The 139962-nt window shown below is 60.3% G+C and overlaps 3 protein-coding genes across 4 annotated transcripts; 2 read left to right on the forward strand and 1 right to left on the reverse strand.

The window, feature by feature from the left end:
• The first annotated feature begins 4789 nt into the window (after window positions 1-4789).
• Window positions 4790-84935, forward strand: MUC5B (mucin 5B, oligomeric mucus/gel-forming). The gene is made up of 66 exons (XM_067751783.1): window positions 4790-4867; window positions 6472-6541; window positions 7549-7608; window positions 7784-8045; window positions 8365-8479; window positions 8844-8934; window positions 9712-9821; window positions 9944-10157; window positions 10254-10379; window positions 10603-10720; window positions 10995-11133; window positions 11367-11477; window positions 11881-11950; window positions 12061-12198; window positions 12279-12443; window positions 22659-22665; window positions 50354-50424; window positions 53322-53378; window positions 53887-54032; window positions 54257-54534; window positions 54639-54753; window positions 54874-54964; window positions 55184-55290; window positions 55998-56199; window positions 56636-56770; window positions 56891-57008; window positions 57096-57234; window positions 57530-57640; window positions 57737-57806; window positions 58165-58302; window positions 58662-58826; window positions 59194-59288; window positions 60275-60401; window positions 60629-60884; window positions 61367-61419; window positions 61538-61638; window positions 61763-61914; window positions 62398-62536; window positions 62641-62831; window positions 63620-63836; window positions 64625-64864; window positions 65752-65908; window positions 66187-66315; window positions 66504-66651; window positions 66765-66808; window positions 66883-67080; window positions 67307-73729; window positions 74780-76831; window positions 76950-77131; window positions 77369-77560; window positions 78273-78539; window positions 78928-79114; window positions 79371-79596; window positions 79678-79865; window positions 79936-80005; window positions 80240-80340; window positions 80629-80660; window positions 80917-81097; window positions 81495-81599; window positions 81690-81727; window positions 82144-82260; window positions 82654-82740; window positions 82851-82973; window positions 83110-83155; window positions 83314-83422; window positions 84096-84935. Exons 1-66 carry the CDS (start codon window positions 4790-4792, stop codon window positions 84316-84318), a joined length of 17013 nt encoding a protein of 5670 aa, XP_067607884.1. The 3' UTR covers window positions 84319-84935.
• On the forward strand, window positions 23650-30647 carry MUC5AC (mucin 5AC, oligomeric mucus/gel-forming). The gene is given in 20 exon segments (XM_067749718.1): window positions 23650-23806; window positions 24278-24433; window positions 24541-24578; window positions 24580-24724; window positions 25151-25358; window positions 25822-25995; window positions 26360-26399; window positions 26401-26447; window positions 26557-26660; window positions 26843-26874; window positions 27216-27387; window positions 27739-27840; window positions 27996-28033; window positions 28420-28542; window positions 28762-28785; window positions 28787-28870; window positions 29166-29276; window positions 29413-29476; window positions 29583-29697; window positions 30046-30647. Coding segments are annotated over 20 exon segments (2205 nt in total). The 3' UTR covers window positions 30317-30647.
• A 6354-nt stretch (window positions 84936-91289) lies between the features above and the next one.
• On the reverse strand, window positions 91290-110887 carry TOLLIP (toll interacting protein). 2 transcript variants are annotated; one of them, XM_067747889.1, is made up of 6 exons: window positions 110717-110887; window positions 101518-101667; window positions 97747-97929; window positions 96888-97040; window positions 96146-96236; window positions 91290-93317 (listed from the first exon to the last, which is right to left on the reverse strand). In XM_067747889.1, exons 1-6 carry the CDS (start codon window positions 110747-110749, stop codon window positions 93106-93108), a joined length of 822 nt encoding a protein of 273 aa, XP_067603990.1. In that variant the 5' UTR covers window positions 110750-110887; the 3' UTR covers window positions 91290-93105. The 2 variants fall into 2 exon arrangements, with proteins under 2 accessions (XP_067603990.1, XP_067603991.1); XM_067747890.1 differs by lacking the exons at window positions 96146-96236; window positions 96888-97040; window positions 97747-97929 and having other exon boundaries at window positions 93117-93317.
• Between the last annotated feature and the right edge of the window lie 29075 nt (window positions 110888-139962).

Consider the following 139962-nt stretch of genomic DNA (forward strand, 5'->3'; position numbering starts at 1 on the left):
CCTGCCGAGGTGGCGCCCACTTCCTCTTCGCGGGTTAGAAGGGTTCCATCTGTCTGTGTCCTGAAATCATTCTCTGTCACGCGGGATACGTGGTAAACTTTCCCCAAACTGCTGGTTTCCGCATCTGTGACATCAGGCCGCACCCTCGGCCTCGCGGTGTCCCCTGCGTCAGGAGTGACTGTGGGTCACGGATGCTGAGCCAGCATTGATGAGAAACTGGGCTGTGATTTTAGGTGCAGCCAATAGAGGAAGGTGCTGCCTGCTTGACTGTCATGGTGCAGGCTAGGCTGGCGGTGCACCGAGGTTCCAGATGCGTTAAACTGTGCAGAAGGTCGAAGGGATGCCCCAGCGCGGCATCATCACCCCGTTTCAGGAAGAGAAAGCAGGAGCTTCACGAGGTCCCTCAACTCGCCTGAAGCCTCCTGGAGGCGACCGCTGCAAGGGCGGCAGGGGCTCTTCCGGGGGACCAGACGCAGCTCAGAGGACGCTTCCCTGACGCATCAGCTGGTTTTGTCCTTGGGGCAACCGTCCTCTGAGCAGCGCTCCTACGATCACCATTTTCCAGACGAGATGCCCGAGGCACAGAGAGGGTGATGTGCTGGCCCAGGGCTACACAGCGGATGGGTTTCAGGGCCAGGATATCATCTCCTCCCAGTGTCTGGAGCCCCAGGCCCTGGATTCGAATTCCTGTTGGTCCCTCTGAGGTCAGGTGCCTCCCATCTGTGTCATCCAAAAAGCAGGGATATAACCACAGTTCCTACCACTCAGGAGTTTCTGATTTTCTATGGACTGAATTATACAGTGAAGCCTCCAAGAAGTGTGCCCGGCCCACGAGGGCTGCCACCAGGCTGGCGTCCGAGACGGGGCTGGCAAAGTGTCCAGAGGGGCCTGGAGACACCCGTCCGCTCCGCAGTCTCAGCAGAAAACAGGCGCCACGGCGGACTGTCTGCTTTAAGACGTGCGGCTGGTCCAGGCCTGGCTCTTTCCCCAGGGCAGGGGGTTGGAGGGACCTGGCGTTTGGGGTGTGGGTGTTGACCTCCGGGTTGGAGATGTGCCCCAGGTGGAGAGTGGAAGTCAAGTCTTCCCCCACTGCAGCCCCTCCAGGGCACCGGGCTATAGGGGAGGGAGGTCTGGGTCAGGCTGCCTGGCCACTCCAGCCGGACAGTCTGCGCATCCAGTCAGACCCCGCTGTTCTCACCTCCTCGCCCTGGAGGGGAGGAAGCCAACCCCACAGAGCCCCACATGGGAAGGGCTGTGAAGCTGCCCCCTTTTTCTGCCCCTAAGCTGTACCTGTCCACCAGGACAGAGCCTCTGCCCTGCAGCCTGCGTGGGCTGAGGGAGGTGGGAGTGTCGGGTCCGGAGAAGGCTGCTGGGACGGCTCAGCCCCCAGGTCCTGCAGCTACAGCAGAGTGACCCCAACGGCCCTGCAGGTCACCTGCGTTGGGACCTCGGCCATGCCCAGAAACTGGAAAGGAAGGGACAGGCGTGGGGGAGGAGTGCCAGCCCAGGGCAGGCAATGCTGGATCCAGTGTCCCCTGCCTTGGTCACCTTGGCCAGGAACAGCTGGGCTGGGCTAGGCCAGGGTCAGGATCAGGGTCAGGGTCAGGCAGCCCAGGGTCCTGAGGGTCGTGGGGGCCGCTTCTCCATCATGTCATGTGTCCGAGGAGAAAGCTGTGAGGAACATGCTGCCCCCGGGGGTCCCAGGACACCACCCACCCCAAGAGGAAAGCGCTGGACTCGCACCTCCCACCCATAGGCTCCTTGCCCACCCATGGGGCCCTGTTCTTGGCCGGATCCGGGCTGGTGGGCGTTTCATCTTCACCTGGGTCAGTCCCCCATACAAACAGGAGCTATCTGATGCCCGCTTCTGGTCCCAAATCAGAGCTGCCAGAGTGAGTCAGCGGCCTGGCCTGCATCCCATCCCCACGTCCCTCCACCGTCCTCCTGTTGCCATGGCAACGCTTGGGCGGTCCTGTCAGCGCTGGACCCCAGCCCTCTGTCCAAACAGGCACTGCCTTGCTCCCCAGTAAACCCGCTAGTTTAGCAGGTCTGGGTGGGGGGCTGGCAGCAGCCCAGGTGCAGGCTGTGCGGTCCCCCGGGAACCCGGGGGAACAAAGGCTTCTGGGGCCACCGCCCTGGGCGAGCCACATCCCCACGTGTGGCTCCCGCTTCCCATAGACAGCACCCTACTGTGAACCCCTGGACATGAACCCTCTTCCTGCAGGGGTTTTCATGGACCCCCTTTTCACGTGAGGAAACTGAGGGTGGCCAAGGCTCACCCCAGCCGTGCCACTTCCCCTGTGCTGCCCTCACTAAGCGTGAAGGCCCCTGAGAGCAGGAGGGTGGAATCACTGCCCCACTGCTTTAAGGGACCCCTTCCAGCCCCCCACCCCTCCACAGCCCCCACTGGGCTCGGGGAGGTCACAGGGAAGAAGGCCCCTGGTTTTCAAGGCTGGGTCCCTGGTCCCACACCTGCCCCGACTCCAGACCCCCTCTCCATGGGTCCCTCTTATGGGGTTGCCCCACCCTGGGAAGGGATGCTAACCCCGGTGCAGGGCGTGCCTGGTGACTCAGATGGGTCGGGGCGAGGTGTGGACTCAGGCCTGTGCTCTATGCCGGGAGCATGGACACTGGTTGACCTGTTACCTCCCTGCCTTCCTGGGGTCGTGAGGGGGGGAGACCCGTGTCACTCATGCTTCCCTCAGCTTGGGTCTGCAGACCCTTGAGCCTCCCCACCAAGGCACTGGTTCCCAATGTCCAATATCCTAACCACAAAGCCCACACAGCCCTTCGGAGCCAGACTGGTCCCCGCGGCCTGCCCCTCGGGGCCTGCCCTGCTCAGCACCAGGTGACGTGCTGTCAACCTCTAGAGCCAGGCAGCTGCGCGGGGGAGGGGGAGGATGTGATACACCAGCCTGCAGGGGGGTGGGGGGGCAGGGGGCACGGAGGTGGCGCCAGCTCCCTTCAACCGGCATCCACGCCCCCTGCTATGTGATCACCCGCCCACCCACCCACTCAGTCATTCATTCACTCACTCACTCATTCATTCATTCACTCGTTCATTCACTCATTCACTCACTCACTCGCTCATTCATTCACTCACTCGTTCATTCACTCATTCATTCATTCACTCGTTCATTCATTCACTCGTTCATTCACTCACTCACTCATTCACTCACTCGTTCATTCACTCGTTCATTCGTGGACTCATTCATTCATTCATTCATTCACTCATTCACTCACTCACTTGTTCACTCACTCACTCACTCATTCGCTCACTCACTCATTCACTCATTCATTCACTCTCTCACTCATTCATTCACTCACTCGCTCATTCATTCATTCACTCGTTCATTCATTCACTTGTTCATTCATTCATTCACTTGTTCATTCAGTCATTCGCTCACTCGTTCATTACTCACTCGTTCATTCATTCATTCACTCACTCGCTCATTCGTTCACTCACTCATTCACTCACTCGTTCATTCAGTGACTCACTCATTCATCCGTTCATTCATTCACTCATTCACTCACTCGTCCATTCACACACTCGTTCATTCATTCACTCGTTCATTCATTCACTCGTTCATTCACTCACTCTTTCACTCACTCACTCATTCATTCACTCGTTCATTCACTCATTCACTCGTTCATTCACTCATTCACCCACTCATTCATTCACTCACTCACTCATTCATTCCTCATTCATTCACTCACTCATTCACTCACTCTTACACACTCACTCGTTCACTCACTCACTCACCCACCATGTCCCTCCCCCACTCTCCTGTTACATGGGAGGCATTCTTTCTACCAGGTACCAGGGCATGAGGAGGGGATGGCTCAGGGGCCAAAAACCAGGTGACCAGCAGGAGCTTGGGACAGGCCCCAAGTGAGGCAGAAGCAAAGCTGAGAGCAGCTCCCGGGAGCCCCCTGGCCCCAGCCCCCGTCCCAGCATGGTGGGGACCTTGCTCACCTTGCTGCCACTCCGCCCCAGGTAGAGCCTCCTGGCTGGGCTCACCTGTGGCAGTGGAGCCCCCAGCCTTGGGGGGGGTGTGTGGACCCCTGGGACGGAAGTCCAGCTGCAGCGCCTGGCTCCCTGATAGGCCCACTGTCTGAGGCTGCGTGTCCATCACACCAGGGCGCTTTCTCAACCAGAGCCCATCAGGGCCAAGACCACTGGGCCAGTTTCTGGGCTCGTTCAGTCGGCATCTCTCCAGCGCAGTGAACTCAGCCATCCCTGCCCCCAAGGCCACAGGCCCACTTGTGACTGGAGCTGGCCTGGGGTCACCCACCCAGCTGGAGCACAGCCAGGCTCCCAGGCAGTGCTGGTCTGGGGGCTGCACTGTGGGGCGGGGTCCTGTCACTGGGGGTGCCGTGCCCTGAGCCCTTCTCCAGTGAGGGTGGGGCTGGCCACAGCAGCCCCGGCAGCAGGGAAGATGCCAGTGGCCACTCCAGGTGCCAGGAACTCAGGGGTCCGGCGGCAAGGGAGAGTGCCCGGGGAAGGTCCAGGGGCAGGGGCGTGGTGGAGGATGCCTGAGGCCAGGACTGGGGGACCCTCAGGGACCACGTCCCACCTGGCAGACACACCCATCCCTGCCTGTCTTCAGCTGCCGGCCAGCCCGTAGCCAGTGCCCACTGTTTATCTGGGTGAGGGGAACCACAGGCCCTGCCCCACCCTCCCACGTGAGGCCCGTGGGGCTAGAGCCAGCTCTGGGACTACAAAAGGCTCCTGCAGACGCAGAGCCCTCCTAAGAGGCCACCCTGGGGACTTCTCCCCCCACACACCATGGGTGTCGGCCGGAGGAAGCTGGCCCTGCTCTGGGCCCTGGGCCTCACTCTGGCCTGTGCCCAGCACACAGATAAGGTTCGTGCTGGCTTTCCCAGGCTGGCCCTGACCATGGCCCCTGTGCCCCCCCCCCAAATCCCCAAATCCAGCAGGCAGCTCTGAGGCCTTGTCCTGGGCTCTGGTCAAGCTGAGTGCATTCGTGAGTTGCTCTTCCAGCTTGTGGGGCTGGGGAGGGGTTCTTGGGGGCTGTGGGGTCCACGTGGGGGTTAGGGCTGGGAGCAGCCCAGCATCTATGAGCCCCTGGCTGCAGGATCTCATCCACACGTGGGTCTCTGCTGTTCTCTGCCCTCTGCCCCCTGCCAAGCCTGGTCTGAGCAGACTCTCGAACTCCTGGCCCAGCCTGGCAGAGCTGCCCACCTGCCTGGGACACCACCCCCCCCCACCCCGCACCGTGAATCCCCGGTCCAGCAGCTCGCTTTCCCTGTCTGTTTCTCTGTGGTGGGCTCAGTCCGAGGTGGAGGGTGTGATGAGGGCAGCTCACAGGCCCCACGGTCCTCGGAGGCCCCTTCCCATATGGGCCTGCATCTCCCTCCTCTGCTTCCCAGGGGATAGCAGGGCCCTGGATGGGTGAGGGGGGGCTCCCAGGCTCCTGGAATGGCAGCTTGGGGAACATGCCGTGTTACCCAAGGTCCCCACTGCCCCAGACGGCCCACACATCCCGGTGCCCAGTCTCCCGCTGCCGCCAGACAGTCTCAGAACTGGGAAGCTCTCCCTTGAGTACTCAGGGCAAGGCTGCCCCACTGGATGTTCCCTGGACACATGGCAAGGATGAGTCCAGGTTGTCCCAGGTGATCTGAGAAATGGGGCCAGCACACCAGTGAGTGAGGCAGTGCTCCCTGGGTCAGCCCCCATCCAGAGGAGGGCTGGCCTCCCCTTCTGGGCGGGGGGCTGGGCAACCCCCTGCCATGCCAGCTCTGTGCGGGATCATGGCAAGCCTGTGTCTGGTGACATTCTGCACCTTGGGAACGGCCTCTGAGGACCCCAGAAATGAGGTTCTTGGGGTGGCCTCCAGGCCAACACTGCCCGTCCCTGGGCCCTGCCTACCTGACCTCCACGGTGCTGGGCCCCGACCTGTGCAGTGACCCGAGCACCCCATTTTGGGTGCAGCTGTCTCCGCTCTTGGTCCCAGATCCCCAACAGGCTCTGAATTTTCCCGCAGAGCTCCGGTTGCTCTGGACCAGCTGCCGCAGACCCGCGGCTTTACTGTCTGCTCCCTCGGCAGATGCTCCTGGACGGGGCTGCCTGCCTGTCCCCCTACGTCCCGAGCAGGGGCCCAGCGGCTGGGCCCTGGTGGACACTCGGTGGGCATGAATGAACAGTGAACAAAGGACTGGCCCCTGGAGAGACCAGCCGGGGTCACCCCACATGCTCATGGGGCCGGGGACACCCCCACATACTCATGGGGCCGCCTGAAGGGGAGGTCATGGGAGTGGTGGCCCAGCCGTGGGCCCGGGTGACCTCCAAGGCTTGGCAGCCTGGAAGAGATCCTCCCAGTGCCCCCACCCGCACAGAGAATCCCACCATCTGGACTTGCCGCCCCTCCCTCCGTGCATCCTCTGAGGGGACGTGCCTGTCCTTTGGCCGGCTCAGGCCCAGCGCCCTCTCCTCTTCCCAAAGGCCAGGCCCAGGACAGCACTGCAGAGCTCGGCTATGCGTACCCGGACCTCCCTCCTGCCCCCCAGGGGCCTGGCGGTGAGTGGACCCCCCACCTGTCAGAGCCCCCCCCCCCGCCCCAGCAGTCAAAGAGCCCTTGAAGGGCCATGGGTCACCCGCCTTGGGCCCTGCAGGCTGCTTGCCATCCCTATCCGGCGTGGCTGAGACAGGGTGACAGGCTGCCTGGGAGCTCACAGAATGTCCCTTTCTCCCTGGAGTTAACACCTGATACTCCAGCGGTGGCAGGGCAGGTGAGGGTCAGCCCACAGCGCGGCCAGACGCCCCAGAGCAAGGGGAGGCTCGGGGACAGACCCAGCCACCTCAGTTTGCATGTCCCCAAAAGGGGCTCCCAGGGAGGCGCACCTGTGCCTGACGTCAGCACCCAGGGGATTGCCCGTAGCTGCTGATGCGTTCGTTCCTTGTTTTAATTGGGGTATAGTTTTACAATGTTGTGTTAGTTTCTACTGTACAGCAAAGCGAAGCAGAGTTCCCTGTGCTCTCCAGCAGCTTCTCAGTTATTACCTAGTTTATACATAGTAGTGTATATATGTCCATCCCGATCTCCCAATTCATCCCACCCCCCTTTCCCCGCTTGGTGTCCATACGTTTGTTCTCTACGTCTGTGTCTCTATTTCTGCCTTGCAAACTGGTTCATCTGTACCTTTTTCTAGATTCCATGAATATGTGTTAACATACGATATTTGTTTTTCTGTTTCTGACTTACTTCACTCTGCATGACAGTCTCCAGGTATTGATTCAGGCATTTTTGAGATTCCGGGAGCAAGGAAGCCCCAGTGCAAACAGCATTCTGGGCCACAGGGTGTGAGAGCTGGGGCCCCTGGGTGCTCTGCTCTCAGCCCACAGTGGTCCCCGCTGGCCTTGGTGTTCACACTGGCCGGGAGGCCATATACACAGCAGAACCCGGAGCCGGATCTAGAGTCTGGCAGACCCGAGCAGTCGCGGAGCCGCCACAGCCTCTCGTGGGGGCTGAGCTGTGCCTGGGCAGTGGGGGTGAGGGCTGTGCGTCACCCGCCCTGTTTCCACAGGCAACTCCCTCCGCGGGGTGACCATCCACCCGCCCCTGAGGAGCACCCCCCTGGTGCGAGGTGAGACCCCGAGAGGCCAGGCGGGGGGCCGTGTTGGCCGAGCTCTGCCTCGTCACACCTGGGGGGCGGGCCGGGGGACCGCAGCTTCCCAGGTGGATAAGGGCCCAGGTTTCGGGACGTCCGGGTGTCCCAGACTCGGCGCCCTCGGAAAGGCCCTGCTCTGTTTGGCCCACAGCCCTGAACGCGGCGCACCGCGGGCGGGTGTGCAGCACATGGGGTGACTTCCACTACAAGACCTTCGACGGCGACGTCTTCCGCTTCCCCGGGCTGTGCAACTACGTCTTCTCCGCGCACTGCGGTGCCGCCTACGAGGACTTCAACCTCCAGCTCCGCCGCGGCCCCGGCCCCAACGCCACCGCGCCCAGCAGGGTCACCATGAAGCTTGACGGCATGGTCGTCGAGCTGACCAAGGGCTCCGTCCTGGTCAACAGCCTCCCGTGAGTCTGGGCCCTGGACAGCGAGCATGCTTCTGGGCCGTCGGGGGAGGGAAGTGCAGTTGTCCCAAGAGTGGGTCCCGGAGCGGTGCCCCCCAGGCCCCCATGCTCGGCCCCCTGCCCCACCCAGGGGCTCAGGCTCTCCCTCTGCCCCTGGAAGCGGCCCCTTCCTCGTTCTTCTGATGCCAGAGCTCCAAGCTCTTGTGGGCATGTTGACCCTGTCATACGTGTGACTGAAGGGACCCTCCCTGCCTGAAGTCCAGATCTATGTTGCCCGTCCCCTCGTGCCCTATGGCGCCTCAGCTGGGCCCTCTCTCCGCAGAATTCAGCTGCCCTTCAGCCGCTCCGGAGTCCTCATTGAGCAACGCAGCAGCGGCGTGAAGGTGGCGGCCAGGCTGGGCCTGGTCTTCATGTGGAACCAGGATGACAGCCTCCTGGTGAGGCGGGGGGCCGGGCTCGGGGGACCAGGCACATGCCTCCAGCCTGACAGCCTCTCCAGGGAGGGAGGAAGGGGCTCTGGGCGAAGGAGGGTGGGAAAGCCAGACACCCCCGGCCCCGGCAGCGAGGATGGGGCCCAGATGCTAACGGGGCCCCAGGGTCCACACCCCTGATGGAGACCCTGAGTGTGGGGGTAGCTTCCTCCAGGACAGAGCCCCTGCTCCGGGTCCCAGCCGCGTGGAGCAAATGGGGAGGGTCCTCTGTGAGAAGGCCCAGCTGCTCCAGCCTGGGGAACCTCGTCTGTCCTTCTGGTCCGGGGCTGTCCCTGGCACGGCTGGAGTCTGATGTGTCCTCTCATTGCAGCTGGAGCTGGACCCCAAGTACGCCAACCAGACCTGCGGGCTCTGCGGAGACTTCAATGGCGTCCCCGTCTTCAACGAGTTCTTCTCCCACAGTAAGCCCCGGGGCGCGAGCTCCCCTCCCTGTCGCCTGCTCCAGCTCTGTGCTCCCTGGAAGCCTGCCTTCCAGGGTGCCAAGTCAGAGGTCTCGGTCTTAACACATGTGCACGCACCCACACGTGCATGCAGACCCACACGCTCAAGGTCCAGCATGCACGCGCACCTACACCACGAGCATGTGCACAGACTAGGGCACGCCCCAGCACATACAGACGCACGGCGCGCGCTCACGTGCACTTGCCCCCACCCCATCCCACCCAGCACACGCTCTCGGTGGGGCAGCCCCCGCTGAGCCCTCCCGTTCTCAGTGCCCGTCACACACCCTCCTCTGAAATCGAAGACCTGCCTCCATCCAGACCTTGTCTCTGCTTCTTGGTCCTTGAGACTTTGCCAGGCAGTGGCCTTTTATGTGACCCACACCCGCTGCAGCCCCGATCCCAGGGCCCCCACTGTCAGGCCCAGGAAGCCCCATGCAGAGCCCATACGTAAGGGACTCCCTTAGGGGAAGCCTGCCCGCGTGCCCAGCAGTGGCCGGCAGGGGCCCAGGTCACTCTCCAGCCCTGGGCCAGCGGAGCGTCAGTTAACGGACCTCAACCCGCTGCCCTGCAGCCCCGAATGCCTGGGAATTCCTCATTTCATCTCCAGACTCCCCGAAAGTGCTGTGTAGCTGCCGCTTAAACTGGCGGTGTGGAAGGGGAAGGCCGGCGTAGCCCGGTCGCCGCGAGCGAGGGCCGCTGGGAGCCTGCAAAGAGCCCGGTGTTGTGCTCTGTCAGACATCAAGCTGACCGCCACCGAGTTTGGGAATCTGCAGAAGATGGACGGCCCCACGGAGCAGTGTCAGGACCCTGCCCCTGAGCCCCCCGTGAACTGCTTGACCGGTTTTGTAAGTCCCAGAGTGAACGGGGGTGGCGTCCGCCTCCCACGGCCCCGGGGACAAGCCGGGGAGGGGGCTGTGAGCCAGGGGATGTTCCAGAGCCTGGACTGAGTGCCCCGGCTTTGCCCCAGGGCATCTGCGAGGAGATGCTGAGCAGCGAGCCGTTCTTGGACTGCGCCGCCCTCGTGGACGCCAGCAGCTACGTGGATGCCTGCCGGCAAGATCTCTGCCACTGTGGCCAGGCCAACCTCACCAGCTGCCTCTGTCACACCCTTGCTGAGTACTCCCGCCAGTGCACCCATGCCGGGGGGCTTCCCCTGGACTGGCGGGGCCCCCAGCTCTGCCGTGAGTGCCCTGTGTGACCCCGGCCCTGCCATGCCATCCCTTCTCGGGCCGGAGGCAGGGGCAGGGCGTGACACGTGCCCCATCTCCTCCCTGCAGCCCAGACGTGCCCCCTCAACATGCAGTATCGCGAGTGCGGGTCACCCTGCGTGGACACCTGCTCCAACCTGGAGCACTCCCAGCTCTGCGAGGACCACTGCGTCGCCGGCTGCTTCTGCCCTGAGGGTGAGCCGGAGTCCCACCCCCTCTGGCCCCCCAGAATCACACAGATGCATTGCAGGTGCTCAGGAAGGAAGGCCCCTCTGACGTGGCCCGAGGTGTCCCTGGACCCCTGGGTCTGAGGAACCCTCCAGGGCAGGGCCACTGTGGGCAGAGGGCCTGTCCCCTCCACACACCCACATGGCAGGCACAGTCCGGCACCTGCCACGTGGGCTGCCTGCCTCTGCAGGGACGGTGCTGGATGACGTCGGCCACACTGGCTGCATCCCGGTGCCCCAGTGCTCCTGTGTGTACAACGGGGCCACCTACACTCCAGGGACCGGCTACTCCACAGACTGCACCAACTGGTAGGACCCTGGGCCCCTGCCCTCCCCTTCCCCGGAGATGCCCAGGGACGGCCCCTGCCTTCTGGTCCCCCTAGATGCACCCGGGCCGGCCCCTCTGGGGGCTTGTCCTCTCCCACGCGGGTCCCCGGGTGGAGGCCAGTGGCTCTCTGGGCAGGCGCTGATGGGATCCAGTCTATGTGGTGATGCAGGCAGGCCTGGGCAAGTCTACCTGCCGTCTTGGGGGGGCGGGCTGCTCCCGGGGGCCAGCACCCACGTGGGCGCTCCCTGCTCTCAGCACCTGCGCTGGGGGCCGGTGGAGATGCCAGGAGGTGCAGTGCCCGGGCACCTGCTCGGTGCTGGGCGGTGCCCACTTCTCCACGTTCGACGAGAGGCAGTACACGGTACACGGGGACTGCAGCTACGTGCTGGCCAAGGTACATGGCCCCAGGGTCCTCCCCGGACAGAGCGGCTTTCAGGTCGTGGGTCCACGTGTCCTTCCCCAGCCTGGGCTGCATGTGGGTGCCGCATTTGGGGCCACCTTGGGATCCCCGACGCCGAGTCCTCCAGGAAACCACCCGAGCTCTGGGCGGGCGGACGGATGGTGGGGAGGGGAGAGGATGAGGCGGGCTGGGGGCGCTGCGCTTTGCGTGAGTACCTGTGTTTCCAGCCCTGTGACAGCAGCGCCTTCACCGTGCTGGCCGAGCTGCGCAGGTGTGGACTGACCGACAGCGAGACCTGCCTGAAGAGCCTGACGCTGACCCTGGGCGGGGGGCACATGGTGCGTGCAGACCCTGGGGTTGGGGTGTCCTTCACGGCAAGCGACCTCTGCCCGAGCCCTTGACCCCACATGGGCAGCAGGTGGCCGAGGCATGGCCCGAGGACCCGCCCACTGCCTCCCTGCTTCCACCTCTTGTAGGTCTTTTGAGTGACGGTCCCCAAAGGGAACAGCTCAGGGGCTGGCAAGGGGCCTCCACACCTCCCCCACGAGGCCAGGAAGCTTCTCTGCTGAAGTCGACTTTTTTACCTTAGTAAATCTCTTTGGTTTTCACGTCGCCAAAAAGCGGTCCGGTCCTCGCGGAAAGCTTAGCGGAGCAGGCTGAGCCTGGGGGATGGGGGGCCAGGTCATCAGCCCTCCTCTGCCCTGGGGAGGCCATCGGGAGCCCTGTCATGTGCTTCTCCAGGTCTTCGTGGTAAAGGCCAGCGGGGCGGTGTTTGTGAACCAGATCTACACCCAGCTGCCCCTCTCGGCAGGTGAGGGCGCCTCCCTGCCCCGCCCCCTGACAGCCCCGCCCCCTGACAGCCCCACCCCCTGACAGCCCCGCCCCTCGCGCCCACTGAGACCTGGTCCCCTGTGTCTGCAGCCAACGTCACGCTCTTCAGACCCTCCACCTTCTTCATCATCGCCCAGACCCAGCTGGGCCTGCAGCTGGACATCCAGCTGGTGCCCGTCATGCAGGTGTTCGTGAGGCTGGCGCCCCAGCTCCAGGGGCAGACCTGCGGTAAGAGGGTCACCACCCAGCACCCGAGCCCACCCTCCGCAGCCCAGCACACAGGGGCCTCACGCCACCCCCGCCCCCAGGCCTGTGCGGGAACTTCAACCAGAACCAGGCCGACGACTTCCGGACCATCAGCGGCGTGGTGGAGGGCACGGCCGCCGCCTTCGCCAACACCTGGAAGACCCAGGCCGCCTGCCCCAACGTCAAGAACAGCTTGGAGGACCCCTGCTCCCTCAGCGTGGAGAACGGTGTGTGTGTCCAGCAGCCCCGCGGGCCAACCTGGTGCCGGGGCCCCTGGGCCAGAGGTCTGAGCATGCGCTCCTTGGGGGCCCGGCCTGAAGGGGGCGTCAGGTGGTTGGTAAACAGGCGGACTCAACATGCGTTGTTCTGGCCGGTGAGCCCTGGGAGGAGAGGATCAGGGTGCTGGGGGGAGTGGAGGCCCACCCTCCTTGCCTGCTCTCCTGGGGGACCGGGCTCGCGGGGCGCTCGGGAAGCAGCCTAGGTCTGCTGACACCTGGCACTCCTTCACACGGAGCATGAGGGATTCCGGCTAAAAGGAAAGCTGCTCATCTCCATGTAGCTCCCGCCTGACGTGGCCGTCCAGCCTCGCTGACCGCCCCCCTCCTCTGTCCACAGAGAAATACGCTCAGCACTGGTGCTCGCGGCTGACAGACCCCCGCGGCCCCTTCACCCGGTGTCACGCTGCTGTGAGCCCCAGTGCCTACTACTCGGTAATGCCACCTACCTGCCTCTGCCCTTGGACCACTCGGCCACCCTCAGGGTCCCAGGGGCCATGGCAGCAGCGTCTGGGCCCAGCAGGTCTCTCAGTCTCCAGTTTCTCCCACCCCCATTCACTCACTCATTCACTCATTCACTCACTCACTCATTCATTCACTCATTCATTCATCACTCATTCATCCACTCATTCATTCATCATTCACTCATTCATCACTCACTCATTCATTCACTCATTCATCACTCATTCATTCATCACTCATTCATCACTCACTCATTCATCCACTCACTCATCCACTCACTCATTCACTCATTCATTCATCACTCACTCATTCATCCACTCACTCATCCACTCATTCATTCATCATTCACTCATTCATTCATCATTCACTCATTCATTCATCACTCATTCATCACTCACTCATTCATCCACTCACTCATCCATTCACTCATTCATTCATTCACTCATTCATCCACTCACTCATCTACTCACTCATTCATCACTCACTCACTCACTCACCCACTGCTGTGGTTCTGAGTCCGTCCTCTCCTCCAGCTCCATGCTAGGCACAGGGGCTACACCCAGGGAGTGAGTAGCCTGCTGGCCCCAGGGTGCAAATGAGAAACTGGTGTCTAAGGCTGACACAGGGATGGACCGCTGGGTCACACAGATGAGGGGCTGTGGTCCTTCCAGCACCCCCGCCCGCCAGCCCAGGGGCGTGATGGCAAGATGCTCTGTGCACGTTAGTGGGACCCCCGTGAGGCTCGGGGAGGGGTCCTGGGGAGGCAGGGGCTCCGGCAGCAGCATGGGGGAAGCTCACCGTGTGTGGCCTGGTGTCCCTGACATCCTGATGCCCCCACAGAACTGCATGTTTGACACGTGCAACTGTGAGAAGAGTGAGGACTGCATGTGCGCGGCCCTGTCCTCCTACGTGCGGGCCTGCGCCGCCCGGGGCGTGCTGCTTGGCGGCTGGCGGGACGGCATGTGCAGTGAGTGTCCCAGGGTGGATGTCCCATGGCCCCCGTCCCCCAACCAGGCTCAGAGGCCAAGGAGCGCCCAGGCCAGTGCCCCGGGACCCCATCAAGGACGAAGGGCTTGGCGGGAACAGGGAAGCCGGGGGGCCGGCCCTGTCCTGAGTGCTACCCCCTCCTGGCATCGTGCAGCAAAGGCCATGACCACCTGCCCCCAGTCACTGACCTACCTCTACAACATCAGCACCTGCCAGCCCACCTGCCGGGCCCGGAGTGACGCGGACGTCACCTGCAGCATCAGCTTCGTCCCCGTGGACGGCTGCACCTGCCCTGACGGCACCTTCCTGGATGATACGGACCAGTGTGTGCCGGCCACCAGCTGCCCCTGCTACCATGGGGGCTCCGTGGTCCCCAATGGGGAGTCGACGCACGAGCAGGGGGTCGTCTGGTAAGAGCCCCTGCTGAGTGGGTGGCGTGGGCGAGGCTGGGGGGCTCTCTGACCACTCTCTCCTTGCAGCACCTGCACCCAGGGCACACTGACCTGCATTGGAGGCCATGCCCCAGCTCCAGGTGAGCCCGGAGTGGGGAAGGGGGCCCTCGGTTATCTCTGCATAAAGTTACCTAAGCTCGGGGTTAAATGCCCACAAGTCAGCGAGGCTGCTGGGTGTCAATCAGCGTCTCTGGGCTCAGCAGTGTGGGCACCCTGCCCACGCACTCACACGCTCACCCCGGGGCGGCTAAATTCTGCCGTCGGGAGACACGTCCCTCAAGCGAGCCTGGTAGGCGGCGTCAGGGTCCCCTGAATGGCCCCTCCCTCGCCAGTCTGTACCCCACCCATGGTCTACTTCGACTGCCACAATACCACGCCTGGGGCCGCTGGGGCTGGCTGTCAGAAGAGCTGCCACACCCTGGACATGGACTGTGTAAGTGTCCCCAGTGACCCCCCTCCAACAACCCCACACCTGCTCGGCCCCCATGGGCACCTGTGGAGAAGCCCACTCACTGGCCCCAGGGGACCCCTCCCCGCAAGCTGCTGGTCCTGTATCCCTGTGGCCCCGCTGCAGGCCCTGGGGGTCCACTAAGCTGTGTCTGCTCCCCCCCCATAGTACAGCTCCCAGTGTGTGCCCGGCTGTGTGTGTCCCCACGGGCTGGTGGCCACTGGCGACGGCGGCTGCATCCCCGTGTCCGACTGCCCTTGTGTGCACAACGAAGCCAGCTACAAGCCGGGCCAGGTCATCCGGGTGGGCTGCAACACCTGGTACGGGGAGGGGCTCGGACCCCACCTGGGGAGGGCTCCCTGCAGCGGGAGGTACAGCCCGGCCGGCAAGTCCTGCCCCCGCCCAGGCAGGCAGCTGGGTCTCCAGGAGGGAGGTTTGGGCCTGATGCCTGCCGCCCCTGCCCAGCACCTGTAAGAGCAGGATGTGGCAGTGCACAGACCAGCCCTGCCCGGCCACCTGCGCGGTGTACGGCGACGGCCACTACCGCACCTTCGATGGGCAGCGCTACAGCTTCAGTGGGGGCTGCGAGTACACGCTGCTTCAGGTGTGTGGCTGCCGAGCCCTCCCGCCGCCCCGCACCCTGCTGTGCTGCCCCGCGGTGCGCGCTCAGTCCCATCCCGGCCTTCTTAGGACCACTGTGGGGGGGACGGCAGCGCCCAGGACGGCTTCCATGTCATCACCGAGAACGTCCCCTGTGGCACCACGGGGGCCACCTGCTCCAAGGCCATCAAGATCTTCCTGGGGGTGAGCAGTGGGTGGGGGCCTTGGTGGGGAGCCCCCAGGAAGGCCGCGCTCCCATGGCCGAGCTGGGACAGGGGCCGCAGGGCCATGGACCCATTCGACAGGTAGCCAGGGTCCTCACCCAGACACTCGCTGGTCCTGCCCCATGCAGAGCTACGAGCTGAAGCTGAGTGACGGGAACATGGAGGTGATCGAGAAGGAACAGGGGCAGCTGCCGCCCTTCTCCATTCGCCAGATGGGCAACTACCTGGTGGTAGACACGGATGTCAGCCTGGTGTTGCTGTGGGACAAGGGGACCAGCATCTTCCTCACACTCAGCCCCGAGTTCAAGGTGAGGCCCTGCCCAGGAAGGGCGACGCCCTCACCCCAGACCAAGGGCCGGCCGGAGACGGGGGTGCGGGTGGGGGAGAGACAGAGGAGATGATAGAAAAACAGAGAGACACAGAGACAGAGAGAGATGATAGAAAAACAGAGAGACACAGAGAGTTATAGAGAGACAGAGAGACAGACAGAGAGACACAGAGAGATGTAGAGAGACAGAGAGACAGACAGACAGAAACCGAGAGGCAGAGAGACAGAGAGGAGGTGACAGTAGGAGACCCTCAGCCGTGTCCGGGTCCTGCAGCTGCTGGAAGAAACGATCCCTAACTGGTGGCCCTTCTCTCGCAGTCTGGACACTAAGTCCAACCAGGTGCCCCAGGGCCACGTTCCCTCCAGAGGCTCAAGGGGAGAATCCTTCCCGCCTCCTCCAGCTTCCGTGGCCCCAGGCGCCCCGTCAGCCCAACCTCTGCATACGACGTCCCTTTACTGTCTTCACTCTGTGTGTGTCCCTCGTCCTGTAAGGACGCCGGCCACTGGATCAGCCACTCCAGTCCAGGATGCCCTCATCCTAACTGGATTGCATCCGCAGAGACCCTCCTTCCGCTTTGGGCCAACTCGTGGGTCCCGGGTCAGGACCTGAGCCTGTCTTTGGGGGACACTCCGTAGCCACTAGGCTGCTTCTCCTGTGCCCTCCCCTCCTGGAGACTTCAGAGCCCAGTGGGGCTCTTCCTGAGGACCCCGGGGTGGGGGGGAGCGAGTGAGGTTGCAGGGCCCCTCCTGCGCTTGCCCTGAGCCTGCGCCGTCTCTACGTCTGTCCGTCCACAGGGGAGGGTCTGCGGGCTGTGCGGGAACTTTGACGACAACGCCCTCAACGACTTCACCACGCGGAGCCAGTCCGTGGTGGGCGACGTGCTGGAGTTCGGCAACAGCTGGAAATTCTCCCCGTCCTGCCCGGACGCCCAGGCCCCCAGGGACCCCTGCACCGCCAACCCGTACCGCAAGTCCTGGGCCCAGAAGCAGTGCAGCATCATCAACAGCGCCACCTTCAGCGCCTGCCACGCCCACGTACGCGGGGCGCTCCTCCAGGCACCTGGGGAAGAAGGGACAGAAATGGGAGCAGTGGCTCTTTGCCGCCCTATAGGGCCAGCTGTGGCCATGAGGACCCGTCTGGCTGGCCTCATGGGACAACGAGCTCCAGGGGAAACCGGCCCAGGCCGACACCAGCTGCACTGATTCCCCGGAGCCCACAGGGATGGCGGGTCCCTTGGCATCTGAAGCCCCTCTCTCCCGTAGGTGGAATCGGCCAGGTACTACGAGGCCTGCGTGAGCGATGCGTGCGCCTGCGACTCAGGGGGCGACTGTGAGTGCTTCTGCACGGCTGTGGCCGCCTACGCCCAGGCCTGCCACGAAGCGGGTGTGTGCGTGTCCTGGCGGACCCCGGACATCTGCCGTGAGTGCCCACGGATGTGTCCGTCGGGGTGGGGCGGAGACACAGAGAGTGACAAGAGTGGTATTGAATGTGCGAGGGGAGGAAGGGCTTGAAGGGAATCAGCAGAGCACCCCCCCTCCATGGAGCCTGGCCGCAGTGGGTGGGCGTCCCTGACAAGCCAGCCAGCCCCCCTCCCCACTGCCCCCCCTTGCCCCTGGGCATCCCAGGCCCATGTCCTCTGAAGCCGCGTCCGGGAGGCACAGAGGAGGGACGCGTCTTCAGAACAGCTCGCAGGACTTGGTCAAGGACCGGGCTACGGGGGAGCCCCCGGGGCCGTCCTTGCAAGGGCGGCACTCCACCTGGGGCCCCCTGGGCCGAGCGCCTGGCCCTGAGCCCGCCCCCGTTGTCCGCAGCCCTCTTCTGCGACTACTACAACCCCAAGGGCCACTGTGAGTGGCACTACCAGCCCTGCGGGGCCCCCTACCTGAGGACCTGCCGGAACCCCCGCGGCCAGTACCTGCACGACGTCCGTGGCCTGGAAGGTGCGCTGCTGCCCTGCTGGTCTGGGCGGGGCCGTGCTGGGGAGACGGTGGTTGGGGCCAAGGTTTGTCCTGGGGATCCAGGCCGGGCGGCTCCTGACCCCTCGGGGTGCTTTTGCGGCCATAGCCTCAAGCTCCCCATGGCGTGGTGGGGTCCAGGGCTGGGGGCTGAGTCGAGGCGGGGCTGAGGCACTGGGCAGTTGGTGTGGCTGGGACTCAGGCCTCTCTGGTCCCCAGGCTGCTACCCCAAGTGCCCATCAGAGGCCCCCATCTTCGATGAGGACCAGATGCGATGTGTAGCTTCATGCCCAACCCCGACCCCACCACTGCCCTGCCGCATCCAGGGCAAGTCCTACCGGCCGGGCTCTGTGGTGCCCTCGGAAAAGAACTGCCACCACTGGTGAGGCGCTTGGCGGGAGCCGCGAGGACCCTGGAGCACGTGGGGGATTCGCCCAGCCCTCCGCTACTGGGGAAAGGCCCCACCTGGCCACCCCCCAGCACAGCCTCCCTCCTTCAGGGCCAGAGGGTCCCCCAGCCTGGGTTTTCTGTGGGGTCCAACAGGGAGCTTCCTTTATGCAGGATGAGGGTGGGGGGTCTGGGGGTGAAGAAAGGGGCCAGAGGGGAAGCTGAGTCATGACACGGCCCAAGGACCTCTGGGAAGACACCCTGGAGAGGGAGTGGCCTTCAGAAGGTCCAGGGGGCTCAGTGGCCATGCTCGAGCTGACTTCTCTGGTCATTGATAGGAAGGGCTCCCTGAGAGGGCGTGACCTCTGGGGCTGAGGCGTGGCCCCCAGGGACCCCAGTGGGGCTTCCCCTGCCTGCCTGCCCCTGGGTGAGTCTCCACCCCCAGACTCATCTCCCTTCTGTCGCCAGCGTTTGCACCGAGAGCGGCGTGCAGTGCACCTACCACTCTGAGGGTGAGTGGTGGGCGGCCCTCCTTGCGCCCGGGGTCTTGGGTCCCCGCCTGCGCCCCGGCCCCCTAACCGCCTGGCTGCTGTCCTCCCCACAGCCTGTGTCTGCACCTACGACGGGAGGCGCTTCCGTCCCAGGGAAGTCATCTACCACACGACAGACGGCACGGGGGGCTGCATCTTCGCCCACTGTGGGGCTAACGGCACCATCGAGAGGAGGGTCGAAGACTGCAACACTACCACCCCCACCCCCCAAACCACCTTCGCCTTCTCTACACCGATCGGTAAGGCAGACAGGCGGGGTGCCGACCGGGTGGTGCCGTCCCCCCACCCCTGGCCCCGAGCGGCAGGAAGGAGCCGGGACGGGACAGAGGGCATGTCCCTGTGCCGGTCAGCCCGCAGCCACCGCGAGGCTGGCAGGACCCGTGTCCCCAGTCATGCTCTCAGGGCTGCGGCACCCAGCATGGGGCAGGGGCTGTGAGCAAAGGTACCCCAGGTTAGCTCCTGGGGAGAGGACCACGGGAAGCCGGCTGGGGAGTCCCTGCCTGGATCCACTGCTCTCCGATCGCCTTGTGTCGCACCAGGGCCAGGCACCTCCGCGTCCTAACCTCTTCTAAGGGTGACTTAGGGCCTTATTAGAGCTTCCCCCGAGGGTGAAGAGCCCCTGTAGCTCTGGCTTTAGATTCCGGGGCGCTTAATTCGCCCCTTGACTCAGCTGCAGTGAGCTTTACCCTTGCCAGGTTTGGGCATATCCCGGACGCTTGGCGACTGCCCTGTCTCCCAAGTTCCCGTCATGGGTGGAGACAGACAGGCAGCTGACACTGACAGAGGGGGCGGGGGGGCTGTCCTCAAGGAGTGTGGGGAGCCCTGGCCCCTGACGCTCGCCCTTTCTCTCCTGCCCTCAGTCGTGAGCTCGACGCTTCCACCCAGCACACACCCCAGCCCGTCCGAAAAGACAGCACACGCTCCGAGCTCAGCCCCGGCCACCACCCCAGGCACATCCCCTGGACCAACCCCTCCCACAGCCTCCGCCCCGCCCTCGTCCCGGCCCCGCTGTGGGGAGGAATGCCAGTGGTCGCCATGGCTGGATGTCAGCCGTCCGGGATGGGGCATAGACAGCGGTGACTTCGACACGCTGGAGAACCTCCGTGCCTATGGGTACCGGGTTTGCCGAGCACCGAGGGCGGTGGAGTGCCGAGCCGAGAACCACCCAGACGTCGGCATCCAGACGCTGGGCCAGGTGGTGCAGTGCAGCCTGGAAGTGGGCTTGGTGTGTTGGAACCGGGACCAGAAGGGCAAGTTTAGGATGTGCCTCAACTACGAGGTGCGCGTGCTGTGCTGTGAGCCCCAGAAAGGCTGCCCTGTCACACATGTCACAGTCTCCAGCACCTCAAGTGTGAGTGTCACCAGCCAGACAGGGACCACCTTCCATGAGGCCACATCCAGTGCAACCACGGTGCAGACAACCAGTTCAACCGCAGTGCCTATAAGCAGCACCACCACTGCGGAGACAACCGGCCCAACCACAGCTCCTACAACCAGCACCACCACTGTGGAGACAACCGGCCCAACCACAACTCCTACAACCAGCACCACCACTGTGGAGACAACCGGCACCACCACTGTGGAGACAACCGGCCCAACAAGAGCCCCTACAACCAGCACCACCACTGTGGAGACAACCGGCCCAACAAGAGCCCCTACAACCAGCACCACCACTGTGGAGACAACCGGCCCAAAAACAGCTCCTACAACCAGCACCACCACTGTGGAGACAACCCGTCCAACCACAGCTCCTACAACCAGCACCAGCACTGTGGAGACAACCGGCCCAACCACAGCTCCTACAACCAGCACCAGCACTGTGGAGACAACCGGCCCAACCACAGCTCCTACAACCAGCACCACCACTGTGGAGACAACCGGCACAACCACAGCTCCTACAACCAGCACCAACACTGTGGAGACAATGGGCCCAACCACAGCTCCTACAACCAGCACCACCACTGTGGAGACAACCAGCCCAACCACAGCTCCTACAACCAGCACCACCACTGTGGAGACAACCAGCCCAACCACTGCTCCTACAACCAGCACAACTTTTGTCTCTATACCTGAAACAACCCACTCCCAACCCTGGACCACCTCCTGCCAGCCACAGTGCACGTGGACCAAGTGGTTCGATGAGGACTTCCCATCTCCTGGGCCCCACGGAGGAGACTTTGAAACCTACAGCAACATAGTCAGAAGAGGAGAGAAGATCTGCCGCCAACCCGAATACATCAGCTCCCTGGAGTGCCGAGCCAAGAACCACCCAGACGTCGGCATCCAGACGCTGGGCCAGGTGGTGCAGTGCAGCCTGGAAGTGGGCTTGGTGTGTCGGAACCGGGACCAGAAGGGCAAGTTCAGGATGTGCCTCAACTACGAGGTGCGCATGCTGTGCTGTGAGCCCCAGAAAGGCTGCCCTGTCACACGTGTCACAGTTCCCAGCACCTCAAGTGTGAGTGTCACCAGCCAGACAGGGACCACCTTCCATGAGGCCACATCCAGTGCAACCACGGTGCAGACAACCAGTTCAACCACAGCTCCTACAACCAGCACCAACACTGTGGAGACAACCGGCCCAACCACAGCTCCTACAACCAGCACCAGCACTGTGGAGATAACCAGTCCAACCACAGCTCCTACAACCAGCACCACCACTGTGGAGACAACCGGCCCAACCACAGCTCCTACAACCAGCACCACCACTGTGGAGACAACCAGTCCAACCACAGCTCGTAGAACCAGCACCACCACTGTGGAGACAACCAGCCCAACCACAGCTCCTACAACCAGCACCACCACTGTGGAGACAACCGGCCCAACCACAGCTCCTACAACCAGCACCACCACTGTGGAGACAACCGGCACCACCACTGTGGAGACAACCAGCCCAACCACAGCTCATAGAACCAGCACCACCACTGTGGAGACAACCAGCCCAACAAGAGCGCCTACAACCAGCACCACCACTGTGGAGACAACCGGCCCAACCACAGCTCCTACAACCAGCACCACCACTGTGGAGACAATGGGCCCAACCACCGCTCCTACAACCAGCACAACTTTTGTCTCTATACCTGAAACAACCCACTCCCAACCCTGGACCACCTCCTGCCAGCCACAGTGCACGTGGACCAAGTGGTTCGATGAGGACTTCCCATCTCCTGGGCCCCACGGAGGAGACTTTGAAACCTACAGCAACATCGTCAGAAGAGGAGAGAAGATCTGCCGCCGACCCGAATACATCAGCGCCCTGGAGTGCCGAGCCGAGAACCACCCAGACGTCGGCATCCAGACGCTGGGCCAGGTGGTGCAGTGCAGCCTGGAAGTGGGCTTGGTGTGTCGGAACCGGGACCAGAAGGGCAAGTTCAGGATGTGCCTCAACTACGAGGTGCGCATGCTGTGCTGTGAGCCCCAGAAAGGCTGCCCTGTCAGCTCTGTGACTGCAAGTCCCCAGCCCTCACTCTCTCCAGAGTCCACCACCCCCACGGTTTCCCTGGTGACCTCCCCTAGCTCCGCAGCGCCCTCCACATCCACGTGCTACTGCAGTGTGGCATCCAGGTTATACTCCGCAGGTATGTGTACTCTACCTGGGTGTGTGGTGTGTGCTGACCCTGGTCACTGTTGTCCTGTTCACAAAACTATGGTGTTAAGGGGAGGGAGGGGTGCCTTGTCTTTGCGAAAGGGCTAGGTCTTTTGTATAGGAAGGCAGTAAGCCGTCTCTGAGGATATGCCATCTACACCTGGGAAGGAAGGCCACCTGCCAGCCCAGCACCCAGGTGGACCACCAGCCTGGTTAGAGTCCCTCCTGGTGATCGCTTCTTGGCTCTCCTAGTGCCCTCCTGTTCCTTTTCTTGCAGGATCCATCATTTACCAGCAGACGGACCTCTCCGGGCACTGCTATTATGCCCTTTGCAGCCTGCACTGCCACGTGGTCAGGCGGACCGACCACACCTGTCCCACCAGCAGACCACCTCCCGCCCCGGCCACCTCCACGCCAGTGTCCTCCCCTTCTGCCTCTGTGTCCGTTACTCAGGGAGGATGCCCAAATGCAGTCCCCCCAAGAACGGTAACCTCACCTTTTCTGCCCTTCTCAGGGGCTCGTGGCGGCCAGGGCAGGGACCCTCCGCATCATTCAAAGTAGGCTGTGGCGTCAAGGGTGCATGAAGGTTGGTGGCCCCTCGGCTGACGTAGGCTGACCATGGCGAGCGGCCATTGGTGGCCCCTCGGCTGACGTAGGCTGACCATGGCGAGCGGCCATTGGTGGCCCCTCGGCTGACGTAGGCTGACCATGGCGAGCGGCCATTGGTGGCCCCTCGGCTGACGTAGGCTGACCATGGCGAGCGGCCATTGGTGGCCCCTTGGCTGACGTAGGCTGACCATGGCGAGCGGCCATTTCTGGTCCTCCAGAACTTCTGGGAGGGGGCGCCAGGAGCGTGGGGCCCGAGGTTGAGAATCTGTTGCCTATAAAGGGGGCTAGAGCAGGTGACTGATGCTCCGGACAGGGTCAAACGGCCAAGGAGTGGAAACGGTGGGTGGGTGGAAATGGGCAGAGGGGGAAGGGGGCAACCTCCAACACCCGGAGCCCCTCCCAGTCGGCCGGGCGCTCGAGGGGGTGCTGGGGGAGGAGAGGCCTGGTGTGAGTATTGGTCCCAATCCTGGTGGTTCTTCTCTCCCCGGAGACCCAGGCGAGCCCTGAGCCCCGAGGGGTGGGCGCCACGTCAGAGCAGTCTTTGCTTCCGCAGAATGGCGAAACCTGGGCCATGCCCAACTGCTCTGAGGCCACTTGTGCGGGCAACGGGGTCATCACCGTGAGAGCGCGCCAGTGTCCAAAGAGGCAGAAGCCCACCTGCGCCAACGGCTACCCCGCTGTGATAGTGGCCCACCCGGAGGACTGCTGCCCATCCTACGAGTGCAAGTGTGAGTGGGCGGGGCCGGGGGTGGCGGCCATGGCAGAGAAGGCAGGACGGAATCAATGGGACCCAGGAAGGACTTCCCAAGGTCAGGGCAGCGGTGGTGGGGCCCAGCCTCCTCCCCAGGTGCCCGGCGGAACCCTGCCCAAGCCCAGAGCAGCCGGGCCACGCAGGCGCGAGGGGGCGTCCGGAGTCTGGTCCCACTTCTCGGCCTCTTTGGGCACCTACTGGACAGAGTTCTGTGTGCTGTTGGCGTGTGGGTCCCGACAACAGGGCAGTCGCCTGCTCCGCTTGGCGCGGGACACACCTGCCCCTGCGGGAGCCCCGGGGCGGTGGGAGGAGGCCCGTCGTGCGGCCAGGTAAGGCGGCTCATCCTCCCGCAGGCGTGTGTAGCCGCTGGGGCAAACCCCACTACGTCACTTTTGATGGTACGTACTACACGTTTCTGGAGAACTGCACGTATGTGCTGGTACAGCAGATCGTGCCCGTGTTCGGACACTTCCGGGTGCTGATCGACACCTACTTCTGTGATGCTGAGGATGGGCTGCCCTGCCTACAGTCCATCATCATCGAGTACCAGCAGGACCGCGTCGTGCTGACCCGCAAGCCCGTCGGAGGGGTGATGACCAATGAGGTGGGGACGCCCTCCGGGCAGCCCCCATTTGTGCCGGGTGGACTCGGGGTGCCAGGCACTGGCTGATCGCCACCCGGTTCTCTTTCCCTTGCTGGGTCCCCGTCTAGATCATCTTCAACGGTGAGGTGGTCAGACCCGGCTTCCGGAAAGACGGCATTGTCGTCTCCCAAATCGGCATCAAGATGTACGTGACCATCCCCGCCCTTGGTGTCCAGGTCATGTTCAGTGGCCTCATCTTCTCTGTGGAGCTGCCCTTCAGCAAGTTCGCCAACAACACGGAGGGGCAGTGCGGTGAGCGCCCGGCCCAGCCTTGCTCTGGCCCTCCGCACTCTGGGCCCTTTCTCTGGCCGGGAGTGTCTGGTGTGCGAAGGGTCGACCTCGGGTGTGTCCCTCCAGGAACTGCATTCTTGGCTGGGGGTGAGGCCGCCCGTGTGGCGCGGAGCCTCCAGGTGATTCTGCTTTCCAGCTGCACCAAGAATGTGCGGCACACGGCCCAGGGGCCTGGCCATGTGGCCCATACGTGAGGCCTCTTTGGGAACTGCCCCAGGGTCTGGCTTCTTGGAGGCAAAAGAAAGCACAGGGAGGTCAGGGGACAGGTCCCACAGCAACCCATCGAGTGCTGCACGGAGACGCTGGGGCCCGGCCCCCAGCGCCCCAAGGGAGGGTGAGGGTGCCTCTGCTTTCCCCGGCTGACTGACCGCTGCTTCCATGCCCCAGGCACATGTACCAATGACCAGAAGGACGAGTGCCGCCTGCCCGGGGGGGCGGTGGTACCCTCCTGCTCCGACATGCCCGGCCACTGGAATGTGACACACCCCGGCCAGCCATCCTGCAGCAGGCCTCCCCTGACGCCCACCACAGTTGAGCCCAAGAAAACGTCCACCTCGTGCCTACCTTCGCCAATCTGCCAGCTAATTCTGAGCAAGTGAGATTCCCTGGCAGGGCTGGGGTGTGGGGGGTGTCGAGTAGCCCTGCTAATCCCACGCAGCCAGAGATAGGAAGAAGTGGGCGGGCCTGCAGGGGGCTCCAAGGGAGAGGGGTCACGGCTGCTGGAACGCCAGGCGCAGAGCCCAGCGGGGCTCGTGGCGGGTCGGCCTCTGAGGCGCTGAGGCAGCTCATGGTGGTTCCGGGCATAAGTCCTCAGCCGGCGGCAGCACCCGGGTGCGCAGGGCATGGGGGGAGCCCAGCGGAGAATTTGCAGAAAGAAAAGCTGTGTCGCAGCCAGACACCCTCCCCGCCGCACACAGATGGCCCCAGAGGCTGGGGTCCCTCGGCACACAGGTCGGCCCAGTGACGCCTCTCCCTCGGGGCCCTTCATTAGGGAAAGCCTACAGCCTGGCAACCCCACCACGGAGCTGCCCCATGACCCGTGTGTCTCTGTGCTGCAGGGTCTTCAAGCCGTGTCACTCGGTGATCCCCCCGTGGCCATACTAGCAAGCCTGCGCCTTTGACCAGTGCCACGCGCCCACGGTGGACACGAGGTGCTCCAGCCTGGAGCTGTACGCCGCCCTCTGCGCGTCCCTCAGCGTGTGCATCGACTGGCGGGGCCTGACCGCCCACGAGTGCCGTGAGTGCCCCCTCCCCCCCCCGCCCCAGAGTGCCCCGTCCCGCTGGGCGGTGGCAATCAGCATGTTCGAGGGGACAGACACACTGGGCAATCCATGGGTGGGCTTGGGCGGTCAGGGTGGGCTTCCGGGAGGAGGAGGGCTGAGCCCAGGATGGAGTGCATTTGTTTCCTGGAGGGACAAGAGGGGCACCCAGGTCAGAGCACCTGGGCCCAGGGTGCAGGGGTCCAGGGCTCGGACAGGCTGGGCGGTGCAGGGCACACAGCAGGTGCCTGGGCCAAGAGCTCCAGCCAGCGGGGCCCAGGCCAGGCCTCGCTTCTCGTGCCCTCCGGCCTCAGGTGTGGCCTCACCCTTCGCACAGCTTTCACCTGCCCTGCTGACAAGGTGTACCGGCCCTGCGGCCCGTCCAATCCTTCCTACTGTTACATGAACAACAGTGCCAATACCCTGTAAGCACCTGCCCTCTCCCTCTGGGACACGCCCACCCCGCCCTGTGTCCCCAGGCCGCCTCTCCCCACCCTGGAGGTCATGGTCCCGCTCACCCTCCGCTCCCCACAGGGCCCTCCCGGAAGCCATTCCCATCACAGAAGGCTGCTTCTGCCCGGAGGACATGACGCTGTTCAGCTCGAGCTCAGAGGTCTGCGTGCCGGCCAACTGCAGCCGTACGTCCCTGGGGCTGGGCTTGGGGCTTCCACGCACTGGGCCCTCGGGCTCTGCACTTCTCAGCCAGACCCCAGGGCTTTCCACCACAGCCTAGGTTTCCCCCAGCCCCCGACACCGGGTCTGCCCGTGACGGGCTGGGGGCCATGGAAGCCCAGCGATGACGTCCTCTCTTTTCCTCCAGGTTGCGTGGGGCCCGACGGGGAGCCTGTGGAGGTGAGTGTGGCACCCTCGGGGGACTCAGAGGAGGGGCCCGGTTTTCCTGAGCAAAGACTCAGGAGGCCTCCTTGCACGGCCCTGGAGGAGGGTGGGTGCTGGCCCCAAGGCTGGCCGCATCCCGCCCTCCCTGGAGACAACCCCCCACCCTGCTCCCACACAGTGAAGGTGGGGACGGTGGGGAGGGAGGCCGGTCGCCCGCACAACCCCCTCCCACCCCGCCTCCTGGCCCCCATGGGCCTCCCAGAGCCCCAGCAGCCCTCAGCCCCGCCCACACTTTGGAAGACCCCTTGCAGGCCCTCAGCCATGGGCCCGGGTGTCCCATGTCCTTCCCCTAACAGCCTGGCCACACTGTCAGCGTGGGCTGCCAGGAGTGCACCTGCAAGGACGGCACCTGGACTCTGAGCTGCCAGACTCGGCCCTGCGCCCCGCCCCCTGCCTGCCCCGAGCCCGGCTTCGTGCCAGTGCCCGCGGCCCTGCACACCGGCCAGTGCTGTCCCCAGTACACCTGCGGTGAGCCCCAGGCCGGGCGGGGGCGCACATGCACAGGCTCAGGGCTGGCCAGCTTTGCCCCTGAAGGGTCCCGAGGTGCTGGCACCTGGCGGCACACCCCAGGAGGGTGGTGGGCATACCCTCCCTGTATGTGGCTTCAGCTGCTGACCCCCAGCAGGAAGGCTCAACGGTGAGGGGTACCATGGAGGTCAGCGCCGAGCAGAAGCCTCGTCCCCCGTGGCGTGGGCACCCCCTGGGGAGCCTACCCCCTGTCCACTGGGTAGTCAGTACTCCTGGAGACCCCCAGGGAGAGGCGACACTCAGGCCTGGGAGGGAGGCAGGTGCCCTGACACCCCCTTCCGTCTGCTGCAGTCTGCAACACCACACACTGCCCCGCGCCCGTGGACTGCCCGGAAGGCTCGCGCTCCATCCTGGCCTATAAGGAGGGGGCGTGCTGCCCGACCCAAAACTGCAGTGAGTGTCCTGGCTCAGCGGCGGCCAGGCTGGGGGGAACATGCGCCGTCGCCCGGGACTGGGATGCTGTAGTGGTGGCGCGGGCAGCTGCCACTCGGGAGGCTGGCGGGACAAGGGGACGGTGGGTCTGCAGGTCTGCCTTCTCCCCCGAGCAGGCCGGACCGTCTGCAGCATCAACGGCACCTTGTACCAGGTAAGAACCAGCCGAAGGTCAGGCCCCCTGGTGCACAGGGACCAGAGTCCCCCCCGTCCTGCCAGCTTCTCCCCGAGGCTGCGTCCCTGCGGGCCTGGGTGGCCTTTGGAGCAGCAGTGGGTTCTTCTGGGACCACAACCCCTGTCCTGAACTTGAGAAGGTCCCCAGCCTCTCTCTCCCCATGCCGGGTCCTCCAGAGCATGTGACCTCCCTGGAGGAGCAGCCTTGGGGCTCTGTCCCCAAGACCGGGACCCCAACCAGGAGGCATTACTGAGGGTCACCTCGGGGGAAGAGTCTGCCTGGCGGGGGCAGGCCTGGAGGGGATGTCCGGGAGGGCGGGGGCACCAGGCCCAGCTGGGAAGACACTGTCGCCTTGACTCCCCCAGCCTGGTACCATAGTCTCCTCGAACCTGTGCGAAAAGTGTTGGTGTGAGTTGCCCGGTGGCCCGCAGTCGGACACGGTCGTGATCAGCTGTGAGACCCAGATCTGCAGCACCCATTGCCCCGTGGTGAGCGTCCCCCCCCACACTCCCACCCCCACGCAGCGTCCAGCCGGGCTTAGGCCACACCCACGCTCCCACCCCCACGGAGCGCCCAGCCGGGGCTCAGGCCACACCCACACTCCCACCCCCACGCAGCGCCCAGCCGGGGCTCAGGCCACACCCACACTCCCACCCCCACGCAGCGCCCAGCCGGGGCTCAGGCCACACATCCTGCCCCCCTCCCAGGGCTTCGAGTACCAGACACAGAGTGGGCAATGCTGTGGCGAGTGCGTGCAGGTGGCCTGTGTCATGAACACCAGCAACAGCTCTGCTCACCTCTTCTACGTGAGTAGCGGTCACGGGGCCTTGGGGTGAGTTCCGGGCGGGGCCAGCCACAGGCTCCAGGGGGGCCAGCCCCACCCCTGCACAGGGGGCTGCCGGGAGCGCACAGCGACAGCGGGGGTGCTGGATGGATGGCTTCCTGGTGCACTGGGGCCCCTGGGGAGCCGTCAGTGCAAGGCGGGCGCAGGGCAGAGGCCGCGGGAGCCTCGGGGCTGACAGACAGATGGATGCGGCACCCTCCCCTGCTGGAAGGGGGGCCTTGGGGGGGGCCCTCACTTGCTGGTTGGGCCTCCCTGCAGCCCGGCGAGTCCTGGTCAGACCCCGGGAGCCGCTGCGTGACACACAAGTGTGAGAAGCAGCAGGACGGGCTCGTGGTGGTGACCACGAAGAAGGCGTGTGCCCCCCTCGGCTGTCCAGCGGTGAGACCTGGGAGCCCGCCCACCCTGCCCTGCCCAGGGGGGTCGACAGTGGCCACGGGAGGATGGGGCCCTGCATGGGAGTGGGCGCCACCGTCTTGCGTCCCTGCCCTCGCCAACGGTATCTCTGTCCTCACAGGACAAGGCTCGGCTGAGCGAGGACGGCTGCTGCCTCTCCTGCCCCCACCCCCCAGCCCAGAACAGTGAGTGGGCGTGTCTGCCAGGGCCGGGGGGACGCAGGAGGCGGCGGGGGGCGGGGGGCGCCTGGCCAGGGCTGACCTCTGCGCTGCCTCCCGTGTCCCTCCCCAGGGTCGACCTGCGCCGTGTACCACGAGCTTCGGGTCCTCCGGCAGCGAGGCTGCAGCTCCGTGGGGCCCGTGCGCCTCACCTACTGCCAGGGCAACTGTGGGGACACCACCTCCATGTACGTGAGTCCCTGACTCGCCCAGGGCAGACCCGCAACTCCCCCACCCCCGGCCCACAGAGGGCTCCTGCAGGGCAGGGCCTGGGGCGGGCAGACAGGGGCAGGATGGGGGGCCGGGGGCCAAGGACGGCTCGCGGCCTGTCTGGACTCACACTCTTCTCTTTACTGAGACCCCAGGCTCGGGGTCCCCATCGGTGGCCTGCTGGTCAAGTGGTTGCTGAGAGGCTGCTGGGCCCCCAGCCTTTGGGGGCTCAGAAGGAACCACAGGCCCTCCGCTGCCGTGACTGGCTCGCGGGAGCCACTGCTAAGCGCCCCCGCGGCCTCTGGCTCAGGCGGCCCCGCCCGCAGGCACTCCCCGGAGGCCCGCGCCGTGGAGCACGGGTGCAGGTGTTGCCGGGAGCTGCGGGCCTCCGCGCGCCCCGTGGCCCTGCGCCGTGGGGACGGCCCCATCCAGGCCTTCAGCCACACCGAGGTGCGGGAGTGCGGCTGCGCGGGCCCGCGCTGCGACGCCCACGGGGGCTCCAGCCGCTCAGGGGAGGCGCAGGGTGCTGAGCGCAGCCAGGAGGCGGGGCTCAGGCGCTGGGGCAGAGGCGCCCCGGCTCCCCGGCCTTTGCGGTAGACGGGCTGGAGCCCCGCCCTGTCCCTCCAGGACAGGCCCACAAGAACGGTTGTATTCGCGGCAGTCTCAGCCTCCAGGGCCAGTGGAGCCTGCGCCCCGGTCCAGGTGACCCAAGCCTAGGACGCACGGTCCACCCCTCTCGTCCCTCTCCGAGTCCAGCGGCCCCGGGTGTGCAGTGGCCCTGACGGGCTTGCAGCCGCCTGCTCGGGACCAGCCCGGGGGGCAGGGGGTGGGGGAGGCCCCTCTGTGGGTCCAGCCTGCTGGTCCCAACCTTCAGCATCACGTAAGGGCCTGATCCACAGCGGTCCCTCAGATGCAGCAACTGACTGCTCGGCCGGCCACTGGGAGGCAGAGCCTCACCCCGCCTCGGCCCTGGGCCTCAGGAAAGGGCCGTCGGTTTCGGAAATACACTTGGAGCATTTGCAAGTCGTGGGCTCCGTGTGATTTTTAAGCTTGTCCATAAAAGCCGGGAGCAGGTCGGAGGGCAGACGTGGGCCCGGGGCGGGGCAGGCCAGCTGCCTGGTCTTCTGTGCACTTGGCTGGACGGAGGGCGGGAGTCCCGCGGGTCCACCCAGCTGAGCCGTCAGACTGGGAAGGCTCCACCTTCTCTCTATAAATCTCTGGACTCTCCCATCACACCAAAGTCAAGCTCGGTGTGCGGTGCACCTGTGTGTGTGCACGCAGGCCCAAGGGAGACCAATCCCCCAGCAGTGCTGTTGCCCTCCCCTCTGTGACCCCTGCCCCCTGCCCTGAGAACCTCCAAGTTTCGAAAACCCCGCCCCCTCTTCCTCAGAGGCCCCAGGGGAGTCCCCGACACCCCCGGTGACACACTGGCCTCAGGCTGGACCCAGCCCCACAGCAGCACTGGGAGGGTGGGCAAGGGCCGTACGGATGTCCCTCTCCAGGCATGGAGGGAGGCTGCTGCCCAGACAGGGCAGTGGAGGGGGGCAGGGGGCAGGGTCCAGCACAGGAATGCACAGGGTGTCCCGAGCTCCCCAAGCCTGAGTGCCAGGAAGGGGCACGCAGAGCAGACAAGCCCACGGGGCCAGGTGCCAGCCCGCTGACCCCGGCCATTGCTGGGAGGCCAGCCTGGCCTGGACCACGACGGGGCGGGCGCTGCCAGGCTGGACCGTGCTGGCCACCAGGGTCGCCTGGGGCTAACAGTCCTGCCGAGCTTCCCACCGCTCCGGCATCTTGGGGCCCCTTTGCTGGGCCAGAGAAGGCCTCGGGGACCTGAGGACACGGGGCAGTGGGCTCGAGTGGCCAGGCGTGGATGCAGGGCAGGGGCGGATGCCTCACCACCTGTCCTCCACGACAACATGGGGGGTGGGAGCAGGCTCTCAGTCCTGCTGGAATCTAGGCCTGGGGAGGGCAGCTTGCTGGAGGTCAGCTGTGGAAACACAGGAAGCTGGACTCATGTCCTCATGTCCCTGCTGCGGTTCCTGGAGTTAGATATGCCCACTGCGTCCACCTCACGCTGCCTTGGTCACAAGAACCGGGGCCAGGCTGAGTTGGGTCTCGGGGCCGGGTGGGTCCGGGGCTGGTGACACCAAAAGTCCCACCTCCAGGACCGGGCTGCAGTCCCTGAACTGCCACAAGGTGGCAGCACAGTGGTCTTGGCGCCTCCGGCTGGGCCAGGGGCTCAGGAAGCAGTCAGGGGTCTCAGGGGTCCAGGGAGGTGGCTTACGTCCTCTGAGGCTGGGCCGCCCCTTGAGGTCCGCAGGGCCTCCAGGACCCTGGATGAGGGCGAGGACCGCCCTTTACAGTTTACACCCCGCTGGCCGGCGTTGCCCACTCCCACCCCTGTCTGCCCCGTCCTGAGCGCCAAGTGCCTGGTGCCCTGGTCCAGGCCCCCATGGCCCGCCTGACCCGGCTGTTTGCTCCGGCCGGCCGTGTGGGCAGTGGAGCTGACCTCACAGCCTGACCTCCCCTGTCAGAGACCAGGTAGGGGCAGAGGCGCTCCCACAGCCATGACCCCACGACCCCTTGGGCCCAGGAGACAGCCTGAGTGGGAGGTGGATGGACGTGGCAACGAGGTCCGGGCAGGGAAGTCACTGCCACCCCCATGGGACGCCCTCCTTGGGAGCAGGAAGTTCCCGGCCCTCTGGCTCTGGGAGCTGCTGCCCCAGAGACCGGCTGGCCCTGTAGCCGCAGGTGGCACCCTGATCAGCGCCACTGCCCCCGGGGGGGATCGGGTGTCGGAGGGAGCCCCCTCTTCCTCTCTGGCTGGGATGGACGCCAACACAGTGACTAACCCTCCACCCCCGCAGGAGTGCACAACCCCTCCCCTGCCTGGAACTGTGACCAGGCAGCAAGAGTAACCAGATAACGGGTCCCTGCTGCCACACCAGACCCGCAGCCCTGGCCAGGTGGTGTCAGGAAGAGCAACAGAGCCGGGTTCGGCCCCCCGAGGCGTCCACGGCTCTGCCTGCAGGGCGGCTCCTCCAGGCTGTGCTTGGGGCCCCCACCTGCTGGATGCTGGGGGGGAGGGGGGATGATTTGTCACCACGGGGGTGGGGACACATGGCCAGAAGAGGTCCCGGGGCCAGGGCTGGCCTCTGCGGCTCACACCCCACCCCTTTGGCCCCCGTGGAGTCTGGCCTTGGCAGGGACACCCCTTCATTTCTGGGTCCTGCCCCAGGCAGATGGGGAAGGGGCGTCCACCCTCATGCTGGGGGGACCTGACTGGGGGCAGCTTCTGCCCAGATAAAGGGCGCTGGGGGCTCCTGGATATGGGGAAGGAGATGGACAGGGACACAGGACACTGGGGAGCCTGTGACCGTGGTGGGCAGGTTGGGTTGCAGCCCTCTCCTGACCTCTGCCCCCAGCAAGCCCACCCCATCCAGGGACACTTGGACTCCCACCCAGGCCCGAACCACTGGGGAGGGCTGCTTGGTCTGAGGCCAGAGCCGGGCGCCAGCGGCCGGCCTGGTCCTGGGCACATGCAGGTCACAGCTCTGACCTATTTGACCTGGGCCCTGGGCAGCGGATTGGCGATTCACAGCCAACCCCGTGGGGACACGTGGGGCCTGGGCCATCACACAGGCGTCTCCGTGAGCGTGGCCCAGACAGCCTCGTGGCCCGGTCTTCAGAGGAAGTCAGCAAACACTGCAGAATCTGCATGGACGTCAAAGGTCCTCAGATATCCGGATCAACTGACAAAGAGTGAGGGCGCTGCCGCCGGCGCGGGAAGTACCGCGGCGATCTCGGGGCCAGGGCTGCGCCAGGAGCTGTGCCACGTGACAGCCCGGGACCCAGGGCGAGCCGCGTTCAGGGACCGGGCCATGCGCGGAGCCACGCACAGCGGGAGCCTGGCGACGGTGGGCAGAGTGGACAGATCACTGGGAATGAGGCCACGCGTTAGTGCCACGGGGGAGTAAAGCAGAGAACCCCTTTCTGCTGGTGGGGTCCCGCTCAGTGGCCGTCATGGGAGGGAGGGAGGAAGGGAAGGAGGGAGCCTGGGCATGTCTGGGGGAGGTGCCCCGGCAGGGCCTGGCGGGGTCGGAGAGCGGAGCTGCAGGCACACGGCTGTGCCCGAGGCGGGCGGGGCGAGGGGCCTCAGGGTGAGCCAGAACCGGGCCTTAGCCCTGAGTGAAGGGCCCCGGGGGACCGGGCAGAGGTTGTAGAGCCCTGCCTTGCCCTTCAGGCCCCACTGCAGGGTGAGGACGGACACACGGGCTGAGGGAAGCAGGAGACTGAGCTGGGGGGTAGGTCAGTGGTGAAGGTGACTGTTTGGCAATGGACCGGCTGTGGAGTGTGGGTGAATAGACAGCACCCCCATCGGGGGGCCGGGGAAGGATGGGGGGGCCGGGGAAGGGCATTGGGATGGGTAGGAGCTTGACCATTAGATGCCCGGTGGAGAGGTCAGGGCGGTGGGTGGACATGTGAGTCGGGGGCGCCAGGGCCGGAGCCTGCCCTCACCGGGAGGCAAAGATGGGAGAAGTCGGAGCTTCAGCTCTTCAGCTCGGGAGATTGTCAAGGGAGTGAGTGCAGATAGAAAAGAAAGGGAGGGGAGGTGGGGGGAGGGAGGCGGGAGGTAGGTCTCCTCTCCTCTGGACTCCAGGAGGCTCGAGACCTCGCAGGTGAGGACCCTGCAGCCCCAGGGAAGCTGTGGGAGAGGGTTCTGTGACGGGAGGTGGGGAGGGAGCCCTTCCACGAGATGTGAAACAGTAGATGCCGGCGACAGCCCTGGGCTTCGCTGACATAAGCTCTGTGGCTCCCCTTCGCCGCGGCCCGTGGACAGGGTGACACACCTGGGGTCGCGGTCTGCACCCGCGGCTTCCTCGTGGCTCGTAGAACCCACCTATAGAGAGGCACGCCAGGGTTTTCTTTCTTTACAGAACAGAATAAAAATAAAACATCATCGTGTTACCACTGTAAAGCCCCTGTGTCCCGGCTCCCAGAGAAAATGTGTTTATGACTGACGCTCCAAAGAGCATGGCTCCCGCAGCCAAGCAGGGATGGACAGAGGGATGGAAGATGCTAGAGCTGCGAACAAAAACAAAGATGGAAAGCCAGCCCGGAACTCGGACGATGGGCACGATTCGGTGTGTTTCTGACAGCAGCGGGGGGCTCTGCACGATCAGTGATCAGCCTGGGACTCAGGACACCCCCACAACCCAGCGTCCACCCCAGGGGTGTCCAGCTGCCGAGCAGGGGGCTGCCTGGGGGGCTGGGCAGGAGGGTCGCCAGGGCAGGTCAGAGCTGACGCAGCTGAATGGGAACCGCCCCTCCACCAAGACAAACAGCCTGGGCGCCCCCAGCCCCCGCAGGGCTCAGGGAACTTGGTGTCCTCACTCCCAGATTGACAGGCCCTGAGGGGACCCCAGCACCCACGCCAAGCTCAGGGCCACCCTGTCCTGTGAGTGCCACAGCCCCCCACACCCATGAAATGAAGGAGCAGGTAGGGTGCCCTCTGGGGACACAGCCTGTCAGCAGGTGCTGCCCACTTCAGGAGACCTTTCAGAGCAAGGTACCCAGCCCACTGGAGGACGTGAGGGGCACGAAATCCCCGGGGGCATGAGGTGGCCCCCTTCCCGCCCAGCCCCTCCCGGGGGCCCCTCCCCGTCCTGGGCCCCGGCCCTTCCTGCTTCCACCAGCGTAGCCAGCCCTGGGGGCACACAGCGTCCACAGAGCCATCGGCCCCATGGCAGCCTGGGTGTCTGGAGACCGTCCCCCAGGTGGGAAGGGCGGCCTGGCCTCGTGGACCCTAGACTCAATCTCAGGCCACAGGCTGAGCCCTCGGGTGGAGGGACTTCGCGCCCTGTCTCCAGACCCGTCCTTTCCTGGACACCCTCCCGGCCCTTAGCCTCCAGCCCCAGGAAGTGGGCCTGGAGCTCTGTCCCTGGGTTGGGGTCTCTGCCTCCTGCCGGCTGCTTCCATGCTGTGTCCTCAGCTGACGGCCGAGCCTCCACGCTTCCACGAGGGGGCGGTTCAGCGTGTGTGGAACCAGCAGGGACCCTGTCCTGCTGCTCCAGGCTAAGCCATGCTTGGTGGGGCCCAGCGAGCTCCCCCCGGCCCCCGTCTCCTCCCAGGGCCCCTGCAGAAGCTTCCCTTGGGGCGGCGGCCACACCCTTAACCCTAGGCATCAGGGAGACGGTGTCTCTCCAGCCACGGCACCTACGTCTCTGCTCACGTGGCACCCGGGTGTGCGTGTCACTCACACAGTCCCTGGCCAGACCTGCAGACGTGGACACCAGAGCCCTGGGGACGGAGGGCAGGGACTACATGCTGGCAGAAACCCCTCCTGCAGAGGCCAGGCAGCCTCCCGGGGAAGGGGGCTGGGGCAGGGGGCTGTGGGCAAGGCGCTCCGGCCACTGCTGTCCCCTGCAGGTCCCACCATCCTGCTGGCCAGCGAGGTCCATCCCGAGTGGTCCTGAGCTCTGAGGGGCCTGGCAGCAGCTCTGCTGGCCAGATGTGGGGGCAGACGTGGCGAGGCGGCTCTAGCTCCTCCTCCCCCGGCTGGTGCTTCCAAGAAGCCTCCATCCAACCCTCCCCACAGCCCGCTAGTCCAGCTCATGCCTCGAGGACTTTCCTGGCCACCAGGATCGCGGCTGTTAGCCATCCTCCCCGCCCTCCTGTTACAGTCCGGAGTTCAAACTCACCCATCGCTGGGGTGTACCGCACTTGCTGCATCGCCCACATCCCAGACGTGGGGCCAGGCGGGGGCCCTGACAGAACACGAACAAGATACCCAGACACGAGGGAACCCCTTCAGTCTCCCCAAGAAAATGCAGCAGAGTGAAGTCGGGGCCTCCAGAGGTCAGAGATCAGGCCTGGGCCTGTGACCCCCAGGAGGGCCGGGCCTCCCCCACCCTGGAGCCTGAGCCCAGACGAGGGCGGCGTGGCCCAAGACGGTGGTGTGTCCCCCAGCCGCCCTCTCCGGTCACTGGTCACTGCTGGGGCCTTGAGGCCGGTGGAGAGGGCAGCAGGCGGGGCTCCAGCCTGCGTAGCCTCAGGGCCAGGTGCCCCTCAGCACTGGCTGGGGGGTGTGGCCCCGGGCTGTGTGGGGCTGCGTCGGGCCCCTCTGCCAGGCTCTGGTGCTGAGTCAACACTGGGGTTCCTGGAGGGAGGAGGGCACACTGCCCACTGACACCTGGTCACCTCTGCTGGCGGCCAGGACACCCCACCCGCTACTGTTTATTCTCCCTCACGCTGTCTTAATCCTGAGCAAACGTGGGCCCAGAGGCCCAACCTTCTCCTCTGTCCACATCTGCCTGTCCATGCCGGGCCATGCCTGCCCCCTCACCCAGGCTCTGCCCCCTCGGGGGGCCCTGTGACCCTCCCCAAGACCTTGGCCCTGTATGGGGGTGCTGCTTCTCCAGGAGATTCACAACAGGGCTGGGGAAGAGGAGGGGGGAGGGGTGGAGAGGGAGGGGGGAGAAGGGGACAGGGAGGCACCTCTTGCACCTGCCTGGGGACCTGCCACGTCACGGGGCCCCTGCTCAGGCTGGCTCTGCCCAGAAGATAGGGTGCCTGCCCCTCCTCCGCTCTCCCTTATTTCCTCCCCCTCCCCCTTCCCCCCTTTCCCTTTGGCCCTCCCCCACCTCACCACTGTGTCCCTGCCATGTACAGGTGCAGTGGTCCCCCAATGGCCTCCCTCTAGTCCATTCCCCAAATCACAGCCAGCACGGAGCTTTCTGGAGAACTTTTGGATACCATTTCCAATTTATGGATAAGTTACAGAAATAGTATAAAGAGCTCCCGTCTGCCTTCAGCCCAGATTCTCCAGGGTTTGTATTTTGCTCCCTTTGCTGTACTGTTTGCTCTTGGGCTGTGCTGTGCCTGACCTCCCCTCTCTCTCTGTCTACATATTTTCTCTGTTTCACTGGAGTTTAAGAAGATTGCCCCTTCAACCTAAATAGATGGGGGTGCGTCTCCCAGAAGTAGGGCGGGGTCTGTGAAGATGCATTACCACCTGCCGTCCTCAGGCTGCTACACCCCTCGCTTGTCCTGCTGGTGTCCATTCCTCCCAGTCTGGGGTCTGACCCAGGACCGCATGTCACGTGAGTGCAGCCTCCTTGGTCATCTTTAACCTGGAATCTGTCCCCAGCCTTTCTCTGGGCTTCTTGACCAGCATTCCCCAATCTGGGTCTGTCTGTGGCTTCCTTGTGTCGAGGTTGGAGTACACACTCAGCAGGAGCTGTGTCCTTCTCGGTTCTTTATACCTGGAGGCACATGATGTTGGTTGGATCCACCACTGGGAGTTCACTTTGGCCCAGGGTGGGTCTGTCAGGTTTTCCACTGGGAAGTAGCCATTTCCCCCCTTGGAATTAATAAGGGTCTTATGGGAGAGGCTTGGGACCATGTAAGGATCCCACTCCCTTTAGTGTTAGCACCCAATGATGCTTTTCTAATCACATCCACTCTTCTTACCTGCATTCTGCAGTAGGAAGAGATATCTCTTTTCTTCCATTTATTTATTTTTCATTTATTCATTTATATCCATTTACCCTCACGAACTTGTATTTTCAGAATGACTCTGTGGTGGGCTGGGAAGCTCTAAGGTCTCATTTTCCACAGAAACATTGAAAAGGACAAGGAGAAACTGTCTGGAATAACTGTTTTCAGAGCTCTAGAAGATAGTCAGAGGTTTACAGCAACCAAGCTAATGTCCAATCCAGAAAAGGCCATCTTCAGAAGGATAGGAAAGTTTTGTGGCATTTTCACTCACCCTTGCCCATCCCCAGTGCAGTGGCAGTTTTGGTCTTGAGTTGCCAGCCCAGTTCCATTCCCTTCCCCCACCCCAAGCCAGAAGGAGCAGAGAATACCATACTTGCAAATTACCATGAACATCTGGTGGATTCATGAAGGAATGATGCAAGGCACGCATCTCTGTTTTGCTTAACCTGGAATTCAAGTGGCACAAGTGGCAGACACTGCTCATAAAAGCTGCGAAGTGACTACAGACCCACAGACTCCTGGGGCAAGAGATTACAGTTGGAGACATATAATGGACCATCTAAGGCCTGGAGGAGTTGAAGTGGGACCCTTTGAGAAATTCGGGCATTCAAAAGCAGCCATGCACATGCAGGAATTTAGAAAGACACACTCATGCCCAGGCAAGATTTCATCTTGGGCTGGTCCCCAGGCTCAGAGCAAGCCTGCCTAAGTGTTGAAGGACAGAGCTAGGCTGTGAAGACTGGGAAGGCTCCTGCTACTCAAGGAAACTCTGCCAAACACCAGCTGAACACAAGCTAAACCAGCAAAGATTCAGTGATCACACACAACAAGGAATAGTCTTTGTAAAAATTAAGACTTTGGAGAAGTCTCAAAACAAATGGACTGCTACATCCTTCAACAACAAAAAAAGAAAGAAAGAAAAGAAAAAGAATAGCAAACACTGGGAAGGGGAGAATCTGATTTCCAGAGTTACCTCCCAATTTTCAACAAAAAATCACAAGGCTTACAAAGAACAAGAAAATATGGCCCATTCAAAGGAGCAAAATAAATTTATAGAAATCGTCCATAAGGAGGTCAAGACATCAGTCTCACTAGACAAAGACTTTAAAACTACTGCCTTAAGTGTGCTCAAAGAGCTAAAGTAAAACATGGACAAAACCCAAAGGAAATCAGGGAAATGATGCATGTACAAAATGAGAATATTAACACAAAGACAGAAATTATTTAAAAAAAAACAGAAATTCTGGAATACAGTGACTGAAATGGAAAATTCACTAGAGGGGCTCAATAGCAGACTTGAGCAAGCAGAAGAAAGACTCAACGAACTTGAAGACAGAACAACTGAAATTATCAAAGTTGGGGAGCAGGAAAAAAAGAATGAAGAAAAGTGAATAGAGCCTAAAGGACTTGTCAGGCATCATTAGGTGGGCCAACATATGCATAATGAGAGTCCCTGCAGAGAAGAGAAAGGGGCGAAGATATTATGTAAAGAAATAATGGCTGAAAACTTCTAAGAAGCTCAACAAACTCCAGGTAGAATAAACTCAAAGAGGTCCACATTGACATACATTATAACTAAATTGTTGAAAGTCAAAGAAGAAAATCTCAAAAGTACCAAGAGAATTCATTCTCAATAAGATTATCAGCTGATTTATCATCGGAAACCTTGGAAGCCATTAAGGCACTGAATGATACATCTGAAAGGGTGAAAGAAAAAACAATCAACCAAGAATTCCTCACCTGGCAAAGCTGCCCTTCAAAAGTGAGAGCAAAATTAAGACATTTCCAGATAAACAAAAACTAAACCTACAGTATAAGAAATGCTAAAACAAGCCCTTCAGGTTGAAATGAAAAGACACTAGACAGTAAATCAAAGCTCTATAAGAAAATAAAGATACCCAATAAAGCTAAATATGTGGGCAAATATAAAAGCCAGTATTACTGTAATTTTTGTTTGTAACTCTACATTTTATTTTCTATGATTTAAAAGATAAATTCATGAAAATAATTGCAAATCTATGTTATTAGCACACAAGGCATAAAGATTTAATCTGTTACAACAATAATATTAGGAGGGGAAGGAACTAGATGGGATTAGAGTTTTGTATGCAATTGAAACTAAATTGGTGTCAATTCAAATTAGACGATTTTAACTTTATGCCGTTATATGTAATCCCATGATAACCACAAAGAAAATATCTACATAATATATACAAAAGGAAATGAGAAAGGAATCAAAATTTGTCACTACAAAAAATCAACTAAACACAAAAGAAGGCAGTAATGGAGGAAATGAGGAACAAAAGAGCTAGAAGACATACAGAAAACAAATAGCAAAATGGCAGAAGTAAGTCCATCCTTATCAGTAATCAATTTAAATGTAAATCGATTTAAACTTTCCATTCACAAGGCAGAATTGATTAAAAACAACAACAACAGGGCCTTCCTGGTGGCGCAGTGGTTGAGAGTCCACCTGCCGATGCAGGGGACGCGGGTTCGTGCCCCAGTCTGGGAGGATCCCACATGCCGCAGAGCGGCTTGGCCCGTGAGCCATGGCCACTGAGCCTGCGCGTCTGGAGCCTGTGCTCTGCAACGGGAGAGGCCACAACAGTGAGAGGCCCGCGCACTGCAAACAACAACAACAACAACAACTATATGCTGTCCACAAGAGATTCACTTTAGAACTAAAGACACAAATAGGTTGAAAGTGAAAGGATGGAAAAAGATATTTCACGCAAATAGCAACCAAAAGAGAGCTGGGGTGGCTACACTAATATCAGACAAAATAGGCTTTAAGTTTTTTAAAATAAAGTTTATAAGAGACAAAGAAGGATATTATTTATTGATAAAAGCAAAAAATTCAACAATATATAACAATCATAAAGATATATGCAACAAACAGTATAGTCCCAAAATATATGATGCAAACATTGGCCGACTTGAAAGGAGAGCTAGATAATAAAACTACTAATAATAGTTGGATAATTCAGTACCACACTTTCAATAATGTATAGAACAACAAGACAGAAAATCAATAATGGAACAGAGGACTTGAACAAGACTATAAACCAACTACAGGGGGCTTTCCTGGTGGCGCAGTGGTTGAGGGTCCGCCTGCCGATGCAGGGGACGCAGGTTCGTGCCCCGGTCCGGGAAGATCCCACATGCCGCGGAGCGGCTGGGCCCGTGACCCATGGCCGCTGAGCCTGCATGTCCGGAGCCTGTGCTCTGCAATGGGAGAGGCCACAACAGTGAGAGGCCCGTGTACCGCAAAAACAAAAACAAAAAACAAAAAAACCCCAACTATGCCTAACATACATATACAGAACACTCCACCTATCAACTGCAGAATACACATTTTCTCAAGTGCACATGGGGTATTCTCCAGAATAAACTAAGTGTTATAAACAAGTGCTAAGTGTTATAAACTAAGTGCTCTAAAACAAGCTTTAGTAAATGTTAAAAGATTAATATCATATAAAGTATCTTTTCTAACCATAAAGGAATAAAGCTAAAAATCAATAATGGAAGGAAATTTGTAAAATTCACAAATACATGGAACGTAAACAACACACTCTTAAACAACTAATAGGTCAAAGAAGAAATGAGAAAATCCTTAGAGATGAATGAAAACAAAAACACAACATACCAAAACAGGAGATTCAGCAAAGGCAGTGCTAAGAAGAAAATTTATAGCTGTAAAACCTACATTAAAAAAGAAAAGAGATCTCAAACCAATAACTTAACTTTACACCTTAAAGAACTAGAAAAAGAAGAGAAAACTAAACTCAAATCTAGCAGAAGGAAGGAATAAATAAAGGTTAGAGCAGAGATAAATAAAATAGAGAATAGAAAAACAACAAAGAGAGCCAACAAAACCAAAAGGTGGTTCTTTGACAAGATCAACAAAATTGACAAACCTTTAACTAAATGCACTAAGAAAAAAAAGGAAGAAGAATCAAAATTTAAAATCAGAAATGAAAGGGGCATTACTGTCAATTTTATAGAGATAAATGTGATTAAAGGTTTGCAACAACATGGATGGACTTGGAGGGTATTATACTAAATGAAATAAGTCAAACAGAGACAGACAAATACTGGTGATATCACTTATATGTGGAATCAAAAAAATACAATAAACTAGTGAATACAACAACAGACTCATAGTTGTAGAGAAAAGATTGTGGTTACCAGTGGGTAGTAGGGAGGGGGGAGGGCAACATAGGGGTATGGGATTAAGAGGTACAAACTATTATGTATAAAACAAATAAGCTATGAGAATATATTGTACTACATGGGGAATATGGCCAATATTTTATAATAACTATAAATGAAGCATAACCTTTAAAAATTGTAAATCACTATTTGTACACCTGTAAATTGTATAATATTGTGTATCAACTATATTTAAATAAAAAATTAAAATAACAGAATGAAATAAAATATAATACCATGTATGGTTCTCAAAACAGTTAAAAAAAAAGGCTTCAGGATCTTTTGTACCACAATATTATTATTACTGGCATTAGTTTATATTGTTCTATGAATATGAAGGTATAATCTAATGAGGGCAATATAGTATATTAAAAACTAAAATCACAAAGAAATAAATATAATACAAATAATACTAAAAATATGATTAAAGGGAATAGTAAGAACAATTGCATGCCAACAAATTTGATAACCTAGAAGAAATGGAAAAATGCCTAGAAACACAGTCTAACAAAACTTACTCATGAAGAAACAGACAAACTGAATAGACCTTTAACTAGGAAGGAGATCAAATCAGTAATCAAAAACCTCAAAAAAAAACAACAAAAGAAACTATGTTTGGTCCAAATAAAGAAAACTACGTACCAATATCCCTCGTGAATAGTTATGCAAAAATCCTCAACAAAATACTAGCAAACAAATTCAGAAGTATATTAAAAGGTTTCTACACCATGATCAAGTGAGTTTTATTCCAGGAATGCAAGGATGTTCAACATACAAAAACCAACCAATCACCACATTAATAGATTGAAAAGGGAAAAAACCCACATCTCAATTAATGCAGAAAAAGAATTTGCCAAATTTCAATATCTTTTCATGATTAGGAACTCAACAAACTAAGACTAGAAGGACACTATCTCAATATAATAAAGGCCGTATATGAAAAGCCCACAGTTAATGTCATACTTAATGGTGAAAGATAAAAGCTTTTCCTTTAAAATCAGGAACAAGACAATGATGCGTATGTTCATTGCTTCTATTCAACACAGTATTAGAAGTTCTAGCCAAAGCAATTAGGCAAGAAAAAGAAGTAAAAGGCACCCAGATTGGAAAATAAACTATCCCTGGTCACAAATGACATAATTTTATATGTAGAAATTTCTGAAAATTCTACCAAAAATGATTCAAGCTTGCTATGGTGTGTTTCCATCCAAAATCCATATGTTGATATTCTAACCCTCAAAGGTGACGGTATTAGGAGGTGGGGCATTTGGGAGGTGCTTAAGTCATGAAAGTGGAGCTCTCATGAATGGGATTAGTGCCTTATAAAAGCAGCTCCAGAGAGATCACTAGCCCCTGTGGACTTTGCAAGAAGTGGGTAGCCTGAAACCAGGAAGAGGGCTTTCACCAGAACCCAATCATGCTGGCTGAATTCCAGTCTCCAGAACTGTGAGAAATAAATTTCTGTTGTTCATAAACAACCTAGTCTGTGGCATTTTGTTATATCAGCCCAAATGGATTAAGACAGAGCTAATAAATGAATTCAGCAAGTTGCTATACACTAGCAAGGAACAACCCAAAGAGGAAATTAAGAAAATAATTCCATTCACAGTAGCATCAAAAATAATAAAATACTTAGGATTAAAGTTAAGCAAGGAGGCAAAAGACTTGTACAATGAAAATTACAAAACATTGGGACTTCCCTCATGGTGCAGTGGTTAAGAATCCTCCTGCTGATGCAGGGGACCCAGGTTCAGGCCCTGGTCTGGGCAGATCCCACATGCCGTGGAGCAGTTAAGCCCATGTGCCACAACTACTGAGCCTGCACTCTAGAACCCGAGAGCCACAACTACTGAAACCCATGAGCCTAGAACCTGTGTTCCACAGCAAGAGAAGCCACCGCAATGAGAAGCCTGCACACTGCAATGAAGAGTAGCCCCCGCTCGCTGCAACTAGAGAAAGCCCGTGTGCAGCAACAAAGACCCAATGCAGCCAAAAATAAATAAATTAAGTAAATAAATTTATTTTAAAAATTACAAAACATTGCTGAAGGAAATTAAGGAATACATAAATAAGTAGAAAATATCTCATATCCATGGATTTGAAGACTTAATTCCGATAAGATAACAATATTACCCAAAGAGATATACAGATTTTATGTAATCCTTATCAAAATCCCAATGGTGTTTTTGCAGAAATAGAAAAATCCATACAGAAATTCATGTGGAATCTCAAGGGAATAGTCAAATTACTCTTGAAAAAGAAGAACAAAGTTGCAAGACTCATTCTTCCTGATTTCAAAACTTATTACAAAGCTGCAGTACTCAAAACACTGTGGTACTGCCATAAAGACAGACATGTAGACCAATGGAATAGAAGAGATAGTGCAGAAATAAGCCCGGGCACACACAGTCAATTGGTTTTTGACAAGTGTGCTAAGACCATTCAATAGGGGAAAGGAGGCTTTTCAACAAATGGTGCTGGGAAAACCTGATATCCACAAGCAAAAGAGTGAAGTTGGACTCTCATCTGACACCATATATGAAAATTAGCTCGAAATAGATCGAAGACCTAAATGTAAGAGCTAAAACTATGGAAGTCTTAGAAGAAAATTAGGGAAAAATCCTTGTGATGCTGTATTTGGCAATGATTTTTGGATATGACCCTAAAAGCACAGGCAACAAAAGAAAATTGATAAATTGGACTACATCAAAACTAAAACCTTTCTGCATCAAAGGACATTATCAAGAGAGTGAGAAGACAAACACAGAATGGAGAAAATATTTGTAAATCATATATCTGATTAGGGATTAATATTCAGGATATTAAGAACTCCTTCTGCCTGCCAATGCAGGGGACAAGGGTTCGAGCCCTGGTCTGGGAAGATCCCACATGCCGCGGAGCAACTGGGCCCGTGAGCCACAACTACTGAGCCTGTGCGTCTGGAGCCTGTGCTCCACAACGGGAGAGGCCGCGACAGTGAGAGGCCCGCGCACCGCGATGAGGAGTGGCCCCCGTTCGCCGCAACTAGAGAAAGTCCTCGCACAGAAACGAAGCCAAATAAATAAATAAATAAATTAATTTTTAAAAAAAGAACTCCTAAAACTCAACAACAACAACAAAAAAACAAACAACCCAGCTCAAAAATGAGCAAAGGACTTGAATAGACATTTTTCCAAAGAAGATATGCAAACAGCTAATGAGCACGGGAACAGATGCTCAACATCAACAGCCATTAGAGAAATGCAAATCAGGACCATGTGAGGTACCACTTCATACCTGTTAGGATGGCTATCATTTAAAAAGAGGGCATATAAGAAGCACTGGCAAGGATGTGGAAAAATTGGAAACTTTGTGCACTGCTGCTGGGAATGTAAAACGCTTCTGTTGTTTGGTGATTCCTCAAAAAGTTAAACATAGACTTATGATATGATCTAGCGATTCTACTCCTAGGTATGTACCCAAAAGAATTGAAAGCAGGGACTCAGATATTCACACCGTCATGTTGATGACGTCATGGCCTTATTCACTATAGCCAAAAGGTGAAAACAACCTAAATGTCCATCAAAGGATGAGTGGATAAACAAAACGTAGTCTATTCATACAATGGAGTATTATTCAGCCTTAAAAAAGGAAATTCTTAGGCTTCCCTGGTGGCGCAGTGGTTGAGAGTCCGCCTGCCGATGCAGGGGACACGGGTTCGTGCCCCGGTCCGGGAAGATCCCACATGCCGCGGAGCGGCTGGGCCCGTGAGCCATGGCCGCTGGGCCTGCACGTCCGGAGCCTGTGCTCCGCAACGGGAGAGGCCACAACAGTGAGAGGCCCGCGTACCCCCCCCCCCAAAAAAAGGAAATTCTGACACAGGCTACCATGTGGATGAACCTTACAGGCATTGTGCAGAGTGAATAATCCAGTCACAAGAGAACAAACACCGTACAATTCCACTTACACGAGGACCTAGAATAGTCAAATTCACAGAGACGGAAAGTAGGAAGGACCGGGCCAGGGCCAGGGCCTGGGGGAGGGGAGGGGGAGTTGTGTAATGGGTAGAGTCTCTTCGGGATGATAAAAGAGTTCTAGAGAGGGTAGCGGTGACGGTCGCACAGCACTGTGAATGTACCTAATGCCAGCTAATGTACACTTAAAATGGTAAATTTTAAGTTATATACATTTCTCTACACAGATAAAAAAAAGAATCCCCTATGGTTTCCCTGCTTTAAATGCTCCAGTAAACTGTACCCCCCAAATTCAGAGTAAACCCTGGCTCCTCCCCGGTCCAACCTTGCCCACGCCACAGCCAGCTCCCCTCTTGCAGGTGCCCCAGTACCAGCCACACCAGGTGCCTTCAGACCCTCCAAGGAGCCGTGTTGATCCCTGCCCCAGGCCCTTTGCACCTGCTGTTCCCTAATTTGCAAAAGGCTGCCTCTTCCCCTTCCTTCAGCTCAACGTCACCCTAGCCCCACAGAGAGCTTTGGTTCCTTCAAAGCTCTCACTGCTCCCTTATATGGCCAGTGAGCTGTGAGCTCCAAAGGGGCCCTCTCTTATCCTTGGCCACGGCAAATCCCCAGGGCTTGGGGCTCAGAATTTGCTAGAGGCAGAAAGGAAGGAGGGAAGGAGGGTGAGAGGGACGGAGAGATGAAACGGGCAAGGAAAGGGGTTGTGTGAAGACCAGGAAATAGAAGAAGGTGTTGGGTGGGGGTGGGGGGTCTTTGTCTTCACACAGGGCAGGGGCTTCCTGGGGGAGGGTCTCCACATTCTTGCAGCCCCGGGGCAGGGTTAGGGGAGTGGGCACAGCCTTTCTCACCACGGTGGCCGCTCTGGGGACGAGGATGCCCCGGTGGAGCCTGGTCCCGCCCCCCTACACTCCCCGGGTATGGACTAGGGCGGGGAGAACCCCATCGGGCAAGTGGAGGCCCCCACTCCCCGCGGAGGCAGCAGGCGCAGAAGGTCTGCATCCCTAGGCGGCCCGGGCGGGGCCCTGAGCAGGCCTAGAGCCGGCCAGGCCTTGGCGCCCCCAGGGCCATACCTTGTGCTCCCGAACCCTCCATGGCGTCCGGTGTGGGGCTGGGCAAACAGCCAGCACTCGATAAACGCCTGAAGCTTGACGCACCCCGGTGCCCCGGCCCTGGCTCCGCACTGCTGTGGTGAGAGGCCGGTGGGCAGGGAGGGGTGAGCTGAGAAGGGCGCCCAGCGTTCTGTGCTGACCCCTCCAGGGGCTTCCAACAGGGCCGAGGGACTGGCCGGGGCAGCCCAGCTCTGGGCTCTGTGTGTGGGGGTCTTTTCTGGGGGGTGGGATCACGTCTGCCTGCGGGCTCTGCAGGCTGAGCGCGGGACAGGGTGCGCCCCAGGCGGGGCAGGTCCCTGGCACGTCCCTGCGGCCTCCCCAAGCCCCGGGAGGCCTGGCCCGGGCTCTCCTTCCCAGCAGCCTCACGCTTCGCTTCCTTCTTCTTCTGTCCTCGGCTCTCTCAACTGTGAAGGGGTAAACTCGCTGGGCAAACAGGCTGGGCTTGGCGGTCCACATCCGGGATGTCTCAATCCTGCGACCCTGGCGGCCCCACGGCCAGCCCTGCCCGAGGGTGGTGCTCCGGGGGGGAAAGGGCAGCGTCGGGCCATGGCACAGCCGTCCGCCCCCTCAGTCTTCCGGTGCACTGACTGAGTGCCTACTGTGTGCCAGCTGTGAACAGATGGGCCAGGCCCCTGCCACATGGAGTGTTCCTTCCGGGGTGCTGGTGGGGGGGGGCAGACGATAACCTTGAAGCTTGAAGAGATAACATCCTCGAGGGCCGAGGCGCCCAGGCTGCTCACACATGGTGCTGGCGGGTGCGGAGCGAGGGGCTGACCTTCGTGGGCACTGGGGCTGGCGGGGCCCCTCTGATGGCTGTGTGGTGCTGGCCACCCAGGGCGGGCGGAGGGATGTACCAGCCTTGAAGGCGCCCAGCTCAGCTCTGGGCCAGGGGCACAGATTGAGAGCTGAGGCTTCGGGAGCGGGGAGAAGGCGGGCACGGGGGCTCAGTCTGGGAGGCCAGATTCCCTGCTTCCTTCCTTCCTTCAGGTGGATTCAGGGGTCCGGGCTGTGTGCACTCCCCACCCACATGAGGGACCAGGTGCCACGGCCTCGAGCACCGGCTGTTGGCCTGGAGCGAGGGCAGGAAGGCCAGGCCCAGCCACAGCCTGAGAGCTCGGGAGGGCGGGGTTAGGAGGGTGGAGGGAGGGGTCCAGCGCACCCTCCAGGCCTGTTCTGCAAGGGGCCCCACCCAGCCCTCCCCCAGAGGCCCCTCCAGCTGTGCCCTCTGCAGAGGGGACAACTGGGTTGGCTGTGAAAGAGAACTTTGGAGATCACGCACCCCAGGCCGGGAGGTGACAGTGAGGATGGGGGAGGGACAGCTGGAGGGCAGCCTGAGCGCCTGCCCTGGGGTCCCAGAAGCGGGCAGTGAGTGGGGTCTGAGCCTGAGCTGAGACCCAGGGCCTAGGTCTGCAGGAGCTCCCATGCTGCTGCCGGTGCCGGAAACGGCGCAAAGACACCAGGAACCAAAAGGAGACGCAGGACCTGTGGGGCCATTGGCCAAGCTGGGGGGATGACATCGGTAAAAGACGTTTAGAGCTTTAAGATGGGGTTTCCCTTTTCCCCAGAAATTCCACTTCAACGGACTTATCCGAAAGACAAAGGCGGAGGGCAGGGCGGGGGTGGGGGTGGGGGCCTGTGCACCCCGCCCCCCAGCCGTCCTGTGCTCAGACACAGCAGGTTTGGGGTGAGGACGCCCAGTGGCTGAGAGCCAGAGCCAGAGGAGGGAATGGACGGGGGGGAGGAGTGTGGCTGGGGGGCTGCACTGACCAGGGCCCCCCCAAAACCTGCCATACCAGTCAGGGGAGCAGGCCTTCGTGGCTCCCGCTTGGGGCAGGTACTGGGGTTTAGAGATCCCTGGTCCCCCAGTGCCCCCCGTCAGCCCTGCGGGGGGCCCCGGGGCCACATCACTTTGTACACGGGTCCCTGCTCAGCCTGCCGTTGGCCGGGGACCCCAGGTGGGTTTGGGATTCCTCTGTGCCCCTTCCCTGGGGTTAACCAGCCGGCCTTGGGCATGAGGCGAGGGTCAAACAGGACCCAGGCTGGGAGCCCCCAGCCCTGCCTTGGCCAGTCCCGGCGTGCGCGCCAGGGCGTCCATCCTCAGGGCCTCAGTTTCCCCTTGAGTTTGAACTTGGTGACAGAGAGGAGCCCAGAGGCCTGGCAGGGTCCTGCTGGCACAGCTGGGAGCTCTGGGACCCCCGGGAGCCTGCAGACTGGTATCCCCCTCCATACATGGCATGCACACCCTGCAGCGAGCAGGACCCCCGCCGCCCCCGCCAGGTGGAGTGATGGCCTTGCAGCCCCTGCTCACCCCTCGGGGATGGGGTGGTGAGCACCTCTGGGCAGCTCCCCCACGGCTGCCTCTTCCCCTCCAATCCCCCCTGACCGCCTCAGCCAGGCTCCAGGGAGGTGCTGCTCCGGGGTCTGAGCCCGCCTGCTGCCCACACACCGCACCCTCCCCGGGCCCCATCCTATCGCGGGCGGCGGGGCTGCAGCAAGGCGGGACCCAGGCAGGCCGAGGCGGCCCTGCTTTGTGGGGGCTTTGCCAGCGCCACCCTCCGGCTCCGTCCACGCTTTCTCTCCTGATCTCAGAAGCGGTGGGCTGGGGCGTGGGGGAGGGGTCCTGCACCTCTGGGGCCCAGAGCCGCAGATCCTTCCTCCTCTAGGCTCTTGTGTGCCACGGCCCCTCCCCAAGAGCAAACACACGTGGCTGCCGTGGGGAGAGGACAGCACCCTGCGTGGCCCAGGAGCTGGGCACGGGGCCAAGGCTTCCCGCTATATAAGCCCCAGGGCCCCCAGGGGAGCGAGCGTCGTGCCCCACTCCCTCCTCGCCGCCAGCCCACCGCCGTGCCGGCCCTCAGGATGGGTGCCCAGAGCAGGTGCCGGGCCCTGGCCTGGGCCCTGGTGGTCCTGCCCTTGGTGCAGAAAGCAGGTAGGGCCTAAGCCCCTCACTCCATCTCGTCGGCCCCTGCAGGCCACTCGCCTGTGTGTCTCCTGCCGACACTGCACAGCGTGTCCTCCGTGGGGCCCTGCACGCGCCAAACTCCCGGCCCCCCCGGAGCGCCCAGCTGCGTTGGGAAAAGTTAGGTCCCCCTGGGGAAACTGAGGGTCTCAGCCTCCGGGATGGGGTTGGGGGGGCTCTGGGTGAGGAGACTGGGCTGGGGGTTCTCTCTGGTTCCCGTGAGGCCCCCAGAGCAGAGCGGGCAGGGGACGGCACAGCTGCCTGACGGCAGGGAGAGCAGCAGGGTTGCATCTCCCACACTCCGCCCTCTGGGCTGGCCTGGGGTCACGGCCATCACGGCAGCCCCATCCCCGCGCCGGCTCTGCTCCTGGAGCTATAACTGCCCTGCGGCCTTTCTCGTCCTCACCTGACTGCCGCCTGTCTGGCCCTGTGGCACTCCAAGCCGGGGAAGCACCGTGAGCCCTAACGCTTACTGTCAACACGAAAGATGCTGCCTGGGGCGGCCGGTGACACCCAGCTGGGCTGGCCTGGAGCCCTGGCCACCGGGGGCCACCCCTCCGTCTCCGGCCCCATGGGCTGCTCCGGCAGCCCCTCTACAGCACCTCAGCCCGAGCTCGGGGGTCTGGGCAGGTGGGCACCAGCCCGAGGCTCTCTCCATCTGTGAAAGGGAGCTGCTGAAGGGGAGGGGGTTGTCTCCCAGAGCCCCTGCCCCAAGCCGCCTTTCTGGGAGGGCGAACTGGGCTGGGTACGGGGTGGGGGGGGGCATTCCCATGGGGGCTCCCGGTGGGGGTCCCGCACGGTTTGGGTGGCCGGCCAGCCTGCCTCAGCTCCGGGGCAGCAGGCCTGCCGTCAGCCCACTCCCCTCCCTCTGGCTGGGGGCAAATCCCTGGGATGGGTCTGTGCTCCTGTCAGAAGGAGACGCGCGCCATGGCGGGCATGGGCTGGGAGACGGAGCAGTGAGCCGTGGCTTGAAGCAAGACCTAGTTCCCTGCTCAGGAAGTGGGCCTGGGCAGCCTGGATGAAAACCAGGAATCCCAGCTGCTAGTCCCCCAGGGGCTCAGGGCCAGAAGCAACGTTCCCCTGGCCCTTGACCCCACTGGAAAATGCATTTCTCAGGGAGGCGAAAACTGTAAAAACAGGTACAAAGTTTATTACTAGAGACACAGCACAACCTGTGGGAGAGCTCACAGAGAAACAGTTTGTTTAGTTAAGACAGAAGCAAGGCAGAGATACCCTAATCCTAACCACTCACCTCCCCCAGAGAGAAAGGGTGTGGGCGCCCCCCCAAGGAGGAGGACCCCAGGAAAGAGGCGGTGAAGTCATTCATACAGGGCAGTTCTTCCGGGTCTCTGTTTACCTCTGGCCAATTATCCGGTTTCCCTTTCCACACCCTTAACCGCCCTAGGACCCTCCCCAACATGCGTGCGCAACCTTTAGCCAAGATGGATCCCAGCCCAGAGGCCTATGGGAGGCCTTGGCATCACCTATTAGGGGGTGGCGCCCCCTCCTTTTTGACCCCCAAGGAGTCTTTCTGCGCGTGTGCAGTGTCTCCCTTGCCCCAGGGATGGGAAATACGTGATCTCTTGATCTTTTCCTCAAACAAAGGTTAGCCCCTCTCTGCTCCTGCCACGACTGTTACCTTAAAGCATCCACCAGAAGCAAAGTCCAGCTTTTTACCCTGTTCCTGTTATTTCCATCTCCAAGTGCAGACGGGAGGCTGGCTGTAAACATCTAGCCTGGAGCCGATCTATCTCCTGCCTCAGATGGGTGTCCCCTGGGCTGAAGCCCCCTTAGGGGTGGGTGAGGTCGGGCCCTGCGTGGGGGGCTTCCCATCAGGACGATGTGCACCGGCTACAGCGTGATGGGGTGGTCAACAGCAGGCATCTCTCTGGCCAAGCGCTGGACCCAGGCTCACTGGGCCGTCACCTGGCCCAAGGAGGGTGTGACACGTGAGCCTGTCCGTGTGAAGCCCCCTGATTTCCCGACCATGGGGTGGGTACCACAGCGGACACACGTGGGAGGGGCCGCAGGTCGGGGGTCAGGGGCGGATGGGGGAGCAGCCATGCTTCTGGGAAACGCAGTCAACTAGGGCCCTTAGGAGGAGAGAGAAATCCCAGGCCAGTCCCTGTGGTTCCCATGTCGGTGTCCCAGACGGGAAAGTCGCACAGGGAGTGGAGGCTGGCATGGTAGCTGTGGAGCCGAGCCCCAGCGCCACCGGGGACATGGGGACCCCTGGGGCTGCCCCTCCCACTCCCGAAGAGGCGCCGGCTTCGGCCGAGCATGGAGACCCCCACAGACGTGATGAAGGAATTCGGAGGCGCTAGCCCGAGAGCGGGGTGCCCCAGCCTGAGCCTGAGACAGAGGGGCCTGGAGGGGGGCACAGTCCTGTCCATCAAGATTGTGGGGGCACCTGTGCCTGGTGGCGGGGGACACACAGGTGACCTGGGGAGCCGTGCCGGCACTGGGCCCCCCAGGCCTCCCACCTGCCACGGCTGGTAGTTTTAAGGTGGAGCTGGCTCTGGTCTTGGGTTTCTGCTAAGTGACGCCCGGGAGCCTCCCCAGCCGTGTGTGTCCTTCTCCCCAACAAAGCCAGGCTCTGTCCTTCTCTGAGGGATGTGTGGATGGGGCCGAACGCTCTCCCTGGGGTGGCCTGGGGTCAGTGAGGCCAACAGCTTTTCCTGATTCCATTCTACCCTGAGCCACAGCGAGATGCGGTGCAGACGGGGAGGGCGGGTCAGCTCCCTGCCGAAGCTCCCATCCCGGCATCGGGTGCTGTTCACGTGGCCACCATCCTGCAGCCCTTGGAGACCAAGGGACAGGTGGCTGATGTCAGGCTTCTCAGGGACTCCGGTTCCCTTTTCCCACAGAGACCCAGGGCAGCGCGGAGCAGAGCTGGGCGAGTCAGGAGGCTACCATGAACGGTGAGAGGGTGGACAGTGGTAGAAAGGGCCCCACACGGAGCTGGCAGGGGATCTGGGCAGGGGTGGGGGGTGGACCCTTTGCCACATTAGCGACGTGCCACAGAGACCCTCCTGGATCCCATCTGCCCACAGGACGGGACAGCGGAGGGGGTCTAAGAAAACAAAGGCACCGAGCGGACGGGCTCAGACGCTCACATGCACTCACACACGTGTGCACACACATGTTCACACCCACACGTCTGTGCTTACATGAATGCCCACCCACTCACTCGCAGGCGTGGACACACTCGCATGCTCACACACACACACAATCGGGGAAACACACAGACCTGGGCAGGAGTGTGTCCTGGGCAGATGGATAGGGTCCTGGAGGGGACAGCATTAGTCCTGGGCTCCCTTGGCTGGGCCAGGGTTGGCCTGAGGCTCCCTGCTGCCCCGGGGTAGCCAGTGAGGAGGACGGCAGTCCGGGGAAGGGGCGTCCTGGCTGGTCCCTGCCCGGCCATGTTCGGGTGTGACCCGGCTCACTCTGCAGCCCGGCGTGTGACCTTCATCCCGCCCATCACTGGCTTCCCCACCATGAGCTGTAAGTGGTCGCCGCCCATTGCCCACAGGGGCAGGGGTGTTTGCCAGCCTCAGGGGGTGGTCACAGACCTGGGGATAAAGCCGGGACAGTGTGGGCAGCCGGGAAGCTGGAGCTTGGCTGGAGCCGGGCCTTGGGCGTGGCTGGGAGCCATCCCTGTAGATGGTTCTGCTGGGGGCTGACCCGGGTGCTGGTGTCGGAGGAATGGGAGAATCCGGAGCAGAGGGGAGTGAGGAAGGGGGTGGCGGCTCCCCACCCCGAAACCGGGGGCCTGGTCCCAGGGAAGGCTGCCCTCCCCCACCGCGCACTCCCCACAGCCCTGAACACAGCGCATGGCGGGCGGGTGTGCAGCACGTGGGGCGACTTCCACTACAAGACCTTCGACGGCGACGTCTTCCGCTTCCCCGGGCTGTGCAACTACGTCTTCTCCGCGCACTGCGGTGCCGCCTACGAGGACTTCAACCTCCAGCTCCGCCGCGGCCTGGTGGGCTCCAGGCCCACGGTCACCCACATCACCCTCAAGACGAAGGGGCTGGTACTGGAGGTCTCCAACGGGTCCATCCTGGTCAACGGGAGGCGGTGAGCCTGCCCGGGTGTGGAGGGGCCAGGCTCCAGGGTGGGCTGGGCTCAGAGCTGGCGGGGAGGGCGCTGGACCCGTGGGAGCACCGAACTTTCCGGCCCAGGGAGGAGCTGCCCTACAGCCGCGCCGGCCTCCTGGTGGAGGAGAGCAGTGCCTACGTCAAGGTCAACATCCGGCTGATGCTAACCTTCACGTGGAACGGAGAGGACAGCGCCCTGGTGAGGCTGCCCGCCCCGACCCCCTCCCCACCCAGGGGCAGCCCTGCGGGAGCTGGGTGGATGGGGGCTGGGGGCCCTGCGGGCCCGCAGAAGCTAGAGCTGCCCCTCCCCCGCCCCCAGCTGGAGCTGGACCCCAGGTATGCCAACCAGACCTGCGGCCTGTGCGGGGATTTCAATGGGCTCCCGGCCATCAACGAGTTCTTTGCCCACAGTGAGTGCGCAGCAGGTGGCCGAGCCCAGGCTGGACGGTCCCAGGGAGGCTGGGGCGCAGGGTGGGGGCCTCGCTGGGACGCTGGGCAGGGAGCAAATCGGGGGGTGGCAACGCTTCCAGTGATGCCCCAGAGGGAAGTTTCGGGGGTCCTGAGCATGGGCGGGAGCTCTGCCCCCAGAGCCCCTCCGGGCCCCTGCATGGAGTGCCTCCTCTCTGCAGATGCCAGGCTGACCCCTCTACAGTTTGGGAACCTGCAGAAGCTGGATGGGCCCACGGAGCAGTGCCAGGACCCCCTGCCCTCCCCAGCTGACAACTGCACAGATGAGGTGAGTGCCTGCCTGCAACCCCTGCAAATACGTGCCCCCCCAAACACAGTCTCACCAAGAGGGGGGCGCTCAGGAAGCCCAGAGCAAAAGCCCTTCCGATGTGCTGGGAGGACCCCGCCTTTGGAAGTGGCCTAGCAGCTCCAGGATCCCCAAAACCAGCAGAATCCACGAGGCTTAACTGGGGAACTGAAGCTAGTCAGGGGTGGGGGCTGAACAAGGGGGACGGTCAGCGACAGGTCGGCACTGACCCTGCTGGGGCTGGCTGACCGTGGGCACCTCCGCCTCCCCCTTCTCTGAGCCGCCTCCAGCATGGGGTCTGCACCCGTCCTGGGCACGCGCACTGTGGGCAGGTGTGTCCCGGAGCCCGGGGTGGGCGCAGGGAGTCCAGGGTCGTGGGTCACCAAGCAGAGCTCTGCACAGAGCAGTAGCAAGTTCTCAGTGGTTGAGCAGAAGGACGGGTGGCTGGCTGGAGGGATGGATGGATAGATATGTGGATGGACAGATGGACAGAGGGATGGAAGGACAGATGGGTAGATGGAGGGAGGGATGAGAAGATGGATGCGTGATGGACGATGGGCAAGCAGGTGGCTGGCTGGCCGGCTGGAACCTCAGGGGAAGGGGGCTTCCTGGCCTGGGGGAAGGCTGCAGGGCTGGGGTCCCCACCGATACCGCACAGAGGACAGAGCCTCCAGCCTCTGTCTCACCAGGAGGGCATCTGTCGCCACACCCTGCTGGGCCCAGCCTTTGCTCAGTGCCACAGGCTGGTGGATGCCGAGGTGTACGTGGCCACCTGCACCCAGGACCTGTGCCGCTGCCCCACCTGCCCATGTGCCACCTTCGCGGAGTACTCTCGCCAGTGTGCCCACGCCGGGGGACAGCCGCAGAGCTGGAGGGGCCCTGACCTCTGCCGTGAGTGCCCCCATGCACTGGGGAGGAGCCCAAGGCCCTGCACCCACACTGGGTCCCTGGGGAGAGTGTGAGGGAGGCGACCCTCAGGCAGGACACCTGGCACCTGGCTGGGGATCCGGGCAGGTGGAGCCCCTCGGGGGGCCCACGGTGAGAGGATGGGCAGGAGATCAGAGGGGAATATGAAAGGCCTGCGGGCCCCCGAGGGCCCAGAGGGAGGACCTGGCTTGGGCACACTGAGCTGGGCTCACCCCTGAACCCAGGTGGGGGCGGGGGGGCTGCCCCCGGAGGCTCGGGGCCCCACGCTCCTCTCCCCTTCCGCCTCACTCAGAAGATGGCTAGATGGGGCAAGAGGCGCCCCTTTGGGGACGCTTGGTGGCACATGGAAGGCGGGAGCAGGGTGGCTTCCTGGGGCCAAGCCCTGTCCTTCTCCCCACAGCCCAGACGTGCCCCCTGAACATGCAATACCAGGAGTGCGGCTCACCCTGCGCGGACACCTGCTCCAACCCTGAGCGCTCCCAGCTCTGCGAGGACCACTGCGTCGACGGCTGCTTCTGCCCCCAAGGCAGGTCCTCCAGGCCCTTGGGGACCGCCCCCTATCTGGGCCTTTGCCCCCATCCGGTCGCTGTGTTTCCAACGCCTGAGCCCAGCCTCCGCTGACCACTTGTGCCCCCCACCCCCCGCTGCTCCCCAGGCACGGTGATGGACGACGTCACCCACTCGGGCTGCCTGCCCCTGCGGCAGTGCCCCTGCATGCACGGCGGCCGCCCCTACGCCCCGGGGGCCTCCTTCGCCACCAGCTGCAGCTCCTGGTAGGTCCCCCGGCCGGCCCCGCCCCTGCCCCGCGTGGGGCTCACCTCCCCCTCACCATGGCCCCTCTGTCACGGCTCGCCCCCCAGCACCTGCTCCGGGGGACTATGGCAGTGCCAGGACCTCCCGTGCCCGGGCATCTGCTCCGTCCAGGGCGGGTCCCACATCTCCACCTATGATGAGAAACTCTACGACGTGCACGGGGACTGCAACTATGTCCTAACCAAGGTGAGCCCCGCCTGCTGGGCCCTCCCGGGACCCTCCGTCCTCCTCCACCCCAGGAGGGGTTCCATGACGGCCATCCGAGCGGTGAAGTCCCCTGGGGTTCCATTCCGAGAGGAAGCTCACACTCATGGGGGCCAAGGGGCTCCCAGCTCTGGACAAGCTGCCCAGAGGTGACCAGGTGCCAGAAGCCCCCGACCCTGCAGGGCTTCCTGGGCACAGGGCACCACACACACACAGTCCCTCCCGCCCGGGGTGGGGGCTGGCCGACCCAGGACACGGGTGGGCTCTGTGCCGTCAGATATGTGCAGGCAACGCCCTCACCGTGCTGGCCGAGCTGCGGAAATGCGGCCTGACGGACAACGAGAACTGCCTCAGAACGGTGATGCTGTGGTTGGACGGAGGCGACACGGTGAGGGCCCGGCTGGGGGCGGTGGCAGCGGCCCTCCGCGGGCGGGCCGGCAGGGCTCCGCCCCGCGCTGACCGCGGCCCCGCCTCCTCTCCCCAGACCATCCAGGTCCAGGCCAACGGCGGGGTGTTCGTGAACTCCATCTACACGCAGCTGCCCGCGGCAGTGGGTACGCGGCCCCCAGGGAACGGGCCCTGCGGCGGCCAGGCGGGACCTCTAGGAGGCGCCACCGAGCCAGCTCTCTGTGGCCTTGGGAGTCCCGGAAAGGCCCCGGGCTGGGTTCCCACCTGCAAGGTGGGGCTGACACGGGCCTCATCTGTGACTCCGTGGGGACCCGTGTGGCGCATACTCGGTGCCCGGCCTCACAGCAGCGTCAGCGGTCACGGCCCGAGCACACATGCGAGCTCCTGCCCAGCTCCCGGGCCCTGGAGGGGCGGCCGGGGCTCCTGCCGGGCAGCCCCCCGAGCCCTCGGCCCAGGCCTGGCTGGTCAGCACGGCGGCCGCTGACTGTCCCCCCCAACCCGCAGCCAACGTCACCGTCTTCAGGCCGTCATCCTTCTTCATCCTGGTGCAGACGGGCCTCGGGCTGCAGCTGCAGGTGCAGCTGGTGCCCCTCATGCAGGTGTTCCTCAGGCTGGACCCCTCCTACCAGGGCCAGATGTGCGGTGAGGCCAGCGGTGGGCTTGGGGGGCTGGGGGCGGGGCGGTGGGGGGGAGCGGGGGGTGGGCAGTCAGGCCAGAGGCGGGGACTGGGGAGTCAGCGGTTCCCCGGGCGCAGCAGGGACCCCGGCCCCGGAAGGCAGGCTGGGAGGATGGAGAGCAGGACACGCTGCCCTCACAGCGGGTTTCATGTGGGGGCTGCCTGTCCCCCCACCAGGGCTCATCTGCAGATGGCTTTGGAACCAACATCCTGGGATGGGGCTCTCCGGCGGGGCCACGGTGTGGTGGTGCCTGTAGGACCCGCAGGCTCCTGGGAGCCTGGGCCGAGCTGGGCGGCCCGCTGATGCCCACCCCCCCACCCCCAGGCCTGTGCGGGAACTTCAACCAGAACCAGGCCGACGACTTCCGGACCATCAGCGGTGTGGTGGAGGGCACGGCCGCTGCCTTCGCCAACAGCTGGAAGACCCAGGCCGCCTGCCCCAACGTCAAGAACAGCTTGGAGGACCCCTGCTCCCTCAGCGTGGAGAACGGTATCCCCAGCCTGAGGGTGGGGGGGCCTCGGGTTACCCTGCGGCCGGGCCTGGGAGCTGCCCGTCTGTCTCACCCGGGCTCCAGGGTGGCCGGGGCTGGGGGGTGAGCAGGGCGGGGTGCGGGGTCACCGACAGGCTGCAGGCCCACCCCCGGGGGGGCGCCCGCTGCCCTGTGAGCTGGGCCCACGCGGCGCGGCTGGCGAGCCCGCAGTTCCGGTTCGGTTCCCCCAGCGGAGCGGCCCCCACAGGGCCTGCGTATGCCGAGTGGAGGCTGGGCGGGTGGGCAGGTGCAGGGGAGGAGGTGTGGGAGGAACGCCAGTGACCGCTGAGCTGCGCCCGCGACGGTCCGCGTGCCTGCCCTCCCCAGAGAACTACGCCCGGCGCTGGTGCTCTGTGCTGACCGACCCTGCTGGGGCCTTCTCGTCCTGCCACTCTGTCATCAGCCCTGGGCCCTTCCACTCGGTGAGACCCCCGGCCAGCCCCTGGGTGGGGTGGGGTGCTGGGGGCAGGACATGCCCCACTCCCGGCTCCCTCTCTCAGCACCGCCCACACCTCCGTGGCCGAGGGGCATCCCACTCTAGGGACATGGCCACTGCTGGTGTGTTCGGTGCCTGGGACGGCCATACCAAAGGGCCACAGACTGGGGAGCTGACAGCCGGAGGCATCTACCCACTGCCCAGGTCCTGGAGCCTGGAGGTTAAGATCATGGTGCTGGCAGACGGTCCCCCGGGGGTCATTCCTGCCTCTCCTGCTTCTGGGGGCCATGACACTGCATCACCCCAGCCTCTGCCTCGTGCCCTCCTCCTTGTGTGTCTGGGTTCAAAGCTCTCCCATAAGGACACCAGGTGTGTGGGTCCAGGCCCACCCTAATGACCTCATCCTAACTTTGTCACATCTGCAAAGACCCCGTTTCCAACAGGGCCACGTTCACAGGCCCTGGGGTCCTGACGTGGACACACCCTTTGGGGGGACACAACTCGACCCGACAGTTGGCTCACAGGCCGCTTCTCTGGAAGCCAAAGCCCTAACGCTCAGTGACTCCAGCCCCCGGGAGTGTGTGTCCACAGCTGGAAGACCCAGGCCCACTTTGGGGGGCTGCACCCCCTGCCAGCACCCTCCCGGCCAACTCACCTCCAGACATCTCCGGCCTTCAGTCTCGCCCCACATGCAGCTCAGCCAATGACGGACCTAGAACTCAAGCTGAGCCCTGTTCTGGTCCCGCAGAGACCCCTCCCTTGGACCCTGTCCTCAGCCTGGCCTGGCCTCTCCCATCCCTCAGAGCAGCATGTTCCCACCCGCCCCCCGCCACTGTGGCCTTACACCAAGCTCCCCGCGGGAGGCCCCGCTGCCCTCTGTCTCCTGGCCCAGACGGGGGTCCCAGGAAGGATGGACACGGAGAGAAGGGTCCCTGGTGGGCTGGGGTCCCTGACGTCCCAATGCCCCCCCAGAACTGCATGTTTGATACCTGCAACTGTGAGAAGAGTGAGGACTGCATGTGCGCGGCCCTGTCCTCCTACGTGCGGGCCTGCGCCGCCCGGGGCGTGCTGCTCGTCGGCTGGCGGGACGGCGTGTGCAGTGAGTGTCCGCCAGCCGGCTTGATGGGGCACAGGGTGGGGATGCGGGGGGACCGGAGACCCTGGGGCGCACCCCACCACCTGTCCTCAGCGAGAGCCTTAGGCCTCCCCACCCCAGCCGGCGGGGAGGCCGAGTCTCGGGCTGCTCCAGCCCCAGCTTGGACGTGGTCAGGCGGGGCTGGACGGGCTGCCCGGCTACTGACCTGTATGTAACCTGCCGGCCCCCAGACAAGTACATGAGCAGCTGCCCCAAGACCCAGAGCTACGCCTATGTGGTGGACAGCTGCCAGCCCACCTGCCGCTCCCTAAGCCAGGCCGATGTCACCTGCGACGTGGCCTTTGTGCCCGTGGACGGCTGCACCTGCCCCTCGGGCACCTTCCTGGACGACACCGGTGGCTGCGTGCCTGCCGAGGCCTGCCCCTGCTACTCGCATGGCTCTGTGCTGGCTCCAGGGGAGGTCCTGCACGACAACGGCGTGGTGTGGTGAGGCCCCTCCCCGCTGTCACCCCCTCCCCGATGTCATGCCCCCCAACCCGCCTGCTCCACACACAAAGATCTCCGTGCCTCCCCCAGGGGACTTTAAAACACAGAGGACGCCCTGGGGAGGGAAGTTCAGCCCCGTGCACCCCATAGCCGTTCTGAGAGGGACCCCTCCTCTGGCCCAGGAAGGTGTTCCAAGGGTCTGAGGCCCGTGGGGGTCACGGTGTGTGCCCTGGAGGGCCCACCTGGGTGCACCCCTGTCCTGGCCTCCCCCACCCACTCCCGCCCGACTCCAGGTACCTTCCTGGCACCTCTGCTCATTCACTCAGTGCGTTCGCGGGGATCTGGGGCCCTCACCGTACCCCGGAGCAGGCGCCTCCCTCCCCTCATGACAAGGCCCGGGGGCCCAGCCGGCCGAGATCTGGGTGAGGTCTGTGGGGCAGCGGGCGGGTGCCCAGACCGGCCATCGTTCTCATCTCTTGTAGTTCATGTGTGAGCGGGAAGCTGAGCTGCCTGGGAGCCGTGGAGCAGAGCACAGGTTCTACCCACCCCCGCCCCGGGCCTCCCCCCGTCAGGGCCCCGCACCACCCCCCGACGACCAAGGGGAGGGGCTGCTGCCGGGCCGGGCGGCCCACCAAGCGTGGTCTCCTCCTCAGGGTGCGTGGCCCCCATGCTGTTCCTGGACTGTAGCAACGCCTCCGCGGACACGCCCGGGGCCGAGTGTGTGCGGAGCTGCCACGCGCTGGATGTGGACTGTGTGAGTCAGCTGGGAGGGCACGGCAGTGCTGCCCGGGGCCAGGGGTGGGGGGCAGCGTCCTCTGCCCCTTGGTGTCCCCGAGCCGAGCCGGACGAGCCGCTGATGGGCGTCTGCCTGTCCACAGTTCAGCACGCGCTGCGTGTCGGGCTGCGTCTGCCCCGCGGGGCTGTTGGCCGATGGGAGCGGGGGCTGTGTGGCCGAGGAGGACTGCCCCTGCCTGCACAACGAGGCCGCCTACAAGCCTGGGGAGACCATCAGGGTCGACTGTAACACCTGGTGTGTGGAGGGGCCGCGGAGGGGGTGGTGTGGGCGGAGGCCACGGGGGCAGCGGCCCGAGCGGGCCTCGGTCAGGATGTCCTTGGCAGGAGGCCGGAGAGGAGCTGAGGCCTGGAAGGCCCTGGGTGGCCCGTTCGTCCTCTGGAAGGTGCCCAGGGACTGGCCGCCTCTGCCCAGCAGACGGCAGGGCCGGTTGAAGCTGCCCTCAGGGCCGTGGGCCCTGCACCCCAGGCGCCAAGGGTTAGGGGAGCCTGCAGACAGGAGCCCAACTCGGGGGTGGGGTGTCAGATCCCGCGTGCCCCGAGCTCCCTGCTCCATTTAACCCCTCCAGCCTGGGGAGGGGCACACCGCACCCCTGTTTTATGGAAGAGGCACTGTGTCCTCGTCCTTGTCACAGTCGTGACGGGCTCGGCCGCGGCTGCCTGGTGAGGTGGTCTCCTGGCCCGGCCCCCTGAGCAGGGCATCACCTCCCCTCCCCTGCAGCACCTGCAGGGGCCGCAGGTGGGAGTGCAGCCGCCGGCCCTGCCTGGGCACCTGCGTGGCCTACGGGGACGGCCACTTCATCACCTTTGATGGCGAGCGCTACAGCTTTGAGGGGAGCTGTGAGTACACGCTGGCCCAGGTACGCGGCCCCCCTCCCTCGGCCAGCACATGCTGGCCCAGGTACACGGCCCCTCGCCCGCCCCCGGCCAGCGAGGGACCACGTCCCTCTCCTCCCCCTCCCAGGACTACTGTGCGGGCAACGACGCCAGCAACGGGAGCTTCCGCATCGTCACCGAGAACGTCCCCTGCGGGACCACAGGCGTCACCTGCTCCAAGGCCATCAAGATCTTCCTGGAGGTAGGGGCACCTGGGGACCATCTCCCTCCCTCTGCAGCCCAGTTGGAGCCCCAGCCGGGGCCCCTGGACCTCCAGCTGTGGCCTCGGGTCTCAGGGCCGCAGTAACAGCCACAGCCCGGGGACTTGCAACCTGAGAAGTTAATTCTCTCATGGTTCTGAGGCCAGGCTCCCGCCACAGGCTCCAGGCGAGGGTCCTTCCTGCCTCATCCAGATTCTGGGGGCTCCTGGCTTGTGACTGTGTCCCCCCCGATCTCTGCTCTGTCGTCACACGGCCCCTTCTCTGTGTCCTTTTCCCCTGTCTGACCTGGTAGCAACCCCCGTCCCTGGATCTGGGCCCTCCCTAAATCCACGACGGTCTCACCTCCAGATCCTTCACTTCATCACATCTGCAAAGACCCTTTTTCCAAATCAGGGCACATTTGCGGATTCTGGCGGTTAGAACTCGACGTGTCTTTTTGGAGGGCCTTCATTCAGCCCCCCACACCTGGGGTGACCAGTTCTAGCAGAGGGTGGTCAGAGTTCACAGTGCAGAGAGCAGAGCTGCTGACTGGGGGCCACTTCCCACCCACCCCAAAGGTGGGGAGAGGCGTGAGGAAGGCAGCAGAAGCATGGGCGGCAGGCCCGAGATGGGGCCGGCTGGCCTCCTGCAGCTCCTGTGCCCTCCGCCCCACTCTGCTTGCCCACAGCTCCCAACTTCCCACACACCTCTGCGGGCTCCCAGGCTCTCACCTCAAGTTCGCAGACAGTGTCAGGAGTCCGGCTCATTCCTAACGCCAGCCCCATGCATTGGGACCCTGAGTACCCACAGAGCCCCTGTCCTGGGCCACGGGGGAAGGGGGCTCCGGCCCCAAAGCTGGCCCCTCAGCTCCCTGCAGCCGCCGCCTCCCCGTGCCCCTCTGCAGAACTATGAGCTGATCCTCCACGAGGGTTCCTACAAGGTGGTGCAGAGGGGGCCAGGCGGAGACCTGCCCTACAAGATCCGTTACATGGGCATCTACCTGGCCGTCGAGACCCGCAGTGGCGTGGTCGTGTCCTGGGACCGGAAGACCAGCGTGTTTATTCGGCTGCACCAGGAGTACAAGGTTGGGGTGGCAGGCTGCGGGACCCCCTTGGGGAGGGACAGAGCTCTTGCTCCTAGACCTGGCCCAGCAGTGCAGTCTGGCAGCTGACGGACTGCTGAGGGCTGGAGAGGCCATGCACAATGTCCGCTTCCCAAAGGGGCATGTTGAGACCAAACCGACCAGTGGGCGTGTCAGTCCTGGTTGGAAAGCGCTCGTGGCTCCCTGGTCTCTGCACTCAGCTGTTCCATGCCCGCTGGGCTAAGGTTCTATAGGGGAGCAGGTGCCTGCCTGTCTGTCTGCCTGCCTTTCTGTCCACCTGCTTACCTGTCTACCTGCCCACCTGCCTGCCCACCTGTCCGCCTGCCCACCTGTACACCGGCCTGCCTGCCTGTCCATCTGCCCCACTGTCTACCTGTCCACCTACCTACCTGTCCACCTGCTTACCTGTCTACCTGCCCACCTGCCTATCCACCTGCCCACCTGTCTACCTACCCACCTGCCTATCCACCTGCCCACCTGCCTGCCCACCTGTTTACCTGTCCACCTGCCCACCTGCCTGTCCACTTGCCTACCTTTCTACCTGTCTACCTGCCCACCTATCCGCCTGTCCACCTGCCTATCCACCTGCCCACCTGCCTTCCTGCCCACTGCAGGACTCCTCGTGCACCCCGCCTTCCTGAAAGTTCATTGGGTGCTGCCTGGGGGAATAGGGTGGCCTGCAGTCACGCCTCCCAGGCCAGGCTCTGTGCTGCTCCCTCAGGCCACCCCATGCAGCCCCACCCTGTGCCCATCTCTGCGTCCATCTGCAGGGGAGGGTCTGCGGGCTGTGCGGGAACTTTGACGACAACGCCCTCAACGACTTCACCACGCGGAGCCAGTCCGTGGTGGGCGACGTGCTGGAGTTCGGCAACAGCTGGAAATTCTCCCCGTCCTGCCCGGACGCCCAGGCCCCCAGGGACCCCTGCACCGCCAACCCGTACCGCAAGTCCTGGGCCCAGAAGCAGTGCAGCATCATCAACAGCGCCACCTTCAGCACCTGCCATTCTCAGGTGGGCCAAGCGGGTGCTGGGGCTGCCTCCTTCCCTCCTGGAGGGACCTGGGTCTGGCCCAGGCCTGTCCTCCGAAGACGGCCTTGACCCTGACCATTGTACACGGCACACTGTGTGGACCTCCCACCAGGCAGGTGCCCATGTCCCCAGTCCTGCTCTGCTTTCCCTGATGGCACTCAGCCTCATCCCCTGGAAACGGGGCTGCGAGCCACCCAGGGAGGACCTCAACGTCACCTCTCGGTCCTCCCCCACATTCCCTGAGCCGCCAGCCCCCAGCACGGACAGAAACCTCAGGGGGCCTCAGCCCAGCCGGGCCCCACCGAAGCGGAGCATTGCCACGGCCTGAGAGCCTTCCCCGAAGCCCTTCCTGCTACTTAACAAGGACCGCAGGGCCCACTCACCGACTCGGTCTCGTGATCCGGGACTCGCGGGTGCCGAGCAGGTGGCGTAGTGGGACTGGTCCGCGGCTGACGCTGGCCAGCCTGCGTGAGGCCTCGCGTCCCGCCGGGCTCGCAGCCCCCGCCCGCACCCCGGGTGCCCTGCCCGCTGGCTCAGAAAGTCCTTTGTGCACCTGACACAGCAGTCTCCACCTCAGACGGTGTCGCCCGTGGTGGCAGATGCAAGACATGGTGGCCCTGGTCTCTGCCACCTGGGAGGGAGGAGCGGGGGGCACCCCCTCACCCTGAGGAGACAGCACCCCGTTTGCCAGGACAGGTCACAGCACGGTCACAGGGAGGGCTGGCCTACAGCTGAGTGAGTGGCGGAGCAGAGGCGAGGGAGGAGGGGTGGGTGCCCAGGTGGGCGCGCCGCAGACGGCAGGTGGGGGGTTGCCGGCTGCCCAGGGGCCAGGGACTGGCTCTTCTCACTGAGCAGACCCCACCCCCCAGGTCGACTCCACCAGGTACTACGAGGCCTGCGTGAGCGACGCGTGCGCCTGCAACTCGGGGGGCGACTGCGAGTGTTTCTGCACGGCCGTGGCCGCCTACGCCCAGGCCTGCCGCGACGCGGGCGTGTGCGTGTCCTGGCGGACCCCGGACATCTGCCGTGAGTCGGGCTCTGTCCATGGTGGCGGCATGAGGTGCAGCTGCACCAGCTCTGGGGCCTGACGGGCACGCATGCACACACAAGGACACGTGACACGTGTGTACTACACGCATGTGCTCACGTTCGTGTGCGTACAAACCAGACAGACAGGTTCCCCAAATGGGATGGCTCAGCGGGGGACAGGAATTTGGGGGGCAGGCCCTGAGACCCCTCGGACCTGGGAGGAGTGAGGTGACGGGGCCCGGCGGGCGCCCACAGCCTCTCTCCCCCTCGCTCAGCCCTGTTCTGCGACTACTACAACCCCCAAGGGGAGTGCGAGTGGCACTACCAGCCCTGCGGGGCCCCCTGCCTGAGGACCTGCCGGAATCCCCGCGGGCACTGCCTGATGGACCTGCCAGGCCTGGAAGGTGAGGGCAGGCTGTTCCGGGAGGCCATGCCTCGTCACCCCAGCACAGCGTGCAGGCAGTGGGGCAAGGGGGCTCCTGCCTCCCCATGCCCACCCTCGGGACGGGGGGACAGAGATGGGTGGCAGCCGGGGCAGCCCCACCGCCTGGCCTGAGAGGGGAGTGTTCTCCCTGCCCTGTGCCCGCCCCAGGTTGCTACCCAAAGTGCCCACCCAGCAAGCCGTTCTTCAATGAGGACCAGATGAAGTGCGTGGCCCAGTGTGAGGGCTGCTACGACGAGGATGGAAACTACTATGATGCCGGCACCAGGGTCCCCACGGCGGAGAACTGCCGGAGCTGGTGAGCCAGTGGCGGAGCGGGGGTGGGGTCTGGGAGGACAGGAAACAGGGTCGGGCGCACACAGTAAGGCCTGCGCCCTGCTGGCCCTCAGCGCTTCTCTCTCTCCCTCCCAGCGACTGCACCTCCAGAGGCCTCCAGTGCACATACAGCCCCGCGGGTAAGCGGGGGCCTGTTGGTTTGAGGGATGGGGGCTGGGGGCTCTGAATGAGCCCCGTACCTGTCTGTCTCCAGCCTGTATGTGCACCTACGAGGGCAGAACCTATGCCTACGGAGACGTCATCTACAACACGACCGATGGGCTGGGCGCCTGCCTGATTGCCATCTGCAGAGACAATGGAACCATCGTCCGAAAGGCCGAGGAGTGTCCCGGAACCACGCCCACAATGCCCTTCACCTTCACCAGCACTGCGGCTCCGCCCTCCACCACGGGTAAGCCTGGCAGACACACCACTGGTCCTGCCTCACTCACCAGAGCCCCTGACCCCGGTGATGGTCTGGGTGCCAAGGGAGAACCCAGTGGGCACCTGGTACAGGTGTCCTGGGTGCAAAGGATGGCCCGGGGCCAACGCTGGGGCAAGGGGACATGAGTCACCTCTCCTCTGGGCTGGCGAGGACGCAGAGGAGGCTGATGGGGACCCCGGCACCCCACCCACAGGCTCGGTCCCCACACCCTCCACCGTGTGCGTGCGGGAGCATTGCCGCTGGTCCGACTGGTACGACAGTGGACATCCAGAGCCGGGCATGGAAGGGGGCGACTTCGAGACATTCGAGAACCTGAGGCAGAGGGGCTACCAGTTCTGCCCGGCCCCAGCGCATGTCGAGTGCCGGGCCCAGCAGTTCCCGGATATGCCTTTGGAGAAGCTGGGTCAGAAGGTGGAGTGTGGCCAGGCCCGGGGGCTGACCTGCCTCAACAGTGAGCAGAACCCCCCGCTCTGCCACAACTACGAGCTGAGGGTCCTCTGCTGCGACTACGTGCCCTGCAGCACCAGCCTGGCCCCGGGCACCAGCCAGCGGCCATCCTCCCAGCCCCTGCCCACCTCCACCCAGACCACACCCACCAGAGGAACCTCTCTCCTGTCCACGGTGGCCTCCACCTCACAGACCCCAACCGCCAAGTCCGCCTCAACTGTGACCCAAGTGGGCAGCAACTCTGTGGTCCTGGCCACCACCACCTGTGAGCCCCGCTGCCAGTGGACAGAGTGGTTTGACGAGGACTACCCCAAGTCCGAAGAAGCCGGAGGGGACGTCGAGTCCTACGACAAGATCAGGCGTGCGGGAGGGGCCGTGTGCAAGCAGCCCCAGGGCATAGAGTGCCAGGCCGAAAACTTCCCCAACGTGAGGCTGGAGGAGCTGAATCAGCGCGTGCACTGTGACGTCAGCTTCGGCCTGGTCTGCAGGAACGACGAGCAGGTGGGCCTGTTCAAGATGTGCTACAACTACAAAATCCGCGTGCTGTGCTGTGGGTACAGCCACTGCGGGGAGCCCACGCCCCCCACCACTGCCACCGCATCCACTGCCACAGCCCCCATGGCCACCACCTCCACTGCCACAGCCCCCACTGCCGCCACCTCCACTGCCACAGCCACCACGGCCACCACCTCCACTGCCACAGCCCCCACGGCCACAGCCCCCACGGCCACCACCTCCACTGCCACAGCCCCCACTGCCGCCACCTCTACAGCCCCCACTGCCACCACATCCACTGCCACAGCCACCACTGCCACAGCCCCCACGGCCACCACCTCCACTGCCAGCACTCCCACTGCCACCACCTCCACTGCCACAGCCCCCACTGCCACCGCACCCACTACCATAGCCCCCAGTGCCACCTCTACAGCCCCCACTGCTACCACATCCACTGCTACAGTCACCACTGTGGCCACCTCTACAGCTCCCACTGCCACAGCCCCCACGGCCACCACCTCCACTGCCACAGCCACCACTGTGGCCACCGCTACAGTCACCACTGCAGCCACCACCACTGCTGCTACTGCCACAGTGGCCACCTCTGCTGCCACAGCCCCCACGGCCACCACCTCCACTGCCACAGCCACCACTGTGGCCACCTCTACAGCCACCACTGCTGCCACCTCCACTGCCACAGCCTCCACTGCCACCGCATCCACTGCCACAGCCCCCACTGCCACCGCATCCACTGCCACAGCCCCCACTGCCACCACATCCACTGCCACCACTGTGGCCACCTCTACAGCTCCCACGGCCACCGCAACCACTGCCACAGCCCCCACTGCCACAGCCACCACTGCCACCACCTCCACAGCCCCCACGACCACCACCTCCACTGCCACAACTCCCACTGCCGCCACCTCCACTGCCACAGGCCCCACTGCCATCACATCCACTGCCACAGCCCCCACTCCCACCTCTACAGCTCCCACTGCCACAGCCCCCACTGCCACTGCATCTACTGCTACAGTCACCACTGTGGCCACCTCTACAGCTCCCACTGCCACCACATCCACTGCCACAGCCCCCATTGGCACGACCTCCACTGCCACAGCCCCCACTGTGGCCACCTCTACAGCCCCCACTGCCACCACCTCCACTGCCACAGGCCCCACTGCCACCTCTACAGCTCCCACTGCCACAGCCCCTACGGCCATCACCTCCACTGCCACAGCCACCACTGTGGCCACCTCTACAGCTCCCACTGCCACCACCTCCACTGCCACAGGCCCCACTGCCACCACATCCACTGCCACAGCCCCCACTATCACCACATCCACTGCCACAGCCCCCAGTGCCACCACATCCACTATCACAGCCACCACTGTGACCACCTCTACAGCTCCCACTGCCACCACCTCCACTGCCACAGGCCCCACTGCCATCACATCCACTGCCATAGCCCCCACTCCCGCCTCTACAGCTCCCACTGCCACAGCTCCCACTGCCACTGCAACCACTGCTACAGTCACTACTGTGGCCACCTCTAGAGCCCCCACTGCCACCGCATCCACTGCCACAGCCACCACTGCCAACACCTCTACAGCCACCACTGCCACAGCCCCCACGGCCACCACCTCCACTGCCACAGCCACAACTGTGGCCACCTCTACAGCCCCCACTGCCACTGAATCCACTGCCACAGCCACCACTGCGGCCACCTCTACAGCCACCACTGCCACTGCCGCCACCTCTACAGCCCCCACTGCCACCACATCCACTGCCACAGCCACCACTGCCACCACCTCCACTGCCACCACCTCCACTGCCACAGCCACCACTGTGGCCACCTCTACAGCTCCCACTGCCACCGCAACCACTGCCACAGCCCCCACTGCCACAGCCACCACTGTGGCCACCTCTACAGCTCCCACTGCCACCACATCCACTGCCACAGCCCCCACTGCCACAGCCACCACTGTGGCCACCTCTACAGCCCCCACTGCCGCCACCTCCACTGCCACAGCCTCCACTGCCACTGCATCCACTGCCACAGCCACCACTGCCACCACCTCTACAGCCCCCACTGCCACAGCCACCACTGCCACAGCCCTCACTGCCACAGCCCCCACTGCCGCCACCTCCACTGCCACAGCCTCCACTGCCACCACATCCACTGCTACAGCCCCCACTGCCACCACATTCACTGCTACAGTCACCACTGCCACCTCTACAGCTCCCACTGCCACAGCCCCCACGGTCACCACCCCCACTGCCACAGCCACCACTCCCACCTCTACAGCTCCCACTGCCACCATATCCACTGCCACATCCACCACTGCCACCGCATCCACTGCCATAGCCCCCAGTGCCACCTCTACAGCTCCCACTGCCACCACCTCCACTGCCACAGCCCCCAGTGCCACCACCTCCACTGCCACAGCCCCCATTGGCACCACTTCCACTGCCACAGCCTCCACTGCCACCACATCCACTGCTACAGCCACCACTGTGGCCACCTCTACAGCTCCCACTGCCACCGCAACCACTGCCACAGCCCCCACTGCCACAGCCACCACTGTGGCCACCTCTACAGCCCCCACTGCCACCACCTCCACTGCCACAGCCCCCACTGCCACCACATCCACTGCTACAGCCCCCACTGCCACCACATCCACTGCTACAGTCACCACTGCCACCTCCTCAGCTCCCACTGCCACAGCCCCCACGGTCACCACCCCCACTGCCACAGCCACCACTCCCACCTCTACAGCTCCCACTGCCACCATATCCACTGCCACAGCCCCCACTGCCACCGCATCCACTGCCATAGCCCCCAGTGCCATCTCTACAGCTCCCACTGCCACCACCTCCACTGCCACAGCCCCCACTGCCACCACCTCCACTGCTACAGCCCCCACTGCCACCACCTCCACTGCCACAGCCCCCACTGCCACCACCTCCACTGCCACAGCCCCCACTGCCACCACCTCCACTGCTACAGCCCCCACTGCCACCACATCCACTGCCACAGCCCCCACTGCCACCACATCCACTGCCACAGCCCCCACGGCCACCACCTCCACTGCCACAGCCCTCACGGCCACCACCTCCACTGCCACAGCCCCCACTGCCACCACCTCCACTGCCACAGCCCCCAGTGCCACCACATCCACTGCCACAGCCCCCAGTGCCACCACATCCACAGCCACCACTGTGGCCACCTCTACAGCTCCCACTGCCACCGCAACCACTGCCACAGCCGTCACTGCTACCACATCCACTACCACCACCTCCACTGCCACAGCCCCCACTACCACCACCTCCACTGCCACAGCCCCCACAGCCACCATCTCCACTGCCACAGCCCCCACTGCCACCGCATCCACTGCTACAGTCACCACTGTGGCCACCTCTACAGCTCCCACTGCCACTGCAAGCACTGCCACAGCCCCCACTGCCACCACATCCACTGCCACCACCTCCACTGCCACAGCCCCCACGACCACCACCTCCACTGCCACAGCCCCCACTGTGGCCACCTCTACAGCTCCCACGACCACCACCTCCACTGCCACAGCCCCCACGACCACCACCTCCGCGGGCCCACTGTCCACCTCACACCCTGAGACCAGCACGTCGGGAATCCCGGTGCCGACAGCCACCACCACCTGTGAGCCCCGCTGCCAGTGGACAGAGTGGTTTGACGAGGACTACCCCAAGTCCGAAGAGGCCGGAGGGGACGTCGAGTCCTACGACAAGATCAGGCGTGCGGGAGGGGCCGTGTGCAAGCAGCCCCAGGGCATAGAGTGCCAGGCTGAAAACTTCCCCAACGTGAGGCTGGAGGAGCTGAATCAGCGCGTGCACTGTGACGTCAGCTTCGGCCTGGTCTGCAGGAACGACGAGCAGGTGGGCCTGTTCAAGATGTGCTACAACTACAAAATCCGCGTGCTGTGCTGTGGGTACAGCCACTGCGGGGAGCCCACGCCCCCCACCACTGCCACCGCATCCACTGCCACAGCCTCCATGGCCACCACCTCCACTGCCACAGCCCCCACTGCCGCCACCTCCACTGCCACAGCCACCACGGCCACCACCTCCACTGCCACAGCCCCCACTGCCACAGCCCCCACGGCCACAGCCCCCACGGCCACCACCTCCACTGCCACAGCCCCCACTGCCGCCACCTCTACAGCCCCCACTGCCACCACATCCACTGCCACAGCCACCACTGCCACAGCCCCCACGGCCACCACCTCCACTGCCAGCACTCCCACTGCCACCACCTCCACTGCCACAGCCCCCACTGCCACCGCACCCACTACCATAGCCCCCAGTGCCACCTCTACAGCCCCCACTGCTACCACATCCACTGCTACAGTCACCACTGTGGCCACCTCTACAGCTCCCACTGCCACAGCCCCCACGGCCACCACCTCCACTGTCACAGCCACCACTGTGGCCACCGCTACAGTCACCACTGCAGCCACCACCACTGCTGCTACTGCCACAGTGGCCACCTCTGCTGCCACAGCCCCCACGGCCACCACCTCCACTGCCACAGCCACCACTGTGGCCACCTCTACAGCCACCACTGCTGCCACCTCCACTGCCACAGCCTCCACTGCCACCGCATCCACTGCCACAGCCCCCACTGCCACCGCATCCACTGCCACAGCCCCCACTGCCACCACATCCACTGCCACCACTGTGGCCACCTCTACAGCTCCCATGGCCACCGCAACCACTGCCACAGCCCCCACTGCCACAGCCACCACTGCCACCACCTCCACAGCCCCCACGACCACCACCTCCACTGCCACAACTCCCACTGCCGCCACCTCCACTGCCACAGGCCCCACTGCCATCACATCCACTGCCACAGCCCCCACTCCCACCTCTACAGCTCCCACTGCCACAGCCCCCACTGCCACTGCATCCACTGCTACAGTCACCACTGTGGCCACCTCTACAGCTCCCACTGCCACCGCAACCACTGCCACAGCCGTCACTGCTACCACATCCACTACCACCACCTCCACTGCCACAGCCCCCACTACCACCACCTCCACTGCCACAGCCCCCACTGCCACCGCATCCACTGCTACAGTCACCACTGTGGCCACCTCTACAGCTCCCACTGCCACTGCAAGCACTGCCACAGCCCCCACTGCCACCACATCCACTGCCACCACCTCCACTGCCACAGCCCCCACGACCACCACCTCCACTGCCACAGCCCCCACTGTGGCCACCTCTACAGCTCCCACGACCACCACCTCCACTGCCACAGCCCCCACGACCACCACCTCCACGGGCCCACTGTCCACCTCACACCCTGAGACCAGCACGTCGGGAATCCCGGTGCCGACAGCCACCACCAGCTGTGAGCCCCGCTGCCAGTGGACAGAGTGGTTTGACGAGGACTACCCCAAGTCCGAAGAGGCCGGAGGGGACGTCGAGTCCTACGACAAGATCAGGCGTGCGGGAGGGGCCGTGTGCAAGCAGCCCCAGGGCATAGAGTGCCAGGCCGAAAACTTCCCCAACGTGAGGCTGGAGGAGCTGAATCAGCGCGTGCACTGTGACGTCAGCTTCGGCCTGGTCTGCAGGAACGACGAGCAGGTGGGCCTGTTCAAGATGTGCTACAACTACAAAATCCGCGTGCTGTGCTGTGGGTACAGCCACTGCGGGGAGCCCACGCCCCCCACCACTGCCACCGCATCCACTGCCACAGCCCCCATGGCCACCACCTCCACTGCCACAGCCCCCACTGCCGCCACTTCCACTGCCACAGCCACCACGGCCACCACCTCCACTGCCACAGCCCCCACTGCCACAGCCCCCACGGCCACAGCCCCCACGGCCACCACCTCCACTGCCACAGCCCCCACTGCCACAGCCCCCACGGCCACCTCTACAGCCACCACTGCCACTGCATCCACTGCCACAGCCCCCACGGCCACCACCTCCACTGCCACAGCCCCCACTGCCACCACCTCCACTGCCACAGCCACCACTGCCACAGCCCCCACGGCCACCACCTCCACTGCCACAGCCCCCACTGCCACAGCCCCCACGGCCACCACCTCCACTGCCACAGCCCCCACTGCCGCCACCTCCACTGCCACAGCCCCCACGGCCACCACCTCCACTGCCACCGCATCTACTGCCACAGCCACCACGGCCACCGCATCCACTGCCACAGCCACCACTGCGGCCACCTCCACTGCCACAGCCCCCACGGCCACCACCTCCACTGCCACAGCCACCACTGTGGCCACCTCTACAGCCCCCACTGCCACTGCATCCACTGCCACAGCCACCACTGCCACCACCTCCACTGCCACAGCCACCACTGTGGCCACCTCTACAGCTCCCACTGCCACCACAACCACTGCCACAGCCCCCACTGCGGCCACCACCTCCACTGCCACAGCCCCCACTGCCGCCACCTCCACTGCCACAGCCCCCACGGCCAGCACCTCCACTGCCACAGCCCCCACGGCCACCACCTCCACTGCCACAGCCCCCACGGCCAGCACCTCCACTGCCACAGCCACCACTGTGGCCACCTCTACAGCCCCCACTGCCACTGCATCCACTGCCATAGCCCCCAGTGCCACCTCTACAGCTCCCACTGCCACCACCTCCACTGCCACAGCCCCCAGTGCCACCACCTCCACTGCCACAGCCCCCATTGGCACCACCTCCACTGCCACAGCCCCCACTGCCACAGCCACCACTGTGGCCACCTCTACAGCCCCCACTGCCACCACCTCCACTGCTATGGTCACCACTGTGGCCACCTCTACAGCCACCACTGGTGCCACCTCCACTGCCACAGCCCCCACGGCCAGCACCTCCACTGCCACAGCCACCACTGTGGCCACCTCTATAGCTCTCACTGTCACCGCATCCACTGCCACAGCCCCCACTGCCACTGCATCCACTGCTACAGTCACCACTGCCACCTCTACAGCTCCCACTGCCACAGCCCCCACGGCCACCACCACCACTGCCACAGCCACCACTGTGGCCACCTCTACAGCCAGCACTGCTGCCACCTCCACTGCCACAGCCCCCACGGCCAGCACCTCCACTGCCACAGCCCCCACTGTGGCCACCGCTACAGTCACCACTGCAGCCACCTCCACTGCTGCCACTGCCACAGTGGCCACCTCTGCTGCCACAGCCACCACGGCCCCCACGGCCTCCAGCACCACCACCACTGTGACACCAGCCACGCCGCACACAACATGGCTGGGGAGCACAGGGGTGACCACGTCCCCCGCCAGCAGTGCCACACCAGCACCTTCCCTTTCCACGGGGCTGACAGTCCAAGTGACATCCTCGAGGCCCAGCCACACAGGCACGCTCCCAACATCTGCCACGTCGGTCCTCCCGACTCACACAGCCTCAAGGGGGCCCACCCTGATGTCGGTGACGACGCAGACCTCCACGTCTCAGCTGCTGACGGGAACAGCAACGGGCACAACGGGCACCACCTCCACGGGCCCGCTGTCCACCTCACACCCTGAGACCAGCACGTTGGGAATCCTGGTGTCGACGGGCACCACTGGGGCCACCACCAGCACAACCAGTTGTCAACCCAAGTGCCAATGGACAGAGTGGTTTGATGTGGACTCCCCCACCTCGGGAGTCAGGGGTGGAGACATGGAGACCTATGACGACATCCGGGCTGCGGGTGGCAAGGTGTGCCAGCAGCCACAGAAGATCGAGTGCCGGGCAGAGAGCTTCCCCGAGGTGAGCATTGAGCAGATCGGGCAGGAGCTCAGCTGCAGCCTGGAGGTCGGGCTGGTCTGCAGGAACGGCGACCAGAGGGGGAAGTTCACCACGTGCTTCAACTACAACATCCGTGTGTACTGCTGCGATGATGCCCGGCACTGCCCCACCACGGCTACCCCCCACCTCACCTCCACCACACTGCCCGCCACCAGTAGCTCCACAGCCACGGTGCCATGGCCCTCGACCTCTGCCGTGACCCAGACGGGGGCCCCCACCACGGCCCCTCCAGCTACACACGTGAACAAGACCACCTTCGGGACCACCTTGCTGCCCACCCCCGTGACGCCCAACACCCGCTCCCTGCACCCCACGGCCTCCCCTCAGGTCACAGAGCTCCCCACCAGGCCCTCCAAGACCACACCCGGACCCCCCATCACCACACCCAGCACAGGCCAGGCCACCTCCACCAGTGTGACAGGTCCCTCCTCCACGGGGACCACGCAGAGTGTCTCCACCCCCACCCGTGTGACAGGTCCCTCCTCCACGGGGACCACGCAGAGTGTCTCCACCCCCACCCGTGTGACAGGTCCCTCCTCCACGGGGACCACCGAGAGCGTCTCCACCCCCACCACTCTGACGGGTCCCTCCTCCACGGGGACCACCCAGGGGGTCTCCACCTCAACCCGTGTGACAGGTCCCTCCTACTCTGGAACCACCCAGGGGGTCTCCACCCCCACCCGTGTGACAGGTCCCTTCTCCCCTGGGACCACCGAGAGCGTCTCCACCCCTAGTCCCTCTGCCTTCCCGGGGTCCCCACCCACGACCACCAAGCCAGGCTTGCCCAGTGTCTCTCCTACAGGTCCCCTTTTGACTTCGCCCATATCGACCGCCCCCGGGTCCCCACCCACCACCCCTTCCTGGTCTGGGGTGGCCTCTGGCAGCCCGGGGGCCTTCCCCACCTCCACCGCCTCTCCCAGCCCCACCACAGCCTGCTTTTGCCATGCCTTCGGAAAGCTCTTCCTACCAGGTGAGTGGAGCCCTGCAGCCTGGACGCTGGGTCCTGCGGGCCGTGTTCACGTGCCTGCCTGTCCGGGGATGCCCTCCTGTCCCCCTCCCTGGCTGACCCAGTGTCTCTGTGTTTGTAGGGGACATCATCTACAACAAGACCGACGGAGCAGGCTGCCTCTTCTTAGCCATCTGCAACCAGCGCTGCGACATCGACCGCTTCCAGGGCCCCTGCCCCACCTTCTCACCCTCGGGGACCTCGGCCTCTGTTCCCCCAACCACCCCAGTTCCCGGCTGCAATCACACCATCCCTCCCCGACAGGTGTGCCTCCCGCCTCCTCCCTGTAGCACCAGGCCCTTCTGTGTGCACAGGGTCTCGGGCGAACCCCCAGCCCCTCGGTGACCGCTCCACAGCTAGCTTGGCTGGAGGGAGGCGCGCGGGGTCTGGGTTAGCACCGGCCGGCCAGGAGGCGGGGCAGCCCTGCCCAGGCCGAGGGGGTCCTGAGGCTGCGGCGGCGGCGGTGAGTCCACCTGGTGAGGGCTCTGCGCTTCCCTCCAGGTGAATGAGTCCTGGACCCTGGAGGACTGCACGGTGGCTCGGTGTGAGGGCGACAACCGTATCGTCCTGCTGGGGCCAAAGCCGATGGGCAACGTCGTCTGCGTGAACGGGCACCTGCCCGTGCGAGTGCAGAGCGGGGATGGGCCCTGTGACTACAGCTACGAGTGCGAGTGTGAGAGCCCGCCGCTGGGGGTGGGGGGAGGGGAGCCCGCCAGGCATCTGGGGCACGCACATGTCCCCTGTGCCCAATGCCCGGGATCGCTGAGCCCACCCCCCGTCAGGCTTGGCGGTTTGAAGGGAAGCCGGGGGTTTCTGAGGTCAGGGAGAGGAGGGGATCATAACCTGAGGGGTCCTGAGCAGATTTCCCCATGGAGCAGCACGTGGGAGGGGGTGATCTTACAACCCCCGGGGGTCCTGGGGCAGCTAAAATGAAGGACCACAAACTGGGTGGTTCAAAACAACAGAAAGTGACTCTCTCCCAGTCCTGGAGACGAAATCCAAGATCCAGGTGTCTGCAGGACCGAGCTACCCCCAGAACTTTAAAGGAGGGTCCTGTCTGCCCCTTCCAGACTTGGGCTTCAGGCGCCCCGGGCTGTGGCCGCGTCCCTCCCACCTCTGCCCCAGTCATCACGCGGCTTCCTCTCTCCGTCTCTTCCGTCTCTTAGAAAGCCACCTGTCGTTGGATTTAGGGCCACTCTGGTAACTCAGGATGACCTCACTCCATGATCCTTAATCACAGTTGCAAAGACCCTTTTCCCAAAGGAGGTCACGTTCTTAGGCTCTGGGTGGACGCGTCTTCGGGGCCCCCATCCAACCTGCTATACCCACGTCATAAACGAGAGGACTGGGGCGCTGGGGGCTGAGTGACTCCCCAAGGTGGCAGCTCTGGGTGGCACTGCGTGAGGCCTGTCCACACCCCGCAGGCTCCTGCAGCGGCTGGGGGGACACCCACTACGAGACCTTCGACGGCACCTCCTACTCCTTCCTGGACGATTGCACCCACGTCCTCATGCGGGAGATCCAGCCGCGCCACGGGAACCTCAGCATCCTCCTACACAATCACTACTGTGAGGCCGCCGCCAGCTGCCCCCGCGCCCTCAGTGTCCACTATGAGTCCATGGACATCGTCCTCACCACCACCCCTGGCGCCGACGGGCAGGAGGAAAGCCTGGTGAGCGCAGGCAGCAGAGCGGCACTGGCCTGTCCCAACCTGGTTAGGGAAGGCAGGGGCCAGCAGAGGCCCGGGAGCCCTGGTGCACATAGAGCACATTTCCCCCGCGCGGAGGGCAGCTCCCATGGGGCCTCGGGGGAGGCAAAGGGCACGCTGCGACCTGGGGCCCCAAGCACAGTGACTCCTGAGCAGGGAAGCAGCGTGGGAGGGGCCCGCGGCCAAGAGCACCCTGGGACCCAAATGCGCTGACTGTGACCCCAGGCCCGAGGCGGCATCTGCGCTTCGGGGTGCAGATGCCGAGGAGGGGGCCCAGCGTCGGGCAGGCAAAGCCCCAAAGGCCAGGCCGCTGCCCCCGGCCCAAGTCATGGGCTCCCGGTCACGTCCCCAGATCCTGTTTGGCCAAATGCCGGTGAGGTCGAGCTTCAGCAAGAACGGCCTGACCGCGACAGCGACGGGGGCCACCGAGATGAGCATTGAGATTCCCGCCGTCGGCGTGAGCGTCATCTTCAACGGGCGGGTCTTCCAGGCCCGGCTGTCCTACAGCCGCTTCAGCTACAACACCGAGGGCCAGTGTGGTGAGCAGGGCCCCGCAGGACGCCTGCTGGGGGAGCGAGGGGCCGGGCACCACCGCTGCGCCACGCGCCCCCAGGTGGCCCTGGCTCTTGACCACCTGCCCCCGCCACAGGTTCCCACCTGCTCCCCCTGCCACCTGCCCCGGCAGGAAGCAGTGTTTCATAGCTGACTGGCTGCCAGGGAAGTTGGGGGATGGAAGGGGAGAACAGGATGGTCCAGTGCCCCCCTACAGTGATGCGCCTGCCCCGCCCTCCCCAGGCACCTGCACCAACAGCCGCAGGGATGACTGTCGCCGGCCCGACGGCACCATGGCCCCCACCTGCCAGGACATGGCCCGGTCCTGGCTGGTCGCCAACAGCAGCGAGGAGGGCTGCTGGGCACCGACCGGGCTGCCCCCGACCACCAGCCCCCCCTTGCCGGCACCCAGCACACCCACCTCCACTCCGTGTCCCCCGGAACCCCTCTGTGAGCTGATGCTGAGCCCGTGAGTCCTCTGCATGGGCTGGCGGTCGGGGGCAGCCACCCCCGGGGCATCGCCTTGGCCTCTGACCGGCCCTGCCTGCAGGGTGTTCGCCGGGTGCCACGGCCTCATCCCGCCCGGCCCGTTCTTCAGCACCTGTGTCAGCGACAGCTGCAGGCCCGACCGCCCTGACCGCCCTGAAGCGCTCTGCCAGAGCCTGGAGGCCTACTCTGCGCTCTGCCGCGCCTGGGGCGTGTGCCCCGACTGGCGCAACGCCACCAGCGGGCTGTGCGGTGAGTCGGCTGTGGCCGCCGGGGGCCCTGGCCTCCTTGGCCCACCTGACACCCGTCCGTGTGTCCGCAGACCTCACCTGCCCGCCCACCAAGGTGTATAAGCCGTGTGGCCCCGTGCAGCCCAAGTCCTGTGACTCCAGGTGAGCCCAGCAGATGGGGACGGGATAGGACGGTGGGGACAGCAGGCCTCCCAGGCTGGCCTGAAGGGTCTGGGGGGACCCAGGAGGAGACCCACAGAGGGTCCGGGACCCCAAGCCCCAGATCTCAGGGTGCCCTTCCCCCACCCTGACCTCCGACCCTGGACTTCCGGAGTGACCCCAGCCCCCCACCATGCCCACTGCACTCCTCCTCGGACTGCCCTGGTCGCCTTGCAGGAGCCAGAGCCCGGCGAGCAGGGGGCTGGCGGAGGGTTGCTTCTGTCCTGACGGCCACATCCTGTTCAACTCCCACACGGACGTCTGCGTGCCCGAGTGCCGTAAGCAGCCCCACACCTGGGCCCTCCCCAGCCCCGCAGAGCAGGATGCGAGGGCCACGGGGCGGGCACGCCCCGGCCTGGCCCCGCCCACCCAGTTCTGCCAGCGGCGCAGGGTGGCCTTGAGCCTTCCTGAGCCCCCTCCTAAGTGACCACCCCCCTCGGGTTCTCGGGGGCTTCTGTCCCCAGCAGGAAGAAGAGGCCTCTGTTGGGGGGAGGGGTGGCCAGGCCTGCTGGGCCCCAACCCCAGCACTCCCAGTGACCCCCCTTCTCCCCGTTCTTCCCTCCCAGCCTGCGTGGGACCAGATGGGTTTCCCAAATTCGTGAGTGTTCTGCCCACAGCTGCCTGACTCCTTGCTTGAGCAGAAGGAGGGAGGGCGTCCCCATCTCGGGGCGGCAGCTCTACCCGGGCCAGGGAGGGGCTGGTGTGGGCACCCCAGCGTGAGCTGCATCACCGTCACAGGCCTGCTCCAGAGATGGGGAGGCTGAGGGCTGGGGCCTGACCCGCTGCTGGATGCAGCCCCAGAGGCCGGGGCACCACCCAGGAGCCCTGGGGGACCCTGAGCTGGTCTGTTCCAGCCCGGAGAGCGGTGGGTCAGCAACTGTCAGTCCTGCGTGTGTGATGAAGACTCCGTGTCGGTGCAGTGCGCCCCCGTGCAGTGCGAGGCCCAGGGCCAGCCACAGGAATGCGGCCGGGCCGGCTTCGTGGCCCAGACCAGGCCCCTGGCCGACAACCCTTGCTGCATGGAAACTCTGTGTGGTGAGGCCTGCACCCCAGGGGACCGGGTGGAGCGGAGAGACAGCAGAGGATGGCGTTGGGCACAGGCCGCCTGGCCGGCAGGCCTGCAGAGCGGAGGAGGGTTGCAGGGTCCTAGCTGGACTTGGCTGGACCACGAGGTGGGGAGGCCTCTTGGGCCTTCATTTTTCCACCTAAAAATGAAGCTGATGACCTCTGGTGTGCCCTGGTACCACTCAGGGTCTTGGGGAAGACCGGGGAGGTGACAAAGCGTGGGGACCCTGCAGGGCAGCAGAGAGCCGTCAGCTCCCATGGAAGGGGCGCTCTTTGGTCCAGCGAGGGTAGGTGTTACCCTGGGAACCAGAGTAGCCAGAGGCCAGAGGGCAGGGACACCCCAGGCAGCCCCCCAACTCTCCCGCAGTCTGCAACAGAAGCACGTGCCCCCAGAGCCCACCCAAGTGTAGGCCGGGAGAGGAGCTGGCCTGCACCCAGGCGGAGGACAGCTGCTGCCCCACCTTCAGCTGCCGTGAGTCTCTGGGGTGGGGGTGGGGCCGGGGGGGTCTGAACACTTCCTTCCGCTGCCTGGGCAGGTCCTCAGCCCTCTCTTCCCTTCCAGGGCCTCAGCTGTGCACCTACAACGGCACCGTCTATGGGGTAAGGGCTCAGCTAGGTGGTTGGGGTAGGGCGGAGAGCGAGTCCGGGGTGGGCACATCCGCCGAGGGATGCCCCGTGTCCACTCCTCGTCTCCCCACGCCCAGCCCTATTCGGCCCCTCCCGCCATGACAGCAAGTGAGTCGAGGCTCCGGGCCCTATACAGGCACCTTCTGTAGAGAGCCTCTGGGAGCTTAGCTCTCCCAGCAAGAGCTTCGGGGCAGGACTGAACCCTCCCACCCCTCCTGCCTGCCCGGGGCCCCTGCCTGCCCTGGTCTGTGCTTAGCCAGCGGGTACATCCGTAATCCCATGTGAAGAGGAGAGACTGCTCTGTGGGCCTCACCGACACGGGGAGAGGTCCTGGCCCTGGTGCCCCTCAGGGCCCTCGGTGTCACCTCCCCTCACCCTGTCCACTGCAGGTCGGTGCAACCTTCCCAGCGGTCATTCCCTGCCACACATGCACCTGCCTGTCCGTGGACACCCATGACCCGACCGTGCTGTGTGAGGAGGATGCCTGCGACACCACTTGTCCCCAGGTGAGGCCAGCCTCCTGGGCAGACCCAGGCCCCTGGGGCAGCCCCCAGCCACCACACCCTAGGGTCCAGGAAGGGTCTCCAGCTCAGGCTTCACTGGGGTTTTTTTCTTCCCAAAGGGAGAGAGTGAAGCAGGAGGATGGTGGAAGGGGTCTTGGGCGAGGGGCAGGACCTGCAGGGCTGGGATCAGGTTCCTGGAGGGCACAAGTGCAGAAGGTGCTGGAAGCAGGGGTGAGGCTAAGAGGGGACACTGGGGCAGGGTAGGGACACTGCCTCACAGAGGAAAGGCGCTGCTAGGGAGGCCCTGGGCCCCTGGGATATGGGCAGGAGAGCAGGAGGCTGACGAGCCAGGCTGGGGCTGAGGGACGTGACCCCCCCCCCCCCCCCCGTCCCCAGGGCTTCCAGTACTCGAGGGTGGCCGGGCAGTGCTGCGGGGAGTGCGTGCAGACGGCTTGCCTCACGTCCGACGGCTGGCTGGTCCAGGTAAGGGGGGTCAGTCTCAATCCCCGCGCCCCAGAGACCCTCCCCGCCAGCTCTTCTCTGCCCACCAGATAATCCTCAACCCGGCCCCCACTCTCCCCCTTTTATTTCAGCCCAATGAGACCTGGGTCAACAGCCTCGTGGACAACTGCACATTGTACCACTGCCAGGCTGAGAACGGGCCCCCTATGCTGACCCCGACGCCCGTCGCGTGCCCGGACGTGTCCAGCTGCAGGGTGTGTGTCTGGGGCTCAGGTCCGCCCCGGAGGCCCCGCCCACGCCCAGAGCCACACCCACCCGGGAGCCCCACCCACACCCACCCCAGGACGCCCCGCCTGCCCCAGCTCGCTCTCTGTCCCACTTCCCCCGCAGGGCATCCTCAGGAAAATCGGCTGCTGCTACTCCTGTGAGGAAGTGGGTAAGTCGAGGCCCGCCTTCCCGCCCCCAGCCCCGCCCACTGACTCCTCCCGAAGCCAACCCCGCCGCCGGAACCCGACCCTGAGCGGGAGGTGACGTGGGGGTGCGGCGCGGGCGGGGACCTCAGAGATCCGCCTCCACCGCCTTTCGTCTGCCCAGACTCCTGCCAGGTTCGCGCCAGCATGACGGTCCTGCGACACCAGGGCTGCGCCACCCAGGCCGCCGTCAGCGTCCCCTTCTGCGAGGGCTTCTGCCCAGGAGCGGCCCGGTGAGCGGCCCGCGCCTCCCCCCACCCCCGGGACACACGGGGACACCACCCGGTGCCCCACGTGTCTGTGTCCGTCCCTGGCCGGACACCTGGCGCTGGGCTGGGGCTGGAGGGCCCAGCTCGCTACAGGAAGGGAAGAAGGGCCGCCCCAACAGGGCTGCACCAGCCCTGGGGCCTTCCCTGACCCCCAGAGCCCAGCCTGGGAGAGCTTGGCTGGGCCACGTGGGGCAGGGCACCAGGGCTACCACCCAAAGGTCAGAGTCCACGTGCAGGACGGGCAGAATCCGGGGGGACCAGACTGTCTGGGCAGAGCTGCTGGCAGAGCCCCACCCCACCCCCGATGCCCGGGCTGCAGCCAGCTGTGAGCAGACGGGCTGGAAGAGGCAGGAGGATGGGTCCAGGCCTGGCTGGAGGGCCCCGGGCAGGTTCCTGGAGGAGGGGTCTGACAGGGTCAGCAAGTCAGAGGAGCTGTTGTGGGAAAGAAAGGGGGCCTGGCTGGGGAAGGTCGGGGTTCAAAGTGACCGAGGGCGCTGCCCGGGCCAGTACAGAGAAGCCCCGAGCGCTCAGGGAACAGGCACGGGGCCGCTGTCTCCCGACCCCCGAGAAACCAGGAGCCGGGCAGTCCGGGCGGTTGTGGCTGGGTGAGCAGGTCCTGAGGGCCGTACGTCTGCAGGTACTCCATGGGGGCCCGGGCCACACAGTGCCCGTGCATCTGCTGCAAGAAGACCAGGGCCCACCAGGAGGTGGTAACCATGCAGTGTCCCAACGGGACGGCCTTCCAGCACACCTACACCCACGTGGACGAGTGCAGCTGTGGCCCATCTTGCGTCTCCTCGGCCCAGGCTCCCGAGGACAGCACCCCCAACTTCCCGACCTATGGGTCCACCATTGTCTGACGCATTCTGCCCCCCCCTCCGCCCGCCCCACCTGCCCCACCTGGAGCCAGAACACGCACCACCCAACCACGGAAACCGCGGGAGCCCACGCACACCTTCCGTGGATACCACTGCCCCCGCCCACTTTACACCTGCCCCAGGTGAAACCCAGGCCCTGGCGCGTGACAGCGTAGTGAGGGTCGGCTTGAGGAGGACCCCAGGCTGGGGGGACCTGCCCTCAGAGCCCCTCCTGCCTGCTTTGGCCACCTGCCTGGCCTTCGGGCCCTGACCTTCATCTGAAACACAAGCACCCGCTCCACCCAGGCTCACCCCCGTCCTGGTGTCAGAGGGATGCCCCGGAGAAAACTGCACACCCACTGCCGTGCTGCTCCCACGGCGGGCCTGTGTGCCCCCCACTGCCCCTCGAAGCCCCACGGTGCACAGGTGCCCGCTGGCTACACCTCTTGCAGCTGAGCGCAGACTGAGGCCTGTCCGGGCAAGGCCGGCTACCTGCCCACGTCCGGACCCCGGCCTGAGACTCCGAGGGCCAAGGGACGGGCCCCGGCGGGGTCGGCACCCCACAGCACCCGCTCTGCTCACCCAGCCCCCGTCTCTGAAAATAAACACCGAGCATCACATACGTTTCCTGGTCCTGGCGGATGTCCCCTCCACGTGTGGGCCGGGCTGTCCAGAGGCACACCCCTGCTGGACCTCCGGGTGGGACAGGCGGGGCAGGAGGCAAGAGGCCCCCAGGGTCAGTCTTGGGCTGCGGGAGTACTGGCCAGAGTCAGGGGTCATCCGAAGGTTCAAACACGCGGGTTTTATAAGGAGGTTGGTTCACAGCTGCACAAAGACCAGACGAGCCAACGGGGGAGGCCCACGGGGGATGCAGAGGGCATCTGTGGGAAGCGCTCCCTGCGCTCTGCGGGGCATCTCCTTCAGGCACTTGTCACACGTCAACTTGCTGTGTATCTGACCTTCACTTCTCTCTCCACCGAGGGCAGGGATTGCTGCCTTTCTCTTCTGCTGCCCCATCCAGAGTGGAGAACACTGCCAGCACAGGAATGGGATGGGACGAGCTGGGGGCAAGGCTGGGGTGGTGCCCCAGCTTGAGTGTCCACATGGGCAGGGGCAGCTACGAGAGGGTGGGGCTTCCACCGGGGAGGCAAAGGCGGTGCTGGCCGGGGCCAAGGAAGCCTGGCGAGCGTGTGCGGGGCGGGGGGCTTCTGGGGCCTCCTGCATCACGTGACCTGCCTCTGCGCTCTGTGTGCGCCTGCCCACCCAGGGAACGGCAGCCACAGTGAGTTACATTGTCCCCCATGGGCTGCGGTCCTCAGCTCCCGGGGAAGGCGGGGCCTGTGGTCTCTTTAGTGGCCTTTCCTGCTCACGTCACCGAGGTCTGGTCAGGGCAGGCCACCCTGGGACTGGGCCGGAGCTGGTCCAGGAGGGCTGACGAGGTTACAGTTGCCCCCCTCGGTCACCCCTGGAGTCAACTGTAAGCTTGCCGTCTCACAGTCTGATTTCCTGGGGCGGCGGCGGGGGGGGGGGGGCTGTGGCCGAGTCATGCCCCAGCCGTGTCTTCGTTAACCCACGTGTAAAACACAGCATTTCCTAAACGTCAGTCATTCTCAGGGCACGACTGCTTCCTTAAACCCACGCACCTCTTACAAAACTAAGCGTTTCCAAGGCACCTGTGAAATGAGTGTCCGTCTCCACAGACCAGAGCTCACGTGTGTGAAGTGTTTTCACCCGTCACACACTAGAGCTCACTTTGGAGACCAGTGTCCAGATGTGCTCTCTGCAGGCTCTCTCTCTGCCTGGTGTGGAATTAATTAAGGAAACTGAGCTAAAGTTGGAGTCGGGACAGGCCTGCAGGGGAAGCTCTCATGCCCTCAGCGCATCATCAACTACCCCAAACAGGAAGAGACGTCCCCCGGCACGACCCTGACAGGAAGGCATCTCTACGGACCACCCAGCCGTCCAGAGGAAGGAAGGAAACTTCTCTCCTCCCACGGCAGCCCAGCCAATCAGAGACTGCAGCGGCCCAGCCCATGGGAAGCCTCCTTACTCCGGACCCCCAGCTCCTCCAATGGGCTCTGGATATCACAGCCCCTCCCAGCTCCCCCTTCTCCCCATAAAAGCAAGAACCCCTTCCTTGTTCTCTGGATGTGCCTGTGGGCCACCACGGTTCACAGATACTGAGCTGCAATTCCTCTGCTATTCCCGAATAAACTCACTTTTGCTGGTGAAACAACTGGCTATGTTATTATTGAAGTCGACGCTGGACAAGCTGCACCCCACCTCCTTCCAGAGGCCACAAGCCCACGGTCACTGAGGGCGGCTGAGACATGGGATCCTGGGAGCACCAGGTGCTGCCTCTCAGCCCCGGGCGGCTCTGTGCTCTCGTCTTGCTCCAGGCAAGGCTCACTGCTGGTCAGCCAGGTCCAGCCCTGAGTTCAGGGGCCTGACTGGGGTCCCACTGGCCACCCCCACCCAGGTCTTGGGCTCCGTGACCCATCAGAGCGGACGCCAGGCGCCCTCATCCTCTGCTTGGTGTCGTGGCCCGCCCCCCCCCCCAAGGTCTTGGGCTCCCTGACCCATCAGAGCGGACGCTAGGCGCCCTCATCCTCTGCTTGGTGTCGTGGCCTGGACCCCGCGTGGGCTTCTGCAGCTTGAGTGGACCCAGCTCTGCTGCCAGGCTCACTGGGGGCAGCTCCTGTGCGATGCGTGAAGGGCCGAGGGCGTGGGGCCCGGGCAGGTCACAGACGTTTCCAGAACTCCGCCAGTGCTCTTTACGAGACAACTCATCCTAGCTCCATCCTAGGAAGGGTGTGGAGGGTGCCTGGCACGGATCTTCCTGCTGTCCACGTACCCGGGGGTCACGTCCTCACTCGCCCTCCAATCTGCTCCCTCGCTGAACCCAGGCCACGTTGGTTTCCCAGCCTGTCTGGGGCCTGAGAGCAGAGCTGTGGAAGCAGGGGGCACGGAGCTCTGCGGGGGGCCCAGGGCTCAGCCTGGCCGCCGAGCGGTCCGTCCACAGCTCCAGCTCAGCAGAGCCCCTCCCAGACCAAGGCCCCAGCCGGGCCCTCCTCCAGGACGCCCCTCGGCCAGCACCGGACGCGTCCCCCTGCGCTGGTGTGAAGTCCACACGCTCTGTCCATCCTGCCCTGATGTCCACAGGAATAACAGCGGGCCAGCTGTATGTCAGAAAGAAAACAGCTCTTCCACACTAATAACCCTTGCACTGCAATTTTTGTAATTTTTCACTTTTCCATTTTGTCCTAAATGAGGTTTATTGGTTTAATCTTGGCAGTGCCTAACAGTTAATAGACACTGAGGATAATTACCTTAGTGACAACGTTACAAATTACTGAATGAACGTTTTGTTATCACTGGGTTTAATGCGTTTCACAGTGACACCCGCGCTCAGGGAACCGCGTGTTTCTCACTAGACTGACGTGTTAGCACAGAAAGCTTTCAAGCAAGACCGCCATTGACATGCTCGTCCCAAGCAGCCCCGCGCTCTGCTTCGCTGTGCTGGCTTGTCTCCCGCCCTCCGCCCTCGGGGTGATGGGGACACAGCTCCGCTGAGTGCTAGGGGACTACGGCCCTGGACACGGGGCTCTGCCTCCAGAACAAGTCAAACATCAAACTGGGCTGCAGCCTTTGCTTCCACAAAGGTTGCTTTTCAGAAATCAACAGTTCCAAGGGATGTTCTGAACATTACTTCTGAAAATAAAAATGGAAGAGAGAACGATAATAAACCGCTCTCCTTGTCGGCACAGGGAAGACGGCGCCGAAGGCCCAGACTCTGCGCTCTGGGAGCCCGGTGAACCCGGAAGCCCAGCCCAGGGAGGTCCTGCCACCCTTGGGGCCATGGCGGGGAGGGGGACCGGCCGAGCTCAGAATCCCTCCTGCATTTGTTCGTCCAACAAGTGCTGACCGAGCCCTGCTGTGCGGGCAGAAGCCCGTGCTTGACCGCCCAGCATCCCAGCAGGATGGACACCAAGCAGAGGAAAGGGAACGGGTACGTCTGGATGACCCAATCGAGAGGGGCTGGGTGTGGGGAGGGCGGGGAGTTGCCAGAGAGGCTGGGAAGCTGCCCCGCTAGCCATGGGGAGCAGGTGGAGGTCAGGAGCCTTGCAGGGGGACGGGAGGCTCGGCAGGAGGCCTCCCTGAGCTCCTGGCTCCTGGGTCTTCCCTTTGCAGGGCTGGCCGGGACGTGGGTGAGGATCTGGGCCTTGTGCCGTCTCCCTAGCGCTCAGGAGACGTGGGAACCCAGACGAAGGACCAGAGCCGCTGCCAGGGTGCTCGGCCCACCCATTAGAGTCTCCAGACTTCCTGGTAGGAAGCGAGGGGCCTCCTGGGCCGGCTGGGGACAAGCAGTCATCCTGCAGCCTGAGGGGGGGCCCTGAGCACAGGGCCCGGAGCTCAACATAAAGGCAGCAGCACCTGCCACCCCAGGAAGCCCCGAGAGGAAGGGAGCCTGGACCAGCGATGGCCGTCCTCGGAGCCCCCATGGCTGCGGGGCCCGCCCACTCCCCGCTGCCCATGACTGAGCGGGTGTCAGCGTGGAGGCTGGGACAGCGTGGGCCCACTGCAGCTGCAGGCACTGGGAAAGCATCTTGGAGCCTGACAAGCTCTGGACCCAGTCGGGGGGCTGGCTGTGGCCCAGGAGCAGATTCACCATGCTGCCGGGCGGGCTCTTGGAAATTCGGAACCGACCGCGGTCCGCGTTGGGTGGAGAGCCCAGGAGGGCCCTCGCAGTGGCTGAGGAAGGGATGTGGAGGCTAAGCAGGGCCGCGGGGACACTGCACAGGTGAGAGGGCGCCTGCACAGCCGAGAACCAGCGCGGGTGACCTCTGCGGTGCGGCTGAAGACAGCAGATGCCGTTATGGGGCTGGCTCCCCAGCAGCAGAGTGATGGGGTGGGGGCTGAGGCCCCACAGGAGCAGAGGGGTCAGAGGCAACCGGACGCCCTGAGCAGCGGCTACCTGCGGTGATGGGGGCAAGCTGGACGGGCCGCTGACAGCCTGCGGACTCAGAACAGAACCAAGTGACAGCACAGACAGCTGTCGGCCTCCTCGTGGGGGCCACGGCCCCTCGCCCAAGGTCCAGACCTGCTCGGTCCTCAGACCAGAACCATCGGCCGGAGGAGAGGCTGGGCTCCCTCGGGAGAGCCCCAAGGCACCAGGGCAAGTGGACAGGGCGGTGGTCCCTACCCCCTCCCAGAGGGGCTCACAGCATTCACCCCCAGGGCAGAGGGGCCACCACTGACCGCAGGGGCCCAAAGCAACGCCAAGGCTCCTTTAAAACTGGGGCTTATGGGGCCACTCAGCTACCCACTGGTCACTTCCCCAGCCCTGGAACGTGCAACTGGGATGGACGCCGGCAGAACGCCACTGATTCCTCTGCCGTCTGGGACGGGCTGGCCGAGAGGAGGGCCATGTCTGACCTCCGACATGAAAGACGCAAGTGTCGCCGCCACCACCACGGCCCGGCACCCACTGCCCGGCGCCTGCACACCCAGCCCGCACCCGGCTGCGGATGGACGTCCACGCGAGGAGTGGCGGGCCCCTGAGACGTGGGCAGGCCGCATACCTGGGCCATGTCCGCATCCCCCATCCCCAGCTCCACCCGCCGACCCCAAAGTAACACCCCCGCCCATGCCCAGCTCAGCATCAGGCCTGTTTCACACACTCGATACACAGCTACCTCGTGTTCCCTGGGGTTCACAGGATTCCCGACCGGAGGCACCAACCGTCCCCCCACCTCCTCTGGGCCCCGCGTGCAGTGGGTTTCTTCAGCCCCCGCTGGACCACCATCCCTCAGCAACGTCCCATCTGGCAAAAGCCTGCCCACCAAGGGGCCAACTGCATGACCGTATCTGCATTTCCAACAGTTCTATCTGTTCTTCTCCATTTCTGGGTGGGTATTTTTAACTCTCTTGGTCTTTGCATTTTATTCTGTTTCCACGACACTGCAGGTCATCACGTGCTGCTCCAGGGGAGGCTGGCGGCTGGGATGGGTGGGGTCCCGCTCGCCTGCATCTGAGCTGGCGCCCCGGGACCGACACTGGCTCCTCCAGAAACGTGCTGCTGCTTCCACCAAGCGGCTTTCTCACCTGGAGCTCCCCGGGCTGCAGGTGGTGTAGACATGGGCCCGAGGTGGGGAGGGCTCCCCCTCCCTCTGTGGGCCGAGTCCCCTCCTCAGCCAGCACTTTAACGAGCCAAGGCCGCGCCTCCCGGCGGCTCACGCCCCACACGCAGGGCCAAGCGCCCGGGACACACGAGCGCTGAGCGTACCCTACCCTCTGCATCGTGTCCCTGGTGCCCGGGCCCCGCCCGCACACAACTCCTCTCGGCCTTGGGCACAAGCTCTCACTGTGACACTGACCCGGGGCAGGAGGGCACCTGAGAAAACTGTCGGGGATAATGGGGGCGGCGGGGGGGCGTACCTGAAGGCAGTGGGTCCCCTCCCTCCCGCCCCCAATCCCCGGCTGTACAACGTCCTCAGCGGGGCCAGTGCCCGCTGACTCAGGGCTGGGCCAGCCCCACCCCTGTGTGCTCCAGGGCCGCGGGGCCCAGCACCCGAGCTGGACCCTGCACTCGGGGTATGGCTCCGAGGCGGGCGTCGTGGGCCCTCTTAGAAGGGGAGACACATTGTGGCCCATGTTCGGTTCCTACTCCCGGGTCGGGACGGCCTGGAGAATTACAAACAGGACAACAAAGGAACGAGAGGCCGGTGCTTCGGGAACCAGGAGAGGACAGCGTCTGCGGCCTGTCCTCCACAACCCAACCAGAAAACCAGACCCACGCTGCATGGAAACATTTCCGGCTCCCAGTCAGAATGCAGCCTGTGCCCTGCTCTGCCTTCACTTACGAGTCCTGTAACTAGTTTGCTGGTGAGTTTACTGCGACTGCTGTCAACCTGCTTGTTACGAGCCGAGTTAAATCAGAACAAAAATGGTCAGCTCTCCTTGGAGAACTTGACTTCTCTATTTTACACAGACCATTTATTAAATTAGAAGGCTGAAAAGTAAAAACGTATCTTACAATCAAGGAGGAATTGGACCCTGGACCCCAACAGAATGATCAGAAACGCAAAGCTCTGAGGACCGTTTCTGCCAACACTGGCAGGGCGCCTGCTGGAAACGCCTCTCTCCTCACCAGCACAGAGCGGCAGCCAGCTGCACGGTGCCCCGGCCCCGGGCGCCCGAGCCAGACGGCCCCCACCCCACCCCACCCCCAGGGGCTGCCTGGACGGGGAGCGCAGACGTGAACGCGAAGCCGGGGCAGGAAGGGCGTCTGACTTAACGAAGGCCTCACAGGCATGACCTTCCTCTGACCTAGTAAAGAAGCATCCATGGAAAAGGACCATGAGAGCTGGCAGGTCTCGGGCCGCCCTGAAGCTAAGACTCCCGTGAACGGAGGCCCGGGCGGGGCGGCTGGGGCAGCGCGGGGTCACCTGGGGCTGGGGGCCCGGCCTGCGTGGAGCTGCGCCGAGTGTGGTCAGGTCACCGGCCAACAGTCTAGGGCTGCAGCCGAGGAACCATCGCTCTCAAGCATCTGAGAAGAGCCTGCGGCAAAGGCACAAGTGGTCCGAACCCACCAACCAACGCAGGTCTCCCCGAGCCGGGGCCACCGTGCACGCCCGGGGGAGACAGAAAGCGGCACTGCACTTAACCTACATGGAGGGAAGGGCTGCAGCCTGAGTCCTCCTAACTTCCTCGGGCTGGCCTTCCACTGACGTCCACACGGTTGGGATCCACCTCTATGTCCAAAGGCTGGGCAATGACTCCAAAGACAGAGCGGTGACCGCGACTTACCGCGGACCGCAGTGGCCACAGCCAGTGCGTCACTTCGGAGACACCATTCAGATTTGATTTCCACGGGGCATCACCCAGCCTGTCCCCATCCTCTCTGTCCGCGGCCGGAGCCAGGGCCAGGGTAGCATCCACACGGCAGGGCGCCTCCTGCCTCTTGGGAAGACCTGCCAGCACTGACGGTCACCAGACTGCCCTCTCTGTCGCCCAAACTGACCCACAGGCCTGGGCCCAACCTAGTCTCCCTAAATTAACATCGGCAGTAAAAGCCAGGAGTTCCTAAATGCCCTTTAATAAGCAAATACAAGACTGGATCTGTTTCTTACACCCCAGTTTTAGTTCTGTTGCCAGAGTGCATCCCGGGGGGAGCGGTGACCCTTCGGGACAGCATCACACAGAGGCGGGTGAGACAGCAGGAGAGATTGAGGGCCCAGGGCTCGGGCCAGGGCTCCCGATGCCACGCCCAGACCTGGCTGCTCTGCACTCAGGCTGAGCTCTGCAGGCGAGGCTGGACGGGGGTGAGCAGCCCACGAACACCACCAAGGGGAGGAGACAAGTTTTCAGCTGAAACTTCTAAGTGACCCCAAACCCGCTGTCAGTGGGTTCTGTGTGCCTTGCGTTAATGGGCCTACCCGATCAGGTCGCGTCACCGCAGGCCACCAATCAAACCAGAGAAGGCTCGGCGCGAAGGCCCTGGTGGGGGCAGCTGCTCCCAGGAGAGCCTCCCGGGACGGCGGGAAGGCGGGCGCGCACACGGGACACGGCCCTCCGACCAATGCGGGAGAGGCCCCCCACCCGCCGCGACCACGTCGAGAACGGCTGCAGGAACCGAAAACCACATGCATCCCGAACAAGGGTGTGGACTGGGCTACACAGACGTCCGAGGAAGGGGCTACGCAGGGTGCGTTCACGGGGATCTGCTGGGGACGGTGCTCCTGGGAGCTGGGCGGGCAGGCGGGCAGGCGGGCTGGCAGCGGGGCACATCTAGGACTCCTCGCCCATCTGCAGCAGGGAGTTGATGGCCGCATCCTTGCTGCCCCGCTGGGCCTCCAGCACAGAGCGGATCACCTCCCGGTCCATGTTGGGGAACATGTCCTGGATGGCCTTCAGGTCCTCCTCGCTGCAGCGGGGCTGGGCGCTCACGGCTGGGGGCAGGGCCACAGGCACCATGCCGGGGCTGCACACGGCGGGCATCCCTGAGAGCAGGAGACAGGGGTCAGGGAAAGCAGCACCTCCGACGCGTGGGCTAGCCGCCCCGGGGGTCGGCCCCCCAGGTCTCGTCTCCCAGCGTGACCTCAGAAACTGGCCAGGCACTCGTGAGAAACCAGGGGCGAGCAGCCCCCCGCCACTCGGTCCCCGGCATCTCACATGAGCCCACTTCACAGCGGGGGTGGCAGGGGCAAAAACAAGCCTAAGAACGTGTGCATTTACACCACAGGGGTCAATTCTCATCCATCAAAGGCCACAAAACCGTTCCCGCCACCTGAGAACGAAACAGCAAACCCAGTCTACGCTCCTTTGCCCCAACACCTGAGACTTTCACGCCGTTTCCTCTGTCACACATTCCAGAACAGACTTTCCCAGCTTGGCACTCACATCACAATCAGACACTGACGAGGAAAGAAAACTCACCCAGCGCGTGCCCAGCACGTGCCCAGCCTTCCCCGTGACAGCAGACAACCCACGAGGCGAGGTGCTCACGAGCACTGCCGCGCCGGGGCCTGTGCGCTCGAGCAGAGGCCCCGGGGCCCCGGACACCCAGCCCCGCCAGCTACACGTGGGGCTCCTGGTATCACTCCCTCACACCAGCCACGTCCCCTCACTCCCTTGTTAGACACAGGTGACAACTGAGAACCTCACAGCATCTCAACTGCTGGAAGGTTCAGTCCGAGCACCTGGTGCCACCGGACCCCAAGACAAAGCTTTGACTCCTTGTCCTGAGATGGTCTCATGGGGGAACCCAGACAAACGTAAGGAACAGAGTGTTAACAGAGGCTCCACGCCTAACCGAGTGCAGAGCCTAGTCAAACACCTCTCTGAAAAGTAGAAACGGATTTAAAATCATTAGTTCTGGGACTTCCCTGGTGGCACGCTGGTTAAGAATCCGCTTGCAGGGCTTCCCTGGTGGCGCAGTGGTTAAGAATCCGCCTGCCAATGCAGGGGACACGGGTTCGAGCCCTGGTCGAACATGCCACAGAGCAACTGAGCCCGTGTGTCACAACTACTGAGCCTGCGCTCTAGAGCCTGCGAGCCACAACTACTGAAGCCCGCGCACAGCAACAAAGACCCAACTCAGCCATAAATTAATTAATTAAAAAAAAAAAAAAAAAAAGAATCCGCTTGGCAATGCAGGAGACGCGGATTCGGGCTCTAGTCGAGAACTAAGATCCCACATGCCGCGGGGCAGCTAAGCCTGTGCGCCACAACTGTTGAGCCCGGGGGCCACAACTACTGAAGCCCGTGCACCTAGAGCCCATGCTCCACAACAAGAGAAGCCACTGCAATGAGAAGCCCACGCACCACAACCAAGAGTAGCCCCCGCTCGCTGCAACTAGAGAAAGCCTGCGTGCAGCAACGAAGACCCAATGCAGCCAAAAATAAATAAATAAATTTTTAAAATAAAATAAAATAAAATCATTAGTTCTTATAAACTCAAAAGCACAAACAATCCGCCGAACCAGGCTGGGAGCGCTGGACTGAGAAGTTTAGGACATGATTTCCTTTCCTGTCTGAAGTCAGAAGATCCTAAAGGCGGCTCAACGCCGTCCAAACCAAAACTGGCAGAAGGGCCGACAAGTGTTGAGACGAGGTCGCATCGGCTGCAGGTGCGCGACTGAGGCTGCGCTGGACACACACGGCTGCCTCCAGGGACAGAGGGGACGGGACGTGCTCCCAAGGCAGCAGCAGAGCCCAGCCCCTCCGAGTCCCTCCTGGGCCAGCCGGGCCGAGCACCGGCCCACACCCCCCGCCCACCGGCCTTTAGTCCTGGCCGTCCTGAGAGGCGAGAGGTCGCTTGGGTCCCAGGCGGGCACTCAAACCTGGTGAGGCCAGGGCCCCCAGGTCATTCCACGAGCCCAGGAAGGTGCTCGCCCACCGCCTTTCAGAAACGGGGAGGGAAAGGGAACCCGGGACTGGGGATGGCTGACAGCTTCACTCCGCGAGCCCCCCGCCGTCCGCCCTGGCCTGGTTCGCATCCAGGCCACACCCCCACCGCCTGCATTTCTGACACTTCTGGGAACAGTGGAGACAAACTTTAGGCGGCACCCTGGCTCTCCTTAGGCCCCTTCCAGGAGGGTCTTGGGTTGTAGCGTGGGAGGCAGGCGGTCCTAGGGCAATTAACTCGGGGCCCCACAGTCTTCACCTCGCTCTGGACGGAGTTTAGAGGATTTCGGGGACGTGGCCACCACCGTGCACACGGCATCCTCGGCGTCACTTGGTCTCTCCGGTGCCCCGAGCCTCCCGCCGCCCATGCACTGCCCGGGTTTTATGGTGGCTCACGTGGGGGGCGAGCTGAGCCCAGGACCCGTCACGGCCCAGGATGGGAGCCGATCACAGGCTGACGTGAAGGCTCAAAAATCCGAAGGCGGAAGAGCCACAGTCCAACTTGACTTTGCTGTGCTGTGCGAGCCGCGCGTTCAGAAAGGTTACCAGCGCGTAAGGTAAGAAGCTCATAAAGGTAAAAAGATAGGAGAGAAACAGCAACGCTGGAGCCCGGGGTCCATCCACCCAACAGGAAGTGATCTTGTGCTGCGGTGATTCAAAATGCTTAGAAATCACATTTCAACATCTCCATAAATCTCCATAAAAACTCACCTTCTCTGTGCCGACAGAGAAAAAACAAAGCCTATTTCCTACACGTGCACGTAACATTCAAACGTAACAGCGGACCCCTGGTTTTGGAAGGCTCTCCGGGCATCCCTTGAAGACCAGGCCCAGACTCTAGCCCACACCCCGAACCCCCACGCGCCTCCCCGCTGCTCGAACACCCAAGGGCATGCGCCCGGGGAGGAGAAGCAGCACACACCTGTGATGGGCACGTAGCCGACGCCCTGCTGGTACACAGTGGGCATCAGGACCACGGGCTGAGGCGGCATCATCATGGCAGCCGGCAGTGACTGAAACACACCAAAGACAATCAGGGGTCAGAGAAGAACACAGCACACATCCGAACCTCATTACTCCCAGCCTCGCCAAAAGCGTCCTGGGAGGGACAGTGCAGGGCCTGGAGCCCAGTCACCGGGCCCAGGATCGAGGTGGGTCCAGCCAGGCCCTGCATCCCATCCAGCATCATCAAGTCCCTGCCCACACCGACACCCCAAAGGCTCCTCTGCCGGAGGACTCGGGTAGAAGGTGGCATCAGGCCTGCTGAACCACGGCTGAGACGTGACCAACAGAGAACCCCGCTCAAGAAAGGAAACCTAAGCTTAAACTCCAGGGTCAAACCGCCTCTCTCTGTTTATAATTCTTTAGTTAAGTACAACGATGGCTTTCCGTCTACGTAGAAACGCCTGTTACAGAGGCACGATGGCATGTTCACGAGTAAACTCACTGATGTTGGGACCTGCTGTGAATCAGTCCAGCACCAGAAAGGGGGTGAGACAAGGTGCCAGAGGAGGCGGCCGTGAGGCTGGGCAGTCGGTCCCACCCGGGGCCCCTGCACCCCCTCCCCGCGTCCACATGCCAGAAACACCTGGGAGTAAGGGCGGGGATGCCGGTAAGCCCGGGAACGGCACCCCAGTGGCCATGGGCCCGCCAGCCGGCCTCACCGTGTAGGACAGGACCAGGTTGATCATGCCCTCCTTGTCGTCGCCCTGCCGCCCGCTCAGGCTGTACCATTCGTCCACGACCTTGCCCTGCCTCAGTGCCTCGGGGATTGTCACGTGTGTCCAGGCAATGCGGTCGTCCATGGAGAAGGCTCGCTGGGGGGTGACGGGAGACGGCGGTGACCCCAGGGCTGCCCGGGAGGCCGCCCCACTCCCCCAGCCCTCCCGGCAGGGTGTGCGCGGCCCGGGGCCGCCCCGCTCTCTCCACCTCCTGTGGGCGCAGGGGGAGGGAGGCTCCACCGGGCCCCTGCAGACGTGCGCCCCCCACAGACCACATGCTCCCCTCCACCCCAGGGCCCCAGAGGCGACGGGGCCGGGTGTGAGGGAGGACCCGGGAGGAAGGGAGGAAGGCAGAACCCTGGGGACTGTGGCCACTTCCCAGCCCCGCTGCCCACCCCCACCCCCCAGCCCCGTCAGCCGACCACAGGCGAGGGGGCAGCCGACCCGGCCTCAGGAGCGGTGGGACACGCCCAGGCAGGCCCTCGGAGGGCCAGGCTGAGTTAGAGCCCAGGGCACCCGACGGCCCAGTGACACTCGGGAGGTTCCTGCCACTCACGCCACCCAGCCACGGGCCCTGACCACGTCACACCTGAGCTGCGTACAGATAGCGGCTGCCTGACCTGCCTGGTCGGGTGACGCCCACACGCTGGACACAGGGTGGTGACGTGTCTGAATGCAAGTTCTAAAGACTCTGCAGGGGAAACGTGCTTTTCACTATGCTGGGGACACCAGGACACCTGTCACAAAGCCACAAGAAACCTGAAGTTCTGGAGCGGCTGAGTGGCCCCCGCGCGGCGCCCACCTCGTCAAAGATCTCCAGGTAGAAGGAGTCCACACCCGGGGGCACCGTGCACTGGATGACCTTGTTCCAGCGCGGGTTCTTGGCGCCGTTGTGGGCTGTGGGCGTCTCGTACACCGCATAGCCCAAGCGCAGTCGGCAGTACGGATCCATGCGGGTCATGCCGTAGTTCTTTGCCAACTTGGCCTGAAATAAAGCCGACGTATGAGACAGGGCAGCGGCTGTCACAGTGGAAGCCGCAGCTCAGCTAAGTGGGCTGCCCCTTCCACTCACGGCTTCCAGAGATTTCTGGGTGCCGACCCACCGGAACACGGCTGTAACTGAACCGTCAGCCCTCCGTATCCGTGGATTTAAGCAACCACAGATAAAAAATATTAGGAAAAAACATTCCAGAAAGTTCCAAAGAGCAAAACTTGAATTTGCCACACCAGCAACGAATTTTATAGCTTTACACTGTGTTACGACTGCACGCACACAGCATTTACCGCGTGTTAAGTGTTACGAGTAATCCAGTGATGACTCAGTACACGGGAGGATGTGTGCAGGGTACGTGCAAAGCTGCACCGCTTTACATAAGGGACTTGAGCATCCTTGGACTGTGGTGTCTGTGGGGTCCCAGAACCAATCCCAGGGACGACCGTGCTCTAGGACCCCGGAGGGAGGAGAAGTCCAGGCTGGGTCCAGTGTTTCTGCGATAAGGCACCCGGCACCGTGCCTGACACTCAGGACACACCGGCTGCTGCTAGGCAGGGGCTGGATCCCCACCCAAAGGAGGAGGAGGGTGAAAAGGGCAGGCCGTCCCGGGACAGAGCCAAGAGCCACCGAGAAGAGAAGCAGGGGGACGGGGGCCACCCCGGAGAAGCAGGGCCCAGCCAAGGCCTTCCCTGCGCCCTCGGAGAGTGACCGTGCTGGCTCCCGGCCCCCCTCCCGCGCAGGAGCCTCTCGGCAGTGACCATCCCTGCCCAGTGCTGCATGGGGGCCAGGGGTGCAGGCAACTCATCTTGGGCACCAGATGAGGCGGAGCCCACCCACATCTCACATAGGTCACGGGCCCACCTCAAGCCAGACGCGCTGCTCGGGACGGCTGGGATGCGTTTGTAGGCGCAAACGTGAACACCGATGAGCACGTCAGGCTGTCGGTCGGGAAGTACTGACTCCCAGTGGATTATGGGCTTAAATGTAAAACCTAAAACTGTAAAACTTGCACAGGAAAAACCAGAAGAAGTCTTTGTCATCTTTTAGGCAAGGTCAGCAAAAGCACGGCCCAGGAAGGACAGCTGGCGGCTCCCTGGGGACCGTGAGGAGGACAGAGCAGCCCCGTCTGCGGCATCAAGTCTGATCACAAACCCGTGTCCAGGACATAACGGACCCACAAACCTCAGCAATGAGAACACAACACGGTTGAAAAACAGGCAGAAGATCTGAAGAAGAAAAGCTCGACGCCAATTAGCACGTGAGAAGACGCTCCCCACCATCGGCCATCAGCGACACGCAAAGCAGAACCCCGTGAGGCCACAAGGAGCTGCTGGACGGGCTCAGACCCAGCCCGCCGGGCCAAGCCGCCCACCCCCAGAGCGCAGGAGTCCCGCAGGTGGCTGGGAGAAGCCACGGTGTGGCAGTGCAGGGACCAGCCTGGCAGCTTCTCCAAAGCAGACTCCACCCAGCTCGGGAGTTGGGAGTCCACTCCGAAATGGGAACTCACGCTCACACAGAAGCCCGTGCTTCACAGCGGCCCAGGGCTGGGACCCCCGTCCCTGCTGGGCAACAGACAGACTCGGGAAGTGCCCCGGGGCCTGAGCTTGGTCAGCACTGCGGTCAAGGGCAGGCCCACCGACAGGCAGAGGGAACTATCTGTGTTGCTGGGGAAGCTCTCTTCATCACAGCGGTGGACAGGCTCGTCAGAGGTCATTGAAACACAGGCTAATTCAAATCAGTGCATTTTAACATATGTAAATCATAATCAGTAAGGTCGATTTTTTAAAAAACAGCAAAAAATTCCCCAAAGCCCTGCTGCCTGCACTGACACCCTCTCTCTTCTCCCCTCTGGAAGGCTCCACACAAGCCCCTATTCTGTCTGCGAGCCTCCTTGCCCCCCCGCATCCCCCACTCTCGTGCCGACTTCCCCAGAGCTCTGGCCGGGGCTGCCCACGACCGCACGTCCCAGAGCCACCACCCCTCCGTGCAGGCCCAGCCTGAGCCCCTCAGGACGCCCGCCTTATGTCACTGCTGGACCTCTGCCCTGCAGTCCACAGCCTCCCGGCCTCGGCCTCCTGCCTTTAAAACATCCTCGACTTAACGTGTCCGACACCGAACCGCGAGTTTCCTTCCCGGCCTGTTCCTCCTGTAATTTCCCCCATTTTGGTCGAGGCTCCTCCATCCCCTGGGTGCTGGCAACAGGCCTTGGGGTCACATACCCGCCTGCCCCCACGTGGGTGCGCCCCGAAGTCGGCTGGTTCTCCCCCAGGAGCACCAAGCGCAGGGCCTTCCAGCCTCGCCCACATCTTCCCGACACAGACCCCGAGGGAGCCCTGAACTCCAGCTCAGGACAGGGCGCCCGCTCAGAGCTGAGCCCCAAGGCCACAGGACCCCCAGCTGGCAGCACCAGGAGGGCCTGGCCCTGAAGCAGCCCCCGGCACAGGGTGGCGATTCCTGTTCATGCTGTACTTTCCACGATAACACCTGGGCCGCTCCACACCTGCCCCCCAAGCTCGCCATCGGCGCACCGCACCCCGGCCCTCAGGGCGACGCAGGCGTTTACTGCCGCCCTGCCCTGCCCTCCTCACCCGCTGACTTCCTGCTCCTCTGTCTGCAAGAGCAAACACGGATCGCACGGGCAATGTCTTCCCGAAAGCGCCCGGCAGAGGGCCTCAGCCCTCACACGCTGTTGTCTTCACTGTGAATTCACTAGAGCAGTTCTCAGGACGGCAGATTTTCCCCCCAAAACTCCTAGAAGCCGCCCTGGTATTTTCTGGAAAACACGTAGCAGCAAAGTCTGGAACGGGCCTGATTTTCGATAGCTTCAAGGCGGCTGTTTTGTCTCTGTCTATCCGCTAAGGCTTTTCCGGCTGAATAATCCGACGCTCGTGGTCTGAGCAAGGCCAGCGGCCCGTGAGTGCGGGAGGTGCCTTCCTTCTCCTGGACCCCGACTGGCCCCCAGGCCGTGCTCTGCTCACGGCTGCTGCCCTCTGCAGAGGCCCGTCTGCCACCGTGCTCTCCTCCCACGCCCCCGGCACCACGAAGGGGACACGGAGGCCTGGCCTGCCCACTTCCAAGTGGCTCCCCTGAGACATCGACTGGGCTGCGCTGTAGGCACACGAGTGTCTGAGGAAGGCCACCCCGAAGCTTACTGGGCACAACGACTCACCAGGCACGGCCCTGGTGTCTGCTGCGGACAAATGGACAGATGGACAGATGTCTCTGCCTCCCGCGGCCTCACGCAGCCCGTCAGAGCAACGTGGCAGCGCTCTTTCTGTCCTGACAGCACATCTGGTTCTCCCGGGGGCCGGGATGACCGGGCAGCAGCCACACCGCCCCTTCCCCGGCACCGGCAGGGCGAGCGGCGCTCCGGACCCCTTCTCTAACTCTTCCTGGGGAAACCCGGGCGATTGTCAGTATCTTCACATCCATCGCTCTCCACGAGGTATGTGTTTCCAGAAAAACGGGATCAGAGGAAGCCCCATCCATCCACGTGGCAACATGCTACGACAGCGAAGGCCCCGCCCCGCCCGCTCCGGCCCCCTCCCCCTGCCCCCCCCCACAGGCGGCCACACCCACCTGCACCACGGTGATGCTGAGGCGGCCCACGGTGCCCAGCGCCCCTCCGTACTGCAGCTGCTGCGCAGCCTGTGCGTCCAGCTGGATCTGCTGCTGCTGCTGTGTGGGCGTGATGCGCAGGAAGTCCTGAGGCAGCTCCCCGATGTACACCTGCGGAGAGCACGGCGGTCAGGGCTGGGCGCCACCCGCCCACAGGACGAGGGTCCGTGGCGGCAAGATATCCACCCTGCGGACCCCTCCCAGGGCCTGCACTCTCGGCATCAGGATGCGCAGCAAACGGGGGGCTCTGTGGAGGCCCGAGTGCGTCTCCACCCTGAAAGCAGGCCTCGCGTCCTCGCTGGGCCTGGGGGCCTCACACGCTCTGGTCCGCGTGTCCACGATCCCTTCCCCAGGACCAGGACCGCCGCAAGCAAGGCCTGTCCACCGTGAGCGCTGTTCACGGGGTGAAACCTGAAGCTTGGATGTCCAGTGACTTGGAAAGGCCTCTGTGCTGATACCCTTCAAACGTCTCCACGAGAAACAACTTGCGTGCAAAAACGCCCCGGAGACCAAGAACCCAACAGATTAACCACCAGAAGCCCGGATACCTGGCCCTGGACAGGTGAAGTGATGGGGACACACCTGATGGGGACCACACTCAGGGACACACCTGAGTGTGGAGCCCGGTGGAGCCTGGGGGCTCCAAGAGTGACGACTCCCAAGAAGACCGCAGGAGACCATGCACGGAGAGACGGCCCACAGCCAGACGGCCCGACCGCCTGTGTTCAGAGCCCTCGACAGCCGCACCGTTGCTCGCCCCCCGGGGGGGTTGCGGGCCTGGAGGGGCCACAGTGCGAGCAGAGCCCAGGTGAACGGGAGGGAGCAGCCGCAGGACCCACGATGGAGGTCTGGCTGCTGGGGGGGAAACCAGGGCCACAGGCCCCCTCAGCCGCGCAGGGGACGTCACAGACCCCAGCCGCGGGCCCTGAAGAACTGGGTGGAAACGGAAAGGAAGACCCCAGCGTGTCACAGCGAGTTCTGGCAACTGCGCTCACAGCAGCCGCCGGGACCACTTGACGTCCGGGCACCACACGACACGGGGGTCTCTGCTGCGCAGACCAGACGGCACCAGGCAGGGGCCCAGACAGCACCCCATCCACCTAGCTCACAGCGCCCCTGGGAGAGCACCTCCCCCAGCGAGCGCCCCCAGCGCCATTCCTAGCGAAGGTCCCTGGGAGGGTTTGGGCCTGGAGATCATGCGCTCCCACCAAGGCTGATGGAAGCGCACACAAGGGCGCTCGCTGGCTCCCAGCAGCCCACACGCCGACTCTGCACCCAGGGGCCTAGCGCTCCCGCTGCTTCTCTCTAAAAGCAAGCCGTGCCCCCCGCCCCCCCCCGCCCCCCCCGACCCTCTGTCTGGGAGCCAGCTCTGCGTCTCACACCTCCGCTGCATCAAGGGCCCAGCCCAGGGCAGGGGAGGGTGCCCCCGGAGGCTGCCCCCCAGAGGCCCCAGAGTTGCCAAGAGAGGAGCGCAGTGCCTTCCATTCCCTCCCCAGGGCATCGCAGGCCGCGTTTCCTGGGCGCGTAGTGCAGCCGAGTGGGTTCCAGGACAGGCCCTCGAAGGAAAGCGGGTGGTGACACCCCGTGGGCCACACCCCTCAGGAGGGCTGAGACGCCCGGGACATGCCAATCGTCAATTCCTGCCAGCGCCAAGACCAGGCCCCCGTGACCCCCCAAACGCACCCCATCCAGAGCCCCTCAGGCTCCTTGCCGTTTGCCCGGTACTCGTCTTACTGAAATGACTCTCCCAGGGGTCGCTGGCGCACAGACCACACCCCCGCCTGCTGGCCTGAGGAATGACTGCCCACCTCAGCGCCAAGGACCCCACAGGGAGCAGGCCGCAGGGGGACATTCAGTGGCGAGAGTGACAGGTCAGGAAAGGCCTCTCTGTTCCTTCACTGATCCTGTCTTGTCAGGAGCTCCTAGAGGTCATGAAACTAGAATGAAATGAAACTCCTGGGGGCTATGTTCCCTCTTTACTGTACTCATCTTGGTTTTGGGGTTCAGCACAGTCCACAGAGGAGCCACGCGGGGACAGCGGGCCACGCTGAGGCCTTAAGGGAGGGGGACCAATCCCACGTGGTCAGAGCCTGTGAGGGGTGGGGGAGGGGGGATCACAGCCCAGGGAGGAGGAGCCTCCAGGTCTGCAGGGCCACCTGCCTGAAGGCACCCTGGGGACACCTGCCCTAGGCCCGCCCGCCAGAGACAACAGCAGGGGCGAGGCCCAGGGTGATGGCGGGTCAGGGCAGGGCATGTGGGGCTCAGCACCCGGCGGCTGATGGCTGCCCCACCAGCCAACAGGCCCCGTCGCACAGCAGCCCCAGAGGCCTGCGGCAAGCAGTAGGCTGCACGCTCATCCCAGCGCCCCCCACCCCGACGGAGAGGCCCCGGGACGCGCCCGCTGAGGCCTAGGAGACACCTGCCAGTCACGGCACGGGCCACTGACGTTCTTCCATCAGTTCAGCATCTTCCCAAAGGAAGTTACAAGGAAAACTCCAACTGCCAGCCGACACCTGCAGCCACGGGGATGGGTCTCCACAAGAGTCACCGCCCCCCACAGACACACACACCCTGCTCCTTCCTCAAGTCTCCAGCACCTCCTGCCGATGACCTGGTTTCAGGAAACAGGAAAAGAGGAAAAAGCCCAGAAGCAACAGGGAGGGAGGGCTGGCGCCGTGGGGAGCTCCCCAGAGGGTGCCACTTAGTCCCTCCCCCCTCGCCCCTCCCGCCACAGTCCTCTTCCAGGTTTCACTGCAAAAACCTCTGTGTCAGCTCTCCTCCCCTATTCCTATCCCTCAGGCCTCCCCCAACTTTCTAAATGACCCAAACCTGGATAGGCCACTCAAGCCAGAACGTCTGGCTGTCCCAGCCCTGCCGGACACAAGCTCCAGACGCGGGGACTGGGACACGGCGTTAACTGAGCACGAGGACGCCGGAGGGTCAGCGAGAGAGACAACGCCACTGGCCCAAACGAGGACCAGACCACAATGCTGACAGGACAGCAGCGTCTTCCACGGGGCCTTGCCCAGGGATTCCGGAGCCTCTCACGCCAGCCCGGGGTCTGGGTGCGAGCGAGATGGATCACCCTGTCCACACCTGAGTAAAATGAAACAGCCAGTGACGGGCCAAGGGGCGCCGGGGCCGGGCATCGCACTGCAAGTCTTTCAACTTCACCGTATGTGCGGATTTTCACGCCAAATGCTGGGGGGAAATCACTGCTCCCGTGGCGCTCGCAGTTTAACAAAAGAAGACAACTGCTGAAAGTCGCAGCGCTGTACATAATCACAGGGTGAGCACCCCGGGGCAGGTGAACAGCCGGTGACGTAAGACGGTGTAGACGGCTGAGGCCACTTTGGGAGAAGACGCCACCTCAGCAGAGGCCTGAATGGCATGAAGGCGGCGGTCATGCAGAGCCTGGGAGGGCTCTGTGCACAGGCCTGGCCAGGAGCCCGCCAGGCAGATTGAGGCAGGGAGGTGGCTGGAGCAGAACAAGCAAGGGAGAGCAGGAGGGTGCAGCAGAGGACAGGAGTGTCGCACCAAGGCCACTGATGGGCTCTGACTCAGAGATGAGGAAGGGAGCAGGTGAGCAGCCAGGGCAGGTGAGCAGCCGGGGCAGGTGAGGAGCCGGGGCAGGTGAGGAGCCGGGGCAGGTGAGCAGCCGGGGCAGGTGAGGTGCCGGGGCAGGTGAGCAGCCGGGGCAGGTGAGCAGCCGGGGCAGGTGAGGAGCCGGGGCAGGTGAGCAGCCGGGGCAGGTGAGGAGCCGGGGCAGGTGAGGAGCCGGGGCAGGTGAGCAGCCGGGGCAGGTGAGGAGCCGGGGCAGGTGAGCAGCCGGGGCAGGTGAGCAGCCGGGGCAGGTGAGGTGCCGGGGCAGGTGAGGAGCCGGGGCAGGTGAGGTGCCGGGGCAGGTGAGGTGCTGCACACGCACATCTGGCTCTGCCTGGCGCCCGGCCCCAGCGTGTGACAGTGGGGGGTGGGGGCTGGGGTGGGGGCGGGCGGGACCAGTCGAAGGGGTGCGGTTGGTGTGGGTGAAGCAGAGGCTGAGAAGGAATCCGATGCTGGACCTGCTCGGAAGGCAGAGCCACAGGAGCGGCTGAGTGGGCAGGAGAGGCGAGGCCGCCCAAGGGGATGGGGAAGCCAGGGAGGGTTCCAGGGAAGGAAAGGGCGGGTCCGTGTGCGATGTTCTTGGGAGACAGGGAGCCGCTCAGGATGGTCAGCCTGGGGATGAGTGGGGTGGGCGCTGACACCCCCCAAGACCCCCGAGGGAGCAAGACGGACAGAAAGGAGGAGCCGTGGAAGGAAACCCGTGTGAAGAACGCGACCCTAGGCAGTGAGAGGCCATCGCACCTGTGCCCACTGCCGCGGCCGTGCCCACAAAGAACCCGCCAGACAAGCCGCTGCGGGGCCCCCGCCCGAGCCCCACCCCCACTCGGTCACCCCCGCACCTCGCAAAGCACAGGTGGCTTCCCGACCTGCAGGACCCTCTCACTGTCAGCTGAGGCAGCTGCCCCTCCTGGGCCCCCAGCCCCGCACCGCCATCCTCCCACCCAGCTCCTGTCCAGCTGGTGGTGAAGCAGAATCACCAGAGGGAGGTGGGTGGAATGGGAGGTACGCAGGCAGGACTGCAGGCGGGGAGCCCGAGGAGTTGGCCAGGTGTCTGAGAAACAACAAGTAACGCAGGGGCCGAGCAGCCCCCAGGCCGTATACGTGGGAGGGTACGGGCACAGAGCTGCTGGCCACAATGCCCAGATAGATGCCACAGACACCGACAGAGAGCAGAGCGGGGGAGCGGAAAGAGGGGCTGGGGGTGCTCTCAGATGCGGGAAGAGGCACAGGGCTGGAGCACACCAGCAGCTCAATGGCAGATGCCTCACAGGGACCTTCACGTCCCAAGAGAAGGAGCCTGTGCGCCCAGAATCCCAGACAGCAAACATACCTTTCAGGAACTAGAGAAAGCAGCACGTGTCTCAGTCCCTGTGAGCAAGCACCAGCTTATCAAGGTAACACTGCCCCTGGGAGGATGGGGAGAGGCCACCCGAGGCAGCAACCCATCAGGAGGAGGGCGGTTACAAGAGTTAACCTTGCAGCGCAAAGTCCGTACGTTAACATTTCCAGGACAACCCCAAAGAGAACAGAATGACAACATGTGTTTTCCAAACCAGCAGAAACCAAAAAATGGAACTTAAAAAACTATATTTAATCAATCCAAAAGAAGGCAAGGAGAGAAAAAGAAACAAAAATAGACAAATAAAAGCACAAATGAAAGTGTTAGGTACAAAAAGTGTGTGTGTATAACTATACACATAAAACTATGTAACACATTCCAGCTAAAAAATGAAGAAGACAGACTTCAGATTTGACTTTTTAACAATCCAGCTCCATGTTGCTGACAACAGACCAACCTGACACATGTTCTGAAAGATGTGGTCCAACAATGAAAACCCCATCAGGCAAACACTCCCTAAAAGAAAGCTGGCGTTGCCATGTGGCATCAGACCAAACAAGAAAGGCCTGTGCATGGCCAGCGGGGTCACCACACGCAAAAAGGTCCAACTCACAGGAAGACGGGGCCATCCTAAACCAGGATGCGCTCCTAACTCACCCTGAGAATCCAGAGCAGAGCTCACGGGGACACAGCGATGGTCTAGACTCCAACAGTGCGGGTCCACAACTGTACCCGAAAAAGAGAAAGCCAAGCGCAGGCCTAAAAAGAAAAACAACTCCTTCCTCTGAACATTGGAAATGAAAGAGAAAGAACTAAGCAGCTGTCTTGCCTTTCCCATACAGAGTGTATTTAAGGACAACCAGACAGCGTTCATCTATACAAACAGGTCCAGCTAATAAATGCAGAAGAAGTGACAAAATTCAAACATCAGGGGCTTCCCTGGTGGCGCAGCAGTTAAGAATCCGCCTGCCAATGCAGGGGACACGGGTTTGAGCCCTGGTCCGGGAAGATCCCACATGCCACGGAGCAACTAAGCCCGTGCCCCACAACTACTGAGCCAGCGCTCTAGAGCCCGCGAGCCACAACTACAGAGCCTGCATGCCACAACTAATGAAGCCCGCATACCTAGAGCCCGTGCTCCACAACAAGAGAAGCCACCGCAATGAGAAGCCTGCGCACCGCAACGAAGAGTAGCCCCCGCTTGCCACAACTAGAGAAAGCCCGCTCGCAGCAACAAAGACCCAACGCAGCCAAAATAAATTAAAAAAAAAAATTCAACTATCACCCTCTGCCACCCCCAGTGAAGTCAATTATCAATTCGTGCAAGGCTGATGAGAACCTGGACATCCCCGCCCACCCAGGCATCCAGACAGCTCACCCTCAGGCCTGACGAGGGAAAAGACATGACAGGAAGGAGGGGCCACACTGATCAACCAGCATCTCCAAAAGCAGGACAAGTGGTCCCTACTGGCCCCCTTTGGCCTGGACTCAATGGGACACACCACACATCTTAGCCTGTGACCAAGCCTTGGCCGCCGTCCCGTCGAGCTGACCGGCAGCACTGTGGTCAACAGTGGCGGGTCCCGCAAACCCCCCCGACCCGAGTTCTACCTCAGAAGGCAGAGAGGCCCCCACACAGGTACTGCTGTGGGTGCCCATCGGGTGCTTTTTAGTAGTTCGTGGACCAGACAAAATCACAGCATGGAGAAGGTCTGTCAGAACAGAAACACCAGCACTGCTGAAAGCGGGCAGACAGCACAGGGCTGGGCATCCCTCGGTGGCCATTCAGGGAGGGACTCACCTGCAGACGCAAACACCACATCTCCTGGAACTTAAGCAAATTCCTAGCCCCTCAGGCTCTCCTTCTCAGGGACAAAGGGAACCTCCCCAGACCCGTGGGACCCCCCCTTCTGCTCCCCATGCCCGAGGACTCTGCCTGTCCCTCCTTCACCACGAGCGGGAAGAGACAGTCAGACTTCAGAGTCAGCCCAAGCGAGAGTGAATCCAGGCCCTGGGAGCCCTGCTGAGTGACCCTGGGCCGAGGCTGAACCCCGTCCTGTGTGGGTAGGGCTGGGGCCCCCCCGGCCGAGGGCGGACCCTCGGGAGAGCCGCCCAGCCAGGACCCGGCATGGGGAGCACCTGCCGGATGCCCCAGCTGGACTTGCAGCTTCTGCCACGAGCCACGCCGTCCCGCGGGGCCTCCACCGCACCACACACACGACAGCACGTGGGAGCTCCTTCAACGCCAAGTCCGTACACCCTGGCAAAGGAAGAGGTCTCCACCAGACCCCGAAAACCACAAAAGGAAGGGTTCTCCAAGTCTGATAACCGGCAATAAAGCCTTTACGAGTACAGTTAACCCAGAGGGGGTGGGCCAGCGGGGAGATGTGGAAACGAGAGGATGTGTACCAGGCAAAAACCTTGGGGGGGAAAAAAACCAGTAAAAAGTAAACAGTCCACTGTAGCAACCAGATCAAATGCAAGGCCAGATGCACCTGCACTGGCGGCCCTGCCCTCTGGCACAGACAGCCCTGCTCAGGACCCTTCCTGGCCTTGAAGCAGCAGCCCCCCATCTCCCAGACCCTGTCCCACTCTGCTTTCCATGCTCTCCCCTCCCACCACCCCACAGCTCCTGCTACCCCATCGAGTCTCCAGTCAGAGACCCTTGCCCCAACACCCTTACTCAGCCCGGCCCCGGCCCAGGCAGGCCACCGTTCACCCCGACTTGAATTCAGACCTCAGGGTCTGAGAGTGGATGCTCTGTGAGACCCTGATGGCAGGCGTCACCGTACGGTGCCACCCAAGATACCGAGAGCACCCACACCATCTGGGCAAGCCACACAGGCTCCAGGGCGCCCAAGACCCCTGAGCCCCCAGCAGCTCTGGCCCGGACCAAACCTTACTGCACGAGCACAGGTCATGGAGGGCAGCCCTCAAACACCTGCTGGTCTACGCATGGGGCCCACGACACACGGACAGAAGGCCCACGACCACTCGACAAGAGAACACGCCGGGAAGCACCGCACAGGGCCGGTCAGCCGGGTCATCGAGACCCCGACAGCACAGGCCCCAAGTCCGGACACCGTCCGCCGCCCTGGCCCAGTCACAGCCCTGTCACAGCACATGGCCGACGTCCCCTTGGTGAGAGGAGGGGCCCACCTCCACCAAGCGCTCCCTGCGCCCGGCCCCGAGCCGGCTGTGCGTGTTTGCCTGTGGTTCCCAGCAGGCTGAGGACACGTGACGGGCCAGGAACGGGGCCGGGCCGCTTGCCCATTACGCCACCGCTCCCCTCCCGAGGGAGCCACTAATTTGCTCCTTGTGCTGCTCCGATGAGCCACTTGCCCAGAAATGAGAACGTGTCGACAGACACTCGGCCTGCTGTGTAGCTCACTGTACGCAGTGCCGGTGAAGACGCGGAAACGCTGAGAAATCACTCTACTGACTCTGGGGCGTTTCCACACCCAGTCGGCTAGGAACTCCCATCAGGTCCCATTCAAACGCTCAGAACGAGCATCTGTGCCCAGGGGGGTTTCTAACTAGCCCTGGTCTTCCTCAAACTCAGAAAAACGTTCTGTGGCTTCTTCTCCAGTCGGGAGAAACACAAACAAGACTTGTCAAGCCCGACTCGAGGGTGAGGAGCCCCGGCAGCCGGGGGCTTACCCTCAGCAGCGGCTTTCTGAGACAAGGCACATCAGAGTGTCCACAGAGGAACCTTGTCCCGACTCAGAAGGACCCAGGTGTCCGCCTACCGTGCGTTTCAAGACGCTGTGATAAGAACCTCACTACTCGTGAGGACGCACCCCAACCCAGTCCGAACGCCCGGCTGGAGGCGAGTCGCCAGGAGCCGGCCTGAGCCCGTCTGGACTCGCTCGCCGGCAGCGACACAATAAGCTGGGCCAGAAGACAGGACGCGAGGGCTGCGCGGAAGGGCACTTCCAGCTCGCGGCTCCCAGACCCTCATTTGTCACTTAAGAAACCGAGGAACAGAGCCGGGCCTGGGAGCCTCCACCATCCAAGAGCCTGTCCAGGGTTCAGGGTGCTTCTCTGGGTGCCTCCTCCTCCCGAGGACCCACTGGGTGCGGGGCCTCCCCCAACCCGGGGACCCACCCGGTGCGGGGCCGCCCCCGTCCCGGAACTCCCTTCCGCTTGCCCGGAGCCCGGCGTCGGGCCCTCCCCTGCGCCCTGAGGCCGCGGAGCCCGCCCCCAGCCGGAGCCTACCGGCCCGCGCTGCGTGCTGACGGTGGTCGCCATGGTCTGGCCGGCCTCAGGCCTCGCCCTCCGAGAGGTGACGCGCCGGCGACCCTTCGCGCGGAACCGCGATCTAACTATTACCCCGCAAGGCCGCCGCCGCCACAGTCAGCTGACGGCCGGCCCCGCCCCCGCACTGCCCACTGCGCCGGCGCAGCACCGCCCCGCCCTTTCCGGCGCCGGGCGCCTGCGCAGTCGCTCCCCGCCCTCGGCCCCGCGAAATGGCTCCCGAGCCGGCAGTGTGCGCATGCGCGCCGGGCTGGCGGGGGTGGGTGGGGGCGGGCCGTGGGGCCGGGCCGCGGACTGTAGGTGCTGGTGCATCCGGCTGGACGCGCGGCCGGAGCGGGTCTGTGGCCCCGCCGCGCCTCGCCGAGTGACCGGAGTGACTCGGTCCGGCGGCCGCCCTCCGTGTGTGTCCGCGGTGAGGCCGCGCGCTGACCACTCCGCCCCTTGCTTCCCGCCGGCCCCTCAGCAGGGTCTTACCCGAGGCTGCTGGCCGAGCTTCCTCTGGAGACCACGGAGCTTTGCTGTTGTCCGTCCGAGGAGGAGGTGGAGAGGCCTGGCTTCCCCTAGGCCGGGTGTTCTGCTGTTGACACAAGCAGTTTCCCAGGCACTGCGATCAGACAGGGCTGCTGACCACTCCAGTCACGGGTGGACCTCCTCCGCCACCCGAGCTGGGACACTGCTGCCTCTTCCTATTACAGCTTCACCTTCTAGATGGGAGTTATTAAGAAGCTTCCAGACAGCATCCAATCCACAGCAAAACCCCGCTTCCTTAAACCCTCCCCAGAACCACCTACAAAAGCCCCAATTCTATAAGGAGTCCTTACTAATACCCTCTAAGTCCCCCGGTGCATCCCCCAGCTGTGTGGTCTCCTTAGCTGCAACCAGGAAGAATCCCAGCTTGTTGAGTTACAGGTGTGTTCCTGGTGGCCCGCCTGGAGGGCACTGACACACCCAAGGTGTGAACCGTCCTTTTCCTGTGTGTACTTCCCAGAGCCCTCAGAAGTAGGCAGCCCACTGCATAGTCTTTGTAACCCCGCATTTGCCATAGCGACTAAATATCTCATCCACTTGGCCACACATCTGTTTGCCCTCCACTTGCACCACATCCCATGCCACCATTGGTGATAATTTGAGGAATTGGGTTGCCCCTGGATGACACAGGCTCCTGGTACTCCATTTCCCCGGGCAAGGACTTTAGCCACATGCTCATCAAATATACGTGCAACCCAATGTTAGCGTCCCATTTTGAGTCTGTTTTCTGGGGCCACTTCTGGTGGCAGTTATGGTATCAGTCATGGTCCCGGCGAGAAACAGATAGCATGCGCACAAGGATCACTGGAGGGATTTCAGCAAATCCCTCCAGTTTACAAAGGAGGGGCAGAGTTAAGTGAGTAAGCAAAGCATGAGGGACTTCTTTTAACCTCAGGAAGTGGCCACCGCTCCTGGCCTTGAAAGGACAAAAGGAGGAAGCAGTAATCAGGGAGAGAGGCTTCCTCAGCAGAGGAGTGGAGCCACTGCCAACCACAGGCTTGCAGGGAGGCACCTGGGGAAAGAAACACCTTGACCCCTCTCATCGCTAGTCTCTACAGGTGTCTACCATTAACCTAGCCAGGTGATGCATTCTGTAGACAAACACTTCCTGGGGCACAAAGAAAGGCGGAGAAAGGCGGAGAGGGTCTGGGAGGCCGAACAGAGACTCTTCTACATGTGCGTCTAAATATCAGTGATAACTAGAGGGCACAGTTTATACCATTGAAAGGAGCAAAAAAAGAAGAGACAAAATTAACTTTTTTTAAAGTGTTAAGGAAAAATTACAAAATTTGATCAAAAGACCTTAAGGAAGACCTGAATAAGTTGAGAACTGTTTACCATATTCATGGATAGGAAGGCTCAGTATCAGAAATATGTCCATTCTCCCCCAAATTGCCCTACAAAAGAAATTCTCATTAAAACCCCAACAGGCTTTTTTAAAAGAAGTTTAACAAGCTGATTCTAGAATTTATATGGAAGAACAATGGCTGAGTAATAGCCAAAACGTTCTAGGACAAGAAAGAGGAGAAGGAGGAAACAGAAGGAAACTGTCCTAGGAGGTGTCCAAACGACGTCCAGAACGACGGTAATTGAGCCTATGGTATGGATATGGGGATAGACAAGTTCACCAATGGAACAAAATCTGAAAACTTGACTTAGGAGGGTGTTGGCACTGCTGAGCAGCTGGGAAAGGAAGTATCTTCTAATACTCTGTACTAAAACGATTGGTTCTACTTAGGAAAAAACTTGAAATTGGACCCCTACCTTATGCTGAACAAAAAAGCAATTCCTGGTGGAACTGATCCAGTGAATATTTGATGAATTCAATACCTATGTCATGTTTGTAAAGGATAAAATCAGAAAAAGGTGGCACCTCCCCTCTGCTCCATCTGGGAAGGGTTGAGCAGCAGTTGAAGTCTTGGGAGAGAACATGTAGGATGAAAGGAGAGACGCTTGGTGAGTCAAACATGAGGACAAGTTGTTCAGCAGACCAGCACCACCTGGCCCCCAGGGTGCTGACCACATATCCCTGAGAAAGGCAGAGGGAGCTGATGGGCAGAAAAAGTGAGAGTTAGGTGGACCAGAAGAGGAGGTTTCAACCCTAGAGTGGGGGTTAGGACCAAAGCAAGGTGTAATAGTGAACCATCCTCATGGAGCCTTACCGAGTGGAGTGGTATGGCCATAGAGGTGGCCAGAGAAGACATCCTTGGCAGGAGAATTGCAAGAGGGACAAAACTGGAGGCCAGGGGTCCAGCCAAGTGAAGTCCTGTAGAAAATGTAGACTGTGAAGGGAATTCTAACTTAAACACCATCTCCTCCCCCAACTGCTTACATTTGCTCAGAGACCCAACACCAACACTCAGGACCCTGACCCTGTGTGTCACCTGAGCGATGTCATCTACCTGTGTAATCCTCATTGTTCCCCAGTCCAGTTCCATGTTGTCATGGGAGGTGAGCTCTCCGTGGCCTTTCTGGGTCCAGGTTTCAACTCACAATGGCACCCATGGGTCCCAGTATTCATGGAACGTCCCAATGTACCAAGAGCCCCTGATAGTTTCTTTGTATGTCTTTGGGTGGCATTCTTGAGTAACAATGATGATAAATAACACCTTTGCATGTTTCATAGGTGTCAGGCTCGGTGTGTATAATCTCATTTAATTTACAGTACGGTCCCATGAGGCACATGCGTTTGTCATCTGCCTGACAGAAGGGATAATGGGCAGGTGAAGGACAAAAATGTTTCAGTGTCTAACACCAACGAGTAATGACTGTCCAGAATACAGAAACACCTCCCATAAATCACAAGGAAACAGGAGACCAGATGGTAAATGGACAGATACTGTCAACTGGCAGTTCCAAAAGGGGAAGCCCGAAGGGTCGACAGGTATGGGAAGGGGCTTTCAGACTCACTAAGAGTAAGAGAAATAAAACAGTCATGAGACACCACATTACATCCATCAGAAAAATAACAATCAGGAGGGGAGGGAGACCAAGGGCAGGTGAGAACCCAGGCGAGGGCGGCTCCGCAGCTGGGCTTAGTGGACGAGACACACCCCAGGAGCTCTCTCCTGAGCATACATTCCGGAACATTCTCACTCTGACCCACAAGAGACACATTCAGAGCTGTTTGTTGTTTGTGTAGCAGACTTGGCAACCTAACTGCCCATATTTAGGGGAATGAATCAGTAGGATGTGATGCATACACACTATGGGTGCAATGCGACAGGGAGAAACAATAAAGTGGTTGTTTGTAGAACAGCTTGTATGAATTTTTTAAATCCACGCAAGATAATTAAGCAGCAGGTTTTCAAGACACCGGACATAAAGCAATGAGGGTCAGTGGTCCCTGTGGGACGGGGAACAAGTGAGCTCAGCTGTAGGACGGCCTCTGCTCACTGCCCGGAGAGAGCTTGCAGGCTGCAGGGCAGGGAGGGTGACCAAGGGGCAGGGCAGGGGTCTCCCTGAGCTGAGGGGACTTGGCCGGGAGCCTGAGGAGGCCGGGGAGGCTGGCATTCACCGGGGGGGGAGTTCCTGCGCAGAGAAGGGACTGCTATCTGCAGAGACTCCCCCCGGAGACTGCAGCTGAACACAGACCAGAGCACACATGGGATGAAACTGCTGAGGCATGCGAGAGCGCCACCTGAAAGAGCTACAGAAATAATGCCATTAGCCAAACGGGGCAGGAATAGTTCCTGTTCCCACTAGTCAGAGTAAAAAGCCACATAACCAACAGGACACTGAGTAGGGTACGCAAAAGGCTTTGCCTTGAAGTTGCCGGGGATGAAGCGGGTCGTTTTAGATGGTAAAGGGATCCACATATCAAGAGGACATAAAAATCCTAAAAGTTTATACATCTAGTTGTAGAGCTTCAGAATTCTTGGAGCAAAACCAGACAGAACTGCAGGGAGAGAGACAAACGCACAACTGTCGCTGGAGGTTTCAACACCCTCCCCTCCGTATTCTGTGGAACAAATAGAAGCCTCGTAAAGGGAGGACAGACCAGGACAGCACCAACAGCTTGATCTGACCAGCATTTGTAGAAAACTCCATCCGACAACAGCATAATACACAATTTAAGTATTCACTGAACGTTTACCAAGATAGACCATATTCTGGGCCAGAAAATAGTCTAAAATGACTCAAATCATGCAAAGTATATTCTCTGACCGAAACAGAATTAAATTAGAAATCAATAATTAAAAGATATCTGGAAAAGGCACAAAATATTTGGAAACTAAATCACAAAGAGCTAAATAACCCGCGTATCAAAGAAACCCAAAGGAAAGTTAGGCAGCATTTTCAACTGGATGAAGATGAAAATATATTACATTTTGTGGGATGCAGCTACAGCAGTACATAGGGGAAATCCATGCCTACATTAGAAAATCACTGACCTCAGCATTCACCTTTAGACACTAGAAAAAGAAAGGCAAATTAAATTCTAAGTAAGCAGAAAATAAGGAGGAAATAAACGTCATTGAACAGGGACTTCGCTGGCCGTCCCGTGGTTAAGACTCTGTGCTTCCACTGCAGGGGGCGTGGGTTCTATCCCTGGCCAGGGAACTAAGATCCCGCATGCCAAGGGGCACAGCCAAAAAAAAAAAGTCATTGAAGAAATCAATGACATAGAAAACAGAAAGACCACAGAGAAAATTGGTAAAAACAAAAGCTCATTTTTAAAAGAAGATCAATAAACCACTAAACAGACTGATCAGGAAAAAAAAAGATAGAAAACGTGAATTACCGATAGGAGGAATGATAAAGTTGGCATCACTACAGATTCTACAAAACATTAGAAGAAGAGTAAGGGAATGTTATGAACAACTTCACTTAGGTTAAATGAAATAGAATGAAATAGACAAAGTCCTTGAAAGACACAAATGATCAAAGCTCCCTCATGAAGGACAGTTCTGTCTATTAAATTAAAAACCTTTCCACCAAGAAAACTCCAGACTCAAATGGCTTCGCTGCTGAGTTCTACCAAAATTTGAGAAAAAATAACATCAATTCTACACAAATTCTCTTCTAGAGAACAGGAGAGGAGAAAATACTTTCCAACTCATTCCATGAGTCCAGCATTACGCTAGTACCAAGACCAAACAAAGACATTACAAAAGAGAAAACTGCAAACCAATATCCCTCATGAACCCAGATGCAAAATTCTTAACAAAATTTTGAGCAAACTGAATTCATCAACATATAGGAAGGATAATTTATCATGACAACGTGGCATTTAACTCAGGAGTGCAAGGGTGGTTTAACTTTTGAAAATCATTATACGATGCAATCTACCACATTAATGAGCTGAAAACAAAAGCAAAAAACAAAAAACAGATGGTTGTCCAAATAAAGGCAGGAAAAGCATTTGACAAACTCCAAAGTCCACTCCATCTGTTAACTTTCTGCACGTGTGAACAGAAGGGAACTCCCTCCATCTGATAGAGGGAATCTACAAAAAAACATGCATCTGACATATCATACTTAGTGGTGAAAGACTGAATACTTTTCCTCAGACAGGAACAAGACAAGGATGTCTGCGCGCACCACGTCTGTTCTGCGTGGAATGGAGCTAGTAGCAGGGCAATCAGGCAAGAAAAAGAAACCAAGGCATCCCACTTGAAAAATAACAAGGTAAACCATCTTTACTTACAGACGGAATGATCGTTTACGTGAAAAATCCTACAAAACAGCTACTAGAACTAGTTAGTGCGTTTAGCAAGTTTGCAGCGTTAAAGGAAGTAAACAAAAATCTACTGTGTTCCTATATACTAGCAGTACAAACTGAACATTCATAAACTGAAATTCAAAACAATGCCATTTACAAAAGCGTCCGCAACATTAAATACTCAGAGATAAATCCAGGTGATTGCTGGTGTTGTTGAGTTCAGCTATGTCCTCACTTGTCTTCTGCCTGCTGGACCTGTCCATTTCTGGTAGGGGGGTGTGAAGTCTCCAACTGTAACAGTGGGTTCATCTGTTTCTCCTTGCAGGTCCATCAGTTTTGGGGTTTTTTTAATATTTATATATTTTTATTTTAGTTATTTTATTTTTGGCTGAGTTGGGTCTTTGTTACTACACGCGGGCTTTCTCTAGTTGTGGTGAGCGGGGGCTACTATTTGTTGCGGTGCGCAGGCTTCTCATTGCGGTGGCTTCTCTTATTGTGGAGCACGGGCTCTAGGCACGCAGGCTTCAGTAGTTGTGGCATGCAGGCTCAGTAGTTGTGGCTCGCGGGCTCTAGAGCGCTGGCTCAGTAGTTGTGGTGCACAGGCTTAGTTGCTGCGCAGCATGCGTGTTGCAACGTGGCTTAGTTGCTTCCCGGACCAGGGCTCGAACCCATGTCCCCTGAATTGGCAGGCAGATTCTGTGCCACCAGGGAAGCCCGTCCATCAGTTTTTGCCTCGTGTATTTTGATGCTCTGATGTTCGGTGCCTACACATTAAGGAGTATTACGTATTCTTGGAGAATGGATGCTTTATCATTTTCCCTGATAAATTTCCCAGCTCTGAAGTCTGCTCTGCCTGAAATTAATACAGCAACCCCTGCTTTCCCTTGTTTCAGGCTAGCGTAGTGTGTCTTTCTCCATCCATTTCAGAATGGATCCTTTTCCCTCCCCCTGACGGAAGCACCAGGAATTTTTCTCCAGTGTCTACTGTGAGGACCTGGTGGTCCTCCTGGAGGTGAATCTCACACTACTGTGGGGACCCTCTGACCGAGTGCCCCTGGAGCTTTCATCCCTCAGGTTTGTCCACACCGAGCCTTCAGCCATTTATCAATTCCAGTCCAGACTTCCTGCCCCAGTGCTGGCTCCCACGCAGACAGCTGCACTGGTAAACCCCGACTCCCTGTGTGCGCCTCTGTCTCTCCAATTTGGGGGACAGTAGTTTGCCCCATGACCTCGCTCCTCTATAGATCAAAGAAGAGTTTTGGATTTTTGTTTGTTCAGCTTTTTACTTTTGTTAGGACAGAATGGCAACTTCTGAGCTTCCAGCATGTCAGAAGAGAGGGTAGTCTTTTCACAGATACTGCTGGGTATCCATATACGATTGGATATCTGCATGCAAAAAAATTAACTTTGATTGGTATCCCACATCTTATAGAAAATTAACTAAGAACGAATCATAGATCCATGGGTAAAATGTAAGAATATGAATCTTCCTGGGGAAACAGGAGAAAAATCTTTGTACCCTTGAGTTAGGTAAAGATTTCTTGGATACAACAGCAAAAGCCCAAACCATAAGAGAAAAAAATGGTAAATTGTGCTTCAGTAAACTTAGTAACTTTTGCTCTTCTAAAGACCATTAGAAATAATGGTTAAAGAAATAAAAGGACAAGCCATAGACCAAGAGAAAATATCTGCAAATCATATATCTCGTAAAGGGTTTGTATGCAGAACATGTCAAGAACTTTAAACTCAGTAACAAGAAAATAAACAACCCAATTAAAAATGGGCAAAAGATCTGAATAATTTATGGAAAAAGGTATATAGGGGCAGATAAGCATGTGAAAAGGTGTTCAACATATTAGGCATTAGGGAAATGCAAATTGAAATCACAATGAGATGCCACTACACACTATTAAATGGCTAAATTCTAAAACAAAAAAGACTGCCCACGCCCAGAGAACGTGGAAGAACTAAGCCCTAGTGCGCAGCTGGTGGGAAGCAACACGACGGCGCAACTACTAGGGGGACGGTCGGGCAGCTTCTTAAAAGGTTCGTTTGCTTGTTGTTGAGTTTCCGCCAAGGTTAAACTTACACCCACCATGTGATTCCACTCCAGGCTCTTTCCCTGAGAGAGTGAAAGCACGTGTCCCACGGAGAATTCTCACAGTAGCTTTATTTGTAATGGTCCCAAACTGGAGAAAACCCAAATGTGCACCAAAGTGTGGAGAGAGAAACCTTGGAAGGTCCACCCAGCGGGGTACTTCTGGGTGACCTGGGGGCAGGGGCTGTTGGCACACAGGGCAGCAAAGGTGAATCGCAAAATGATTTTGCCGGTGTGTGTGAGTCCACATATTCAGAATTCTGGGGAGTTCCCTGGCAGTCCAGTGGTTAGGGCTCGGCGCTCTCAGGAGTTCCATTCCTGGTCTGGGAACTAAGATCCTGCAGCACCGCAGCCAAAAATAAATAAGTAAAATTCTGGAAAATGCAAAGTCCTCTGTGAGGACACAAGCGGATGAGCGGGGAGGAGCTGGCAGAGAGAGGGTGAAGACAGACAGGCAGACAAACAGGAGGGGCACGACAAAGGCACAGGAAGCTTCCGGGGGTGAGTGATACGTCATTATCTTGATTGTACGATGCTTCCGGGGTCATTTGCGAAAGCCAGAACGTATCAACGAGCACAGTTTAAATACGTGCCGTCATTGTACATGAGCTGGACCTCCACACGTGGTCTAAGCTAGCACCAACAACACGCGTTTCACAAAGACGCGTGTGCACAGGAAAGTGTGTGTTCACACGCTCTGCCTCGGGCGAGAGAAGGCCGACGGGCTCCACTCTGCACCTGTGGCCCAGAGATGTTACAGAGCGGGGCACCGCAGACCCCCCGCGGGGACCACAGTGCCCACACCAGCAGGAAAGGGAGCTTGGGGCTGGGCGCGCTGTTTAATCTCTTACAAAGACACAAAGATCTACAGTGATGTCAGCCCTGGTCGCCGGGAGTTGGTCATGCCAGCCTCTGTGTTTTTCTGCCACTTCACTGAAAAGGGGAGACAGGTGGGTTCTGACCTGGGCTCTGTACCACTGGCTGCGTGACCCGGTGCCAATCTTTAGACCTTGATTTTTCACCCGTGAAAATGAGAGAACACCTACCCCATGGGGTTTTCTCCACAAAGGTCAAATGCGGTCATTTTTGCAGAGCGTCTTGGGGACCCTGGCTCAGGGTCAGGAAACGTGAGCTCTGTGTTATCATGAAACTGTTGGGGAAAACCAGCACCCCACCACGTGACCAGAGGAGCCGGGACGCGGGGCCTCACCCTCCCTCTGTGAGCAGACGTACACGTGGGCCATCAAGTATCCGTCAGATCATCTTCGTTCTGGCCGGTCGGCACTCTTGGGGGCCTGTCTGGGGTCTTCTGACTTGGAATACGGCCAGGGGTTCATCCTCTCCCCGTCCTGCAGGCCCAAGTCTGAATCGAGGTGTCGCAGGGTCGCGCTCCGCCTCTGCTGCTGCCGGGGGCCCCACGCACCTCTGGGCTTATGGCCGCGTCACCCCAGCCTCTGCCTGGTCTTCACGGGTCTCCTCCTCGCTCCGCCTCTTCTCTCATCAGGGAACCTGTCGTTGGATTTAGGGCCCCCCTGGTGACCCAGGATGACCTCATCTCGAGACCTTTAGCTTGACCACAGCTGCAAAGACCCCTTTCCCAAAAAAGGTCACCTCAGGTTGACCTGGGGGTTCAGATGTGGACTATATTTGGGGCCACCAGTAACGCCTCCCAGGGGTGGGAGACCCTGGCCCTGCCCATCCCAAGTCCTTGGGTCAGGATTTCTGACACCGGAGCCAGCACGTTTGCCTCAAGGTCCTCCTTCCAAGTGTGACCTACTCCCTCCCACCCCAAACACACATACACACGTGTGCACACACACACACACACACACGCACGTTTTTCCCTTGGAAAAGCCACACTGCCACGTTAAGCACACCCCTGTTCAGTCTCGCCCCCTGGGTCGTGCGAGCCCTGCCCTCTGCCCCTCTGCCCCTCTGCCCTCGTTGACCTGCAGCTTTACCTATGGGTGCTCTCTCACCTCACACACGCCTGTTCTGTGCTCCCTGAGTCTTGTGACCTGGGCTGGGACACAGGAGGGCTGGTGCAGGAGGGCAGGGTGTCCCGAGTGGGGTTGACACTGGGTTCGTGTCGGGGGGACGCCCAGGGTAGGGGTGTCCACGCCCACAAGGTCTGGAGACAGAGGCTGCTCAGGCCAAATCCCAGCGCTGGGGGGATGTCAGCTCGGGGCCCTGAGAGGCTGACGCTGAGCGACATCTTTCACGGGACTGAAGACACTGGGCTCCCAGGAAGGAAGCACAGAGCAGAGCCCAGGGAGCAGACGCTCATCTCTGTGTCCCTGTTGACCTGGGAGAGCCTGGGCCACGGGGAGGGCGGCCCCAGCAGCGGCCCCAGCAGCCGGCAAGCACACGGGCCTGGCAGAGCACGGACGCCGGCTCCAAGGAGGATACCACCCATCGGCGTTCACATCCCGGCTGCAACTACGCTCACCCCGTCCCGCCACCCCCAAAGGTCCTGCCCCATTGCAGCACTGATTCCAAGTCCAAGAGCTCATCCAGATCTCTGCTAAATCAGGTATGGGGGTGCTCAGCGCATGAGTCACCCCGGGGCAGAATTCCCGAGCCAAGGAGCGGATGCCTCTCCCCCTAATTGACGCCTCACAGCCCTGGGTCCACCTCTGGGGTTTGTAAGAGGCTGTTTAAGAGCAACACAAGGGTGAACAAGATGGGTCCCTCCACATGACGCAGCGTTACTGGGCCTCGACAAGGAAGGAGATCCTGACACGGGCGACAGCATGGATGAGCCTTGGGGACATTAGCCAGACACAGAAGGACAAATCCTGTGTGACTCCACTCCCGTGAGGTCTCCAGAGTCATCACATCCGTAGAGACAGGAAGCAGACGGTGGGGCCGGGGCTGGGGGAGGGGAGGGGGGTGAGTGTTATGGGGGCAGCGTGTCCATTTGGGAGGACGGGAGGTTCTGGAGATGATGGTGTGACGATTGCACAATGTGAACCCTCTTAATGACAACGTACCCTTGAAGATGTTCACTCTTATGTGTATTTTATCACAGTGGGGAAAAGAAGAAGAGAAAACAAGAAACACAGCAGTGGGGACCTCTCACTCAGACGCAGCCCCACTCTGCGCCCTGGTGTTGTGGGTAGGTTTTGCGTCGAAGAAGCCTCAGAGCCCAAGGGAGGGGGCCAGGGTCCCGCCGCTGCCACGCATGGGTGCCAGTCGGGCATGGGTGAGGATCCACTATCTGATCGCATTCAATCACCCGCGGGCTCTCTGGCTCCACAGAAGGGACGAAGGCACTTTAACATTCCCCTGGGGGGCTTCCCTGGTGGCGCAGCGGTTGAGAGTCCGCCTGCCGCTGCAGGGACGTGGGTTCGTGCCCCGGTCCGGGAAGATCCCACATGCGCGGAGCGGCTGGGCCCGTGAGCCATGGCCGCTGGGCCTGCGCGTCCGGAGCCTGTGCTCTCAACGGGAGAGGCCACAACAGTGAGAGGCCCGCGTACCGCCAACAGAACAAAACAAAACAAAAATAACATTCCCCCGGGTGCTGTCTCAGGGGCGCTCAGGTGACCCGTGCTGGGTGCTGGAGTGTCTCGCAGCTGGTGGGGGGTCAGCGTGGGAGCGGTTTCCTGGGCATAAAATCAAGATTCCAGTGGGTCCCTCCGCAGGATGGTGACGCATTCCAGGGAAGAATGGCTCTTGTCTTGTGTCCTTCCTCTCTGATGGTCAGGAACAGAGCTGCTGTGAGAGGGGACAGGAGGCGGTGACCAGCGACCTGGAGAAGGCTGGCCAGGCCAGGAGATGCCACACCCGGGGCAGGACGGGCCTGACGTCACCCCCTGGAAGCAATTCCAAGAGACAAGTGGCAATCTGCTGTCTGCTAAGGGGGCTTTGGCCAAAGACGCTCTTTTCAGCTGCAGGTCCAGCCTCCCCACACACCCAGCCCAGGTGCTGCCACGCGCCACCTGAAACTGCAGCATCTCAGTGCATGGCCACTGCTCACGGGGTGTCCGCGAGGTGTCCCTGCCAGGGCCAGCACAGGGCCCGGAGGCCCTCCGGCCAACACAGGCTCGCACGTTTTGGCGCTCGGGATTCCATGGGGCTTCACTACTTTTGTACCAAATGTCTTAAGTCGTGGCCTGATGTTAGGCCCTAACCCTACCCCTAATGCCTGAATGTGTCCCTGCAAGTTCATACGCTGGAGTCCTAACCCCAGGAACTCAGAATGTGACTGTACTTGGAGATGGGGTCTTTAAAGGAGTAACTAAGGTAAAATGAGGCCATTAGGGGTGGGCCTAATCCCATAGGACTGGGAAGAAGAGGAGATCAGGACACAGACATACACAGAGGGACGACCCCGTGAGGACACAGGGAGAAGACGGCCGTCTACACGCCGAGAAGAGAGGCCTCAGGAGGACCCAGCCCTGCCCACACCTGGATCTCGGATTCTAGCCTCCAGGACTGGAGACAGTGAGTGTCTGCTGTTTAAGTCCCCTGATCTGTGGGACTTTGTTGGGGCGGCTCCAGGAAACTCACACTCCACATTATTCCTGATCACAGGTTATTTCTGTGTCCTGGTTGCTTGGGCACTGACACGGCCCAGTGAAATGACCCACCTCTGCCGCGTCTTTCCACCTGGAATCTGGAGAGCGTGGTCCACTGTGGCTCTGGTCCCCAAGAGCCTGGCCACTGCCTCTCGGACTCTGTGTGTCACCAGGAAGTCCCATTGTGGCGTGAAACACCTGCTTCTCTTCTCCATCCAGGCGCTGCCTCTTGGACCCTGTGTGTCACCAGGAAGTCCCATTCTGGCGTGGAACACTGGCTTCTCTTCTCCATCCAGGCACTGCCTCTCGGACTCTGTGTGTCACCAGGAAGTCCCATTGTGGCGTGGAGCACCGGCTTCTCTTCTCCATCCAGGCACCGCCTCTCGGACTCTGTGTGTCACCAGGAAGTCCCACTGTGGCGTGGAGCACCGGCTTCTCTTCTCCATCCAGGCGCTGCCTCTCGGACTCTGTGTGTCACCAGGAAGTCCCACTGTGGCGTGGAGCACCGGCTTCTCTTCTCCATCCAGGCGCTGCCTGTCGGACTCTGTGTGTCACCAGGAAGTCCCACTGTGGCGTGGAGCACCGGCTTCTCTTCTCCATCCAGGCGCTGCCTCTCGGACTCTGTGTGTCACCAGGAAGTCCCATTGTGGCGTGGAGCACCGGCTTCTCTTCTCCATCCAGGCGCCGCCTCTCGGACTCTGTGTGTCACCAGGAAGTCCCACTGTGGCGTGGAGCACCGGCTTCTCTTCTCCATCCAGGCGCCGCCTCTCGGACTCTGTGTGTCACCAGGAAGTCCCATTGTGGCGTGGAGCACCGGCTTCTCTTCTCCATCCAGGCGCCGCCTCTCGGACTCTGTGTGTCACCAGGAAGTCCCATTGTGGCGTGGAGCACTGGCTTCTCTTCTCCATCCAGGCGCCGCCTCTCGGACTCTGTGTGTCACCAGGAAGTCCCATTGTGGCATGGAGCACCGGCTTCTCTTCTCCATCCAGGCGCTGCCTCTCGGACTCTGTGTGTCACCAGGAAGTCCCATTGTGCGTGGAGCACCGGCTTCTCTTCTCCATCCAGGCGCTGCCTCTCGGACTCTGTGTGTCACCAGGAAGTCCCACTGTGGCGTGGGGCACCGGCTTCTCTTCTCCATCCAGGTGCTGCCTCTCGGACTCTGTGTGTCACCAGGAAGTCCCACTGTGGCGTGGAGCACCGGCTTCTCCTCTCCACCCAGGAAGCAGCACTGTGGTGCTTTACGCTCAGCGTGTTTCATTGTTCAGTGCAACACGAACTCCGTCTGGCAGGCGACTCTGGAAGCCCAGCTGAAGCTGCTCGGGGCAAGGTCTGTGGAGAGAGTGGCACCGCTCTTCAGGGTGTCTTATCCTGCTCCCAGGATGCCGGACGTCCCCGGGATCCAGGGGCACAGACAGTGTCCCTCACCTCCTCCATGGTCAGTGTGCCAGCACCTGCATCTTCTCTACGGAAAAAAAAATGACCTACGTCATTCCAGGAACAGGTGGAAGCCCAGACCGCACTCAGGGGAGTCCTCAGGCCCAGGGCTGGCACCCAGGAGGCACGTGTCCTTAATGGACGCCCAGGTGGGCGAGAGCTGAGTAAGGACACAAGGGGGCACCCAGCTTACAGCTTGCAGAAAGTGAGGTTTCACAAAAGAAGCCACTTTTCACATGCCTACCCGTAAACCACACCAGGGCACACTTCCTGCTTCTAGGCATTAGCCACAGGAGAGCAGAATTCAGGCTGGGGTCAAAGAGAAAGCCAGCGGGGTAAGAAATTACAAATATGACCTTTAAAACATGCACAATAAAGATTTCCTGCTGTGACGGACACCAAACCCAGAGGAACGCGTATGTCTCTCACAACCCTGGCGGGTCTCTCGACGGCCCTGCCAACCCAGGGCGTTGCCCGCCCAGTGCATTGCGGTGGGGGTGTGTCTGGCCACCACTGGTCAGTCCCGCCAGGAAAAAGTAGTGGCCAGAACACCTCTCCCTTCAGGGCTGGTCAGAACCCACTCCTTCATCAGCACTTGGCCGCTCTCTCTGTATAGAGAACAGAGTCCCTGGGGAAGGTCTCTCCTAACTAGTTAAAGGAAGAGAGAAGGAGAGATTCTGGCGGCCAGTTAGCAACCCTTCTTCGGTACTTGTCGTCGTGGCTCTTGGTCACCAGACCCCAGTCTTTCCCTCCTCCCACGTCCCCCGCTCCCGCCCACCTCACCGACACTGGGTCATCCCAGCCTCCGTGGCTCCACCCACCAGACCCTCCAGCCTGGGTTTGCTTCCCTTCCCTCCCCCTCCCCGCTTCCCCCAGCTTTGTTGAGATATAACCCACCCATTTAGAGCCTACGGTTCCATGGCTTTTAGCGGACCCACAGAGGGATGCACCCATCACCACGCTCCACTTTAGAGCGCGTCCCCCACCCCCAAGAAGCCCTGCACCCCTCGCGGTCGCAGGCCGCTCCTTCCCCTGCCCCCAGCCCCTGGCAGCCACGAATCTCCTTTATGTCGCCTAGACTTGCCTGTCCTGCACATTTCATGTAAATGGACTGTACGGTTTGTGACACTTTGTCTCTGTTTTTTTTTCCACTGAGCATAGTGTCCCCAAGTGTCATCCACGTGGTAGCCTGTGTCAGAATCTCCTTCCTTTTTTTTTTTGCGGTACGCGGGCCTCTCACTGTTGTGGCCTCTCCCGTTGCGGAGCACAGGCTCCGGACGCGCAGGCTCAGCGGCCATGGCTCACGGGCCCAGCCGCTCCGCGGCACGTGGGATCTTCCCGGACAGGGGCACGAACCCGTGTCCCCTGCATCGGCAGGCGGAGTCTCAACCACTGCGCCACCAGGGAAGCCCAGAATCTCCTTCCTTTTTAAGGACGAATAATATTTCACGGTACACACAGACCACATTTTGCTTATCCGTCCATCCATCTGTGGACACCCGGGCTGTTGCTGCGTCTTGGCTGTTGTGAACGATGCTGCTGTGAACACAGGTGTGCAAGTACCTGTTTGAGAGCCTGCTTTCCTCTCTGCTTCGTGCTTCTTTATGGCCAAACAACATTCCATTGTGTGGATACACCATTTTGTTTATTGATTCATCAGATGCTGGGCATTTGGGCTGTTTCCATTTGTTGCTGTTATGAATAACATTGCTGTGAATATTACAAGTTTTGTGTGGACATATTTTCGTTTCTCTTGGGTATTCCAATGTGTGTTTTTTCCCCACACCCCCAAGTGATTCTCCTGTGAGACACTACCTGGGTGTCTCACAAATTTAATTCAATTCTGACACTACCTGCCTAGAGTTAGCATCAGACCCCACAGGTAAAGGGCTCAGTCTCACATCTCCACCTTAAGATGCCAATCCCAGATCCAGGTTGTCACCTGTGCTTCTGACCGACTGGGTATAGGTTGGAGGTTCCTAAGACCCCCTCTTGGGGTTTGATTTGCTAGAGTGGCTCACAGAACTCAGAGAAACATTTTACTCACTAGATCATCAGTTTATTATAAAAGGATGTAACTCTGGTGGAAGAGACGTCTGGGGCAATGTGTGGGGAAAGGGTCAGGAGCCCCCATGCCGCCTCCAGGTGCGCAGTCCCCCAGACCTCCGTGTGTTCACAGCCCGGTCCTTTTCAGTGCTTTCGAGCCTTCATTACCTGATTGATTAAATCATTGGCCACTGGCGATTGAACTGAACCCCCAGCCCCCTCCCCTCCTCAGAGGTCTGGGGGATGGAATGAGAGTGACAGCCGTCTAATCACACCATTGTTCCCCCTGGTGACCTGCCTTTCGTCAAGGGCAAATACAAATCTTAAAAGTGTTCTCCACAGACAGTAAAAGACTTTAGCCGTCTGAGTGAGTAGACTTAATTTATTCCAACTGTTATTTATAAACTAGTGAGTTTTGTATTGTACGTGATTCATGACGAAAGTTTTAAAATGGAAACTATGAGATCTCTGTCTGCGTCTGTCTGGGTGACTGTGCGAATATCTATGTATGTCCTTATGGATATGGTATGTTTCTACCTCTGGAGGGTATTGCCAAAATTAACTTGTCAAAGAGCTCTATATAACTGACTTAAAGAAAATTAAGTGCTTATATAAATTTTTAGAAATATAATAGAAACTAACCCAAATGAATTTCAGGTTCATGTGATCTGGGAAATTTTCAGTATTAAATTAATATTTGTTATTAAAACTAGTTTAACTTTGTTGGTTTAATTCATATAGACATTTCTTCAGCATCAACATTAAGTATAATACTTTTATTGTATCAATACCTAGGTTTACTAAAAGTCAAAAAGTTCATGTTATCTTTGTTATAAAATTTGTCAAAAAAAAATAGTTCGTATGATGATATCTTCATAAGTGAATTAAATGTAAATGAGATAAGAGTTGTTAGGTGAATTCTTTATGTTTTATGACACTTAAAAATATTTTTTCCATTCTTTTTGGTAACTGGAAACTTTATAGTTTTGTTAAGTTAAATGACAGAAATTTATTAAATATCTAGGTCATTCCCCCCAAAATAAGATGCTGAAACATTAATTACTGAACATAGGCTTCCTTTTACAGAGAAACTAAAGATATTTGGGGCTATTAGTAAATATATTTGGTGCCACCCTGAGTAATTATCTGTGAGAAAGTCCGTGTTTCTAGAAATTGTAAAAAGTATTTGTAATTCGCCAACCTACAGAATGCTAATGCAAAAGACAGTCCATGATTGCCTACTTCTTAATTTTTACTAGAAATTAAGGTTTCTAAGGGTTAAAATTCTAATTAATATGTGTAATTAAAACTACCAAAATTAATAAGGAAAACATCTTCACATGCAAGGCAATTTGTTTTAAAAAGTCTAAGGAATGGAAATGCATTTTGTTAAGGGAAAAAAAGTGACTTTGTCCTAAAGCTGCTGGTTTCTAAATGGGAAAGAAAACAGGGGACAAACAATATGGATATAGGAAGTTATAGAAAGTTTGTAAACAAAATGAAACAAAAAAGCGAACGTTTAGAAGGGAATTTTATATATGGTCAGAACTGGCTAACACTGGAATGAATTCAATTAAGTAAATGATTTTTAATATCAAAAGCAAGCTTTGTTTAAAAAATTAAACTCTGTTTTCTCTGTTGAAAGGAAACGTTTTCTTAGATTATTGGTCTGATCTTAATGAGAAATTGTAGACAAAGGTTTTTTTTATCTTTAATGTAATCTGTCTAGAAAAACAAAGATTCTATATTGTATAGCTCAGGCTTTTTACAATATACATAATTTTTTATATTTGCCTGTGAAGCCTTTAATTGTTATTTTGGTAAAATGGATAACTAAGCACTGCTTCACAGTTACCTATGATCCGATTTGACCAAGTGCTTTTTAAAAAACTTTTGGTATTTGTTGCAAAATTCCCCGAACCAAATTCTAAATGAAGTCTTTTTGACTTAGAACTAACTTCGAGGTATGAGATGTTTCAGAGGGCCCCTGAAATAACACAAAGATTTGTTCTCTCTCCTTGTAAAAAGGAGATGTTAAATGAATTAGGCTTATTTGATATTTTAAATTGCACGGGAAGCATTGTCAAATAAGAAGTAATACTAAGCCTCCTTTATGTTGTGTCTGTGTAGGTATATGTTAAATATGTTTCTGAAACTATGTGAAATTTCTGGAAATCTGGTGCATCCTGGTATAATGTCATCAGTCATAATTCTAGTTATTATCTTAAAATGCTGTATGTCAGTGAAATAACCTAATTTCCTTGTCAATTGCATTGTGATCAGGTCTTTAACCAGCCATTTTAAGTCTTTTTTCATTTATACACATTGCTTTACTCTGGTCTTTATTAATGTTTCCTCTTCAGAGAGATTCCTGGAAAGGGCTCTGACACTTTCTCTAGACTACAGGTTTCTGATAAACTTTTAGATCATACCATTCAACTGGGTAAGAATTCACAGAACTTTACTGAAGAAACTGATGGCTTCATAAAACTACTAACAACAGGTCAAGATCAAGAATTAATTCCATGGGGGGCTTCCCTGGTGGCGCAGTGGTTGAGAGTCCGCCTGCCGATGCAGGGGACATGGGTTCGTGCCCCGGTCCGGGAAGATCCCACATGCCGCGGAGCGGCTGGGCCCGTGAGCCATGGCCGCTGAGCCTGCGCGTCCGGAGCCTGTGCTCCGCAACGGGAGAGGCCACAACAGTGAGAGGCCCGCGTACCGCCAAAAAAAAAAAAAAAAAAAAAAGAATTAATTCCATGAAACTGAATGAACTGGTGAGGAGAATTATCACTTTTATGACTTTTTGTTTTAAACATTGCGGGTCATTTTATGTTTTGCTTTTCCAGATTTAAGAAAACCTTTCCTCTCAAGCTATCTAGGACTTGCAGCAATTTGATAAAGTATACCTTTGTAGACAAAGATGAAATATCGATCTTTTCTCCCTACCTAATCCCTCCAGAATTTGGAAACTCTGAGTGGGTATTCTTGTTTCCATGGCAATATAATTATTTGCATAATTTCAATAAGACTCTGTTCTCCTTATAACAGGACATAATTGGAAGCATTGGTTCTTTTACCAAGGCTTTGACTGGAATGTCATATTTGAGAGGGACATGCATTGTCTCAGGCCAGAAAGCTTTAAGGAACTAAGCCTGACTTTATGGAGCCAAAAGCCCATTGGGAAAACAGCCTGGGACCTGGCTTACAGGGTTCCCAGCAGCCTAAACATGTGAGTAGGGAAAGTCACTTCCTGGCAGGTGCATAAACCTCAAGATATTTGGGGACCTGGAGAAAAGAGGAATGGAACCCAATCTGCAGGTACTGCAGGCGAAATCTGATGTCAAGTTCTTGCTTGGCTTTCCTGGCCTTGAGAGGACTTTAAAAGTTCAGGCTGGGGGCTTCCCTCATGGCGCAGTGGTTAAGAATCTGCCTGCCAACGCAGGGGACACGCGTTCGAGCCCTGCTCCGGGAAGATCCCACATGCCGCAGAGCAACTAAGCCCGTGCGCCACAACTACTGAGGCTGCGCTCTAGAACCTGCGAGCCACAACTACTGCACCCACGTGCCACAACCACTGAGGCCCGCATGCCTAGAGCCCCGTGCTCTGCAACAAGAGAAATCACCACAATGAGAAGCCCGCACACCGCAACAAAGAGTAGCCCCCGCTCGCCGCAACTAGAGAAAAGCCCGCGCCCAGCAACAATGACCCAACGCAGCCAAAAATAAAAATAAATAAATAAATAAAAGTTCAGCCTGAGGGGCTTCGCTGGTGGCGCAGTGGTTAAGAATCCACCTGCCAACACAGGGGACATGGGTTCGATCCCTCGGCCGGGAAGATCCCACATGCCGTGGAACAATTAAGCCCGTGCGCCACAACTACTGAGCCTGTGCTCTAGAGCCCGTGTGCGTAGAACCCATGCTTCACAACGAGAGAAGCCACCGCAATGAGAAGACTGCGCACCGCAACGAAGAGTAGCCCCTGCTCGCCGCAACTAGAGAAAGCCCGCGCGCAGCAGTGAAGACCCAACACAGCCAAAAATAAACAAATAAGTAAATTTTTAAAAAAAGTTCAATCTGAGATTCTTTATCAACAGTTCCAGCAAAGCCAATTTAAATTATCATAAAAATATGAACAATTGCTCTTCTTGTTCCACTTATGTAAATAATTGGGTTGAGTTTATTGAAATCAGACTTACTTTGCAAAAAAAATTACTTTGGCTAACTTTGGTAGAAATGAGGGTAATTTTAGAGAGAAAAGTTATGTTTCAGTAATACTTTTGCGGATATCAGGTTCTAGTGCTGTTAAATTGCCTTTGAGGTTTTGGTATTTACCCATAATCTGGACTAGATCCTGAATTCTCCTAGTTTCCTCTAATATCTGGCTATGACTCCAAGCTAACATTTCCAGTTTCCCTCCCATCCCTTTGACTTGGAAATGTTTAGAACTAAAAATGCCCTTTTCCCAAAGTCATGCAAGCTAACATCAGACAACTTGATTTAAATTTCAGAGAAATCACCATAACAGCTCACGTACAGACAATCTTCACGTCTGCTGTTGTACGAGCCACTCAGAAAGTTTACCTAAACCCTTGATGACATGATCAGAGACATTTCACACTGCAAAAGATGCTCTGACCCTGACATCGAGAAACCTTCAGCGGGCTCCCTTCTGCACTTAGTGCCTTATCGTGACCTGGATTGCAACTCATTATACTAATCGTTGTTCTACTCTGTTATCTCCGTGTTGTTTTTAAAGTGTTTGTGCTTTGTGTCTCTCTCTGCTGTACTGTGATGCCCTCCACAGCAGTGATGGTGGTTTGATGTCAGCATGACTGGCCACTCCTGTAAGATTCGTCCTGATAATCCACTTTGAGCTCGTTCTTCCGTGTGGTGTGAGGGACCTGCCTCTAGGAGTGATTCCTGATTCCTCTGCCTGCAAGTCCCTCTCCACCACCTGCTACCTGGAAAACTCATATGCGTACATCAAGACCCTGCCCCGTCACTGACATATATACACTACCAAATGTAAAATAGATAGCTAGTGGGAAGCAGCTGCATAGCACAGGGAGATCAGCTCGGTGCTTTGTGACCACCTAGAGGGGAGGGATAGGGAGGGTGGCAGGGAGACGCAAGAGGGAGGGGACATGGGGATATATGTATACGAATAGCTGATTCACTTTGTTATACAGCAGAAACTAACACAACATTGTAAAGCAATTACACTCCAATAAAGATGTTGAAAAAAGCCCCAAAAGCCCCTGCCCCACGTCGCCTCCTGTGTCAAGGCTGTCGCCACACTCCTGGGCAGCTTTAACTGCTCCCCGGGATGTGGGCTCACAGCCAGTCCTGCGCGGAAGCTGGTCATCTCTGAGTCACACCGTTAGGTGCACAGGAGGCTGACAATCACGCAGCCAACATTTACGCCAACGTTCACCGAGCGGGGCCTACGGCAGGGACTTTGCAGTCCCCCCACGCTTTGCAGGAGCCACGCAGCCCCGTGATACAAGCGGGGAAACTGTGGCTCAGGGACATAAGCACCTTTCCCAAGTCCACATAAGTAGTGAATGGATGGATAGATGAACAGATGAATTGTTTGTAAGAGATGGATTCTACGTGATGAGACTAAATTGAAGCCCAAAACTCTCTCTTTGAGCCCCTGAGAGCATCTTAGAGGTGTGCCCTAGGAAACACAAAAATCAGATACCCAGTGTAGGGATGTCAACGGAGAAAACAGCTACATTGGAGAGCAACCTCGTGGGCTTTCAAGAGAATCTGCTAAAACCCAGAACTCCTATAACTAGCAGCTCTTGCAAGACATCGGGTGTCAATTTTCCAAGTGCTAACTAATTCAGAGATGTTTGGAGTGGAAGTTCCATACACCACAATCTCTGGGAACGAAACTCCATTGTAACAAAGCCGGGTCTTTGTTTTTAATACGTGTCCTAATACATCTTCAAGATGGAGCGAACCTGCTGGCCAGTTTTCTCCAGGTGGTCCCTGCCTGGTTGTAAGCGAACAGGTCAGCCCAGCGAGGGGCTGGTCTTGTGGGTCCCGGGCTCCCTCCCCCCTCCCAGCTCCCTGTGCCACCCAGCTTCAGCCCTGCAGGCCCGGCCCGGGGCCAGCGCTGGGTCAAGGCCACTGCACCATCCCCCGCCAACCAAACCCCCACCCCAGCTCACGCCAGCTCTAGCTCCGCCCCGCCCCCACCCCACCCCCCTACCCCTACCCCACCCCTTCCCGTGCCTTCTTACCGCTGCCGCCCCCCAGCTAGGCCCCGCCCAGGGAGCGCTCGGAGGCGCATCTCTTCAGGAACCATCAGTCCTTACTTCCACTCTGGACGGAGCTCAGAAACACACGCACTACTCGTGACTCCGCGGCCTCCGCAGCTGCCAGTCCGCGGGCCGGGGAAGTGACCGCTGATGCCCAGGAGCTCGGAAGCACGGCCGTCCTCAAACGTTAATGTGTATTAGCTTACAGTCAAATAACCTGCAGTAAAGCCAGAAGCACCGCTTCCTAATTACCGCCGGCCCCTCGCTGCTCCGCGTGGGGCGCACCCGCGTGGGCCGCAGAGGCTGCCGCGCACCTCCGCCAACTCCGGCTCGGAGCCCACGTGGGAGGACTTAGCGAGAAAATCCGCCAAGGCCACGCCTCAGGCCTTGACTCCGGTTCTGCTGATGGTGTCGCCTTCAGGAGGCGGTAGAGAGTGTTCATAATGCAGATCAAACCGAAATGGAAAATTTCTTCCTCCAGCAAAGGACGGCCCCGCGGAGGCCTGCTGTCGGGGGTGGGGGGGGGGGGGGGCGGGGGGACAGAATTCCGCCTCGCGACACCGTGACCCTGCTCCTCGGGGCGATCCCTGCTGGATGGAGCTGTGCCCAGTGCAGGCTCCAAGTCAGGTGGTCCACTAGGACCTTCTATCTCACGCTCACCAAGCCAGCTCCTTGCAGGGGCCTCAGTGTGCCGGGCCCAGACCCCTAGGCCCAGGGAGGGCGGTGGTCTCCTTATTGATGACGACGATGATGATGACACAGACCCTGATCGTTGCTCCGTGGTTTGGTGTAAGCGCCTCGCTGTCTCTAACTCTGCACCTGCCCCAGTGTTGGCGCCTGTCTGTCTGCCCTGAGTCGAAGCCGGGACACCCGCAGAGCCCGGAGTTCTGGGGCCCCCCAGGGCCCTGCCCTCCGCTGCTGTCATTCCCCCCGTTTCCCTTCACAGGCAGGTTTTCTTTCGTGTCCCCACTGCTGGGCTCGCCTCCCTCCCAGGCATGGTTTTAATTCCATTTCATCTTCATTTGAGAAATGTCGTTAGAAACAATTTGGGGGAGAGATTCTGAACTCCTGCGTCCTCTGTTCCCGGGTCTCCGCCGCCCCCTGGCGGCTCCCTCGGAGGCAGCACCCGGAGCCAGCGGCCCCGGGGACACGGCCCCCTGTGCGGGGAGGCGGGGTGGCCGCAGGAGGACAGCGGCCGGTTACGAGGATGAAAAAAAGCTGGGGTGAGGAGAAGCCACACTGCCGTCGGCTTACTGGGCGTCAAGGTCCCCACGCGTCCTCCCGTCCCCTCACCGCGGCGGGCAGGCGTCTTCCCGCTGCTCCGGGTCTGGAAGCCTCTCTCTGCGCCCCCCGCCCGCGTCAACCACCCCACCCCACCCCCACCCCCACCCCCCCGTCTCCTTCCTCCCTCTCCCTTCTCTCTGTCTCTCTGTCTCTTCTCTCTGTCTCTGTGTCTCCCAGTCTCTGTGTCTCTCTCCTCCCAGCGTTCTCCTTCCTCAGGGAACCTTTTCCTTCTCCTTCCACTTGCTGTGGTTGGTCTTCCTGCATCTCTTTTGTCCCGTGCTGGCGGCTCCCTTCCCTGGAACTCACCCACGGCTGCAGGCTCCAGCCTCTCCCCTGCACAGGTCCTCGTCCTCTGTCTGCCCTGGTCCCCCTGCAACCCCCGCTCAGTCCCTGGGCCCCATCTTCACAATACATCCCAGGCCGGCAATTGTCCATGTGGCTGGAGCTGTCCCCAGCACTGAGCCTCCCTCTGTGACCACTGGCCCTGTGGCCCTCTGGGGCATCTGGGCCAGCAGTGGACGGCCATCTGGAAGGCTGGACTGTTGCCAGCTGCTCGGCCACCAACAGGAGATTGTTTCCTTTTCAGAGCATCTGTGGAAACTCACACAACATCCCTGGAAGGACAGAACCATCTCACCGTGGGTTCAGCACTGCTTCTGCCAGTGCAGTTTCGGTGCCTGGCACCGATCTTCCACTGGGTGTCATCGGGCATCCCCTGCTCCTGGCATCGGGGACACAGAGGAGAAGGGGCCGAGCCCTGCAGCCCTGGGGCCGATGTGTGCACGTGTGTGAGCGTGTGTGTGCATCTGTGTGAGTGTGTGTACGGGCGTGTACATTTGTGCTGTGGGTGTATAGTGGTACCTATGAACGTGTGGTGCATCTGTGTGCGTGTGCACACACGTGTGTACCTGTGGGTTTTATGTGGGCATTTCAAACCCAGCATAAGAGCAGCTTCTCCTCTTGCTTCCAAGGAGGGCAGAGATGCTGACTGACTGCACCTAAAGAGGGTGATGGGCACCCCACCCCGGGTGCATAAGGGGATCCCAAAACCATAATAAGCTGACCAAATGTGTGTGTGTTGTCATCACTGCACTCTGACCCTCCTAAACAATGTCGCTAAAATGTCCCCCCGGACTGGCAGCTCCTCTGTAACCCCCGACAGGAGACTGATTCCAGGTATCCACAGAAAAATATCTTCCAACCTATGTTAAGATTTTATAGCTAATCAACAAGGAGCTACTGTATAGCACTGGGAACTCTACTCAATATCCAGTAATAAACTATACGGGAGAAGAACCTGAAAAAGAATGAGTGTATGTGTCACTGAATCACTTTGCTGTACACCTGAAACTAACACAACGTTGTAAATCAACTCTAATACAAAATAAAATTTAAAAATAAAATAAATTAAAAATAGGTTTTAAAGGTAGCCACCAGGAGAACAGAAATTGGATGGAGAACTTCCAAACCATCATCAAGACAAAAAGTGGAGCAAAGACAATTCAGCCACTACAGTGAAAGGCTTGGGGGGAGGGGTAACAGTAAAAAGTATGGTAAATAAGAAATACAAGACCAGACGGCCAGGTAAATGCGAAGCCGCTAACGATCACAGAAAAGCATCAAGGGCTGAGGTCCCTACTAAGAACCTTCCAGATTTGAGGGGGTGGGAGAGGGATTAGTGGACAATTCTGTATGCTGTTTATAAGAGATACAGTCAGAAGCTAAATGAAAAGGAACCTTTGAACATAGAGGGAAAGACAGAGATTAAAGCATCCACACACACAAAGAGAAAGTGGTTGTGCCACTCTACGTCTGAACAAGTATTAATTAAAATAGAATGAAGATGGAAAGACTTAATCTAGAAAAAGGAAGGTTTTATATGGACTAAAGGTAAAATCCTCCAAAAAGACGTAACAGTAGTGAATAGTGCAACTAAATGCTCATCTTCAGGATGTAGGGAGCAAAACCCTTTAGGACTTTTCGGGTGAGCTCCACCCTCACAGTGAGACACCGGACACGCTCACAGAAGCTGACGAAGTGGAAGGTAATAGGTAAGTAGGTCCCTGGGGATGGAGTTACCTGGTCGGAGGGCAGGCCGAACGTGTGGTCACAGTAAGCAGAGGAGGCTGGGGACGGGAAGGTGGACTCGCCCAGTGCCGCACGGGGGCCGGGATCACCCACGAGCTCCCTCTGCGCCCCAGTAACGCAAGGCCCCGTTTCCCGGGACCCTTTAAAGAGACCTTTGTAAACAACTTCCTGGTTAAAGCTGCCTGGAAATGGCCTCACAGCGGCACCGTGGGCGTTTCCTGGAGAACGGGGGTCGGGGGGACGCTGAAGCCAGAAAGCACAGAGCAGATGCCCCCAGGAAAGGGCTCGATGAGGCAGGAGGAAACTGAGAAAACAGGAAATTGACAAGTAGACCTGCCCAGGAAAACCCAAAGCTGGACTTTGGGGAAAAATGAATTTTATTAAAGATAAAAGACAAAGAAGTAAAATAATGACAGAAACTAAAGGGATGTCAAAAGTTAAAGGAGGGCTTCCCTGGTGGCGCAGTGGTTGAGAGTCCGCCTGCTGATGCAGGGGACACGGGTTCGTGCCCCGGTCCGGGAGGATCCCACATGCCGCGGAGCGGCTGGGCCCGTGAGCCATGGCCGCTGAGCCTGCGCGTCCGGAGCCTGTGCTCCGCAACGGGAGAGGCCACAACAGTGAGAGGCCCGCGTACCACAAAAAAAAAAAAAAAAGTTAAAGGAGAACTTCATGCACAAGTTTCTACCCAGCACTTTGAAGGTCTAAATGAAACTGAGGAACTATGGGATGAAATGGACTCGTTCATTTCTCCCCATATATTTGGGGGCATCTCCTGTGAGCCAGGGACAGACAGACCAACAGGGACCACTGCCCTCGGGGCACTGACTCTCTAAGGAAACTAGACGATGACCAGCAGTATGTGACGTGGTGGCCGTCCGCCGGCCATCAACACCAGGGAGACCCACAGAGCAGGTCCGAGCAGCGGGCAGTGCCCCCTTATGTGGGAGTGGCCAACAGTGAAAGATGGACAGCGGTCCTGTCCCTGGGACCAGCCTGCCCGCAGCAGCGTCCCCCTGCATCCGACAGGCGTTCACACACTCACAGTCACACACGTACACACACGGTAACACACACAGACAGACACAAATACACGAGCACGCACAATCAAACACACAGACACACCTGGTGATAGAGACACAAACAATCACATGCAGTCTTACACACAGACACACACAAAGGAAAAAAGAACGTGAAGGAAAACCCCAGGCAGCATCACAGGAGACTGGATGCAAACACCGTGCAGGTTTCCATTTCACATCTGTTTCTGCTGCACGAGCCACAGACAGGCAGCACACGCAACGCAGACAACGGTTCGAAGCTGCGGGCCCTCCGCTTCCCATAGTTAATGCCTGGTCGTTGTTTGGAATCTCTCAGGCACGTCCACGTGGAGGTACGTAGTGTTCTGAACTTGCCTAAATAAAACACCAGCAAAAAACCAAGTGAGGGATCAAAAGAATAACTTGTCCTCGACCTGAAGGAAGCCTCCTCTCGGCCTGCGAGGGTGTTTCCACGCTACCACGTCCATCAGTGCGATTCCGTACGTTAGGAGCTCAAAGGTGAAAACTCTCAGTGAATCAGGAGCACAAAAGCACATCCTTCATTCACGAAGCTGGAAACCTACAGCAACTGCCCTGCTTATTTCTTAGACATTAAAAGTATCCCATTAAAACCCGGTGTCAAACAGATAACTGCTTTGAGGAGAACCGACATCCGAACAGTACTGAGTCTCGACATCCATCAATATAGCGTATTTCTCAATTTTTAGTGATAATCTCTAAATTCCCTCAAAATGTCGTGACGGTCACCAGAGTGGTCTTACACATCTTCTGTTAGATTCATAGCTGTTTGATATTTTTGATGCTTATTATAAGCGTCAGCTTCCAAATTCTATTTTCAACAGTTTGTTGCAGGCACAGAAATAATTGATTTCTGTGTATTGATTTTTTTTTTTTACTGTGGTAGAATAACATAACATAAAAGTTACCATTTGAACCATCTCTAAGGGAACAGTTCAGTGGCATTAAGCACATTCACATTGTCCTGCAGCCACCGCCATCACCCAGCTCCAGAACGTCCTCGTCACCCCACATAGAAACTATACACCCTGTATATTGATTTTGTATCAATCGAGGCTGTATTAGTTTGCTAGGGCTGCCATAACAACATGCCACATACGGGGCGGCTTAAACAACACACATTCGTTGTCTCCAGTCCTGGAGGCTGTAATCTGAGATCCAGGTGTGGGCAGGGCTGGGTCCTCCTGAGGCCTCTCTCCTTGGCGTGTAGACAGCTGTCTTCTCCCTGTTTGTCCCTCTTGGTGTGTCTGCGTCCTGATCTCCTCTTCTTATAAGGACACCAGTCACGTTGGACTAGAGCCCATCCTAATGGCCTCATTTTCACTTAATCTACTTCTGTAAAGGTCCCAGCTCCGAAACAGTCACATTCTGAAGTCAGTTCAACCGGTAGCACTGGCTCTTGTGGATTCTTCTGTATACCCAACTATATCATGTGTGATGACATAATTTAATTTTTCCTTTTAATTTCTCTTTCTTACAGCAGTGGTCAGGACCCCAGCACTGAATATAGGCACCCAGTCTCAGAGGGACAGATTTCTGTGACTCACCTCGTTTGCTAGTCAGTTTTTAAATCGAATGAAGGAACATTGGATTTGCTCAAAAGCATCCTCAGTCTCTGTTGAGATGATCGCAGGACTTCCTCCTTTTTTTATTTACTTAAAAAAAATATTTAGGGACTTCCCTGGGGGCACAGTGGTTAAGAGTCCGCCTGTCAATGCAGGGGACGCTGGTTTGAGCCCTGGTCCGGGAAGATCCTAAGTGCCGCGGAGCAACTAAGCCCGTGCGCCACAACTACTGAGCCTGTGCTCTAGCGCCTGCGAGCCACAACTACTGAGGCCCGCACACCTAGAGCCCGTGCTCCGCAACAAGACAAGCCACCACAATTAGAAGCCCGCGCACCACAACGAAGAGCAGCCCCTGCTCAATGAAACTAGAGAAAGCCCACGTGCAGCAACGAAGACCCAGCACACCCAAAAATAACTAAATTAAAGAAATAAATAAATTTATTAAAATATATTTATTTATTTATTTGGCTGTGCTTGGTCTTCGTGGCGGCACGTGGGATCTTTGTTGTGGCATACGGGATCTTTTAGTTGCAGCATGCGGGATCTGGTTCCTTGACCAGGGATCGAACTCCAGGGCCCCTGCACTGGGAGCGTGGAGTGTTAACCACTGGACCACCAGGGAAGTCCCAGGATA

This window comes from Pseudorca crassidens, chromosome 9, assembly GCF_039906515.1.
Source record: "Pseudorca crassidens isolate mPseCra1 chromosome 9, mPseCra1.hap1, whole genome shotgun sequence".
Lineage (NCBI taxonomy): Eukaryota > Metazoa > Chordata > Mammalia > Artiodactyla > Delphinidae > Pseudorca > Pseudorca crassidens.

Excerpts from the sequence above, each read along its gene's own strand:
- MUC5B (XM_067751783.1), top strand. The coding sequence starts at position 4,790 with ATGGGTGTCGGCCGGAGGAAGCTGGCCCTGCTCTGGGCCCTGGGCCTC. Across the intron at positions 54,754-54,873 it reads ACGGAGAGGACAGCGCCCTG|CTGGAGCTGGACCCCAGGTA; the intron begins GTGAGGCTGCCC and ends CCCCGCCCCCAG. Across the intron at positions 81,098-81,494 it reads CTGCATGGAAACTCTGTGTG|TCTGCAACAGAAGCACGTGC; the intron begins GTGAGGCCTGCA and ends ACTCTCCCGCAG.
- TOLLIP (XM_067747889.1), bottom strand. The coding sequence starts at position 110,749 with ATGGCGACCACCGTCAGCACGCAGCGCGGGCCG. Across the intron at positions 97,041-97,746 it reads ACCTGGAGATCTTTGACGAG|CGAGCCTTCTCCATGGACGA; the intron begins GTGGGCGCCGCG and ends GTCACCCCCCAG. Across the intron at positions 96,237-96,887 it reads ACCTGGTCCTGTCCTACACG|TCACTGCCGGCTGCCATGAT; the intron begins GTGAGGCCGGCT and ends GGTGTGTTTCAG.